Source organism: Colius striatus, chromosome 4 (genome assembly GCF_028858725.1).
Source record: "Colius striatus isolate bColStr4 chromosome 4, bColStr4.1.hap1, whole genome shotgun sequence".
NCBI classification, from domain to species: domain Eukaryota; kingdom Metazoa; phylum Chordata; class Aves; order Coliiformes; family Coliidae; genus Colius; species Colius striatus.
Genome location: NC_084762.1, coordinates 75,430,443 through 75,574,621, shown reverse-complemented (window position 1 = coordinate 75,574,621; position 144,179 = coordinate 75,430,443). Strand labels below are relative to the sequence as shown.

The 144,179-nt window shown below is 40.6% G+C and overlaps 3 protein-coding genes and 1 long non-coding RNA gene across 6 annotated transcripts in view; 1 reads left to right on the top strand and 3 right to left on the bottom strand.

Annotated features, from left to right (window-relative positions):
• Positions 1–22,690: 22,690 nt before the first annotated feature.
• On the bottom strand, positions 22,691–35,323 carry LOC133625303 (uncharacterized). The gene is made up of 3 exons (XR_009818605.1): positions 35,126–35,323; positions 33,656–33,809; positions 22,691–24,296 (listed from the first exon to the last, which is right to left on the bottom strand). It is a non-coding gene; the product is annotated as an uncharacterized LOC133625303 (long non-coding RNA).
• RNF19A (ring finger protein 19A, RBR E3 ubiquitin protein ligase) lies at positions 34,219–95,770 on the top strand. 3 transcript variants are annotated; one of them, XM_061994990.1, is made up of 10 exons: positions 34,219–34,343; positions 73,174–73,926; positions 79,289–79,497; positions 81,389–81,533; positions 82,097–82,259; positions 87,899–88,013; positions 90,464–90,625; positions 91,610–91,823; positions 93,208–93,351; positions 93,514–95,770. In XM_061994990.1, the coding sequence occupies exons 2-10, from the start codon at positions 73,310–73,312 to the stop codon at positions 94,208–94,210; spliced, it is 2,466 nt and encodes an 821-aa protein (XP_061850974.1). In that variant the 5' UTR covers positions 34,219–34,343; positions 73,174–73,309; the 3' UTR covers positions 94,211–95,770. The 3 variants fall into 3 exon arrangements, with proteins under 3 accessions (XP_061850974.1, XP_061850972.1, XP_061850973.1); XM_061994988.1 differs by lacking the exon at positions 34,219–34,343 and adding an exon at positions 35,070–35,201; XM_061994989.1 differs by lacking the exon at positions 34,219–34,343 and adding an exon at positions 35,415–35,645.
• A 4,508-nt stretch (positions 95,771–100,278) lies between these two features.
• Positions 100,279–139,981, bottom strand: SPAG1 (sperm associated antigen 1). Its single transcript, XM_061994961.1, has 18 exons — positions 139,842–139,981; positions 139,095–139,254; positions 138,636–138,761; positions 133,995–134,062; positions 132,174–132,292; positions 131,586–131,691; positions 127,839–127,969; positions 127,085–127,191; positions 123,922–124,084; positions 119,507–119,938; positions 119,035–119,134; positions 116,020–116,172; positions 111,179–111,354; positions 108,091–108,232; positions 107,040–107,166; positions 103,583–103,747; positions 101,651–102,019; positions 100,279–101,497 (listed from the first exon to the last, which is right to left on the bottom strand). Exons 1-18 carry the CDS (start codon positions 139,979–139,981, stop codon positions 101,366–101,368), a joined length of 2,916 nt encoding a protein of 971 aa, XP_061850945.1. The 3' UTR covers positions 100,279–101,365.
• Positions 139,982–142,803: 2,822 nt separating this feature from the next.
• POLR2K (RNA polymerase II, I and III subunit K) overlaps positions 142,804–144,179 on the bottom strand; it is a 4,448-nt gene continuing 3,072 nt past the window's right edge. The window contains exon 4 of the mRNA XM_061995525.1: positions 142,804–142,979. Coding sequence (XP_061851509.1) covers positions 142,957–142,979 — 23 coding nt within the window. The 3' untranslated portion in view covers positions 142,804–142,956. The remainder of the gene's footprint in view (positions 142,980–144,179) is intronic.

Below are 144,179 nucleotides of genomic sequence, written 5' to 3'. Positions count from 1 at the left end.
TTCCCCTGTGGTGAGGCTCCTCTACGTTCAAAGGAACTAAGTTAGGCTAATATTTACAGGAAATATTCTAATTCCAGTGTGTGAAACCATGGTCTTGACAACTTCTTCCCGTGGCTAAGCATGAAAATGTTTATTCAGACCAGACAACATCTATTTCATGTCAAAAGCCCAGAGTCAGACATTCCTGCATCCTGCAACAGCATTCACTCAAGTCAACTGTGCCAGGGCAAAGCTGGCTGTAGCTGTCTAGGGGATGGAAAGGTTCTCTCCTGCTCCTGCATCATCTCCTTGTTTCTGAAAGTGAAGTGTTGCAGTTCTGTACATGAATGATAGCCCAGCACTTCTAGGAAACAACGAGACGGGTAGTTCCCCTTTTTAATGCTCTCTGATGTCCAATAAATATATATATAGTAAAATATGTGCACCAACTGCCTCCTTCTAAGCATTGGATTCACATGAGTGTTCCCACCAATCTTCAACAGCAGAAAAATATCTCCTGGAAGCTTTCTTCATCTCTAGTTTCTCTGAACCTTGATGTAAAAATCTATTGTCTGATGAGATTAGAGCTGTTTTTCTCAGGTACTTTTTGACTTTTTAATCACATCACTAGATGTTTCCCAGAAGATCTCTCCTCGTGATCTTATGGTATGAATACCCTTTGGGGTGCTAGGGCATGCATCTTCCCAGGCTAGTCCAGGAAGTGTTACCAGGTGAACAAATAGAAGTACAGTTACATTTTCTTGCACCTTCTATACATGTAAGGGTCCAATTGATAGGTAAAAATACAAGGCTTGCATGTATAAATAGGATAAATATAAACCCAAAGGATGTTCTCTGCAGAGAGATACTGCAGCAACAAATGAAACAACGTGTGTATGTATGTGTACCTGTGTATGTTGTGCTTTCCTGCTCCAGAGAGTGGTATTGCTAACTTGGAAAACTAAAAAATAGGAAGAAATGATCCCACTTGTTAAAAATTAAGATATTTTTAAAAGTTAATAGATAGTGAATTCTCTGTCTTCCACTTTTCTGTCTTCAGGTTCTGCTCTGGGGTCTAATTTCAAGCTTAAAAGAAAAAAAAAGGAAGCATTGTTGAGATTCCTATATAATCAAAACAGGGCTTGAAAAGACACCATTTGTCATGAGCCACACAGCAAAGCTGTGAGAGCTGGCAGCACTGACAGTATTACAATTAAGAACAACATTTTTTCCAGATAGGATAAACAGCATTTGTCACCTCATAAGATTTAGGATTTGAAAATAGAATTACAACTATTTCCTTTTCACCTCCAGATGTAGATGATGTTGCTTCATCTTCTGCCATCGCAAGTATTAGTAGACATCATTAAATGAAAAGCCTCCTTTCCTGCAGCTCCCCTCCCTTATTCCCCAATTTTGGCACTCTTTTCTTGAGCATTGATGCGGAAGAAATCCAAATGCTTTACTACTGATGCGCTGTATCATTTCAGACTCAAAATGTGCTATAACAGAAAAGAAAGATCCAAAGAGGATGTCAGGGAAGTGTGTGGGAATACTTGAAGTTCTTACTGTCCATACTGGAAAAATCTGCTATTTGTTATGGCAGTACATTTCTGAATTGCAGGTCTAGGGTCTGCATGACAGAGGCATATTTGCAGCTAAATTGGATGCCTGGGTATCTTTTTGTTATGACAGTTGCGCTCTATATGGAAATGTCAATAAAGCTGTTAAAGCTGTTAGCTATTCATTCCATATGTCAGGGAGAGAGAGGGATGTGCCCGAGACCATGGGCATGCTGGGAACGCTCACTGGAGCATGGGAAACTCAGGGGAAACCCAGGGGAAACTGAGGAGGGATCTCAGCCAGGATTTCCAGATAGCCACAAAGCAATCGTCTGCCACCCAGGGAAGCTGTGGGAGTGCTGGATGTGTAACATTTTCAACACCTTTTTGAAAATCCTGCAGCCAGATGAAAGGCCAGGAAGTGAAACACACCTGCAGGGTGCTGGATAGGCCATTGTTTTTCTCAGCAAAGTTAAAAAAGGATTTTTAATGACCACAGATAAATAGGAACCAGGTAATGCCTCTTGCTGCTGAGATGGCATAACAGGGTGTCCCCTAAGAGACACAGAGGAAAATCAGCCAACAGCACTGCCTGTAGCTCACATGTCTTCCAGAAGTCTCTCTCCTGCTCTCATGTGCCTGGCCTCGAGCCATGGCGGGGATCTCCAGGCTCCCCGAGCTGTGGGGCTTCTCCTTTTACCTCCCTGAGTGACTGCCAGAGCTCTGCTTGCTGGTGTGCTCTGCTCCTGCCTGAGCTTTGGGCAATAACATGTTTTTTCTTTTGTTGGTCTTGATTTTGATATTTTTGATCTGCAAAGGGATGAGCATCAGCCTGGATGTGGAGGGCCAGGCCAGAAGCCTCACCCCCTCATGAAAGACACACAGGTCCCTTCTGCCCACCTCTGCCCTCACATTGGCAAAAGGCAATATCCGTGTTTAGAGAGAGAAGTGCCGCCGAGCTGCTTTCCCTCTGCCCTCCACTACAGAGACTGTCCTTTCTGGGTCTTGAGCCTGTGTTAGCCTTCATTCAATGCTCCAGTCAAGAACAGCATAACCTGAGTACTAGTGCCTCTGTCCGCTTAAAGGAGAGGTAACCTAAAAGAAGACACTGCATTTAATTATGGTTCTTGAGGGAACAACATCCTGGAGCTACCACTAGGAATGACTTAGTGGAGGACAGAAATAACATGACATGTACAAGAAGATGAAAAATGTTGGAAACTGCAAAGTGACATAACCCAAAAGGCCACAGTAAATGCTGAACTACCTCAGCATTCTTCTTTCCCCACATATTGTGCATAATGACTTCACTAAGACAGTGAAGTACACTGCGATGGGATATGAATGAGACAAGTGGTGTACCCAAGCTTCACCCCATGGTTCAGAGCCTGTCTCCCTGCCTCACAGGCAGCCCGAATGTCACCCTCTGCTCGTACAGTGAGGCAAAGGCCCCTGCTTTGTCTCCCATATGTCATCCCAGTTCTGAGGAGAACAGGGACCCATCAGAAGGACGAGCCTTTCAGCTTTCTCTGTTTCCAAAATACCTTATTTATAATCTTAAAACATTCTGTTTAATCTTAAAACACCCTGGGAACTTGGCATCTCCACTGTCTTTAATCGTCTGACATTCACTGTCTGCCTGCAGTTTCCAACCTGGGAAGGATGGAAATTTCATGACAATGCCCCTCCATTTAAACACATGCCTGCCTTGGGGTTTGTGTCATCCCTGGTGAGATGACTTGCAAAGCAAAGCCTTCCTGACCTGAGATCATTGGGTTTTGGTGCTACCTTGCCACTCTGGGCTGGGAAAATAACACATGTATAAATTGGTTCATGATGCACAAGCTCTGAGGCAACAGAAAAAGCATTTGACTTGCGTGTGTCAAGTGTGCTAGAAATACATCAGCATGTGGCAGCAAGAGGCACAGGTGCCTTTTGCTCAGGAGAAAAAAGGAGCATCACAAGCCTTTTGATGTGCCTCAGCCAGCGAGCAGTGACATCAATAAAGACAGGGAAAGATTTAGAAAAGTGTACTTGCAATAGCTGAACACAAAAGTGTCCAAAAGTGACAATTTTGATCATTTCAGAGATGATTTGCTTTGTGTTGTGCTTGAGTTGCCTGTCATTTCACATAATATGAAAACTTGAAAATAAGACAGTAAAATGTTCTGGAGAGGTAAATAGCTGCTTCATTTCCCCACTGCTAACATCCTGCCTCGGGTGAACTTTCTCCATTCTGCAGCCAAAGGAGGGAGGTATCCATAGGCCTTATGATGGGGATGGGTTAGGCTGTATCATTCAGGGCACTTCTGAGGTCAGGGAGAGACAAAGAGATGGGGATAATCCTCCCCTTTTACCTGAAACCTTTCTGCTTTCCCTCCTGCAGTGAAAAATCTCCACAGCCATTTTCATCCACCTCCCACTGGCTTTGCTGTGACCCAGGTCCAGGGAGACCTATCTGTTTAACCAACTAAGCTGAGCAAAGCAGAAACTGAACTGAAACTGTGACTAATTAAGATGGTATCTTGCGAGCACATTCTGATGAAAGTTCCTGGAAGGAGAATACAAAAATCCTAAGTAGCTGTAAAGTGGCTTTTTTCACCAACCTTAAAGCAGAGTACCACACAATAACTCACAGTTGTGCGGATTTATTTGCTCTTTATCTAGCATCAGCTCATGTAATATTTATATCCTTATTACTATCAGGGGAGTTGGGAAGAAATGAGAGTAATATCTGTTACACCTGAACTGAAAAGAAGCCCTTCTGCACAGCTCACACTTGTTGCTCAGCATGGCCCAGAAAGACAGGGGAGGAGGAGGTGGGAAAGCAGATGAGCTTGGAGAAACTGGAACCCTTTAAAATAAGAAAAAAGGGAGGAGGAGGCTTATTTTAGAGTGTGAGCAAGCACTCAGTGGATGAAAAACCACTTGCTCGCTTTGCCTCTATGCAGTGCTGCAGCAAAGAGTGAGTGAAGAGAGGCACGGGGGAAAGTCCTGCAGGATTACCAATGCATCAAGCAACTGCCTGCTCTCAGAGTAGCTGAAGCCCTTGGTAGTAGTGTCCTTTGATTGGCACTTGATGGCCTATGACAAAGGTAAGGGGTCAGGCAGGTTTCTTGGCCACCAGCCCAGACAGGGACCTGTTCCCTGTCTCTGAGACCTCTAAAGGGCAGAGAGGGCCCTGGTATGCCCCTAAAGCAAGTGAGAGGCACCACCATGCACCGTGGTGTTGGGCAGCTTCCTGCAGTCCCAGCACTGCTGTCATGTGCCCTGCTTGTAGAGGTGGCTGCTGGCAGCTCTTGCATGTATGAACTGAGGGAGAGGGATTTGGGAGTTCTGGTGGGCAGCAAACTAACCATGAGCCAGCAATGTGCCCTCGTGGCCAAGGCGGCAAATGGCATCCTGGGGTGCATCAAGAAGAGTGTGGCCAGAAGGTCGAGGGAGGTTCTGCTCCCCCTCTACTCTGCCCTGGTAAGTCTGGAGTCCTGCATCCAGGCAGGGCTTCCAGTTCAGGAGTGAGTCCTTCTGGAGAGAGTCCATTGGAGGACTATCATGATGCTGAGGGGACTAGAACATGTAGCGTCCTGTAACAGGACAAGGGGTAATGAGCACAAGTTGGAACACAGGAAGTTCCACTTGAACATGAGGAGAAACTCCCTTCCTGTGAGGGTGAGGGAGCCCTGGCACAGGCTGCCCAGGGAGGGTGTTGAGTCTCCTTCTCTGGAGGTTTTCAAACCCTACTGAACACATTCCTGTGACCTGATTGAGTGAACCTACTTTAGTGGGGAGTGGAACTGGGTGATCGTTAGAGGTCCCTTCCAACCCCTAGCATGCTGAGATTCTGGGATTCTGTGACTGCCCATGAGGAAACGGATGGACATCATCAATTACACTCCTGCAGAGCAATTAGCAGCTGTGGCAGCTGAAAACTTTCTCGCCTTTGCAGTGAGGTCAAGAACAAAACCATGAAGACCTGCGTTTTCTGCACCTGAAACCCATCTTTGACTCCCACAATGCTGTCCCATGGGCAGGCTGGATCAGATTATTTCTGCTATATTTAAACAGCCACTACAAAGTCCTTGCTGGAGAGCAGGGATAACCTTCCCCAGCAGGATGCCAGGCAGAATGGTTTGGCTCTGCTGGTACCTCATAGTTATCACCAAAAAGATATTCCAGGACCACATCCAGCTGCAGGCAGAAGCAGGCAGGAAGCTAGCACACAACCTCCCATATACCATCTGCTCCAAAAACTGGGATCAAAACCCAAAGCAGCAGCCCTTCAGTCAGCAACGTGACTAAACACAGGTTGGCTGAAGCCAAGTTCGCCATTTAAATAAGCAGACCTCCAAGTATTACTTCTGACACACGCAGTAGCACCACACTGGATCATTGCCCGCAAGATGCAACTAGCCTTTCTCCTGCCCTCAACCTTAAGTAAGTCAGAGGCAACTTTCCAATGTTAGATCAGTCTGTGCAACTGCATCTGATCCATGTGGGTCATGAAACAGCAGTGCCATGTTGCAACAGCTCTGTCTGCTGGCCTGGCTGCAGGGGAGAAGCATGAGGAAAGAGTCAGCAGAGTGAGGCTCATGTCAGGTCAAGTTCTTGTATACGTGGGAGGTTTAGACTCAAGTATGCTAGCAGCTGAAGCCACTCAAGGCAGCCATTACTCAAGGACAAGCAAAACCGCTGTAGATGAAGGTCACAGGAGGAAGAAAAGGTTCAGAACTGTACAAAAGCCCCCAGCTGGTTTGGAGGACCTCTGAGCAGTGTCCCGGGGGAGGCAGAGCTGCCTAATTGCCAAGAGTTTGGAAGGGAAAAGCCACAGCACAGCATGACTCTCAATGCTGTCCAGATCAATGCAGCTTTGTGGTTTAGAAAATGTTTCATCAAAGGGTGGGAAAAAAAATTAATGGGAACCTCTTCCAGGACAGCCTATCAGCAGGTAAAGGATAATCTGCTTGGTGCAGACATCCCATGTGAGGTTTCTATAACCCTGATGGACAGCCTGGCAAATTGCCAATGGGCTGGAGAAAGGAGGGTACAGTGTGCCCCAGACCAAAACCAAGCTGGGTGAATGAGTCTGTAGGCTACACCATATCATAGGTAGTTCAGCTGAGTTCATAGAATCATTTTGATTGGAAAAGACTTCCCCCCTCCAAGTGAACCCAGACAATGTTGCCTGGTCTCACATCTTCTCTGTGGTCTTATGGTGATTTAGGAAAATATAAGGAGCTGTAGCCTTGGCTTTCCAGGAGCTTCCCTTGCAAAGTAGCCTTGCATAGGATGGCTATAGGAAAACTCTTCATACTCCAGCCCTCTCTCTCTAAGCTCTTCTGTGCAGATACACCTGAACACTTGCTGCTTAGAAACAGTCCCACACTTCAGACCCTTATCTGGCTCACTTGATTTGCCTTGGCTCCAACATGTGACTGATGTAAGCAGTAGGCCAAGCCTGGTGTGAGGCAAATACATTTGTTAGCACATTCCATCCATCCAGTTGTCTATGGATGTTTAACGAGACCCAGGAAGGCAGCCATGGGGCTGGGCAGCTTGGGCTTCATCCCTAATTGCTTCCTATGCAGCAAGTTGCAATCATATGAGAGCTACGGACATTAAGACTGTTGCTGCACCAGGAACACAAGCAGGAGGAGAGACCTCAGTGACATCATTTAGTTCAAATCATCTCAGGATCTGTGTGCCATGAGAATCACAATTCATGGGCTAAATCCTGCATGCCTGGCTCAGTAATATTTTTAACTGAAAAGCATTCGTGGAAGCCATGCAGAAGCCTTACCTGGCTAAATGCTTCGAGACCAGGTGCCCTGCTTTCCCTCAGCAGGTGTCTTGCACCACAAAAGCCCACCTAGCTTTACAAAGCACAGACGTACTACACAGTGTAGTACTGTGTGTGTTCTGGCAACGTCTGCTGAACCTGGTGAAAAAAAGGAGTCCTGTGGCATTTGGTGCAGGCACTTAGCCGAAGAACAGGCTCCCCCATCATTTCTTATACAGCATGGCAAGAGGTCACAAAGAAAGATGTCTCCTCTGTTCAATATTTATCATTAAGGCTGAGTCTTGTTCAAGGACTCCCTGCTCTTCAATCCCTGACAGACTGAGGTCAAACGAGAATACAAATCCCACTGATAAGGTTGTCAAAACATGCCAATTGAATGTCAGATATGATTAATAGGGAAGATAATAGTGAAGTGATAGGTCATGGGGAGGAGCCTGCTAAAACAGTTGTAAAAATGCAGAATCTTTTAAGGAACGCAGCAGCGCCAAGACAGAGTGAAGAGGTTTACACTGCAGAGCAAAAGTCAGATCTGTGTGCTGGTGCAGGAAACTTCACTACAGGAGGGTTTGGAATACCTGCAGGAAAGTCATCCTCTTATGACGTCCAAATAGTTTTGGCATAACTTCCAGTGACACCTGTGATTTCATTGCCTTAATGTGTTGCATTGCATTCCCTGGTATACTGATTTTCAACCCAAACATCTACCTAGCTAAGCTGTCTCTGAGTGGTGGTTGAATGTGTCCTTAAAGAGCTTAGTTCTTTAACACCGTGGTTGTACAGCAGACCAGGGATGCAGCAGGGAGACGAAATTTCTACACATACACTATTTGCAGGGTTAGAAGGATGACTATGAGGGCCACAGCTTCCCTGTTCCTTATTAACATCAGCTGCTGAGGCATACATGCTCCAGGTCACCCCGAAATGCCTCCTGTCACTCAGACCATGGCTGTTTCCAGACATAAACATTGTTTGCACAAGTAAAGGCTGGAGGCTGAGGTGGAGGAGGAAGGGAAAGGCTGGGCACAGAGTACAGCACTGCTCTACCAGAGTAGGTGAAGGGCAGGACGGGGTTTACAATGCCCTTTCAGCCACCCCAAAGCAGCTCCCAGCAGATGTGACATAGTAGGTATGAAGAGCACATCGCCTGTACATCAGAAGAAAGCAAGTAATGTCCTGGCCCATGACATCTTGCTTATGCTGCTTCTCAAACAGTGGCCCCACACAAAGCTTCGAGCACAGAACGGGCTTCTTCACCTCAGTCTCATTTATTGCCGTGGGTCCCAGCTGGTTGTTGCCACAGGGCTGGGTAGGGCAGAACCTGGCAGCTCGGTCAGGCACATCCTGGGCCCTTTGAGTCCTGTTTCTGGTCACAGCTATGCCCTGCCTTGGGCACTTGCCTGCTGTGCTCTGCCTCTCCCTTCCCTTCACATACACCAACCCCTCCTCTTCCTCAGCAGCCTGCCCCAGCCGCAGGACCTGCACGTCTCTGCAGAGCCACTGCCTTGGCTCCTTCAGCCTCATGAGGGATAAGCAGCAGAGAAGGCAAGTGCTTTGCACCCATGAGAGGGTGCAAACTGTGTTTCTGTGTAAAGTGTCAGTACACCAAGTTGTGCTGACACACAGCCCTGGCACAAACACATGCAGCTGTAACCTACACAGAACAAAACTCCAGAAAAGCAAAAGTTGATAGGGGAAGCAGGGATCGTGGCAAAGGAGCAGGTTTCTGGCCACTAACAGTATAAATTTGGGTTAATATTTTATGCCCACAAAGCTGCTGTTTTACTTTAAAGCTCTCTCCCATCTTTCTGCCTTCCTCCTCTAAACCCAAAGTGTGTTTATCTACTGGAAGCTTACTGCCAGTGAATTAGATGAAAAAACTCATTTTTCTTGCACTGTCACAGATCTCCATTCTGGACCAATTGCATGTGTGGAATTTTCCAGGTGGCTGTGATAAGCAGCCTGTGTGTACAGTAGAATAAACAGTACAGCTTTTAGGTGCCACTCAAATTGCCCCAGATTATTTCCGCAACACCTGTGCAGGCCCTTAACCAAAGCCTCTGTCTGCCTCCAAGTGAAACGGCGCATTTGATGCTATCAGGACAACCAAATGCTGAGTGGAGAATTTAGAAAATGTCAGCAAACAATACTGGAGTTGTTGGGATATTTAAAAGTGTCTCGAGCAGCTGTAGCCAGATAAAGTACATAAAGGGGAATAGCAATTAATTCACAGCGGTCCCCACCACTGATTTAACGCAGTGGATGTGAATTCAGATAACTCCAGTGTAAGGGATTATTTTCTTTTATCCACAGACAAATGAAATGCAGTGCTCTGCCTCTACGTAAGTACAGAAGACTGTCCAGTTCCAAATCATCTGCTTCCCCCCTACTGTTTTCTTGAATATATTTTAACTTTCATGTTTAGTTGAATTACTTCTAATTGGTGATGAGTTACTTAAGCTCCTCTTACCTGAAATCAGAAATTAATAGATTCTTTGGTCACTCCCACTCTTCTTTAAGCCAACAGGAGTTCTGTTGATGGTCAGTAGGAGAACTGGCTCCAGTGCAGACTCTGATCACAAGATCTGGTGTACGTGCATCAGAAAGGTGGACACGTGTACATGGAAAAACGGTGTGCCTCCCTCTATGCCTTTGCTTCAGAAAATGACACAGAAAGGACATATGTAGAGCTCAGTTCTGCTTGTGGGTTTGGCAGGGATGTTATGTTTGCTCTACAACCTAATGTATCCAGATGAGGTGTCAGATGGTGATACACATGCCCGAGCTAGAGAAAAAGGGGTTGAAGAGGCCCCTGGGATCATCAAGCTGAGCCCCTGACTGCTACAATCCCAGTATGGATTTTTAGACAGGACAAGAGGGGAAGTACAGAGCTTCCCCTTGCACCCCAGTGCCATGACACTACACATCACATGGTGGCCAGACTGCACAGCCCCTCTATGTGCACAGCAGCTGGACTCATCATGCACTCATTTGTCAGAGCTCCTGAGGTTTTCATGTCTCCCTGAAAAGCCTTTGAATGTCTTGACAGTCTTGTTCCCCAGCCTTAAGTATTAAGCTACATAAGGAAAGAAGGCTGTATATCTTCTTGCTGCTGCAGCTAGGCCTGTCATACTGGCCTCACCTCCAATCCCTCCAAAAATTCTCAGCTGCCAGTTTCCTACAGTGGACACCTCTTCACATCATTCACAGCCTGCCTCATGCCAAGGACTCTGTCATCCCTCATCTTCTCTCTGCCACACACCTAAGCGTCCATCCCTTGCCCCCCTGGCTGCTCATGGTATCATCCTGCACGCTCCTTCCTCGGCAATCTTCTGCACTTCTAGACTTCTGCCTTCCCTATCACCTGGTGACCATTTGGCTGCAGCATCAGCTCCACAGCTCACAGGTGATCCAAAAGAGGTGAGAGGAGAGCAAGCCCTGTGACACCAAAGCCGACATTCCCCCTCTTTTTGCTTATACTTTCTTATGGGATGGAAGGGTATCAGAAAGGTGTGGGCCTGGGGCACCACCAGGCACAGCTCAAGCCTCTTCTGTGAATTACAAGAAGGAGCAGTTTATGTAGCGGTTGTGGGTAGCTGCCAAAAACAGCCTTGGTGATGTTCTTCAGCTGGTGCTGCACCTCAGGTAGTCCTTAAAGGCTGGAGTGAGACAGCACGCAGCAGCTTGGGGACCGCTCTGTGCGTGGGCTTGAATTCAAAGGTCACAAGAAATGCAGAGGCTCTGGCAGTCACGCACGAAGGCTGGCTGTGCCAGCTGAGCCGGGAACAGCTCACACACAGCAGAGCCAAAGAGCCCGTGAAAATAACAAAATCAGCCCCGAGGCTTGAAAGGAGGCAAATTTCTCAGAAATGACACTTCTTCTGAAATACTAACGAATTATGCTCAAGAAATCCACCTCTTCTTTTACAAAAATTCTCCCGACTTGCTCCTTCTCTTGAGAAATGTTTCTGAGCTCCAAGTGAGTGCAAACAGATGCGAGTATGTCAGAGGCTGTGAAAAGCTGGATAATCTTTACGGGAAATGGCGGCCCCACAGAAGTACGCCCAAGATTGACTTTGAAATTTAATGACGAGTAGTCTGACCTGAGCACCAGGAATGGTGTCAAGGGGGAAGACTTTCATGAAATATCCAGATAGCTCACCCCATTCCACAGCTCACAGTGCCCTGCCACCTCCCCAAGGGCTGGCGGGTCCCACTGTCCCTGCCTGGCTGCCAAAATGTCCGCCGCCACTCCCAGCATGCGGCCTGGCATTTTTACTTTTGCATTCTATAGTGCAATCACAATGTAATATTTAAGAAGAGCATGAAATTAAATGTGGTCTCAAACTAGGTCTCCCTAGGAGAGCCATGCAAGGTGCATTATTTATTTTCATATTTAATTCATTCCAAAACTCCATTTGTGGATCCTGTGATGTGAGCTGGCCCAGAGCAGCACAGAGTCAAGGTTTCTCACCACAGGACATACAGGGACTCACACCACTGGATGGAGAGAGCTTGGAGAGCCCTATTCTACTTCTTGGGTGTCTCAAACATAACTACAGAGTCACAAGCCTGGGTTCCCATGTCTCAGCAGCTTGGGCCTGTGATCTTGGGTTAAAGATCTGTCTTGATGCTCTCTGGGCTCATTTTTCAGAAAGGCTATGAACCAAACTGGAGCTGAGCTTTGAATTATAGGTATAATTTGGTGATGGATACTGTAAAAAAACCAGATATATCTCAAAATGTTCCCCCAGGTTTTTTTTACTTTTCTACCTTAATCTCTCTCAATTTTACTAAGTCAGATCTAACTCAGTTTGCCATCAGCGATGGACACCACTCCCATCAAAGAGAGGATATTGTGAATAGAGACTTATGAGGCACTCCAAGGTGATTGGGATGAGCACCAGGGATAAGAAAAAAAAATGAGGAAGTTACTTTTTTTTTCCTCAGTAGCAGGGTTTGAACAGCAGGCAGTAACTAGGATGTAAAATCACATGTGGAACAGTCAGAGGAACACCAATCTTTCCTTGTTGCTCATTATGTTAGTGCTGCACATTTCATACACCAAATGAAGGAATGAAAAACCAGAATATACAATCATGTAATTAATTAGCAGTATGCAAAGGAGATTGAATCAAAATAGCACAGAACTCCCTAATCCCATCCTTTCCTATCTTTGGCTGCGTGACTTAGCAAACTTAGCGTTCTTTGATCACAGACTTGAGGTTATAAATTAGGATTTATATTACAGGAATATTCTCATTTCCCCCTTAAGACAAGGTGCACCACTACAGGCTAGTATAGAAGGAAGAGGATGAAGGAGAAATAAAATAAGCATAAATGCATATGGTTATGTGTGTATATATACATGCCCACACACATACACAAAAATCCATTTTTATATATATGTATGTTAACATAGGTACTGATACAAATATTCAGTATTTTAAATATGTATGTATCCGTGTGAAGTATCTGCAGAATTATATCTCTAGATATGTCTTGAGTGTTTAATGAAGCACAACCTTTCCCCTGGTAGGCCAGTTAACATACGATGGCTGGCCTTCCTGCTGGCATTGTAGCACCAGCAAGCTGTGAGAGGCATCTCAAAGACAAGGCCTTCCAAATTTCTTCAGGGAGGTTCTCCATGAAGTGTTGTGATACTGCAAAAATGCATGTGAAACAAAAGGGGAAATTTTCTGAAAGCTTCTAGGAAATTACCTTTCTAATTAGACTTGGCTGGAAATGTTCTGAAGAAGCATTTCAATGGGAAGTGATTTAAAATATTCTTCTCTTTACTTGTCTTTTGTAGAAATCATCCATTTTCCTTACTCAGTTTTGAAGGAGAGAAAGTGAAACCTGATTTTTTAAACATCCAAACTGATCTGTGTGTGCATCGTGAAAATTGAGACTATATGTATGATTTTTAACATAAAACACTTTTCCATTGTGACGGCAACCAAGCACTGGCACAAGTGGCACAGGGAGGTAGTAGAGTCTTTATCCTTGAAGACATTCAAGAGCAGTCTGGATATGGCAGAGGGGTTGGACTAGATGACCTCCGGAGGTCCCTTTCTCCCTCAACCATCCTGTGATTCTGTGATTCTGTTTATTTGGGATAAACATCTACCTCTGGTGATTTAGATTTCTCACATATAATGTTGTTTACTCTCATTTGCAAATGCAAAAGTGGTACTCAGTAGTTTTCAGTTGGTTTTGAGTCATTAAATGCTATTTTCCAGTAGAAATACAGATTCATCTACAGTGAAATGAAACCTAATCACAAGAAGTTTAATTTTCTTACTCACTGTCCTGGGTCAGATGACTCCAGCAAAGCTCCAAAGACCTCAAGTAATGTAAATGTTACAATCAATAACTATTTTCTTAGAAGGACTTTGAGCTCTATAAGGCACCTCCAAATGACTACCAGTGAGAATACTTATCATGTACATGTACTGAGACACATTGCACTACTCTCATACTTTGTGTCCTAATAGAGATGCCCTGTAAACGTCTGTGGGCTATTCTTTGGGACACAAGTATTTCCTTGTCAGTCTTGCACACAGCAACCATTGCTTCTAACTTCCAGTGTGTTTTCTTTCTGGAGTTTCATTGATTCATTTTTGAACTGGCTAATTACCTATTTTAACCAGCCTTATCAAAACCAATGCAAGGGTTTACCGGAGTGCTAAACGTCCTGGGAAACCCACAAAACACCCTTTTCCTTCTTCAAAAGCCCACTTGTGCTGTGTACAAAATAACAAGTCAAAGCACCTGCAGTGATGACTAATGCCTGCCTCCAAGAAAAAGACTGGTTTCATGTGCTCTGCTGTACTTAGCAAACCTGCCTTTCTTCATACTCACCAGTGTAAATAAAGACTAGTTTAACTGAAATCAGTGGTTATACCAGTGACAAACTGGGGTGTAGTAGGATCTGATTCAAGCCTACAGGGGTGAATATACAGTTGTTGACAAGTATGCATATCATAGGCCAATGCCTCCACTTTCAAAAAGACCAGGAAGCCTTAAAATTGTGTATCTGTACCAGCTAAAGTCTGCTCTTTGATATACGCATTCTCATCCCAACTTGAAAGGGAAAAGAAGAGGAAAAAATCACATGTTCTCTTTACTCTGTTATTAGCATTTCTCTACACATTAATAGCACTGAAAGTGTTCACCCTTCCTTCAAGGCCTGCTATGAAGGAGTGAGTGAAAGAGGAATGACTTTTCAGTGGAGAAAACTGATAGATCGATGAATCAAGGAGACAGTTCCTTCCAAATATGGGGGATGACGAGGAGGGGATGGCTGAGAGGAGGCAATCACTCACATGCCATGTACTTCCAAGAGCCTTTGTGAGCTTTTTCATTCAACTTCATTTCATAGCTGCATTCAGTTACTCCAGCCTTCTCAAAGACTTACACGAGCACAATTGTCAATCAGCGTTACAAATAGTCTAGCCCTCAATCTGCAGTTGTCCGCTGTCACATAGATTTTGTATTAATCCTGGCTGCCTGGAACATATGGCACAGAGTCCCACCTTGAGCACCTTGCCTTAAGTCTGAAATTAAACGGAGGGATGGTTTTTTCCTGATATAATTTACTTGATACACATGTACTCAGCTCAGGAAATTTCTGCTACTTTATATTCCTTGATAAAGGCACTTCCCAAAAAAAAAAGCACCTGTGTGTGTTGCAGTGTTTGCTAGAGGCACATTGGTAAATGAGTACTCTTTGTCCTTTCGGTTGGCATTAAGACCATAATGAATCATTGATAAAGCTAATAATGTACTCAGTTTAATCTAATATTACAGCACAGTAGCTGCACCCAGTGCTTACAGCACAGGAATATACAAAAGTAATTAATTTTACACCACTGAAGCTAACTGCAGTTGAACCTCTACAGGTTATGAAAGTTTGCTGAAGCAAGTGATGAAAATGAACAGTGTAGACTACTCAGAGGCTGAATTTTAAGCAGCTGAGCCAGACTCGGTACCACTTTAAAAAAAAGAGGATACAATATACATATGATGTATCCTAAGCAACCCATAAAAGAGCTATCAACACAGACGTATGAAACTGAGCTACATGGGAGCGCATTTCAGGCAGGCATTGTTGCTTCCCAAGTCTTTCAGGAGCATGATGGTTGTTTACATTATGAGCAGACTCACTTCATTTGCAAACTAGGAATAGATAATATGGGCCAAAAGTAATCATAGCCCTGAAGCCAGCCCCTTTGTTGGTATGTACCATAATAGCTCTTTGATGGAGTCATAGTCATGGGCCAGATGAAGCTTTGATCCACTCACTCCTTGAAATGGCAAACTAAGCACTGTCTTTTAAACTGACGTTTTAAAACATAAATCAGAATGTTATACCCCAGCTTATTATAAATCTAAGAAGTATCCATTGACAGATAACTCTCATCAGGTATCATATCCTACTGAGGTGGAAAAATTTAGTTGAACTTATTTCTCTGACAGCAGAAGCCAGAACCAAATTAGTCCAAATTTATGGTGGTCTGTGGTTCATCACAGCCCAAGACATTCACAAGGGAATTTGCTGCTTCCTCACTAGCAACAATGCTGCATGTTCTGCCTCTTCAGAAACTGTAGTGTTATCTACAACATAAGCAGGAGGGTAGGATAGGAAAGGACAGGGCAGGACAGGCATACATGACTGGCTTGAACTTGTGAGACAAGCCCAATCTTCCACCACATATAATTCTTTTCAGAAATGTTTCCAGCTTGGAGACTAGCATTGTGTTACCCATCTGCCAGGCTCACTTTAAAGGTGATCAAGGAAATATCAGCTCAAGCCCACAGCCAGTTACTGAAGGAAAATGTCTCCTTCCTACCCAAATGCACCGCATGTCACATCTCCAAAGGAAAATAAAACAGATTAATTGTACCACCAAATAGGAATATGTTGGGCAGGAGAGCTGGAGAGCAGAAAAAGCTTTCCAAAGACAAGCAGTCATCCCACAGCCCCAGATAATAAGGGCTTGCCTCTTGGTGGAGGCCTGTTAGGCCCGATGGCCATGATCCCCTGCTGAATGTCTTTCTCCTCATCTCCCTGAAAACTGCTCTGCTCTGACTGCTGCCATTCTGTGGTAATTCAGCAGCACAGAGGGAGAGCAACGAGTCCCCTGCCTGAGAGGAAGGCTTGCTAAATTCTTTCTCACATCCATTCCTCGTCCATAATTTCTTTGCCTCAAGATGACAAAAGTAGATAGTGTTACTACTCACCCTACTCATGTGGGGCTGGTTTGCCCTCTGCTATCATAATGAGAGGATGCATTTCACATTAAGTTATGACATGGCTACTGTTCTTCTTCAGGATAGCAGGGCTAGGGCAAGCCAGACATGCTGGGACAAAGCTGGGCTTCGGGTCTTACCAAAGTCAACAGCCCCGCAAAATACCTATCCGACTCCTGTGTCCTGTTTAGTAGCAATGCTAAGGAAAGTTCAGTGGAAAAAAATAGTCCAAAGACAGATATAAAACATTAACAGAGATGGAACAACACCAGGAAACAAGAGTACTGTAGCCAACTGAAATAACAGTGAACACTGGAAAATTGCTATTAATCTAGGAGATAGGCTGTCAGAGCTGAAAAACAGGGCTTCAGCACGGCTCTCCTGGTTTTGCCACCTCTTGGTTTGAGTTTTAAAGCTAATCTGCTTTGTTGTATTTGTTTCATGATCCTTGTCCAGCTGGGACACGGATGAGCTTTACAGAGAAAGTTCACTGCACCGACCAATGAGTTTTGCCAAAACTGGCGGTAGGTTGAGTTTTATAGTGATAGCCATTTTGGATTTTTATTGTGAGCATTCTTCTGGGAAGCCTTTATCACCAGGTCCACTTGTTTAAACAAAGAAGATTCTTACAACCAAAGTTTCTAGAGTCACCATTTCATTTCTGAAGTTGCCATAAATTTCCATCAGCTGCTTTCTTCTCTCTTTTGAGATCTATAATGATAGCAACAATAATAATAGATCATAAACAATTATGAAAGGCTATAGCCAGCTCATTTCTATCCAGAAATTGATTATTGTCTCTGCTGTCCACAGCTCCCTTCATCAGTTGAAGTCTCTTCTTTTCCTGTGCTCATTTTCCTTCTATTTGGCCTGGCTTTCTTCAGCTTCTCTTTAGCTTCACATAGAAGAGATGAAAAGAGAAAAAATAATAATGAAGAAAAAAGACCCAATTGCCTGAGATGATTTTTCTTCTTGGTGAGAATGTCTCTCTCTTCAGAGAGAGCAATTAACATTTTCATCATCTATCCGGACCTAATCTAAATATGAATAAAATATCAAACCCTTCCCAAAATTGTTCTTTGTTCTTCTTACCACACTGAAATTAACTTTTTGACATGGTGCCAGACAGAACTTCAATACAAAATGCATGATACCTCCCCCTCTACATTTGCATGCTGAAATGCTGCTCCCCGTGTCACTGGGCGCTGCTGCTGTAACGACAGGCATCCAGTCTTCCCCCACAAATCCCAACCAGTCACGTGTGAAAATTCGGAACTGTCCCCAAAGTTTGGGGCTTTTGAGTATCTGGATTATGACACATCATTTATGTACCTCCGACAGACGCTTCCTTTGATCTAACCACACGTTTCTATTGGCTTAAAGAAAGGAGCTGCTACTGAACTCTGAACATCTCATAGAAAGATGAAGAAATTCTTGTATATGGGAACATTTGCAAGGTTCTTGCTCATTTCTGGCTAATTATGGTCATTTCCACATGTAATTACCCAAATTGCTCTTGCAATCAATGTAATTGTGCTAAGTTGTTTAAAAATCAGCCTTATTAGATTTTGCCTGGTAAAATGCACTGTTTTTCAAAACCTAAATTTTGATCTTATGTTAGCTGCCAGCAGGCCTTTAAAAGTAAGCAGGTTTTCTTTTTTCTTTGTTTCTCCCATTTTTGCATGCCAGCGTGTGTTCTTTTGTCTATAACCTCCTAAAAAAAGTTAGTATGTGTTTCTGCAAGTTATTGCATGATTCTCTTGCATTTTTAAAACTATAAAATCTCCAGTCTTTTTGGTTCATGAATATTGTTTGAAAGAAAATTTCAGAGTCTGAATATTGAGTATTTAGGTAATTCTACTCTGAGTCTGCAGTGGGCTGCAATAACCAATAGTCACACAACAAGCAGAGTGCTCACTGAACTGCTGCTACAGCCACACCCTCGCATTTTGGAGGAAGAGAGCAATATGCCAGAAGCATGCTCCCTCCCAGCAGTTTCAACTGCGTTCTTTCTAGGATATGATACGTGGCCTCTCTCTGTCTGATCCCAGCATCTCTGCCTAGCCATCCCCCTTGCTGCTTTCATTTCCTTTCCAAAAAGTTCTCTCTCTCCACATAATCGTTTACAAGGAGAAGCTGTAACTTCAGCAGGGTGTCCCACATGTCCTTGACAGCAGCTAGCAGTGCTTCATAGGAGCTGCTCATGCAGTTGGCAAGCATTTGGGCAGGCATCGTAAGCATTTGCTTCTCAGAAACAGCGAGAAGCACAAGGGAAGAGCGGTGCTGTAGAACTGCCTGAGACAAGGCTGAGGCTGCCGTGGCTCTGCTCCAGCGGTGCATCAGAAAGATGTAGGGCCCTTCAGTGGTACGTTTAACCTCACTGACACCCTCAGTGGTGGGAGAGCCAGCTCTGCATCAGCTCAGCAGCCCAGCCCTATGCTGGGAGGTGATAATTGTCGAAAGGGTAGCAGTAAGTGCCATGCTGAGTGTGAACATCCACTGATATGCCTCTGCAATCCTCTGTCCAAAGGATACTTTTCTGTGTCATGTTTTCTTTTGGAAGAAAAGCTGTTTTCTCATCAGTGGTAGGTACTTGAGTGTGTCTGCTTTATTTTAGCTGGATCTCTTGTGATGCTAAGGACATACCAGAGTCAGGGTTTGTTCTAGAGAGGAAAACAGATACAGAGAGAATTGCATTAAGTAGGACCTTGAAGTGATAGAGAACTTATGGAGAGAGTTCAGGGAAGGGCTACAAAGACAATTAAGGTACTGGAACATCTCTCTTATGAGGAAAGGCTGAGAGACCTGGGGCTGTTTAGCCCAGAGAAGACTGCGGAGAGACCATATCAACACTTATAAATACCTAAAAGGTGGCTGTTGAGACGTTGGGACTGGTCTTTTCTCTGCAGTGCTTAGTGATACAACAAGGCTTGACAGGCACAAGCTGAAATACAGGAAGTTCCACTTGAACATGAGGAGAAACAGCTTTCCTGTTGAGGTTAGGGAGCCCTGGCACAGGCTGCCCAGCAAGGGTGTGGAGTCTCCTTCTTTGCAGGTTGCCAAACCCACCTGGACGTGTCCCTGTGCACTTTGATCAAGGGGACCCTGATTTAGCAAGAGATTGGACTCGGTGATCTCTGGAGGTTCTTTTCGACCCCTACTATTCTGAGATTCTGGGATTCTGTGAATATGGCATGGGGCACTGACTGGGTAGACTAAAAAGGGCTGTGACATGAAAGGGGCTCTTCTCAACATCAGTGCTTGGACATGAGTGGGATATCAGCTCAACTCTGCAGCCTTCAGTGGGCTTCCACAGGTGCGAAGGCAGGATTTGACCCATATCTTCTTCTGAAAAAAAGTTACAAGCATAAGCACAGCTACAAATGATTCTCTTCTTATCTGAAGATCTGTTACTTTCCATGCCTCCCTTGGATTGTAAAGGAGGTTATGTTGGAGTCATCTGTAACAGCTGCGTTGTAAAATACCTCAGTCATGTGGTTTTAAGCAACATAGACCAAAAAACCTGTTCTTTAAATAAGGATACTTGTATTCTTGTGACATTTCCATACAATTCCAATTTTCAAGGGAGCCAAACAGTCATTACTACACAGGCTGTTCTTTATAGGCCAAACCTGACCTTTAGTCAGAGAAAATTCCCATTTGGTTAGGCTTATTCATACAGCCTGCAGTTTTGTTTGAATTCTGCATTGACTGAGAAAATTTTAAACTAGACTGGAGAAGTAATTAGATTAACAGTAGGACTATTAAAAAGTTCTGCATTGGCAGAGAAACGTCCCTGCTTCAAGAGCTAAGGATCTTATCCTACATGTAATTTCCAGGGATCTAGAGGGAAAGTGCTTTGTAAGAGTGTATTGCAAATGCAGAGAGGAAGATGAGGGTAAAGAATGACCCTGAAGAGGTTAATTAAACTGCAACTTAAAAGGCCACTCAAATCTCCAGCTTTTCCATATGGCAGATCACAGGTCAGCAAAGAGACTGTCTTGCAGACTCTGTCTCCCTTGCTTTCAGGGTTGTGGAGATCATGTTTTCTCTAGTACACATTCACATAATACCCTTGGGGCAGAAGTATTCCCTATTTCTGTGGAATACCCTTTTCCCCCTGCTTTTATTAGAAGCTAGCAGCTGGAAAAGATGAAGAGCCAGAAACATGTGATCAGCTGAGTCTGTGGGGACCACCAGGCAGCTCTTCATAGATTGTGGTTGGAAATTTCAAGACAGATTGAAAACAACTGGTCTCACTCTTGCTCTGTGCACTGAAACTGAGACACCATCTTTAGTTGTGCCAGGAAGGATATTTAATAGAGCATTATTTGGGTTATGGGTTTTTTTTTTCCTATTTTTCTCCATTAATAATCTAAAGACCGGCACAAATACAGACAAATGAAGGCTCACCAGCATGCAGTATTTCCAAAGCTGTCCTGAAATCTTGGCCTTTTGGAGATGTTAGTAAACATGCCTATTCATTTAAAAAAACCAAAAAACCAAAAAACCAAAAAAAACTCAAAAAAACAAACAAACAAAAAAAAACCCAAACAAAAAAAGCACCTCAAAAAACTACACAAGAAGAGACAGGGAAAAACTGCAAAACAGTGAGGGACGATAGTCTTATTAAATTGGAAGGTACAAAAGAGATGGAGTGACCAAGCTGCAGAGAATTGGGGGTGCATGGCAGGGCTGAGCTCTGGCAAGCTCAGGACAAGCCAGCTGGAGTACTCCTCCGTATTTCCCAAAGAAAAGTAAATACCATCAACACTCTTGTAGTGGTTTTGCCTGGGCCAGGTTTTTAGTAGCATGGGGGGCTAATAGGGGCGGCTTCTTTAAAATAAAGATCTGCCAGAAGCTTCCCCTGTAGCTGATAGGGCTAATGCCAGTCAACCCCACAGCTGACCCAGGCCTGGCCAATTAGTGACTGAGGTACTGCCTCTGTGAATAATGGATTGGAGAAGGAGAAGAAGCTGTTGCACAGTTGCTAAACTGCAGCAGCAACAGAGAGTGAGAATGTGAAAACATCTCCTCAGACACCAAGGTCAGTGGAGAAGGAGGGGGAGGAGGGTGCTTAGGCCCTGGAAGAAAGACTCCCCTGTGACCTGTGGTGAGGACCATGGTGAGGCAGCTGTGCCCCTGCAGCCCATGGAGGCCACAGGGGAGCAGAGACCCACTCACAGCCTGTGGAGGAGCCCACGCCAGAGCGGATGGATGCCTGAAGGAGGCTGTGACTCTGTGGGAAGCCCACCCTGGAGCAAGTTCCTGGCAGGACCTGGGAGTCTGTGAGGAGAGAGGAGCCCATGGCAGAGCAGGTTTGCTGTCAGGACTTGTGATCCTGTGAGGGACTCAGGCTGGAGCAGTTGGTACCTAAAGGACTGTTCTCCCAGTGGATGACCCACGCTGGGGCAGGGTGTGAGGAGCTGCCCCCGTGGGAGGCCCCATGCTGGAGCAGTTCATGAGGAACCAGCCCATGGGAAGGACCCACGCTGGAGTAGTTCATGAGGGACTGTCTCCAGTGGGAGGGACCCCACACTGTAGCAGTGGGAAGTGTGAGGAGGCCTCCCCCTGAGAAGCAGCTGTGGCGGCAAAGTCAGCCTATAACGAACTGACTATAACCCCCATCCCCTGTGCCACTGGAGGGGAGGGAAGGAGAGTCCTGGGAAGAGGGAGGGGTGGGGGGAGGTGTTTTAAGATTTGTGTGTTTTTTCTCATCTCTCTGCTCTATTCTGATTGTTCATTAATAAATCAAACCATTTCTCCCCACGTTGAGTATGTTTTGCCCATGATGCTAATTGCTGAGTGATCTCCCTCTCCTTATCTCGATTAGCAAACCTCTCATTATATTTCTTTCTCCCCTGTCCGGTTTAGGAGGAGGAGTGATGAAACAACTTGGTGGGCACCTAGTACTCAGCCAGGGCTAAACCATGACACTCTTTTAAACCTATTTGTGCATATGAAGGAAGGAAGGAAAGAACCTTATTTTTGTACAGCTGTTTTCACAGTGCCTTTCATTTACCTGGCTTTAGAGAATGACACTAGATTTAGATACATACCAAATGATCAGTTTTATTTATTGATCCAAAAATTAGTCATTGATACATTCTAATGTGAATAGATCATTGGGCAACAGGAATGAAGGAACTTTGAAAATGAAAACGCCCAAAAGGTGTATTTAGGTGCTTTTCTTTCACAACAGGAACACTACTCAGTTTGGATGCCCAAAGATTTGTCTAGCTCCTGTTAAAACACCACATATGGTTTTCTTGTTGCCCTGCTATTTCATTCCATACATGAATTATTGAAAATATTTATTTGACAGTTTGTATAGAAGTACCTTATATTCTGATAGTGTCCATTTCAGTTTCAGGAAACATAATATATCGATATTGTGGATTATTCTTCTTGCAATTAAACTAGTTCAACAAGTTTAACTGCTCAACTTGCTTAAGCTCAACTCTGTAGCTTAGAACTTCTCTGTTTTCTCCAGAACAGGGCAAAGTTCCAGGGCGAACTCAGTGAAGTTCCACTTGCCCTTGGTTTCCTCTTTTCTCTAGATAACCATCTGTTTTCTCAAAGCATTTTGTTTAAATTTGATTTCTCAACTGAATGCAGCATTTTGTCATTTTCTTCAGAATTCTACAATACTAATGAGATGGCGAGAACTGACAGCCTTGTTGCCCTTGTTCTCTATGTGCGTCTGTGTAAAACAAAACACTAGACCTTGCAACAAAAATATATATTCAAATTACAGGTTTTTCTGGCATCATGTCTTCATATTGTGCTAAAATAATCTCCTGCAGTCTCTATTCGGTGTTTCTATTTATGCATCCTGTATTTTGCTTAACAGTAAGACAAAAAGCAAGCAAGCTGTCATGGGCATAGCATTATGGGGATGTTAATACCCTCCTCTTTGGGCTCCTTCTATCAAAGTTGAAGGTGATTCTTGTTTTTACCAATAGGTTTAGAATCATTCTCTTCCAGCTTCTGCGTGGGGAACATGGGCTTGGACTCAAAAATGGAATGAGGCTCAAGAGCAGATGCTCCAGGATAGTTGTGTTCTGCCTCCTCGTTTCACATCATTCACTCTCTCAGAGTCTCAGCTATAACTGAAGGGAATCATGGAAAACCTCTTTCTGTTAGTTTATTCACTTCTGAACAGCCCTAGCACTCATCTCCAAGGCTGGCTTCCAGCCCCTCAACAGCTACACAGGCAGAGCCAGTGTCTGTGAGTTGGGTCTGTGTGCCAGCTGCATCCCACACATGCCAGCCCATTCCCTCTCCCCAAGCAAAAGATTCCAATGGTCTTTTGGGGAGCCCTACCTTCTTTAGTGAGCTTTGTTGCTCAGCCTGAAAACTTTGGGAAACTTCAGAAAAAAATGGGACTCTGAAAAAGATAAAAGTTTGCTACGGTGCAAAGACCTGTGATCTTGTTATGGATGTGACTTTCTCCTTCTACTCATTCTAACCCTCCTCACGTGCTTTAATCCCATACAGGGCACTCTCAGTGGCTTGTATTTGGCTGTAGTATGCGTTATTTATCTCTGGTACTGCAGAAACCAAGGTTTCATGTGCAGTAAAAAGGAATAAAAGCTACCAACCAGTTAGCTCACACTTTTGCATAGGAAAAAAAAAATCCTTGTGAAGGGCCTTCAGTGCTTCCCTCCAGTTGCTGTTGTGATCTGCCTGTCAGAATCCTCCAGCTGTGGAAAGATTGGTTTAAGAGTCTTAAAAATGGGATAAGAGTTTACTTGCAAATTAAACTATATAAGCTATCATCACTGATTAATTATAGCACTTCGCTTTTAAGTATGAGCATTTATTATACCAAATAATTCTGCAAGAATCATTATCTAAATTTTTAGTAATGCTGTGGAGGAAGGAAGAAATGAACATTTGACACCTATTTGTGATACTTGACTAATCTGAAGGCAGAGTTCATTTTACCTAAACTTAACTGTTCAAATGGTAAACATGAATCTAAGATCATAATCTGCACTCTCCATACACTGAAAGACAGATGCAGCCAGAAGGTGATTCATACAGCTTCCTCATAGACAATTAGTTGACATGAAGCTACAGTATGTTATGGGAAAACGACATGCTTTGGATATATGATAAAATGTTTACATTAACCTGTGACTTCAGTGTCAGAATCTGAATCGTTTATCTCCAGTCTTCAGAAAAAGTAAGGTACATCCTTCATATCCTAACCTCAGGTGCCCAGGATCCAAGTGTTTTGTTTTACCATGGCGAGTAAAAAATAAAGATACTAAAAAAAATCAGTCTTCATGCATTTCTATTACCAGATGATAGGAACCCTACCTGTGAGCTGGAGATTTTTTCCTTTTTTTGTCAACAAAACTGAAATAAGCAAGCATCCCTCCATATGTTTGACTCCTTAAATTCACTTTTAAGGGAAGGAAGTATTTCACTGATGTAAATTGCAGTCTAGTAAAATCCTAACGGTATCCCTGCATTCTAACTTCTACCAGCACAATGAAAGAAATTGGGGGAAAAAAAAAGTAATCACGCTAGAGCAATGGGAAGTTGCAAGCGATTAAGAGATTTAGTCCCAATAAGCGTCCTGCAAAAAAGACAAGCAAAAAAAAAAAAAAGCATAAAACAAATAGATGGCAAAGAATCCAAAGATTTCATAAAAATAAATTCATTGTCATTTTGTCTTCCTCTTAGGAAGTGATGATTTGGTTGGCTTTTTTTCAGGTAACCAAGCAATACAGTTGTCATGACGCAGGTTGGGAATCAGAAGTAAGAGTGTGTCATGAGAGCTTTGCTGTCAAGCTGCAATTCAGCACCATGAAAATGATTTGCATTGATGACTTTGGAGCATCTGTCATTATGACTAAAGTAGTTACTCCATTGAGCCCTGTCTCTAGCAATAGGCAACATCAGAGGCTTCAGAGGAACTGCTCTGCTACAAAGACTGAATGTACATGTGGAGGTGCAAATTCTTCCCTGGTCAGTGGTTGGAAGACTGCATCATTTGCTTATTGTCTCTTCAGCTCTGTAGTTACGTGAATAGCTCTGAGTTACGTGAGTTATGTAAACTCATCCAGCCTTTTGTAAATGTTAGCTAAGTATCTGGGTATAATCATGAATTTCAGGCATCAGTAATATCAGATTCCGTATTGCATGGCTTAGGCCTGACAGCTAAATAGGTGGTGCAGTGACCTAAAGCTTAAAACATACCCTCTGGGCACTGCAGAAAGGCCTTCACATGAACAGAGACATGTGTTGCCATTTACTGTTTCAGGGGAAAATTTTGCACCAAATCTCATAACTATTGCTATGTTCTAACTCTGTATTCCTGACTGAAGTGAAGGACAATCCAATCAAGCAGCAACAGCAAGAGCAGGATCTCAGTACCTCAACTGTCAGCATTAATGCTGCAACAGCACAGAGCACTTCTCAGACTGGAAGGCTGGTGAGCTGTTGTTCCTCACTGGGGATTGTGCTTCTTGGTTGCACAGCTGGCTCAGGCCATGTAGAGCTTAGCTCAAATGCATCTACATACCCTGTGTTAGAGAGAAATCCCATGCTGTCATGGAGCCTGCTTGCTGAGCAGTACGGTTGCCCTTTTGTTGCTTCAAATAGAAACCTGGACTATCTCAGTGGTTAAACTTTACTAAAACTTGAAACAAACAAAAAACCCCAAACATTCAACAAGTTTCAGTGTCAGGTGTTTGTTCTGATTCTAACCCTTTAAGGATAAATGTTGTGCTGGAACACCTTCTGGAAAGTGGTGAGTGGCACTGCAGTCTCCGGAGAGGACTCACTTCTGCAGGTCTTGTAGTACACTGCATCTCCAGGGAGTATAGGATTAGGAATGGTATCTGAAGGAGAAAATTATCTCCCAAAAGAAAGGTGAAACTCTAACCCTTCCTTCTAATCACCCAGACTTTGTGACTCATTACCCTTAGGTGAGAGGAAATCTCTCTCTGTATATCTTGGCCAGAACTTAGTGTGAGGGTTGGAGGGGGAGCAGAGTGAGTGAAGTCTCAAGTGTCATGTGTTTAGCTGATCTAATGCAAAAATAGAAAGGCATTAAGGGGAAAGAAACCCTGTGAAGACAAGCCAAGGAAAAAAAAAAAGGAAGCAATACCAACACACAGAGTACCTTCTGCAGAACTTGAGGCAGACATAATTCTCAGAGAAGACAAATCCACTCATTCCTGCCTTGATTACTTTGGGACAGTAGGCAAATTCTAGCATGAAAGAAAGTAAGAAGCTAACTCAAGACATCTGGTTCTAGAAGTTAACAACTTCAGCCTAAAATACATGTTAAATATATTTTAAATGAAACCAGTTTTCTTTTTGAGAAGGATGGGCAAAGTTGGCACACCACCCAAGAGCTGTAGCACCCCATTTGTAGCATGGCAGAGGTGAAGCTGGATGGAGGGCCAGCTCCTGGGGACCTTGTTGGACAGCAGGGAGAAGAAAACACATCACAGCATTTTCCTCACTTTGCAAGTGTCTATGAAGAACTCTGTGTACAAACTGTATAATACGTTTTCTAGTCCTATGGTTTTGAGCATGATCAAGAAACCAAACTGGACAAGACTTGGCAAGACGTAGTCCAGAAGATTATCCTATAGCTGATCCAGAAGGCTGTTAGTATGGGAGCTGTTATGGATAAAGACCCACTGCCCAAACTCAACAACACACAGCCAATCCTCTCCCAGAGAGCATGGTCTGTCACCTATCAGATATTCCCAGGAACATTCTACCAACTGTGTAGGTAAAAGGCTAGTGGACAGCAACAAACGTAGTCCTTCCCAGTGAACCCAGTGGGATTCACTTCTTGCCTTTCATGGGTCCAGAACCCACGTGTTCTTTCACAGAGTAAAGCTGGCTGGTTCACCCAGTGCAGACTGAGCTGTCAAAGGCTTCAAGAATGCAGAGAGGAGCTAGAAAGTAGGCAGAACTACTTAACATTCCAAAATAAATATAATCTGCCAGTTCAGCTTCCTTCCTTGCACATGTAGGAGAAGATTTCCATCAGGGTTGGATCTGCATCTCATGGTAGTACTGCTGGAGATAGCTCTGTTGTCACTCCTCTGCTGTGATGCCTTTCAGCTCCTCACTGGAACATGGCTCCTGAAGACATCTGTACCCTCAGGGCCAGCACTGCAGACTTGTATATAGATACAGGGACTTGGCCCAACCACTTGCAAATTGCATCCTAAGAGAATTAGTTGGAGCAGTTCTCCAAAGCTAACTGCCTGGGTATCTGGGAGAGGTGCAGGAACTGGGCTCAGCCCTAGAAAATGCACATTTCTGTGAGCACCAGCTTAGACTGGAGGATGAAGAAGTTTGGGAGACAGAAACTAATCTCTGTCAAAGATTTGAGGCATTACATCAATGGTCTTAGTTGATATTTCTCCTTCTTTGTAGCCTGGTCTGAGTGGGGACCAGACTACTTTTGACTGCTGCAAATACTTCCCTTGCATATGGAAGGGATATTTGAGACCAGCAGTTATCTTTCAGTGATGTTGCATCATAGCCAAACCAGGCACGTCCTGATATGCCGCCTACCATGAATCAAAACTATTTAGAGCTCTCTGTCAAAGATTTAACTACGTACCATTCCTGGATAATCTCACAGGTCTGCAGTCACTGCCCTCCCTATACAATGACTGCCCCAAAAAGGGCTGGAGGTTTTGGGAATTACTGGAGAGTTTATTGGGATTTGGATGCTTCTGGCCACAGGAAATTGCTGTTACTAACTTGTATCAGGAGTCAGCTTCATGCAAGAAGTTCACCCCTCACTCTGGAGGCAGTCTGGGAGGCCTGTTCCTGGCTAGCTTGAGGAAGGAGAGACAACAGAAGAGAGCTAAACGCTGCAATTGCAACTTCATGAGTCACACAGAGTAATCATGGTAAACAGAAAACTTGCCAGAGATGTTGGCAGGAAGACAGGCATGGTCACAAGTGCAATGCTCGTGGTGAAACTGCCACTCTGGAGGTGGCCTGAGTGCGTAGAGCAGAGTGGCTGTACACAGCACATAGAATTTACCTGCTGATGCTGGGGAGAACCAGACTGCCTCAGAGTGCCCTGCCCATGTCTTCCACTCTTGGGCAGTGGCTGAGGCTGAAAGATGTTCTATTATAAGTGGGAATTGCCAGACAACTTGCTACAGCTGTGTTTGCAGTCCCCCACGCAGGGCAAAAGACTCTCCCCAATGAATGAATCATCTGTCCTGGTGAAGCCAGGAAGGATGACACAGTTCTGGAAAGCTCTCCCTGTATAGGGGTCCTGTGTCCTACTGCTGCTTGTCTGTTGGCTCTCACAGCCTTAGCCATTGTATCATGAAATCACATCCCACCTAAGCAGGGGCTAAGGGCAACCACTCCTCACCAGCCCGCACCTCTGTCCTTTTCCATCACCAGTGTGACTCTACACACCAATGGTTCTGCCAGAGCTCTGCTTGTGTAAGTCCCTCTTGAAGTCAACGATGGTCAAAGCCATAAGGAGTCTTTCCATAAGGGTGTTGGGGCCCTGAGGGTAGCCACAGTCCTTACTGTCCAGGGGCCCCATTTCAGCCCCCTGATGTTGTCAGCCCCTGCTCCAACAACACTGCAATGTATCCAGCTTCCACAGCCCTGCCCTGCCCAACCATGGATCCCATCAAGCTAGGCCCAGCTGTGGGCTCACATCCCAGCCTGGCACCAGCCTGTCCTCAGGGAGGTGCCCAGAGATGGGGCTGCCTCAGTGCTCTCCAGCTGCCTGGCTTAGGGCTGCAGTGGTGGACAGGCTCCAGCTGCCAGGCCCTGCCCTGCTGCCATGGGGATGCCCTGGCCCGTGCTGCTCCTTGACAAGATGGTTCTGTGGCCATAGGGGAGTCAGGAGTTGTACACTACAGGTTGAGCCAAAGAGGACGCTTCCCTCACTGTCTTTGTTCAACATGTGCTTATGCTGGATATGCAACACTTGGCAGACTGCAGGCAGCAGCCTGCGGCAATGGGTTATGTGGTGTCATGCCTGCCCAGAATCCCCTCCTCACGCTGTCAAGGCTGGTAGGTGGGCACATATACTGCCTTCAGTTCCACTTGAAGCAGGTCACTGTGAGCACACATTGTAAGATGCTTCTGCAGAGAAACACTCTGCTTCTGCACATCTCGTGGACACGGGGACAGAGATTCCCTTTGGCCCCTCATTGTCACACAGATGGCGTATTTTTTTAAATGCCTGAGTGACCCATGATAATTAACTGTGGTATGAGGACATGCAAAGAGACAAGGCCACAAGGCCTTCTGACACTTTTGGAGGTGCTGTACCATCAGTAGTAGACTGTGGCTGTGCTGCGCCCTGAAGTTGGATCCCCATGGGCACCGAGTACCTCGCTCCCTCACTTCTCCTGTCCAAGCTTTTTTGTGAGGGAACTTGTAGATACACTGCAGAGGAGCCACCCCAGGAAGGATTATGCAGTAATAGGCCAACTGGTGGACTAGGACTTTGGGGTGCAGCGTGTCACCATGAAAACACGGAGGCACTGTTTGTGACTCAAAGGGCAGCTAAATCTGAGCAGATATTAGCTCCTCAGGGAAGCACAAATCTAAACGTTCTCCACCTCTGCCAAAGATGGACTGTACATGCCGCTTGAAGGACCCTCTGACTGACTTGAGATCAACTTTAAAAAATGTTTCCTGAGCAGGGTTATTTCCACCATGACTTCAACCTTTTCACATCTAGTGATGTTGATGAAAAAGTTATTTAGAAAACCCTCAAGCACTTTTACCTTTATGCAGTGTTTCCCCCTACCCCATTGTTCTTATACTTAAAACAGCAAAAACATTCTTGCTCAAGCTTTCCAGAAACAATTTCACCTTTGGGCAGGAACTAAGCACATAACTTCTCAACCCAGAATAACAGAAGTTTCAGGCTGTTCTGAGCAACGGAGGAGGAAAGCCCAGGAGACTAGAATGGAAAGAGTGTTGTGAAACAGAAATTATAGTCTGCTGCTTTTCACAGTATAACTAATTCTTACTTGATTTTAATTTCTTTTTTTTTTCTGTCAAATTTAAGCTACCTAAAGATACAGTGATAGCAACTGACCTTTTAAAAGGGCTGTCTCTAAGATGAGTATCACACATTCATCTTGCAGCTCCTCACCTTTAAGTACCTGACTTCCAAAATAACTGCTAGAGCTTCAATATTACCTCCAGTAATGGAGTTTTAGGTGTTCAAGAAATGTTAAGCTCATAAACCAGTCTTTTGCACATTTTTGGAGCCTTACAAGTTGAGTGACATCTGATACATGTTTACAAGCAATCTTCTTGGATTCACTGAATCACAGAATCTTAAGGGTTGGAAGGGACCACTCTGATTCTGTAAGTATTTCTGTTCTCCGTCTTTAGATTTGCAAATAGATCTTTCTTGCAGTAGGCATGTTCTGGGGCCTACATATCTTCTACATATCTTAAATTTTCTACCCTTGCTTTATCTTTATTGGCTACTACAGAAATGGATTAGATCAGATGATGTAACTGCTGTTTGAAATGGCTATAGAAGCCTTCCTCTTTAATGTTTTATGACATGATGATAATTTGGAAAGTTCAAAGCCTGCAGAGCATTTACTGGTATCTTGCCACTTTGTAACTCAGATCTGTGAGGTTGCTTCTACATCAGATAACTCTATTTGACACTAATCCATTGTCCTAGGCTTGTCATCATGGTATCCCTGTATATAAATATCCTTTCATTTCATCTTCAGGTTAATGATGCCTTTTGTGAAAATCCTAACCTAGATTTCTTAAGAGTATGTATTTTTTAATCTACTGCACCCAGTACAATTGATGACAACCAGTTAGTAGCAAAAAATCTCCCTCAAAGAGTAAACAGAAGCCTGACAGAATTCAACATCTATTCCTGTCCTGTGCAATTTCTACTTTAGCTATACTAATATACAATAAGATACTTATCAGTTATACTGGTATTTATTAGTATTGTCTATTTTTGCATGCCTGGTCTAAAGACATGTTTTGCTGTCAATGGATATTGCAGATATTTTAGTTCATCAAAGGGTTTCATCCTTTCTTCTTTAGTTGCAAGTCAGAGTGCATTTCCATACTATATTTTCTACAGTGGCAAAATTGATCTAGACAGTTCTCTTCCTTCCCTATGCCACTTGTTCCTGCTGCCACATCAATCTTCTGCTATGCTTTTTGTGCAAATGCAGCCATCTGTGGGGCAACACTGTAAGACAGATCAGTAAATGCAGGGGTGTTAAAAATAAACTCTCTAGGAAAAAAAAAAAATTGGCAAGACAGTTGAGATGGCAAATGTAGGAGAGCGGTGAATCTCCAAAGAAAGAGTGCTCTTCAGAACAAGATGAAAGAAAAGCTGGGGACACAAATGCACGTGTCAGAAGGGGAAAGGTTGAAGACGTCTCTTTTCCTCCTAAAAATCATAAACTGGAGACCAGATGATGGCAGAGGCTACAGGAAATATAAAACTAGCTGTAGAAAAAATGAGTTTGGCTTTACCAATTCTGTGTTGAAGATGATGGTTGAATATTCATTCAGATAAAGATTTCTAAGAGAGACTCAGATGTGGGATCAGAGACATGGAAACGTTTACCCATTGTATTTGAAATTCTTCCAAAAGACGTTTAAAGAAAAGACTATAGATATATGAAATTCTGGCCCAAGCCACTGAATTTTACAGTACCTTTTCATACTGGACAGCAGCTTCTCGTATGTAAATACTGAACCTATACTGAGGCCAACAGTCCATACATACATAGATTATGAGAAAGACATACTAAATTAAGATAAAGTTATCCATGTCATACCCTTTCTACTTTCCCTACCACTAAGAGAAAAGTCACTTTTCTTCCTCGGCCCTATCTGCTCACCTCTCTTCATGCTGATACGATTTTTGCCCTTCCACATTTGACAGCACATTGTGTGTGCTTATGTCTCCATAGAACATACCAGATGCTTTGCTTGGAGGACAGTATTTTTGTATTCTGATATAATACTTTGTACTTTTCTGCCAGCAGATGAATTAAATACACAGAATGTTTCAATCCTAGATGTCTTCCAGAAAGTGCCTTGGAAAGACAGGCTTGTTTGTTTTCATAAATTTTGTATGCTTCACAAAATGCAGTGTGCATGAGGTATTTTCCTCTTTGTTAAAGGGTGTGGGCAGTCCCTGTTTTTCCTTAATACTTCTTTGTCATCCTGTTGATGACAAAGCAAGCAAATGAACACATCTTCCCTACATTTCAAAACAAACTACTGTTAGTTTTTGTGTACAGCTTGTGCAAAAAAGATTCTCTTTCTTCCCTGTGCTTTCTGCATGTTGTTAATTGACTATTTTGAATGCTTCTGATGAAAAGCACCTACTTGGCTGCAGGTTCTCTGCTGAAGAGCTCTCAGGAAGGTGGCTGGTTGGAGGTTTGCTTTGTCCCTCACCAGCTTCAAGGAGAAACCATCTGACCACCACAGTGACGGCTAAGTCTCCCAGCACAGAATTTTAACTGCCCTGCCCCATTCTCCAGCATTAGCCAAGAGACTTCAGAATATTTGTACCGATTTGCTGAATCCCTTTGGACATTTAGAAAGTAATACATTACTTCACTGCTTTGTTTTTCTTGTTGGTTTTTGGTTTATTAGTGGTCGCACATTTGAGTTGGTAAAATGGTTTCTTGTTCCTGCTCCAGTCAAAGTGTATTCACTATCCCATCATGCTAATCCATATACTAACCTTTCCGTTCCCTTCTGTGTTTTCTGTTTAGCTCATTCACATCTACTATTTTTCTCCTCATTTTCTTTTTTTTTTTCTCCTCTAATTTTAGGAACTTTAGTTCTCTAATTCCATTTCTCTGCACCAAATCTCATACATAAGAAAATGGCCAAGGCTTCACTCTGCAGTTATATGTAATATTCTTCTTCATATCTTATCCAATCAAAAAAAAATGGCACCACTTACATACCTGAAGCAATACATATATGTTTGCAGTACTGGAGCCTAACTCACCTAGCTACTGACTTTTACAAGCAAAGAAGGAACTCTCATGGTTTCTACACAACATACCAAAATTCCAGGATCATCCCATTGTTGTAACCGTCATTTTCAGGTTCCCCTCCATTTGTTGTAATCACCTATTCAGTCATTTCAGATTAAGCATCTCAGCATAGAATGACTCACATCCACTTGTAATTTGATGTACTGGAAGTAGTCCTATTGACTGAAATGGACCAAATAAATAAAGAAATTAATAAATACAAGTATAGGTGCAAGCCTTTAACAGACTGTACATTGCAAATCCCACAGGAAAAGCACGGTACACTTTATTCATTTCACAATATTTGCACATGTTAAACGCAGGCTAGGTAATTAATAACTTTTTTCCAAAGTAAGCTTTCAGGTTTCATACTAGCTTATCGGAACCACTGCTAGTCATCTATAAGCACAGGATAAAATGCCGTTCCAGAGAATTCAGAGGTGACATGAGACAGCGTGAATGATTAACTAGTGAGAAAAAAAAAGGGCATACGATTTAAAAGCAGTGCAATATTAATGCATGCAAATAATTCTTAAAATATGCCAGAGGGCAGAGGAGAGCGGTTCGGAGCTGGCTCAGCAGCGGAGGTCAGGAGCGCCGAGCAGGCTGAGGGAGAGGGCAGCAGCTGAGACAAGATTGCAGACGGGAGGAATCCCGTGAAAGACGGCGTGAAGGTCGGTGGGAAAAAGAGACGGAAAACCGGAGCAGCGGGGCCGGGTGAGCCGTACCGCTCGGGCGGAGGCAGGGCGGGATCGTAGCTACCGAATCCCGGCACCGGGGAGCCAGGGAGCGATGCTGTTAGCTGCATAGAGTGTGGCCGCGCCGTGCAAGACGACTTGGGGGCTCCTGGCAAATTCTGAGAGAGGCTCTATCTCAAATGGCAAAAAGGGGGGTAAAATACCATGCCGGTATTTTACAGCATGGAATCAGTGCTCTGTCATTTCGCCGAGCACATCAGCATTCAGTCATATGATCCCATTGAGATGCTTCGACATTCTGCCGTACACTTTTATATTTTAACGGGTGTGAAGCCCACGGAAGAGTAAATAATTCCTCAGTGTTGCCGCCGCTGCCGTCGGCAGCGCTGCGGAGTCCCCGCGCACCGGCACAGCGAGCCAACCGCCCCCGGGAAAAGGACACCGCCCGCGCCGGGCCACAGCAGAGCAGGCAGCGGGTGAAGGGGACGGGCTCGGCTCCCACCGCCCCCGCTGCTGGGGCGGGCGGCAGCGCCCTGCGGGGACCGCGGCGGGAGCACCGCGCCTGGCCCAGAGCCGCGGCCGCCCCGCCCCGCGCGCCGCCGGCGACGGGCGAAGGGGCGGCCCCGGCGTGCGCGTGAGCTCAGCGCGTCGCGGAAACCGCCCAACCCCGCGCCGCCTCCCCCGCCTCCGCGGGCAGCGCCCGCCCCGCGCCGCCGGGCTCGGCGCGCCCCGCCCCGGCCCGGCCCGGCTCGGCCCGCCCGCGGCAGCACCGCCCCCGCCGTTCCACACACACACACGCACCCACACACAGACGCTTCCTGCGTGGGGCCGGGCCTGGGCAAGCGGAACGGTGCTGCTTCCTCCCGTCGACTCACAGGTACCGGGGATGGGCCCGCGAGGGGCACGGAGGGGCCTGGCGGTGGCGCGGGGGTTCCCCTGCCTCGGGCCTCTGCCGGCGGCCAGCAGCAGCAGCCGCCGCCGCCCTGAGCGTGGCGGAGGTTGAGGGGTGGAGCGCAGCCTACGAGCCGGAGCCGCCTCTGGGCGGGGGCCCGAGCCCGGGTGGGAGCGGGTCCGGGTGGGTCTCTGCTGCGGTCGAGGAAGCCGCGGCCCAGGGGTGTCCCGGGGGCCGGGGGGAAGTCGGCGGCGTCCGCCGCTGCTCCTCACATTGCTGGAGGGTGAAGTCATCGTGGCCATTGTCTCCCCTCGGCTCCCCCCATGCGGACCGAGGGGCCTGTCCCGAGCCGTGGCGAAGGAGGAGGGGGTTCCGGCCGGTGTGGGCCGCCTCCTAGCCGAGGAGCTGTGGTAGCGGGGAAACTGCCGGGTGGGTTTTCGGTTGGCCTCGGTGTGAGGGGCGGGGGTGTGCGGGGAGGAGCTGCCGCCCGCCCGGGTGGGCTACGGCGCCGCGGGGAGCCCCTCGGCGGGCGCCTCGCTCCCGCCACCCAGCAGCGGCATCGGGCCGCTGGCGGGGCCCTGGAAACCCGTACACTTGAACTTGCAGGGCACGGGGATAACGCTGCGCGCAGCTCCCGGGCCTTCGGCGCAGTCCGAGTGGCAGGGTTTGCACGCTTCGCCCCACCGAGAGTTTCTGCGTTACGTTTCTGTGTCTGTTGTGTGTGTACCCCCGTATCAGATGAATCGGCGGAGGTTTCAAGTGGCTAGGAATATTACATCTCGGCCGTGAAAGCGATGGGGAATAAGAAGTGGCTTGACTATCGCGCCAGTGTCTTCCGAGTGTTTTCCTTGCACAAGTCCTTCTGCAGAACTGGGAGTTTTCCACTTGACAGGGTACACACGGCAACTATTGCAGGCACAAGTAGGGAAAAGCGTGTAACAATCCAAAAGCCAGGAGGCATGTAATAGAGCTGAAGAGGTGATGGTTGGTAAAAGAGATGTGTCCTTCTGCCTGCCCCTTCTGCTCCGGTGCTCTCTGACAGAAATGGAGCTTTGCCAAAGAGACAGTAGTGGAGTAGAGTTATGGAGATATGCCAAAGGGACGATAGTAGAATGCAGTTACTGCTGAGCAGAGAAACCAGATTTGAAACCTTCCTGCCCTCGTGGTCACTTTCTGGCAATGTGTCTGTTTCCCTGAGATGCACAACTTTTGTTTCTGTTAAAATGCTGTAGTTGGCACTGGTGCTGGTTAGTGCTTTATCTCAACTCTCATCAAGGACAGCATTATTTTTAAAAAGCAAAGGGCAGTTTGGGAAATAAGTCTTGCAGGACTAAATTCTGTAGACAAAACCCATGATAAATTAATTTTAAAGAGTTCTTTAAAAAAAAAATCTCTTTTTGTCAGCCAACCTCTTCTAGTATCTGTTGAAATGCTTTTTACTAAGTTCTTTGAAAAATAAGGCTTTCAGTTTAATATCCAGATCAAACTGAAGTATAAATTCTCAATTGCCTGGCCAACAGAATTCACTTGTGTGCTTAGAAATGATGGCTGTATAATGTTGCTAACAGTTCGCAAAGCCTTACCATTATTGAGTTGTAAACAGCTAAATGCACGTACTTCAGGCTTTCAGAAAGCTGAGAGAGCACTTTTTTTTTAAAATTGCATGTGAACTAGGCCTTTTTGGTCCAGAAAATGAAAGTTTCACTTTTGCATAATGGCAATAAGGCTGCTCTTATTTAAACATGAGTTCAGTAAAAGGCTTACGTATGCAAAACTCTTCTATATGCGTATTTCCTGAAGTATGCCAAAGTTTCAACTGTGTTTTCTACAGTTCAGCATTTATAAAATGTCGAATTCTAGCTGTTATGTTTACATTGTCAGCTGGCTTTTAATTTAAGGACACCACATCCTTTCTAAAGGAGGGAGCTGAAATAGGTATATGTGTGGTTTTTTTTTCCCTCCTTTTCCCTTCACATCTACCACACGTGTCACATCTTATATAGAACAGTTGTCAGACTTTGGTTAGTTGTGCTAGCTGAGGCTCAGGAGGAGAAGGATGCTTGACAGATGTATTTGTTTACCTCCATAGGATGTACAAATCCTGGTTTCTCTGTTAGTAAATGGATCATTAAAACTTCCTCAGCTGCAGGATTCCCAGTTAGCATTAATATATGTATGAGGAGAACTTGTTGTATTTGAGTGTTACCAACCTATGAAAGAACATAAACCCTTGAATTCTTTTGGCAGCTGGATAGAGCCTTTCCTGATGGAAAATGTGTATACTTTTTTCCTGTTATTAATTAACAACTTTTAGCTACTACTCCCAGTGACAAAAGCTTCAGTTTTAATTTATTCAGTGGGAAAGTGATTCTTCCTAACCAATCCAGGTTGCTTTTTTCCTCTGTTTTCTTGGGCCTTTTTGATCTTAGTCTTATTAAAGTATTCCTCAAAGATAACGCAAACATTCCCCCCCCCCTTTCCAGGGTAAAATAAGTAGGATGTCTAAATCTTTTCACAGGACTTTTGAATCCTGGTTTGAAAGTACTAGGAAAGGTCTTTGAACTCTGAAGTACAATTATACTGTTCTGCACCACTGTCCTCTGATGGGGTCAGTTTACTCTGGCCCATGGTCAGACATCCATAATTAGCTTTGTGATTTGTTTTCTGAATTGTTCATAAACACCACATACCAGCCTAGTAGAATAAATTTTAATACCTGACTAGAACAAGTTGGTGGATGCAAGTCTTTGTCTCTACTCCTCTTAGCTGTGACTTCTGATTTGTAGCTGAGTTGTGAGTGAGTCCAGTTCCTTCGTAGGGGTCAGTGAAGACTCTTTGAAGGACTAGTAAAAATATTAATTCTAACATTGGCTTATCCATAAATAAATTGATTTTCCATTTTTCTCTTTTTACCTCTGTCTTAAGTTTCCCTTGTCCCTTCTGTGTTAACTGATGGAAGATGTGTAGCCAAATGAATCAGTGTATGTAACACAGCTTCAAGATACTGAGAATGGTGTTGGATCTTGTGTTGCTAAAAGCATCTGAATTGCACCTGAAGACAGACTTTTGTGTTTTGGTTTTTTTTTTTTTTTTTTCTTTAGGAAGACTGTGGAAGAGGTTGTATCAGTATCTCCAACACAGTTTTTTGGAGTTTTTTTAATGTTCTTTTTTCCCAAGAGGAGACTTCCATTTATCTCTGAAGTGGAAGTTTGTACACCAAGTTTAGTCTATGTTAGTTCATTTCTAATAGTTTGCCTTTATGTCTCCAATGAAATAATCTTAAGGAAGAACTGGAACCTTTTTTCGTTGTTTTAGTATGTAGATTTTGGATATAAACATTTTGGGTGTTGGCAGGTTGGGACATCCCTTTTTTCTGTAGTAGCTAGCAACAGGACAATGTGACCTGATCTAGGTGAACCTGTTTCTGCAGGGGGGTTGGACTAGATGATCTCTAAAGGTCTCTTCAAACCCCTACCATTCTATGATTCTGTGACATTGTATGTTCTACTTTAACTCGTAAATAAATAAAGGTCCAAATAAATGTGAGTTGGAACTAAGAATTCAGAGTGAAATTTCAGTCTTCCCTCAAGTATTCACTTGAAGATAAGAAGGTTTCCTCAGGCACTCTTTTAAAAATTCTTTTATTTCTTAGTGATTTGTGATAAGTTATCTAGGTGGGTATTTGGTCTCTTGCTGATATTTATGTAATGACATATTTCTTCTAAACATCACTAAACCAATGTTCAGCTTATTTATCCCAGGTTTTCATGTAAGTTTATTTTTTAGTTGACAAGAAGAGACTTTGTGGAAGAGATGTTCATCTGAGGCATAAAGCAGCTTAGTGTTTCTTGGGTGATTTCTGGTTGTTTCATGTACGTTTCTGGCAGTTTTCAGGCAATGCAGAACTGTGGTTTACTTGGTTTTGACTGCTGATCCTTCTCTGGCATGGGTTGCTTGGCTTTTCCTTTTTTTATTTGTCTTAGTGCAGGTACTGGCTGGAGGGTCCAAACCAAAGCAGTAGATACCTAAAAAGAGCTGCAAATGTTATGTGGTATTGGAAAATTACAGGACTCTACTAGAAATTTGCTTCCTGTTGCAAGCATGGCTTATACCAGCTTTACAGTTGTGTTTGAATTCTTCAAAGTAGATTTCAGAGAAGGAAGAAAAACCCCAAAGCTGGTTTGTGTGATGTCATTCCTGATACCACCCTTAGGTCTTTCCTCATTAAGGGGCAAGTGAGGAGAGCCCCTCTACTGTCTGTTTTGCTTCACTTTCCTGAAAGTCACAAAGCATACTTCTGAGAATTAACCCTACCTTGAGGCTTATCCACTGAATAAGAAACAGTAGGAGCACTTCCATTTTAGGTTACTTTTTTTTTTTTTGCAATGGAAACATTACTGTAGGCTTTTCCACTCTTAAACTGTGGGTTGAAGTCAAGCACGTGCTGAGTGGCTGTTAGTACCTTGTTGGACTGGGAGCCAAAACACTGCAACCCTAATTGACACTTAAAAGGTGAGAATAGCTGTAGATTTCAGGTTTTTTTCCCTCAAGGGCAAGTTTCCAACAGATTCACTTCACATATACATATCACCAGTCTGAAAGCTGATATAAGAGTCACTTTAAGCTAAAGCAACTTAGCAGAGATCTGATGAAATAAGCTTAAATAAAAATTACATATACACAGCTATTTCCTGAGGCATTAAAACTTCCTCTCTTTAGAGACCAACATATCCCCATATGTTCAGCAAGACACTTGAAGGGCATCTTGCAGAAGTAAATACTTGTACCAATTCAATTTGGTATAGTCACTTGTTTTTGCTTCCTAAGTAAAGCACAACTGTTAGTGCAAGTATCCTGTTATTGTTCAGCACAAACTGTCATTGTGGGACTGTGTTGGTTCTGTTCTGTTTCCATTTATAGTTGAGAAAAAAATACTGTTAAACATTTTTCTATAGGTCCTTTAGCTGCTCCCATAAGGCAGATTAGAGCTCTTATTCTAAACAGGAGCTCCTGACTGTCCCCTTCACTTGTTCCATTTAGTGAATGAAGAACTGCTTCAACAAGAGAGCTACCTCTGGAGAAACTGTCTGCAGTAAGAATCATGCTGCTTTGTTCTCATTGCGTTTCATTGATGCTGCATATCCTTAGTAAACAAAAATATCACTTTTGAGTTTTTCAGTTAATGATGGATTTTCTTCATATAAAGCCAAACTCTGCAAGCCACATCAAGTTTTTTTTTTAATGTTTAATCTGCAAGATGGTTCCAGCTATACTGTTCAGTGCACCATGTAAGACTTATGGTGAGATCATTTTACCTCATGTATGTTTTCAAGAAATGGTTTGTAGGGAGTACAAAATGGTCCTGCACCACAGGGATCCTACTGACTGGTGGAGGTTCAGATGGGACTGAAGGTTTTAATTGAGGCATGAGGATTCTAGGGTTCTACCTGGCTAAGCATTTTGGACGTGATGACATCACAGCACCCGTGTTGCTGGGCCTGGTTCTTATTTTTAAATATTTATATAAAATAGCCTTCTTAGCTGTCTGCTCTTAAACAAGAGTTTTTATTAGCACCACAATGGTCACATTCCAGAGGAACAGGGTATTGATGGTGTCATGCCTAAATTAATCTGTTTCCTTAAGTACACAGTATATTTTAGTGAAGTTGGACAAGAGGATGGAGGTTTTGGCACGACTTCTGCATCATTCAGAACTCGATCTTGGGAAGGAACATTTAAACTTTTTTAGGAAATAAAAGGCTTTTATTCTGTCTAAATTAGATAGTTGATGAGCCAGTTGGGCTTTTTATGACCTGAAAATCAGGTGCCACATGATCAGCCCTTTATTCAGTAGTTTATCACTTCCTTATATCTAGATGTAATTGTTCCTTGACAGTAAACGTTTTAGCAAATACTAACTGAAGATCTGTATAGGGACTGTACACAATATGTACATGATAAGTGAAGATGGTGACAGAATGGTTGTTGCAATATGTGGTTTGGCTTCTCTCCTTCATACCAAAATGCCTAATTTAAGGAACATTCAGTTATCTGTCAAACATCTAATAGTGGAAGAACATTTGGACAGGAATAGTGGCTGTAGTGAGACCACTCAACTGGCAAAGGTGAAGCCTGCTGAGAAACCTATTGGAAAGTAGCTTGCCTGCAGTCTGCCTTTTGTTTTTCCGTAATAAGCAATCTAATATGTTGATCGATGTGAAGAAATGGGGCTGTAAGAGGAATTGTGTTCAAGGTTAAAGACTTTATTTTTAGAATGTGTACTGGAAAAATAATTGTTATCAAAGACTTCTCCACTGTATGTCCTGATGGAGGTGCTCTGATTTTGTCCTTCTGTTTTAAGTAAAATATAAATGGAATGAAGTATTTGAAATTACCTTTTTTTTTTTTTTTTTTTTCTGAATTGAAGACCTTGCTTCAGTTTCCCGGGAAGAACAGCTCCCCTCTTGGTTTCATTTCACCTATGAAGCTGTATCTGATACTTACTTTTTGTTTGACTTTCCATTTTCAAAAAAACGAGTCAAGCTTTCCTTTATGTGACACTGCTAAAAATACATCTTGTGAGACCAGAAGCCTTTTTACTCAGGGTCAGAGATGGAAGTATCAGACTTATAGGTCCTTTTTAAGCAAAGGGATCTTTAGTGGTTATAGCTTTGGAAGCTGAGCTGTTGCTTTTCTGAAGTGTTAAGAATCTGCAGTCAGTACAGGTTTATCTGTGGGACAAGGAAGAGAAGAAACCCACAAAGCTATTGTGCTCATTATTTCTCTGAATTTCACACCACCATGGTTTTAAGCTACCTCCATTTGGACTGAGGGATTTTTGTATATGGTGTTTTCCTCCTTGGTTTTCAACCAGACTGATTATTTTTTTTCTCTCTTTTTTTATTTTTTTCCCTTCTTCCTTTCTGTTACTATTTACTATTGCCTACCCACCCTTTATGTGGCAGTATGCTTTTGTTCAGACTTAGTGTTGCTGGTATGTAGCTGCAGAAAAGTAGGCTTTGCCTTCTGTGACTTGACACCAGTTAGAAATTCTGCCAGGGTAAGAATAGAAGAGAGCCCTGTAAGCTCAACACAGGAGTCTTTCCATTATTAACAATTAAACATGATTCCAAGATGAATTAGGTAATGGATTAACTAACTAATGAAAAGAGAACAAAGATAAACAGAAAGAAAGATCCTGCCTTGCAAGAATTCAAATTGTTAGGATTACATGCTGTCTGCCTGTCTGGGAAAAGGAAGAACCAGCTCCTCTGTTTTCAGTGTTAATTTAGTTAGTAGATAAGGTATAGGATGTGCCAGATAAGTTTATCTTTTGCCATTGAATCGAAGCTTTTCAAGGAGGTGTTGTTTACTGGGGAATGGGTTAAGAAGTAGAAACATCCTGTTTAGTCATGCCCAGCAGTGCTTCAGCCATTTCTCACAGTGAAAATGTTCTCTTCTCATCTTCTACACCGTGCCCTAATCAACATAATATCATGACTGGATCTAGATTAAGAAGTGTTTGAGTAAAATATGAAGATGTATGACATGGTTTTGTTTTCATTGTTGCCTTTTGCCTTTCTATTTTAAGAGTAACAACTAATTTGTAAGTGACAAGTTCAATAAGCTGTGGGAATCTTTGCACTAAATGTCTTTTTAAGCCATTATACACAAAATGATATATGCACAATTAATGTAAAGCCATAGTATGCTGTATCTGTGGGGCAGATTCCCATAAGCTTTCTGTAAATTTGCTTCTGTTCATCTCTAGCAGTTAAAAATAATAAAGAATATGGATCTTGGTATGCTGATGTTCCTTCAGAAATGCATGAAAACAAACCTCTAAGAGTATGCAGAAGAATAGTTTTTTTGCAGAAAAAGTCATTTAGTGAGAAAATAAATTAGAACTCTGAAGGGAGGAAGCTTCCAGTTGGCAGTACACTGATCAAAAATACAACAGTGTGGAAAGCCTTGGTAGACTGATGCTTTTATCTGTGCAAAAGCAATGTAGATACTGAAGCTCTCTGTAAAATGTAGTGCTTCCGAAGTTAGAACTGTTCACCTTTGAAGTGTGTACTTTGTGTGAAGACTAAGAACTGAATATGTGTGTGTTATGAATATTTGGTGACAAATATAAAACCTTGTTTGGGTGATTTATTTCCTTCAAAAAAGGGAGGTTGTTAGATATACCTTTGTTACCACGTGACCCTCAAGTCATTAAAATAGGGGACTGGAGTATGGCTTTGAGGGTAAGTATTGTCTAACTCGATATGTACTTGCAGGAACTTTAATGGCCATTCTGCAAAACGATGCATTTTGTAGGTGGAGAATGCCTTGTGTATTCAATAGCACATAGGATGCAAGAACTCTTGACTTTGTGTTGTAAAGTCAAGGAAGATGCCTTCAGGTTGGTGGTAGTTTAACCTTGTTTCTCAGAAACCATGATACTGAGTGCCCAAGAAATTCTGGACGACTTCTGCAGCTTCCTTTGCCCCTGGATATTGAAGTGTGAAGGATTGCACAGGTCAGAGTGGAACTGATTCTGCCATGACATGCAGCTTATTGTCACTAAGGTTTTACATGAAATTCTCAAATGTTGAGAAATGTGAGAATTAAGGTTTAAGAAGCATCTATAGTTTGATTACCTTTTAATTCAGTTACAGTCCTGAATTATACAGCTATGCTTTTTGGTTTCTTCCCCACAGCAGCATTCCTCAGAATACATTTGGCCTGTCCACTGAGCAGTCCATCTGGGTTGAGCAGCAATTGCCCTAGTCTCTAGGGCGTTTCCTTTGAATAAGTTTGGAGATATAACGCAAGTAAAGCATAAAACGTAGAAGATTTTTCTTCTTGCCTGATTATAGTATCTGAATCCTGCCTGTGTGATATCAGTGGTATTTCTTGGTTTAGCAGCGGGTGGTGGGAGATGTGTGTGCACAATTGATACTGCCAATATCTTTGAACGTAAAATTTGCTGTTACGTAGACTAAAAGAAACTAATTTCTCAAGTACCTCAGATCAGGCACCTGAGGCTGGTAAATAAATCCATCCTTAATCATACGCTTTAATATTCTAAGTAAGGATAATACTTCAGTGGGATGAATATGGTATTTGATTATTTCAGCAATATTAATCTAACATATCAGTGCTTTGCAGTGGCCTATGAGGAAATCAATTCCTGTTTTTAACGTGGCATTAAATGTGGAGTGGGTTTTGTTTGACTTCTTTCTTTTTTTTTTTTTCCCATCAGAGAGGGGCATGATGAGTGAGAACAAACAAAATACTGAGTAGTGACCTGTGAAATGTGAACCTGGCAAAGATCCTACTGGGGAAAAGGGATAAAAGCCATGTAATGTAACTGTTATAGTTTACTTCATTTCCAAACTTCAGGGCTAAATTCTGTGTACCAGATAAAGTTATTTCTAAGGTAGTTTGTATGCTGTTTCCTAGCTGTTAAAATATAATTGCAATCATATCAACAGGCTTGGAAGCTACTCACTAGTCAGACCGCTGCTATTTGAGCTAGTGGTATCTAATAATACTCTGTCATGCTTGATAGGGATCAGCACTAGACAGTATGATCCATGTGCTTGTGCAGAGGGTTTTATGGATGTCTTTGCACTGTGGAGGATGAGAGCTAGAGGAAGGCATGCTTTGACAGTACAAGCTGCTTTTGCTGCTTTATTTATATGTCACCAGCAATGTAACTTTATACTTTCTGCATACTTGAATGTTTTATCGAAATCCTATTCTTATTTTATTAGGGCCACCAAGATGATCAGGGGACTGGAACATCTTTCATACGAGGAAAGGCTGTGGGAACTGGTGCTGTTTAGTCTAGAGAAGAGGAGACTGAGGGGGGATCTTATTAACATTTACAAATATCTAAAGAGTGGGTGTCAGGAGGTTGGGACATCCCTTTTTTTCTATTGTAGCTAGTAACAGGACAAGGGGTAATGGGATGAAGCTGGAACACAAAAAGTTCCACTTAAACATAAGAAAAAACTATTTCACTGTTAGGGTGAGGGAGCAGTGGAACAGGCTACCCAGAGGGGTTGTGGAATCTCCTCCCTTGGAGGTCTTCAAGACCCACCTGGACATGTTCCTATGCGACCTGATCTAGGTTGACCTGCTTCTGCACGGGGGTTGGACTAGATGATCTCTATAAAGGTCCCTTCCAACCCTACCATTCTATGATTTTGTCAGGTACAGTTTTTGTTAGGAAGATGTCTTAAAGAATCTAAATTAACACCCTTTTCAATACCTAATCTGTCTTTGTCTTTTTTGCCTTTTGTTTGGAAATGTGTGCTGTCTTTCTCTCTCTGTTCCCAGTTCAGGTACTTTATGTAGGGTCTCTTTCTTCACCCTATGTTTGTTAGCTCATTTTCCTCTGATATGTGTCATCAGCCAGTCAGGACTGCTGCATTCATTTATTTTGTGAGGTGATATTGTCCTGATTACTTATGCTAGAATTCCCAGATTACTTCCCTGAACAGCTCCTGTGGGTCTCCTTGCTCTGCAACCCCCTGTTTTTCCAGTATTTTTCTCTCTTAACACTCTAATAGATTCTCTATTCATCCATGCTATTCCTGTTTTTGTGCAGGCTTCAGTCATCCTTCTGGCAGCCACCACTTCCACTGTTCTTAGAATTGCAGCATGGTTTGAGTTAAAAGAGGCTTTTGAAGGGTTTGGAGTCCTGCTCCTAGGTTAGGTTGCTCAGAATTGTGTCTAAGCAAGTTTGAAGTTTATCCATTTTTGTTTTAATCTATTCTTTCCCCTCCCTGACTGCCCTCACTCCATGAATTTAATCCTGACCCTTCACATTCAGTTACAGTGTCTTTTGCATTGCTGTTACTTGGCGAGATCTTGGAAAGGGTGTCAGCTTTGTTTTCTGGTACTTAGACCAAGCATATTGTTCATCTGGAAATGAAAGAAAGATTCTGTTTGGTTACAGACTGGATCAAGTTCAGGAGAGATTTTTAGCAGATAAAATAGATGCTTTTTGCTGAAAGTCACTTTTCTTCTTCCATTCCCAAACATTTGCAAGCATGGCTGTATTTTTTTTTTTTTTTTTTTTGGAAGGTTCATAAAATATACATCATAGATACACAGGCCAGAATTAAAATTCCAGCTGCAATGTGTGCTAGTGCAGCATTTTCTAGAGAAAGTACTGCAGATATTAGATTTATTTTATTTTTTAAGATCATTTTCTTCATTAAAGTGTTGTGAGGTTTTTTGAGGTGTGGGGGTTCTATGTTTTTATTTGCTTCAGTAGTTTTGTTGAAATAAAAGTGCTGGGAACATCTTAGTATATGGCTTGCAGCCCTGTTTGCTTGAGAAGACTCTAAGCAGCTTTGGGAGTAGGATGTTATAGTGGGAAGTGTCAGGCAGTCCTAACAGAGTTACTAGCCCTTCTTTTAACAAGAAATTATTGTCTTTTGAAGTGAGTTACTAAAGTGTAAAAATGAGGTGAGTCACAGTGCATTTAACTTCTTATTACTTCAGTTTCTGTTTTCAATAGCATGGTTATATTTTTCCAATTTGACTTAATCTGACTGTCTGCTTACATTCTCCTCCCCCATAACATCTGCTGTTTAACCATGAGGTGCTATATCCATCCTTGCTTTAAGCCTGCTGATGCCTTTTGTGTGAATGCTGTACTCTGCTCGGATTTGGCCTGTAGACTAAGTTCTAGTAAATGATTGCCTTTTGGGAGTTAGTCCCACAGAAAAGTGTAGCAAGCTACTTTGGAACCTTAGCTGCTGTCCTAAGGGTGCTTGTTAACTTAGGAAATAGCCACAGTGGTTTAAAATGTTACATTTGTTACTGCCTGTTATTTATTTGTTCACCTCTTGTAATTTACTAACCTGCATCTAGAAGTGTAATTAAATGAATGCACCTGCTTCCATTCAGATCTGGAGCTTAAACCTATCTTACAGGCAGTTTAAACTGAACATCTGATCTCACTGTGAAGAGTGCCAGGTGGCCCTGTTCTGAATTTCTGCTGCAGAGTAGGTTAACCCACAACAGAAACAGCATGGACAGGTACTTGTAGGAATTTAAACCTTTTAAGCTCATTAAGTAGAGGCTTCATCTGTAGGACTCTCAAACTACATAGTGAAGCTTACGGAAGCCCTCTATACCAGAGCCTCTTGCTTGGGACAAGGCAAAAGATGCATTCCCTTTAGTAGTCAAAATGTTTTAAATATAGTGAAATAACTTCACATCTGTCTTCATTCCTGTAGAACTTACCTGCCATGCTTCTATTCTCATTAAGTTACTTTGTGCATTGTTGCAGGAAATGATATTAAAATATAAAAAACCTGCAATCTACCTGATTACACATGAATAGAATTTTGTAAATGTATTTCTTTCCTGCAGAAATATGTTTCTTAAAGTTATATATATCTTAACTCCAGGTGTTACTGTAATGTAAGTAATAACTGATTTATAAGAAGTAAGTTTGAACTAAAATTGTAGGCACATTGAGAACAAATGGCATAGTATCACTGAACTCTGCAGTCTAGCTTAAAGTTGTATTTTGGATGGGGTTGCTTTTTTGCTTGTTTGTGGAGTTCTTGTTTGGTTTACTTTGGTTTGGTTTTTTAACTGTTGTATCTCTAGGTTTTTAACTTTCAATTGTAGTGACATTGAGGGTTTTGTTCCTGTATTTACAACTTGAAGTGGCATTGGTGCTTTCCTGGCATTGTGATAATTTAATTTTGTGCTTAAGGCCGTAGAGCAATGCTTGCTAGTACTGTGAAATAATACCTCATGGTTCATTTCCTTTTGTAAAGTAGTGAGACAAATATTAAAATATATGTTCTAGCAAGTAAGTTAAGAAAATGTTTGAAAGCTGTCCCGTGCTGACATGAAGTTCCTTTTAAAGAAACTTAAATAGCTTTTCAATGAAATTATACACCTGCTTCCTCTATTTATGTAACTATTTTCTTTGGAACTGTAGGAGGAAATAAATGGTTTAAACTAAATAGTGAAGCTCCAGACTTCAAAGAACTTCCCTCAAAAGTGAGATAACTTCACTTTCCTTTCTCAAATGAATAAAACTCAAATATATTTTACATATGAATAAGAAAATGTAACAAGGTATAAATCCAAAGGAGTTTAAATCTTGGGTGTTTTATAGAAAAAGAATTATTAGCATAGGACACCTCAGATTAGTTTACATGGTTTATTGGTGGACTTCATAGTACTAGTTGGACTCAGTGATCTGGAGGGTCTTTTCCAAGTTAATTCTGTGAATTAGTGTGAGAAAAGATTTACTGAATTTATTCTCATCTGTTGCATACCTTTTATTATGGTGATGCAAAAAGAAAAATTCTTCTTGGAGATGAGCTCCCTGAATGCGAAGAGGCAATACAGCTAATTTGTTCTGCAGTGATACTGCAGGGCACTGTCTTTTCTTCTTCAATGACTCCTTACCTAGAGTATCCCAAAAATAGCCTTGTAGCATCTGTTCTCATGCTCTGCTTAACCAGGACATTACTTAAGGAGTATAATTAAAACAGTATTTTTTACTGGCAAAGGCTGCTTAATTAGGATGCCTGCAGATATTTCATCTTCCAATAAGCTCATGCATACACAGAGATCAAATATTCAAAAGTATTGGACACTCACTAGTTTTGTTGTTCTTATAATAACTACTACAGTATTGAATGCTGCTGAAATTTTGTCTTGTTTAGTTTTCATTGGCAATTCATTTCTGCAAACGTAACCTGTAAAGACTGCTTTCCCCCGTCCTCTTAGGATGTTGAGTGTGTGTACTATTGCTGTGTTTGTAAGTGTATGTTTTTGCACCTTCAAAAAACTGGATTTTTTTTTGCTCTTGTTTGCTTTGGTCACACTTTATTAAAAAGTGTGCTCCTTTAATATTCTGCCCTGTAGTCTTGTGTTTTCAGCAATCTCCTGGAAATAATGTCATTTGTAAGATTCCTATCAGTTCGGCTCTACTTCACAGCAGGTTTTTGGTAGGTTTGGAGAAATGTTTTCCAGCTCCATGATTAATGAAATATTTCATTCTTATCGACAAGCTAGACCAGGTGTGAATTACATGTGAATACAAGGACTATGTTTTATATACCAAATCCTCTCCCTAGCTCAGTAATTGGTCCAATTATTCTCTTGCTTTTAATCGGGCATCTTATTAAATGTTATGACATCAAAATTGTCAAAGTATTGGAAAAAAGTTTTAGTCAAAGCTAGGTGAGAATGTACTTTGTGTCATTAGAATTGTTACTTAAATTTTTTTAAGGAAGCTTTTCTTTTCAAACTTACTCATTGGTTATAACAGTATGCTTACATTCTAACAAAGCATGCTGCATTCCATTCTGTAGTTGGTATTTTGGGAAGGATTTTGATTTTGGAAGACAAGATTTGTTAGAAAACTGAAATACTAGTGTATATTAACAAGGACATGAAATTTTAACTTCAAGGTTGTACATGGTTCAGTGCTCTGAGCAAGTTCATTCCAGATTTGAAAGAGCTTGTATTCCTCACCAAAAGCTGCATATTAATACTCTCTTTTAAAAAGGCAGGATTTTTAATAACTGGAACATCTGACATCCAAGGCATCAATTAAAAAATTTTCTCTCCTGCCAGTTGTGATTGCAAGCTAGTTTATAGCTAATTAATGTGTTTCTGAGGCATTTAAAATAATGAGGGGGGAAAAAGCATAGAAATAATTATTTTGAATAATTGGGTTGCCATTGCGATATTAGATATTTCTTCAATGATTTTCATTAAATGCATGGACTATATTAGATGTTACATGTAATTAAAGGGGAATATGGAAGTATTGGGAAGTTACTTTGTCCTGCACTCTGAAGGAAAACAAATAAATGAGTTCATCTTTGAGCCAAAGTGTGGTAAGTGGTTTAACTGTGCCTATCTGGCCATCTATTTAAGAAATCTTAGTAATATGCAGAGTATCACAATAGTCCTGCTCTTTTTGTTTGTTTGTTTGGTTTTTTTTTGGTAGCTGATACAGGGATTGATAGGAGGTCAAATTTCCCCTCCAGCTTTAAAACAAAACCAAATCCAGGTGCCTTCCCCACCCCAAACAGGGAATGACAGAAGTTATGCATTGGGATGGGGAGACATGTTCATTTCTGACCCCTGCAGGTGGCCAGTGAAAACTTTGTGGCCTGGGATTAAATCACTGAAACATATACCATTGTCAGCTGAAAGACATCCAGCACCCTCCAAGGGGATTCTATCCCAAGTTTAATAATGCTTCACAAATGAGTAAAAAATGTTCTGTCAGTTTGCTGTAAAAAGATATTACTGAGGCAAAACCCATACCTGCTCAGGATGCATTTTGTTTGTCTTTTTTTTTACTGGTAGACTAGTTTTGGTTATGGGGGTGAAATATTTCAGTTCAAAGTTGAATTTCAAGTGATAGTGTGATTTCTAGTTGGGATTATAGCCAAGTTCTGTTCCTCTGTGTATGCAGTTAGACAGCTGTATTAGTGTCCTGTGCCATTGAGTCAAAATAATCTGCCATTTAATTTCTTTTTTTGTGGAAACACATTTTCTTGAATAGTTGGCTTCTCAATTTTTTTACTTTATTATTTTTCAGTGCTCTTAAATAAGAGATGGACAGTCTAGAAGAAACAATGCTCAAGGATGACAGGATTTTGCACTTGCACGGGAAAGTTATTCCAGTATTTGAGATTAATTTTTGTTATCATGGTATCTTATTTCTTAGAGTTCATTGAAGGAAGCCTTAGTGGAATGTAAACGCAGTGTCACCAGCATATCTGTAAAATAGAAGCCCAGTATTCTTGGAAATAAATCCTGTTGTGTGACAAAGCTGGAAAAAAAAAATTAAGGGTTCACTGCAATTTGGAACTGATGTTACTTGGCAGCCCTCCCATCTTTTATCTTGGCTGGTATTTCATCAGTCAGTGCACTATTCCATTTATTCAATAGTCAGCTGAAAATGTGATGCATCAGACTGGAAGAGAACTATGATATGCCATAATAAAGAAAAGTTCCTTTTCTGAACAATCTGTAGTTACTCTACTGTCTATTAAAATGGGAATTTTTTTGCTTAGTTTGTCTATTGAAGTTCTTGTCACTTTAAAAAAGGATGAATCTTATGTAAGACCAAAAAATTTCATGGTGTTTCTTCTCAAGGTTTTTTTATTTCAGGCTGATTCATTTCCTGTTTTGCTGCTAAAGGGCTGATTAAATCAGAAACAAGTATCCTTCAAATGTTTGTTTGTAAATCTGGAAAATATGTAATTTACTGTATTGTAAGTGGCTGTGTGTAGCTCTGTGTAGTTTTAAATGATACCGAGATTTAGGCAGTACTTCCCTCTGTCACTCTCTGTTCATGCATTTGCTTCTGCAGCTAACCCCACCACTCCAAGGCTTCACATGTCTTGAGGTGGCAATTCTATTCAGATGAGAAAGGTAAGATAGAACTTCTATTCTCATGTAATACTATAAGACCAAGAAGGTGTTCATTAAGATTAGTAGCAAATGAAATACTGATTTCGTAGGAGTAATTTTTTTCTGAGCTGTTTCATTAGACTGTTGAGCTTATTACAATAGACTTTCTTGGGGCTTCACAGCACAGAGACAGATTTTTATGTGGATGACAATCTAGAAAGCACCAGAACTTAGTGGAAGGGAGATAAACTTTTTAGATTTGAAAGCAGTCTGACAAGCTAAGTGTTTCATGTTTAGGGCATGGGGCCAATGTGAGGTTTCTTTCACTCTTCATCTGCACCATGGAGACTTACAGGCTCTAGAGACAGGATCCTGTACTTGTGAAATCCAGTGCAACTTGTCTTACGCTCTGGTGAACTTTAAGGGTAGTTTGGAATATTGATGGTCTTATGCGTGTTTTCTCAGTGTGGTTTTCTCGTGGTTACTGATACATTTAAAGATATTACAGTTGTAACATTTTAACACATTCCTGTAGAGTTTATGGTATTTGAGAAAAATACAGATTAGCCTTTATAGAATATATATTAAAGGTGTATCAAAAGACTTTGTCTTACATAAAAGCTAAGTCCCGTACTTTTCAAGCAAATGTCTGGAAAAAGTTCCATCTTTACAATGGGGTGTTTTTTGTGATGTTGTAGTGCATGCTGTAATTTAAAAATTTAGGAATTAGAAGATAGGTGGAATTTTGCAGTTTCTTTTACAAAGCATAAGCAAATGAAGTAATTGCTTAAATGGCTTTTTAAAATTAAATTAGGTATTACAGTAGTATAGTAATTAAATCCTTTTTGAGCTTCTATTTCAGAATTAGTTTAAATGATAATATAGCATGCTTGGTCTTGTACATATTTATTTCTTGGTTAGGGAAAACTGCTTCACTTTGAAGAAGTAAAAGCAAAGCCTTCAATCTCTTAAATTCTTTTTATAGTGAGATTTTTGTATGTGTAGATTAAGTTTTATTAGGTGCTTAACTATGGAAGATTTAGTCTAAAAACATCAACCTTTTCCTGTTCATAAAATTAGTGCTGGAAATGTCATTGAGCTCTTTAGGATTGTTTTTGCCCTCTTTTTATCATGTATTTGTCTTTCCTTCTAGATATGCGAGTCCTTCAAGGATAAGAAAAGTGTGCTCTTGCATGGCATTAAATACCTCCAGGCTACCATTACAAACCATGTATATTTTGCTGAACAAAGAAAAATTTCAAGGCTCTTTCTCCAGTGGTGATAGTTGTATGGAGGACATTGTACTGTAAAATGAGCAGTGGATAATTGGGAGAATCTTTTTGTATAGTGGCATAGTCTATGGATATTTTAGAGAGACTATGGGAATATGCATGAGAGAGGAAAAACTCTTTCTGCTCCAAATGGTGGTGGGACTTACAAATGTTTTTAAGGATAGCTGTGGTGATAAGAGATTGGGCTGGTGTGCTACATATATTAGAGTACAGGCAAAGGAATGCAAGTTGTAAAGTTACTGTGCCTTAATGTTTCGTAGCTCAGATGTAGGGGGCTGGTTGTTCCTGCAGTTGCAGGCCAACTGAGATAAGACATGTTCTCTGTCCATCATCTGGCTGTTCTGTGCATTGTGTGAGTTTGGCAAGTCACATTATCCATCTGCCTCAACCTCCTGTCTGTAAAGTAAGAGGCATGCAGCCTTTCTCTTCATGCTTTGTTTTTTAGAATTTATACTATATATGAAAGACACGTATACTAAGTGTATGATGTAGTGGAAATGGTCTTGGTAGGTATTATTTTTGTCTGGGGCCAGTTTCATCAGGTAAGCAACAAAAAGCTCATCTTGGGAGTACATGACCATATGTGTGTACGGTACTTGGAACTGACATTATCTTCTATAAATAAGATTTTTTTTTTTAATACTTCATATTATGAAGTATTAAGACATTCAGGTTTTTGATTGTTTCATTCAAAATGTGGTTGGCCTAAAACATTTCTATTTTGTGGTTCCACTTTGGTATTAAAACAAACAAAATGCCCCCACAAAATATTATTTCTGTGAGTGCAGAGGAAAGGTTTCTTATTGTTTAAAAATATGGACCCCTGCAACTACCCTGAGAAAGTTTCGTCTGTTTTAGAGTAGAAGCGATTGTCTCTTATTTTTTTTTTTTCCCTTAGAGGAACCTTGCTCTGTTGTTATACTTTGAGAACTTCCAAAGAATGTCAAACTTTTAGAAAATGCTTTTGAGCATTTTCTTTAAAGACTGGTTGATGCAGCACCTAAGTTCCTGAATATTTCACATGCAACCAGACTTTTTCAGCCACTGTAGTAAATTTTTTTTTCCCAGCTGCCAGGCATGAAGTTAGTAATGAGAGACTTAAGTGAGAAGGCAGAATGAATGCTTCCTCTCCTCTTGATTCTTTGTCAGGTTGGGAGGCTTGAGACAAGGTGGGAAGACCTGCCAAGACCTGCCTCCAGTTCAGAGGAGATATAAGAGAAAGTGGTGGGTAAAGGCAACAGAAGATAGAAAAGGAAAAGGGATATGTATGTCTTGAAGAAGAGCATGAAGAAAAAGTCACAAGCTGGAATGGAGGAATTGAGGATGGTTAAGGCTGAAACTACTGAAACAGCTGCTTTGAAACTGTTTTTTTTAGATCAAATGTCTTTTTATGATAGCTTTCCTTCTTTTTCTGTTATGGTTCCCTTCTTGCCATACATTTATTTTTTTGTAGCTCTCAAACCTGAGCATAGAATCCATAGAATGGTAGGGGTTGGAAGGGACCTTTAGAGATAGAAATGAAGGGACCGTTCACAGGTATTACCCTTAACCCTTGCTAACTATTGGCCAATATCTGGGCTAGCACAGTGTCATGTGGGTTTGGTTCCTGCAGTGGGAGGCAAGTTTAAGTGAAGCTTGGCCTTGGATAGCCCTCTAAACCACCACCCTATGTCTGCTGTTGCAGGAGCTGGGTTGATTTCCGTTTCTTGTGTTCCTTCACTGGGATGTATTCCACAACCCCTAGTTCAAACACCCTGTAGTCTCCCTGAGGTTTCCCTCATTCTTCTAGGTTTGTCTCTCTTATATTGGGTTTGCATGGCAAGGTTTTGGAAGCAGAGGGGCTACAGGAGTGACTTGTGTGAGAAGCTGCTGGAAGCTTCCCCTATGCCCGCCAGAGCCAATGCCGGATCGCTCCAAGACAGACCCAACGCTGGCCAAGGGCAACCCCATCAGTGACCGTGGCAGCACCTCTGGGGTAACGTATTTGTGAAGGGAAAAAATGTTACAGTGCAGGAGCAAACTGCAGGAGAAGAGAGGAGTGAGAGTATGTTAGTGAAGAAGGGTGAGAGGAGGTGCTCCATGTGCTGGAGCAGAGATTTCCTTGCAGCCTGTGGTGCAGCCCATGATGAGGCAGGCCCTGCCCCTGCAGCCATGGAGGAGCAGACATCTACCTACAGCCTGAGGAGGACCTCACACCAATGCAAGGGGATGCCCAAAGGAGTCTGTGACCCCATGGGAAGCCCATGCTGGAGCAGGCTCCTGGTGGGACCTGTGGAGAGAGGAGCCTGGGCTGGAGCAGATTTGCTGGCTTTGTGACTCTGGAGCAGTTTGTGAAGGACTGTCTGTTGTAGGAGGGACCCCACACTGGAGCAGGGTAAGAGTGTGAGGAGTCTTCCCTCTGAGGAGGAAGGATCAGCAGAGACAATCTGTGATGAACTGACCACAACCTCCGTATTATCTGTCCCTCTTTGTTGCTGGCAGGGAGGAGGCAGAGGACCATGAAGAAGGGGAGGAGTGGAGGGAAGGTGTTTTCAGATTTGATTTTTATTTCTCATTACCCTTCTCTGTTTGAACTGATAGTAAATTAAACTAGTTTTCCTGAAGTTGAGGTCTGTTTTGCCTATGATGTCACTAAGTGATCTCCCTGTTCTTATCTTGATCTATGAGCCTTTTGTTGCATTTTCTCTCTCCAGCTGAGGAGGGAAGTGATAGAGTGACTGGGAGAGGATCAATCCTTTGCAACTTTTTAGAAACCCATTGGCCAATTTTAGTAAAATCTGTAAGGGAGATAGAAGTTTCAAAGAGAAACTAATTGTAGCTATTGCTAGCATCTACTTGTTACAAAATTGTATGAAATTTGTGCAAGAGAACATTCTCATGCCTGAACAACAGAAAAAAATATTGTTGACATACTGTTATAGACAACAGACACATTATTTAGATAGGAACTGCTAGAATGAGGGGTGTGTGGTAGCCTCATCTGTAGTGTTTATGTGGTGTTGGGTAAGAACCTGAGAGAGTAGTTAGATGTTTGTTTTCCCATATGCCCATCTAGACATTCAGGTGTTGTTCTGGAGGTAGATAGTATCATCAGTACTCAGCATAAATTTTCAACCCATACAGTCCTATACTGACACAAAACAGCCTTATAGCTTTGGCAGCCTGCAATATTTTAATCTTGTTTCATGTGGCAGTTCTAGCCATGGTATCAGTTTCCCTTTTTGCTAATCTGGAAAAATAATCTTTCATTCCTGAGTTACTATCAAGATTTCGTAAGAGTATTCTCAAGATGATTTTTTAATATTTTTAAAGCCATTAGTCTGGCAATAATGTCATATAGACTAGTGTGGTATTTGTGAATTCAGTGTCGTATAATGTGTTGTAAGGCAAAAAAAGCACAGTACATAAGTTATGGGCCCCCCTTTAATAGGGAAGTAAGAAATAGCCATCCATGGAATGAGGCCACCTCCAGAAAAATCAGTATTACTGTTTGTGATCCTATAGCAAATTCAGAAACCAGACTCAGCCTTCGGCATGCTTTCGTCTTTCTTGCTGCCCTTTTCTCTAAGACCTGGAAATGGCTGTTACTGAGTGGGATCCAAACAGCAGTAGTCTTCCATCTTCTTGCAGTAGAGTTCACCTGTATGCTACTCAACTTGCAACTTGTCTCTGTAGTAAGAAGCCAGCTACTTGGGTGGGAAGCAACTGGCCCTGCTTAATCTACACATGTGCCTACAGCACCCTGACATCTGAGTCTCTGCAATGGACAGAGGAAAAGATGACTTAGTGTCCCTGAAAGTGATGACAAGGAACAGCTACACACATCCAGCCTTCATATGTGCAGACATAGGACCAGCATTTGCATTGCCTGCCAATGCATCAACTGCACAGAATACTTCACTCTACATGAAAAACATCCTAATATAAAAATGTTGTTGTCCTGACTGCTAGAGAAAGATGTGGTAGCTCAACTTTATTGATGTATCTTGATACTCTAGACAAATATAACAGGATTAGGAAAGTTGATCTTATTGAGATAGAAAAATAAAATGGGAAACTTAGTTGTCATGATTGCATGATACAAACTTCTGTATTGATTTCCTTCTTTGTTACCAAGTGAAATTTGAGGGAGTAGAAGATGTCACACAATTATTTTTCATCAGGCTAAGAAGAGTTCCTAATGAAAAGGACAATTTCTAAAAACATGTACTTTTTTTTTACTGTGCTAAGAATGATTTGTGTCACATTCTTCCCCCTCAGTAATTTGTATGCCACATGTATAGTTATTGGTGAGGTGAACAAACAATATTGCATCAGTGTGCCAGTTGTAGAGACTTGAGTGTGCTCTGATAGCTTATCTTGCACTCCATCCATTTAATATTTTTTCTCTCTCTCCTTTTCCTCTTCCACTTTGTCTCAGTAGCAAAAGCCTCTCTAGGATTGTGGTTCCAGAGGTGACTATGTGGTTGGACACTGGGAGGACATTAAATAGAAAGGAGAGAGATCATACCCAGAAAACCGATAAGCTTTAATAACTTGCTAGTTGTTTCCAACACAAACTCTTTCCTGTTCCATTGAAAAGCCATAAACGTAGCTGATGTCTGTGTAACCTCTCTAATGGGGAAGTGTGGGCAGATATAAACTACTCTAATTGCATAAAAACTTAAATTTAAACAAAGTGATACCTTTTTTAATGTAGCTGTTATATGACCAGTAGTTACTTAAAAAGGCTGCACTCAGCATACATTTCAGTTTGAGTTAAAGCTTGTTAGTATAAGTAAATAATGACAGTCTTGTGATGCAAGATAGAACAATTCCCTTTTTTTTTTTGACATAGTGTTGTGACCTGCATGTTGACTTAGCAGATCATTGGTCTAGTTTATTTGCATTTTTTATTAGTATCCTCTGTCTCTTGATGTTAAGAATCTTTTTGAATGTGCCTTGGCCTTTCTGCTTCCTTAAATTCCATTGCACAGCTCTGTTACAAAACTGTATTAGCTACAAGATGATTATTTTCTTTTGCTGGGTGACAACTGCTTTGCTCTTCTAAGGAGGGCTCTTCAACAATACTGGCTAAAAGTTTGTGGCAGAATACTTCAGTAGTTGTACTCGAAGTGAGGAATCATTTATGTTCCTTCATTTCAGTATTTGATAGCTTTCAATCGGTAGAATGATTTGAGGGTGAGTGCAGAACAGTGGGGTTTCAAATCGAAAAGGTCGGAAATAAGGAAAGAAAGGGAATTGCCATTAATATCTTTATTGATAATGGTGATCTTACTTAAAAGACATGAGCAGGAGAGACTTCAGGGGAAAAAAGGGAGGAGACAGCAGATAAAAGAACTTTAGAATTAATTTCTGAATAACTTCTCTGGTATGTTTTTTTATTTTAATGCAGTGTTGAGTAATCGGTCAGAGAATTGTCTGTAAAACCTCCTTGCTGAAAACAGACTATATACCTGAAATGTAAAAAAAAAAAAAAGGCATTTTTTTGCAAAGTAAGTAAAACTTGTGGAAGTATCTACTGTTTTAAATCACAGACTTGAAGCTTCTACATAATTATTAAAACATAAAACTTTGTATTTTAACAAGATACCTGTGTTAAAATGTGACTAAAGTGTCTCACTTCTAGACTACTAGAACTTTTATGACACTTTATATGCCTTATTTTTGGGGAAAAGTTGTAAGACTTCAAAATTGGTGAAAAAAGTTAGTCCTACAGTGGAAACAGATGTGTGGCTGAGGTTTTTGCAGGGGACTTTCATTCCTCAGTAACAGTGATTGGGCCTGTTTTATTCTGTTTTGGCACTCTTACAGCACATGATTCATTTTTGTCTTATGCTAGCTGTAGCAAGGAAACCACACATGTATTGCAGCATAACAAGCTTAGAGAAGTACATTTCAAATTGAATACAAAACAGTCATTAAGGATATTTGTTCATTCCATGGAAGTTTAGTCCTGTGTTATAAAGCAGATGGGAAAAAAAAACTAATCTTTTGAACAGATATTTCACCTTTTCTGTGGACGGTTCTGTGCTGTCTGAAGAATGGAATGGAATTGGTGATAAAACTCCATTCTTGAAACCTTAAATAATTTTTGAGTTTGTTTACCCTGGCTGTTTCCTTCCATCACCACCCTCATCCTCCTGGAAACATACCTTTTTAAAAAATTCTTTCTTTCAATAGCCAAGGTCTGGGTTGAGACTTGAGCCTCTGTTTTATACCTGTACAGTAATCCTTATGGCGGAAGGGAAGGAAGCTGTGATAGCTGGACTTCCCAAAGAGCAGCTGGGATTGTGTCCAGGGATTTCATATTGATCTAGTCTTGCTGGGAGATGGCAAACATAAATACAGGTTTGTCCACTGAATTGGAACAGAGTCTCTTAGTAAACTGCAGTTAACTGCAGGTAATGTTTGATAATGTCACCAGGCTATCTAGAGGTAGACATATTCCTTTGTGAGTATGAAACATGAAGCTCTTTAGGTTTGGTTTTCATTCAAATGTCAACATTATCTCTGGTTTGTCTGGTTTCACTGTCAGATGGTCATTTTCTCCCAGGAACTGGGAGTCATATTTTCAGTGGCTGTGGAAGCAGTGTTGTTATCCTTAAACGTTTGGATGCAAGTTTGTAAAATCCATTTCTAAAATGTTTTAGCTACTGCTGTCCTCTGTGAGGGTTCTTCTGTTTCATGTGGCTCTCTGTGTGTCAGACAGAAGTTCTCAGAAATGAGGAGTCTTTTATTATAAATGTATTGGGGTAACTGAGAGTAAGGGGTGAAGACTGCTCCCAAGGTCCTTGTTGCAGCGAGATGACTGTGAATTTCTTTTTGCATACAGGCTCAAGTTTGAGGATCTGTCACATGAACTGTCACACTTGTGAACACGCCCTCATGTCTGTGTGGCTTGCTGAGAGTGAATGTTACCCTTCTGAGTAAAAATTCAGAATGTTACTGGTGTTGGACTGGAGCAGAGGTGACCCCTGGTAGCTGTAAAAAGCTGGATTAATAGAGGAGACTTTTGAGTTTATTTTTGAGATCTTTGTAGTACTGTTGTTCATTCCCCAGATTTTTCGTGTGATGTATTCCGGTACCATCGTGGGCACAGTATCGGCAGGCAGTTACAGGAATCCCTTAGTCTTAAGTGATCTGCAGAGTATAAAACTGTTAGCTTTGGCTTCAGTTTCTGCTTTTAAAATAATTCAAATGTTTCTTACTTGAGGCATCTGTTTTGTTTCTGCACTTGGAAAAGAAGACAAATGCACTGCTGTCTGCCCTTCTTTTGTCTGGGTCAGGCTGCGTGGCCTGAAGGGACAAGGTGTGCTAGCTGAGGCTTTGTGCTGCTTGCCTGCTGAGCCGCTGTGACTTGCTGGGAGGATGCGAGCAGTGCAGCGGGCTCTGCCTTCCTCTCTAGTAACTGATTACCTGGTTGCTTCAGCTGACCTTTTCGGCTCTCCCTGCCACTGGTTTATTCTCCTCCTCACTCTGGTTGATAAAGAGAGTTTACCTGAAGCCAGTCACATCGATAGACTGTGCCTGGTACAGACGCAGTCTCAGACTGAAAAATCGAATTTGTTTTTCACCTCTTCCTGCTCTTCTGCATTCATTTTCTGAATCAAACCTCTCAGTTACATTAAATCTCTGTTGTGCTATGTAGCTACTTCAAAAGTGTCTGTTGGCAAGAAAATGTTGACGTCGGCAAAGTTAGGGTGAGGTTTTGCATTGCGTACATTCGGTGGCTCTGGTTGGTGTGGATACTGGCATGTTGGAATCGAAGTGGAGTTCGGAGGCAGGGGGAATCATTGTGAATGGTGTTTGTAGCCTTTTGTGTGTGGAAAATGTACTTAATAAACAAGTGGGACAATACATAGTTTGTTACAGAGGTTTCAGATAATTTTGTAAATATTTATGACTGATATTCTTGGCTTGCGGGACATTGCTTTTAATTCTTTAAACTGGGATTCCGGTAACAGTCTTAGCCAGTGTTCCAAGTGAAAAGTATTTTTCAGAAGCAAACTTATGTGTGTTGCTCAAGGAAATTTTTCCCAATGTTAATGCCAGATTCAGGTAAGCAAAAAGAAAATAAATCAGAAATCATCTACTGCATTTTGAAATTCATAATGGTTAACTTGCAAGTAGAAAGAAAGAAAGCAATGATGCTCTGAATTTACGCTCTGTCAGAGAAAGTCATATTTTATTTTCAAGATGAGCAGAGGACTGACTTTTATTATTGCTTATTAAACAAATATTTTTTACTTATTTTCAAGTGTGAAAGCCTATGTGTTATATCCAATTTAAGGTACTTGTTTCATCTAGGATTTATCTGGATGCAAACAACTTGGGAGAGCTATATGTAAGGCCATCAGAGAAGAACTGTGGGTGTCACTGTGACAGGATTCAAAGTGAAGCTGGAGGATTGCAGCTGATTTAAAAAATAAACAAGAAGCTTTTGTAGTGTTTACAAATTATTTACTCTGCTTTTTAAACATTTGAGGACTGTATCTCAAGTTTAGCCTAACAAGTACTCTTGGCCTGAGGCACTGTCTTGTGTAGTAATTCAGTTTACCAAATGTGATGTTTGTGATCTAGGAAGCTCTTAAGTCTGGCTTAAGGTGCTGGATTTTTTTTTTAAAGTTTTACTGAAAAGGGTATAGTTGAAGGCATATTACCAGTGTTACTATTTAAAAAACCACAAAGTATGGTTTTTTTACCTCAGAACCTGAAATAACACAGATCTGTTTGGAGGCTTTAATTAGAAAGTGTTGAGCGTTCTAAATGGGGAAATTAAGCACAGTAGCTTTTCTAGGAATTGCATTATGCTTGCTTCATTTTTTTTCATTTTGCTTATAATAATTTGAAATGGATGAAGTGTCACAGCCTGTTGCATAAAGGAGGGCCTAACTAATGAAGTATCTGTCCATAATTGTGTAGAAAGAGCTGTTGAAGATGATGCTGTGTGGAAGTAAAAAGTAACATTGAACAAAGTGTATTTAAAGTCATGTTAGAATATATGTGTGTGCATGTGTAAATATGTGGAGGGTAAATCTTAAGGAAAAAGGCTTTTGTAATCCCTCCTCAAAAGCAGAGGGCAGGGGAGTTGTAGGTCAGAAATACTCTCTATGTTGTGGGCCCTGGAAACTGAAATGTAACTTGCTAGTTTAAGGAATGACTGAAGCAGTACAAATATATCTTGGCCCACACTTATGTTTCTACTTTACAGCAGTTGCTCACCAGGTGTGCCACTAAACCCCACTGCAGCATTCCTCAGCTGGCAGATCATTGTAGGTCCTATGCAGTTCTTTCTGACTTTGTATTCTTTTGTTAAAGCTGTTAAGCACAGCAAGGAACTTTTGAGGGTTTTATTTAGTTTGTGGGTTTTTTAAGTTTGTTGTGAAGCGTTCTGACAATCCAGAATGTCACACCATTGCCAAGGTTTCATCAGCACCGTGTGACCCAGAGCGTTGCCTGATGTGGGGAGCTGTAAGGCCTCTGGCAAATGCACAGGGCTTGCAGGGGATTCACAAACTCCCTAGTGTTACTTCGTGCTTAGATACCATTAACAAGGCAATGGGGCTAAGAAAGTTTCTGAAAACTAAGTTTGTTAAAGCCAATAGTGGGGATTTTTACACTAATTTTTTTAGCCATTTGATAAACCAGTTGTTTTGCTCAGAGAAAACTCCATTTAGTCCTCGGTCTGTTACAGTTGCACTGTGTTGATGTCAGTTAAAAAATGTTTGGAAAACCTCACATCAGTCTGGTTAAATCCTGCAGTGTGCTGACACAGCATATTTTTTGGCCTAGTTTGTGATGTTGTAGGTGGAATAACCATGCTGGCAGAATAACTCCTCTTGTTGGCGTGAATTGTATATCCAGCATTGGTACCACTTCAGATGTACTTTAAATGACAAGGATTCAACTTTTTCTTGCTTTGTGCTTTTTAACTAGTGTTTACACTATTTAGAATGCTAGTGGAGTCTGTCTGTAAAGGCTGCTAGATCATTCCCTCTGCTCTTGTCCTGTTGATGCTGAATGGACTCTATATTTTCAGCCTGGGCTCTATATTATTTTCAGCAAGACTGAAATAATCTTTTCCACTGATTCTTTCCTTCAAAAAAGCATCTGTAAGATTGAAATTTCCACCTTCTGTATTTGTAATCAAAGATCTGTGTGTTCGATTGCTAGTCGATTTGTCTTTATCTTCTAGTGTTCTCTTTTCATTCTACATTAGGTTTGGTTGTGAGAAGTTTTGTCGTACTTCTACCATTTCCTGACGCCAATGGGTTTTTTGGAGGCAATGTTTCCTGTCTGGAAGCTAGAGGCGGTGTTCCTGGCAGGATGGAGTATTTTTGTTTCCCTGGCTAGACCTTTCCTTGTCTTTGTTTTTGTGTCTCTCTGTTGTTCATTCTTTTTTGATCTTGATCTGTATTTGAAATTTAGCTAGAGCTATCAGTAAATAAATAATGGACTTGGTAATGTGAATGTATCTATGCAGGGTTTTTCAGTTAACATACTGACAGAATAAATTCATAAGCCAGGCAGTGGTGGAATTGGGCATGTTATGCTAGGCTTTGCACTAACCTCACTTCTTGAGTGAACGGGAGTGGTTAGTTTTGTTGGTGTAACTTTGTACTTGACTTGAGGACCATTTCATCAGTTGAGCATTAGCCCTAACAAAGTTCAGAAAATTGTCATGGTTCCTGTCAGTATCCTGAACTCGCTGCTGCTAGAATAGATGGGCACAGATTATTCACTCACTCACCCAAGTTCTTCTGAAAGTTTAATATTGAATTGTATTTACCAAAATTATTAGTTTGTCTGTAAAGACACATCAAACAAGATCAATGCACCATAGCTCGTCAGTTCTCAAGAGTGAGATACTGTCTGTCAGGTTACAGTGGCTTAGTAGGTTTCTGTGAGTTGTCACAGTGGCCTTCAACAACTTGGATCTTATTGGGGTTTTCAAAAGTCCTCATAACTTGCTGCCTTAGCTAGTTACTTTGTAAATTTTATGTAATGTATATCCATTTTGTTAATCAAAGTGGTAAAATAGCATAAGAGGACTAAAAAGTAATCCCCTAATAGTGTCTAGTCCTTATTTTGAGGCAAAGCAATTTCAAGATCAGTGCACACATTTCTGGCTTTTTTGTTTGTTTGTTTTGTTTTTTATTTTCTCCCCCATGCTCAAAATAGATGTTAGCTGCACCAGAGGCAAAACAGAACTGGATGATGCTGCCAGTCAGCTGATCAATAAAATCTTTCCTCCGTGCAAGACAGGAACCTCTCTCTGGCTCTTGCTGAATTTAAAAATCAATAGGAGCCAGTAACTTAGATCTGTTACCTCTTCTGTATCCACCTAAGCTCCTGTCTCTCTGGTATGCTGTTAAAATTCTGTCAGTGTGCTCTCTCAGGAAATCCTGCTCTTGGTTTCAGATCCCTCTACATTATTTGTCCCACCTTGTACCTTGGTAGGTTCTGTTTGATTGATTTTTGTAATAGTGCAGACTTTAAAGTGTGCTTGAAAACAAAAGATGCCACAATTCAGTATGGAGCCGTTGCTGCTTGATTGGACAAACTTACAAACCTGAAATTACATCTACATGTTCTGGAAATTTGTGAATCTTGGTTATTTTCATTTTGGAGCAGTCTTTCTGTAGGAATGATCTCGGTGTTGCAATCTTTTTCCACTTGCAGGATTGGTAACACTACAAGAAATAAGTTTCTGATGTTATTTCACTAGTGTATATATTTACTCCAATTATTTTGCAATGTATAGTTTAGAATATAAAGCGACTACGGGAAATTCTGAGGTGTCATTCAGTAGTAGTTGTAAAGAGTAAAAAAAAGTGGGGAACACTTGGTTTCGACTAAAATACAGAGCTAAAAAACTCTGATAATTCTTCTTAAGGATTATTTTGCTATTGCTGTTGCCAGATAATTTGTTTCATTTATACTTTTGAGACTGCATTGATGAAGTATCTCGATCTATTCATGCTGTATAAGCATTCTCAGAAGATGAAATTCAGAATTATGTTCCTTAGGTCTTTTATATTAACTACTCTTACAGATGGTTAGGATTTTAAAATAAAAATTTACAGCATATTTTTACTTCATGGATGATGAAGATTTTGGCGTTATGGGAATTTTTGTCTCAGGCAGGTCAAACAGTCGTTTGTCAATCTTTTTCATGATTCGCTCACAGGCTAATTTTCTTTTCAGCTGATGATCAGAAAGAGTGCTTAGTTTAAATGAAAATATTAATAATTAGATTAAAACTTTTTGGTGCATAGGCAGCTTTTGGAGTGTTTAATGCCATAGTTTGTTTCCAGCCCAGCTAGTCAGATGTTTTAGAACATTAATGTGTGTGTATATAATTATACATTAATATGTGTATGTATATAAATCTTGCCTCAGTATTCAAAAGTGAAAGTATATGCTCTGTCTTTGCACAAAGATAATACATTCCCATCACTTATGCAAGAAAATAGCTAAACGTTCTAGTGATATTTTGGTTTCCTTCCTTTATTTTTTTTTCTCTAGTGTTTCCAAGACTTTGGTTTCTGTTGGCTGAGTTTGGTGTACATTTTCTTACAGTAATGCACCACAGTGCCTAGGATAAGCTTTCGATACAGCGAGTGCGTGGTTGAACTAAGACTGCTCTGCTGAGTTAGATAAGGGGAAATGGATCCTGTTAGTCTTATTTGCAACAGATGTACGCCTGGAGAGTCACAAATAGAAAGCATCTCTCCACTGAGTTCTTAGCTTTGGTCAATCAGTGCACTCGATATATCCAGATTTAATGCTGCTGGCTTGGAAAATTAATGTTCTTAGAATTTATGGAATTCTTGCCTGTTTGCCATTTGTTTAGCAAAAGTACAATATGGGCCCATAAGAAGGGAGTCCATCTTATCCTGGATGACAAGGCTTATGAAGTGCTCTTACTGAACATTTGAATTGTAGAGGAAAAGATGTTTCTTTAAGCACTTTTGTTTGATTACAATGTGTTCATTTGGGGTTTGAAAGGGTGATGACCAAAAAAAACCCACCCACTCAGACCGAGGGGAGGTGCACTAAGTACATTTTCTTCTTTGCAAGCATTATATACAAGAGGAACAGTTTTGCTGGAGTTGACAATCAGTCGTGCAGAGACTTTCAGAATGAGTTGGGCGGCTTACAAGGCGTCCTTTCCTAATAGCAGCTGTTATGAACACATAATACAGGATGTTGCACATACATTTCTAAGGAAGATGCATAACTATTTTATCCATTTTTTAAATAAGCTGTTGAAGATTTTTCTAGCTGTCAAGACTGATTTGTCTTGTGCGTCATACCATTGTGAACTCTAAAAGAACATTATATATCCATTTATGTTTGGCAATTCCACAGTGTGTAGTCTGCAGCCTTCTGTGTATTTTAAATACTGTCAATCTTTTGATTCTAATGCCTGGTCAGTCTGACTGTCTCAGGCTTTGAGCCCAAGTGAGTTCATTGTCTGTCTGTTTGCTTCATTGTTTTGCAAACAATATTGCTTTGTTCTGTAAGTGAAAATAGAATTTCCAGATAATTGACACAGCACTTTAAGGAAAAAAATAAACTGAGACATGGTAACAGTGCAGTATGGAGGTTTTAAAGAAATTAAAATATCTCTGCCTCACAAGTGCTTTTTTTCTTAAATTCTTGTAGTATGCATGAATATCAAAGGTTTTTCTAACGTAGTTTTGAATACAGAGTAATATGATGGATGTAAAGTTGATTAGAGCTTTACATATAGTCTTGTTGCTTTAGTGAATATCCCAGCTGAAGTGTGAACAGCTGAAATGCTTGCATACAAAGAGGAATTGCTCCTACCTTTTGTCTGCCTATGGTATCTAGTAATAGGCTTTTAAGTTAGTTTTAATAAGACATTACAAGTGTCTCTAAACTGATCCTAATTATTAGAAGGCTGTCCTAAGGTAAACTGACTATGTCTTACAGAAAGTCCAATATGTTAAAGCAAGACCTTTTGCTTCTGGAAGATCCATTGTTTCTCACTTGGCATTGGTCTAGTGGCCTACTACGTGTGTCAAGCTGGCTCCTTCCAGAGGGTTTAACTTCCTTTCAGTTTAGGGATAAGGGCCCTACTGTGTTCTGCTTATCTATTCTGTGCTCATGTGAGAGAAGTGAAGGCTTGGGTACAGTAGGGTATTTACCGTGGTATTTGGTACAGTGAGTACTTGATAGAGTACTTGCAGCAACTCCTAGTCTTTTGAATTTGCATTGAGTAAAAATGGGAAATCATCTCACTGAAGCTGCTCTTCTGTTGCTTAAAGATTATACCTAAAATTTGAGACTTGATGTGGCAGATTCTAAAGTTTTGGAAAAATTGTCTTTTGGAAAACTTGATCAGCTGTGGATTTGGGAGTCTTGTTTTTGAAATAATGATCTCTGCAGCTATCAGCAGTCTATCATAAACAAAGAAATGAGAGCACAGTTAACTAAATCATCAAGTAATTTTCACTCTGAAAAATATTTACTAGTAGCAGAAGAGCAACTCTAGTAACTTCCATAAGGAAAGGTCTTTGCTTTGAGAGAAATGTTTGGGTATGTGGCTCCTAGAACAAAGCAGGACAAGGAGGTAAAGATATCTTTCTGCAGTAGTGTCTGAAAGATAAGAATTACTTATGCTTAGATCAGTTTTGTAAAATGTAAACTACCATACTGGTGCTCTCCTTTTCAGAAGAGGAAAGCCATAATGAAGTAAAACTTACATGAGCGTAGATTTAAAGTAGTTCTACACAGCTCAGATTGAGTTAAATGAATTAATGTCACTTTGACTTTTTTTTTCTGTCCTTGCAAACTGTAACAAACAATTGTAAATATTTGATGAGTATTTATAGATCTGGGTTCATTTTAAAAGGTTGAGAAATTTTCTGATAATAAATTTATTGACTTGGGTTTATAGAATAAACTTTTCTGTTTAATCCAAATAATAGAAACTCTTGAATTTAACCTTTGATTAGAAATCAAAGTTAGGAGACATAAAAAAAAATCCACACAAATTAAATTTAAGTATCTTGACATTCTTCTAAACATTACATGGAAAATGTTACTATTTTTTGTTTTGATAGGAAGTACATTGAAGGAGTCTTAAGTGCATTCTGCTAATTGTTGCAATTAAGCATTTCACCTATGTTGCATTGTGTTACCGTTAAAGGATTTAATTCTTCAGCTTAGTGCCTGTAAAAGTTCTGCCAGAACCTTTGTTGTTTCAACATAATTTCCATTTGTTTACTTCCAAGTGGCAAAGTGTTGGTTCAGCTTGTACTAAATCATCTGTGATTAAACCAAATAACAATCCTATCATGCTCTGACACCCTGTGCATTGACGTGAGCTGGTCAGGTTTTTAATGGGACACAGTGCTACAAAAGCACATATCTGTCAAAATTAAACTCTATCAGAATCTTCCTCACTCTATTTTAACTCTTAATGGTGCCAAAGTTTTAGTTGAACCTGAGGCATGTTTAAAACAAGTAGGGTACATTCTTTGAGAAATCCTCAGGCAAAACTGTTTGGTTTTTCCTTACAATTTTAAAACTACTGTAAGAGTGAATTGACATTTAAAGAATGACCATTGAAATGAGAATCTTGACTGCTGTTGTTAAACCCTGTGCATTGGTATTTTATTCAGTATCTTAAGCTTTTGCCTGTTTTTGTTTTACATTTTATTTGACTATCTTTACAGTTCTTGCACCGTGGAGTAAACAAAAAGGAAAATGTAGGTTTGCAGTTCAGATTTTTAGAGCTACCTTTATGTTAAGAATATCATAGCTTAGAAATTCCAGTATAGCATGATTGACAGGAGATGCTCATTGGAAGGGCAAGGCTGAAATGCATTTTAGATCTGTGGTGCATTGCCCGTGGGTGAACTTCAAGCTCTGGGTTTTCTTTTTTGTTACAGCTCTCCTTAAGCTGGAGCTGTTTGTTTCAGAAAGCAGCTACAGAGTATAGATGTTGGTAATTACAGATGTCAGAGAAGGAAGCTGATAGTTTTAATCAAGAAATAGCTTTCAGTATGCTAACACAGAGTCAGTGTTTGGTTAGATTGCCAGCAGGAGCAAATGCCTAAAATGAAGAGTGCTTATTTGCATCAGAAACAGTCTAATTTTACCATTTCAGCATCAATGATATATGGGAATGTTTAAGAGTTTTACTGAGGACGTAGCTACATATGTTTTATGGTCTGGTTTTCCCCCTTTCCTATACTTGGCCTGCCTTCATTTTGCAAATGCGCATGAAAGTGCTTGTCCTGGTGTCAGGCTCCCTTATTTTTTCTCCTGTACACCAGGTTGAAGGTGTAATGAAAGTGGAGCAAGCTGGTGCCTCTTGTGCGCTTGGAGGACAGTTAGGAGCGTGACGTAGTGAGTCTCCCTGAGCAGCTGGCTTATGGAAGTAGGGTTTAGTCACTCTTTTCTTGCAAAATCAGTAGAGTTATATTCAGCTACCCTGCTGCATTTCCTAAAAGTTTTGAAATTGGTAACATGAGTCAAGCAAAGGTTATGTCATGGAGAACTGCACTAGAAGATATTTTTCACCCCAGAGTTGAAAGCTGCTCCCTTTGCAAGATTATTCCAGTTTCCTTTCCCTCCACCTCCATTATATGGTCAGCAATGGCATTTGCTTAAAGCAGCGTGGTTGAAATGAATTATAGAAGGAAATTAACAGGATGTTAGTTAGGTTTCCCCAGCAACCAGTTTAGGAAGGATTACTGAAGGAACAGATAGCAGTTAAGTACTGAGCCTTACATGAGTAACATCTGTAATTGTCATTTGTGCTTTTGAAAGCCTTCAAATGACAAGGTGTGTTTGTGCCATGGCAACTGGTGTTTTGTGGTAGTCTGTGGTACGAGCAGAATGCAAAGCACGGCTGGAATTCGGATTTGTGGCAGGGCTTTAGGCATGGCGGGAAGCCAGAAAGATGTGTTTTTGTGTAGTCGGTAAGTGCTTTTGAGGAAATGTTGAGGATAGCGGTGAACTTACATTTTTAGGAGTTGTACTCTGTGTGTGGTTTTTCCATCCAGTTGCCATTGCTCATATTAGTTTCTTCTCGTGTTGACAGAATTTATGCTGGTCAGTGGGTGGTGCAGAACTTGCAATGAATGTTGTCTCTCAAAATCAGATTGTTAGATATTATTACTGTAATTATGTGTCTATTCATTTCAAGCCTTTGATTTCAGAGCTTCATTTTTCATATAGCGTATCTCCTTTGTGTGGATTCATTGTTACTGGTATAATACAGGCATTGCATTTTCTATCTGTACAAAATCAAATATTTTTCCTTCTTTTTGTCAGCAAAAACATGCAGATGCTGTGTTGGGTTGGGCAACATGAGAACTGGCCAGTGTTCCGGATTGCTCTAGTAAGGCTTTTAGGATTTTCAACAGCTCTGATTGTTCTTAGAATTGTAACATTTGTCTTTGTTTTTTCCTGTAATAGAATCCTTTCACTTCAGCAAAGTCATCTTTGAACGTCACTAATATAGCAGTCCAAAACTACTATATAAGGAAGAGTATTGCTTTTAAAAAGCAGCTTTAAGCATTTAAATCTAGAGAGCATAGTTGATAATTGTCTGAACTAACTGGCAACTTCTTAAGTAAAAAATCCCAACAAAGCTTAACCATTTTCTTTAGAAGAGCAACCTGCTATTCTGACAGACTGCTTGTCAGATCCATTAGGCAAAGAGAACTATAGGATGTACTGGTCTCTTTCAAGCATAGGAGAATCTCTGTTTTGTTTTTTGCTTGTTGGTTTGGTTTTTTAAGTACAAATGGTTTACCACCAGAGCTGCTATTTCTTGATTTTGTACATCTGTTGGAACTGGCAAAAATGCTGTAATACACATTCTTTCCTCTCCAGAGAAAGGGAGGAGGGGAAGACTTGTAGTCACAGACTTGGCTGTGTCACTGTGTTTACTTCCTGCTTTTTATTTTTACTTTTTTGTTTAGAAAAAAAGTATACCTTCTTGTCTGAAAGCAGTGCACTGATGGTGCTGCTCTTATTGTTATATACCGACTGTCAGCCATAGGCTATAGGATTTGTTTATCTGTAGCATATTTCAGATGCTATCTACCAGCTCTGTATATCTATGATAAAAGATCATGCCAACATCTTGGACTGAAGGATGTTCCCTCTGTTGACATCGATGAGCAGCTTTTCTCAGTTTCACATTTTTCTTTAGTTAAGAGAATGTTTTAGTTCATATAGTGAGAAACTGGCTATAAAACTATTAAATTTTTGTTGGAAACAGAAGCAGGTAAAGCATCAAAGATTCGCTTTGACTAGGTTTTAGGCTGAAAATGTTCCCTTAGGTAGGAAGAGTATGTTATGTTCTTGAAATATGTTTTATTTTAGACCTTGGGAATAAAATGATATTTTTAAAAATAATGTTCCACAGGGGTAAGATTTTCCTTTATTGGGGGGAAAAGAAAGGTAATGGTAAGTCAGCATTTGAAAAAAATTAAGTGTAGCATCTAGTGGTCCAAAACAGAAGACCTCTTTTTAGCAAAATAAAGTGATGTGAGGGGTTTTTTTGATTTTAAAGTCTTCCACTTGAAGAAGGTAGTATCCTTACAGGGTACTATTCCGCTGGATGGCAGTATAAAGTGAGTACTGTTGACATTGTTGCCTGCTGGTACGTATATAATATCAAGCTGCAGCACTCTGAAGAGTGCTGAGCAGTAGGTTCTCTTCACACATTGCTCTTGCAAGCTGGACAGCCTGTAGGCTATTTCTGTGTTTCCTCTTTGGGAAGGATTCCTGTTTCCGCTCCTGGTCAGTTTTCCTCTGAAACTTCCTAGTCTTGACCCAGTCACCTTGGTGATCCTATCCAAGAGACACGCAGCACATGGTTGTCTTTCGGCTGGAGTCTGGTGGGTATGCAGACTGCCTGAGCTCTGGTCAACAGGGGCATTCACCTCAGCATCTGTTTTTCACCTTTCTTCGTCTTCTTCATACTAAGATGTGAGTTATAAATGACATATTTTATCATATTCAATGACTCTCTACATTCCCTTATTTCCCTTGTGAGTTATTTGTAACATCTAGTTTCTGATTTTATCGTCCTATGATGAAGCTTTAGAAACTCGGTGCACCCCTTTCTGGCAGGTAAGTTGGAAATCACGGAGGAAAGAAGTTGTGCCAGCAGTAGTTAGATCCAGATATGCAACACTGATGTTGCATAAGAAATGCCCTCTCTTTCTTCTGTTAAAGAAGCAGTTCATTGAGGGTTAGAATAATTCCTCTTATACAGTCAAGCTTCCAAAAAGTGGGAATATTTACATGCTTGGAGGAAGTTAGTGTTTTTGTTTGGAGATGATCTGCCACTTCTTGTACTGGTCTCCTCTGTCAGGGGAAAATAGGAAAACATCCTTCTTTCTCTCTCTTCCTGGAGCCAGTCAGTTAAGCAACAGAGAGCAGAAGGAAGTCTTTGCCATCATCTTGTACATAGGGAATAACTGAAGCTCAATATGTGATGGGAATCTGGTTTGGGGCTTTTTAAAAAATATAAATCAATATGATGAAAAATTCAAATGTCATCGCTTTAACTCTAGTCTTTGCTTGAATTGCGATTGGAAGTTGAAGGGTAATGCAGTGTTGGCTTTCACTCTGCAGCTCTGCTCTCTGAAGTATTCAAGTGCCTTACATTATAAAATGCATCTGTGTACTTCTCTGAGAGCCCTTACATTTTGAGAATATCTTGAGATGTTTAGTCACAGTGACTTAATTTCTGCTGGCAGTCTAAATGGATTAAACACAAACACAACTTCTTTTTTGATAAACTATACTGAGTTTGTACATGACTTTATTTGATGTGTGGAAAATGTAAGGTAGAAAAAAGAGAGGTTTCAAATGCTGTAAAGTTGTTACTATGATTTATAGAAATATGTTTACTTAGTTTGTCACCTTTTGTTATGGTAGTTTCTACACACATGTGCGTGCACACACACTCGCTTCCCCCTCTCCCTTAGGGAGCAGAGAAGTGAAGATGCTGTTCTTGGCACTGCTTAAGTGTAACAAAGATATTCCTTGACCACAGGGCATTTTGGAGCTTGTTAAGATGAGAAGAATGTAAAGAAGATAAATAACTGACAAAGAGATATTGGGTCAGATGGTGAGAAGATGGTAGTAATATGAATAACAGGTCATTAAAGCACTGTGATCTTTGACAACCAAAAGCGATGGATGCAGTTCTAATATAATTTTTTTAATATTTTCTCCTAATACAGGGAATTCCTCTGAAGAATTTGCTGAAAGTGGATATATGTGAATTTTCTGCGTGAAGACTCAAACTGGATTACATAATAATATGCCTATATCCTCTGACTCTATTGTTTTGATCCTTAAAAATGATTAGCATCGTATATGAAATTTAACCCATTTCTGATGAGTGACCTAGACATGAGTTTACATCGGCAAATGGGCTCTGATCGAGACCTCCAGTCTTCTGCTTCCTCCGTGAGCTTGCCATCAGTTAAAAAGGCACCAAAGAAACGAAGAATTTCATTGGGCTCTCTTTTTCGCAGAAAAAAAGACACGAAACGCAAATCAAGGGATTTAAATGGAGGCGTTGACGGAATTGCAAGTATTGAAAGTATTCATTCAGAAATGTGTACAGACAAGAACTCTATTTTCTCCACGTGTACCTCTTCTGATAACGGAACAACCTCTAGCAGCAAACCAAGTGGAGACTTCATGGAATGCCCCTTGTGCCTTTTGCGGCACTCCAAGGACAGGTTCCCGGAGATAATGACTTGTCACCATAGATCTTGTGTGGATTGCTTGCGTCAGTATCTCCGGATAGAAATCTCTGAGAGCAGAGTTAATATTAGCTGTCCAGAATGCTCAGAACGATTTAATCCTCATGATATTCGTTTGATACTGAATGATGACATCTTGATGGAAAAATATGAAGAGTTTATGCTTAGACGATGGCTGGTTGCAGATCCTGATTGCAGGTGGTGCCCAGCTCCAGATTGTGGGTATGTATTTATTTTTCCCCAGCATCTGCAAAACAGTGACAGTATAAACAGATAATGTTCATAGCCTTATGCTTTTTGAAAAGTTAGTTGCTTTACTGTGCAGTGTTTTGTGCTGTGCTAGTAGATAGCAGTCAGTTTTCTCTTAAAAACCCAAACAAAACCAAAACAACACAAAACAGATGGAAATGAAACCAACAAAAAAAATCCAAAGCTGCAACCCACCTTACAAAATAAAACTGTTCTTCAAGTAGGAATTCTTTGGAGGAAATTTCAGCAGTGTCATGAAACTTACTGTAAGTGATTGCTATGTATCTACAGCAGGCAAAAAAGCCTTAGCTGTTCCACTGCCAAAGTAATAGCGCAAAGCTCAGCCTAAAGAGAACTGAAATTCAGTGGCTGTGCTTTGATCCTGGTCCATTTGTTAAAGCACAGTGGGTATTTTTTTTTTTTTTTAAACTGTGAAAAGTGATTGAAGGTATTCTTTGAATAAAAAGGCCTCTCCAGCTTCAGATATCTTCCATCTTGTGGCTGGTTGAGACAGCACTTGTTGCCTGTCAACAGGATTCTGATGTAAGATAATAATCAGCTTGTTCGTGCTTATTATCTGAGGAAAATAATGTTTTAATGCAACTGTAATAGTGAAACAGTTCTGAAACTGTTCTGTGTTCTGACGTGAGCAGGCTGAATGCTACTGAGCAGCTCATCACTCTTTGCTGCTGGTGCTGTCTCACAATGCCATTCTTCAGCAAGTTGCTTTTTGAAAGATTGCATTGTTATAATGGCTAAAGGTCATAGCCACGACCACAATCCGGATGTGCAGCACACACTAAAAACTCAGAGAAGATGACATCTCTGTTTCAAGGCTTCACAGATGAGCAATAAGTAGAATGAAGAACAGGAAGAATGTTATTAAGAGAACAAGCAAAATAGGACTGACTGTGTTAAATAGATTAAATATTCCAGTATTGATGGTCAAGTGCTTAATGTTTAGGATACTTTCAGATTTAAATAATATGCTAAGAAATACAACTAAAATACAATTTTGCTTTTATACTTTAAGTGACATAGAATCTGCTAATGTGGGACAAAAGCAGGGACTGGAAAGGTGATAGTTCCTTAGGTCCTCTGGTCCAAAGTAGATGGCATTGCTGTGGCATAGTTTTAGCAATGAAGGAAAAATGACTCGAGAGATGGATTGGTTGCATGAGCTTGTAACAAAGTCCTTTGGACAAACTCTGTACAGCTTGCTCCTTGTATTTCAATACTGCAAAATAAAACAACCACTAGAAGGCGTTATTTGATAGGATGGAGTTTGCTGTGCTCAAGTTTCCCTGAGTTTTCATGTTCTGGACAAACCGTTGTCACTCAAGGTAAGGGGAAGTATGTAAGAACTGTTAAACTGCTTTCTGTTAAACCTTATTTCCATGATTCAGATACTTTTGTAGCGTGTCAGTAAGTAAACTAAAGGCAGATCTCTTTCATGGCAGCTTCTCACCTTTTGTATTTTTTGTGTCTGTTTTCCTTTAAATGGTCAGACACTGTAATAATAATTACTATAAATAAAACCATTGTAAAAACAAAAAGTGGATCTTCAGAGCAAAGTTAAAGCTCTATGCAGTTGTGTGGGACTACAGCAATGTGTTGCTGTATTGCAAATATTGAAATCGTTGCTCCAGAACTGCCTGCTGTGTGCCTCTTACCCTGGGGGTGGAGTCCCATGGAAAACACAGTATATTGCCAGACAGCTCAACTCTGCCAGTGTTTATGTCGGAGGAGAACAAACTAGTACTATATGAGTGACCTTAACTGTGCCTTTGATAACAAGACTCTTTCCTAATATGTCGTGCAGTAGGGAAATTCTTTATGGCGACAGATGGGTGTTGCTTTTAATGCACAGATAGTACCCCCTCACTGAATTCTCATGGTGAGTTTAGCATCAGATAAAGCTGGTTACTTGGATACTTCTCAGAAGCATTGTTCTTTCTGGTTGTCATCCCAGAGAAACAAGAGTCTGTGTGACAATGTTTTGTCTTTTTCCTATCGTTTTCCTGATGCATTTTGAAACTTTTAGCAGGTAAGTTGAACAGAGGGAGCTGGGCATTCAGCCTAGGTTAATCTAGCCGTCTTCCTGGGCTCTGAGCCCTGATCCCAGTATCTTTATCTCCTCTCCCCCAAATGGCTCAGTGGGGCAGGGAATGGGGGTTTCAGTCAGTCTACTCCTGATGGCTTCTGCCGTTTGTCTCTCCTCAGGGCAGGCGGGCTCTCTGCTCCTCTGTGTGCGTACCTCATACCTGACTTGCAGCTCTGCATGGGCCACTCTGACATGTGTTCATCCCAAAGGCTGCAGCTCCTCTCCATCTCTCGCGTGGGGCTGCTCTGTGGCCCGCAGGCTCTCCAGCACAGCCTGCACCATGGCAACCTTCTCACACAGTCCCTGGCCCGTCCAGGCGCACCCACATGGAGCTACTTGTGGCTCTCAGTCCTGCCATGGCCCTGCATGGGTTGCAGGGGTACAGATACATTCTTACCAGGAGCAAATAATAATAAAAACAGATCCCTGAGGAGAAAAAATTAGGGAAAAGCAAAAGGAAAAAAAAGAAGGAAGTGAGGTTGGTCTGTTACAATCTTGGCGTTTTTTCTACACTGTGAGCCTGTTTTCTCAGGAAACAATCAAGAATAGTTAAGAATAAATATATCTTTCATCTGTTTTTTGCTCTTTGGGATAAAAATAGGTCCTATAGGTGGTAAATTTGGAACCAAACAGATCTTGAAACAAAGCAGTATGAAGTGTGTTACCATTTCTGCCGTCTGAGTGGAGAGCTACTTATGATCTTCCCAACAAGGGAACTACAGATTGAAGGAAAACCTCAGTTGCAGAAGTGATGAGCTGCCTGGGAGCTGTGGGATCTGTCAACACTGTATCAGTCTAGTGCCAGAAAGGGTGCATACTTCATCCTCTGCCGTTATTGCAAGCTCAAACGCATTGTGCCCATTGATGGTACCTAAAAAGCTGTAAAAAACCTGCCCCAGCTGCAGCCTACCTACAATGGCTTGGAAGAGGACACTGGTAAATAGGTGACCCTTCTCTGGGGAAGAAGCATAGATAAGGAAATCTTGGGCTTTTTTCAAGACCAATTTTTTTAGGTTCTATTTCTTAATATCAGTTTTCCAATATCATTTTAACAAGCCTTAGTGATTCAGTATTCCAAATGTGTTCTGTCTTTTCTTCTGTCTGAATTATTTAATGAGTTTGCTCTGGGACCCTATTGCTGACACTATTAGAAGAGAGCGGTGATTCCTAGATTTAAAGCAGTTCGAGCAAAAGGGTACAAATTCTTTATTCCTCTTTTCTTCCCACTGGACATCCTTTCTTCCATTAAGTGCTGTTGGCCTCTGGATTTTGCTTTACTTGTTATTACTTTGAATTTGGTTGTTTGGCTATCCTTTCAGCCTAACAACGTTTGGCTTTCACATCACCTGTAAAATGAATGGAAAATATGGTAATCTAAAAAGGTAGTCTTGTACACTTTGAACTGTGGTCTAAAAAGTTACTTTCTAAAGATATGCCAATACATCAAACCCAAATGGGGAGTGCTTTCAGGGATGTGCCCATTGTTTATTAGCAATAGGAGGCAGGATATAAATTGAAATGTAATTCTGCAGCCTACGCTTCAGATTTGTTGGTACAACAAGAGTGAGTCTTGAATGTATTGCTGTATGTGGAGGGATTTGGATCAGTCTGTTTGTGTACATAAAGGCAATTATCTCTTCAGTTGCATTAAGTGGGGAAATAGAGCTGATTAACTTGGCAACAATATGGGAGAGTTTTGCAATTATTGAAATGAATTTTGACTTGGAAAGTCAGAAGTGTTTGAAAACAGACAAGTACATATCTCCTTTTCATTTATAGATGATGTAGTTACAAATAAAAGGTTGAAAACTATTGTTTGCAGAACTTCTCGGGGATAATCCTCAAACATGCTGTTTTAAAACAGTAGTGAAAGGGATGGGGTTTGCATTAACTTTACAGAGCTTCAGATCCAACCACTCTAAAATGAACATAGCTAAATTTTCAGATCAATTTCTGAGTGGGAATAATTTTTTTTAGTGTTGTTACTGACAAAGAATGTTTTGAATTAATTTATATAGCTGCTATAAGTTGGGTGGGTGGTAAAAATAAACAATTTAGTCTTAAAATAAAACTACCTTCATTTGAACAGCCAGAAATTTAAGCCTTGCTGGATTTCTAAATCGGAAGATTGTTCTACAATAAAACTGTACATCATTTTGAAGTGTTTGTACTAGTGGACCTAGTATTATTTTCTATTTAAAATAAAGCTATTGCACAAAATCATTGAATAAATAAATGACAGTGGGCAGGAGTTAAGGTTCATGTGTGTATACAGTTATATATATTTGTTTAGTATTAATGTGAAGTATAATGTCTGTTTTTTATCATATGAACTTCAAAATGCAAAGCTGACAGAGAAACTGATTTGTGGCAATGACTTTGTCATTGTATTGAGTTGTTCATGTGATATCTGATTACAAAATAGTGTAACACAGTTTTGTAAGTATCATTGTTTTTGGAGCTTTTTGCTTTATAGTATTGCTAGAGTACAGCTGCCAATGAGGCCCTGAACTCTGTAAAGGCAGAAATTGGGAAGTTTGAAGTGTATCTTTAAAAATAGTACAAAAAACAAAGTTGTCCTAAGAAACTAAAATCTCTGTTTTTAACAAGTTACTTGTTTTGTTGTTTGACATTTTCAAATGTAAAGAGTAAACAGACTTCTATTTAAAGTAGATAGTGGTATTCATGATAAAAGGCAATGGGTAAAATACTAAAATGTCATGCAGTGCCACGTCAGATACCTTTGCAGTAACAGATTACAATACAGATCACTTGGCAGGGATCCTCCCAAATTATAGGAAGGCTCAAAGCTTAGACATGTCCATAGTGACTGGAGCACTTTTGAAACTTTAACTTTTGCTCATTGCTTAAATACCTTTTTTGGTTTTATTGACCTGCTCATCTGATGGCTGTTTTGTGACCATAAGCCTTTCCATACTACGTTCAGCCTTAAATACAGTATGTTCCAGTGCTGCATTAAGTTCTTAAAGTGGAGTAGAGCAAAGTGTTACACTGACCGTAGGATCTCTGTACAGTCTTAGTCTAATGCAGTCGCAGCAGAGTTGTGGAAGGAGGTAGTAAGGAACCTGTGCTGGTCACCTCATGTCAGTTCCTGACGTCTGCTGCCTTTGTGCCTGCCTCAGCTGCTGTGGCAGCTATCTTGTCCGCTTCTATATACAGGTGGGACATTTTATTAACAAAATTGTCTCTTGCCTCTCTTGATCATTCAAGATATGCTGTGATTGCTTTTGGATGTGCCAGCTGTCCCAAACTTACCTGTGGACGAGAAGGCTGTGGGACTGAGTTTTGCTACCACTGTAAGCAGATTTGGCATCCCAACCAGACCTGCGATGCTGCTCGCCAGGAGAGAGCTCAGAGCCTGCGCCTGAGAACAATTCGCTCTTCATCTATTAGTTACAGCCAAGAATCTGGAGCAGCAGGTATTTATGATTAAGTTATTGTGTCTGTAAAATATCTTTCTAACTAAAAAGAGAAAGAACTGAATGGTAGATACTAGCTGCTTTAGTTCTCTCTTTCGAAAATGTAAACCACAATTTTAAGTGTGGATTTGAATTTTAAATGTTACAATTTGAGGTACTCTGTCATCACAAAACGTGACTTCAGTCATACAGGTTTGTCAGCATTTTTAATTCTTCATTTGTAGCTGGAAAAATTGAAGTCAAAGAAACTTGGTGCATTAGTTGTATGACTTACACACTGGAAACTCTTGTAGGTGAAATTTCACAGGGCTTCTAATAATAAAAGCTATTGAAAATAAAACTCAAACCCACTGATTTTCTACTTTCAGAAGAGACTATTAGTCTGATACCAGCTCTGATGGTTGACATCTGTTGTTAGTACTAATTTCAGTTTTTCAATAAAGTACTCATCCATCTTGGCTGCCAGAAAGCAAACAGTGCCATGTTCTTTTGAACTTGATTGCAAGCCACCAAAAAAGAAGATAAACTATTTGGAATAGTATTTTGCAGGGCAAGAGTCCAGTTTGCTCTTGATACGAATTGGCTCTGAGTTTCCCCAAACTCTGATCTATTTGGCAGCTTTTGTGTTTGCCTGCCCAAAGAAGGTAGATAATTTGGTGAAGAGTGTCTTGTGCACCTTGAATGTAATTAGAGCTGCTGTTCTCCTGTCCAGGCCTAGATTTGGGAATCCCTAATTGTTGTTTGTGCTGGCTCATTATAACAAAGTACTCCATCTTGTCTTAAAAATTGGCATCTCGCTCGAGTTTTCAAATAGCTTTAAAAGTAAACTGTAAACAAATTAGGACACCAGCTCCCTTCCTTTGCCCCTTCAGTCCTCCCCAGCATGAACAGCAGTAACTGCGCCACACCCCTGCTGTAAGAGCGTGCTCAGTATAGTTACTGCCCGGTAGATTGTGCATCTGTTCCTGCCTGGGAATAGCTGGCGTTTTCTTTCAGCTGCTCACTATCCTTTTGCCCTGCAATTGGTAGAGGTGCTGTTTTTGCTGGTTCTGCACCTCTTTGGACATCCCTTACAGCAAGGATAAACTCCTCTTTTCCCTTTGTCCTACCTAGTAGCACAGAGGCAGTAAACTTGGACTTCTGCACTAGGGTCTACAAGTGATTGCTGCTGCTGTGAGTAAATAGCTTGTCTCAAAATGCAGACACCAGCCAGTAATGTGAAGGAACAAAGGTCACAACTGGGCTTGTGCCAGTATACAAGCATTTCACTGCTGCTCAGTGTGCACTTGTTTTTTAGTGACAGGTCTAGTAACTCTGCCAGATTTTTCAACATTTGACTTGGGAACAAGGAAAGCCTCCAAAATTTTCTTTTTGTTACTGTAGGAAGTAAATATGAAGGTAGTGCTGTGAAAAGGACTCGAGGAGGTTGGTGATACCAAGGAAATGCACTTAAATGTAGTAAGGGACATGGAGTTAAGATAAGAAGAAATAACAGTGGTGACTGAATATTCAATTGAAAGATTTATAACAGCATGAAATGTAAGAGGATGATATTTAAAGAGTCCATATCAGTCTTGTTTTAGCATACATATGTAATGCCCAGCTGATATATATGGCATTAAGCTTAGAAAATCCTTGAACAGAGTATATGTATTAACTATTGAATTACTTGGCTGTGATCTAATATGCTTTTTTTTAGTTTTACATGATCCAAGGTTTACAAATACAAATAGTGACCAAGTCCGTGCCAAATCATGATTCTTAAAGCAAACTTGTAATAAACTTCTCTCATTTTTCAACTAATGGTTCAGTTTTCCCAAATGTGTCTAGGTTTTTATTAAATCTAGTTGTCCAAAGAACTGATACAATCTTAATATTCATTTTTAAACAGCTGATGACATAAAACCATGCCCACGCTGTGCTGCTTATATAATAAAAATGAACGATGGAAGCTGCAATCATATGACTTGTGCTGTCTGTGGCTGTGAATTCTGCTGGTTATGTATGAAAGAGATCTCAGATTTACATTATTTAAGGTACATTTAAAAAAAAGTAATCTGTGGTTGGTAATTTTTCTGAAGTATGTAGAAGAGTCCTGGGTGCTGTAAGTCTGGCTTTCTTCCTGTTGGAGTACAGAATGGCAGCCAAAGTACCCGTAGCTGAGAATTAAGTTAGCTTGCAATGCATGTATTTAAATTACTGCTTTATTTTTTTTCTTTTAAAATATTTTTCCAAGTTTTATGTATGAAATGTGTCCTTAGAATAACAAATGAAGTGTTTTAGGTGAACATACTCAGTGTTTTACTGATGTTGTATGACTGCTGCATTATCTTCATAGTAAGCAATACAAAAACTGTGATTATGTAAGTTACCTTTGAACCTCAGGTTGGCATGTGGTAATATGCAGTATGCTTCTCTTTACATTGCAAAATATGCTGTAAAGGCAAAAAAAACCCCAGAACAAATTACAACTGATGATTTTGTATCCATAATGTCTGCAACATTATGACCTGAGAACAATAGATCTGTAACTAGAGAACAGTTTGGTACTGTGTAGTTATGTTGATATATTTACAGTTTCTTTACCTCTTTTTATTAGCCCATCAGGTTGCACATTTTGGGGAAAGAAACCATGGAGCCGTAAGAAGAAAATCCTGTGGCAACTAGGAACACTTGTTGGAGCTCCTGTAGGAATTGCCTTGATAGCTGGCATTGCTATTCCTGCAATGATTATTGGAATCCCTGTGTATGTGGGACGAAAGGTAAAATATACTACAGCTCCTAATGTGCTTCAGGTTTTACCCTCCGCACTGTATGACTTGGGTAATACTATGTTCACTTGGCTATCTCTACCAGCCTTACAAAGCCAAACCAAAACAAAACAAAAAACCACAACCCCCACCCTAAACCAACCAACACCTGAATTGTTTAGGGATATTAATTTGTTCAGGAGAAGAAACTGAGGGGTGGTCTTATTAATTCTTACAAATACATAAAGGGTGGGTGTCAGGAGAATGGAGCCAGGCTCTTCTCAATGATGTCTGATGACAGGACAAGGGACAATGGATGAGTTCTTATGTGACTTACTCTAGGTGGCCCTGCTGTGACAGGGGGTTTGAACTAGATGATCTTTCAAGGTCCCTTCCAGCCTTTGAGATTCTGTGATTCTGTGAAGGAGAAGCAGGGTTTTTTCTGAACGTAGTTTGTCTTAAAACAGGCAGAGCAAAACACTGAACAGTTTCCACTTTCTGCATCTTGCCATAGAAGTTCTTGCATGCTTTTTCAAAATTGCTCTGGTTTCCTTTGTGTCCCTTAGAATTAAACACTGTTTAGAGAACAAGGAAGGCAATAAAAGAAATCCTCCTTATTCTTCTTAAAAGCAGATAGTTACTGGTATTTTAGTATAAAATCCTGCTAGTATAGGTTTGTGCACGCACGCATTTAAGCATTTATACTCAACAGCTTGTTAATTGCCTTGGGCCAGTCCACCATGTGGAGCAGTGTTCAGTGCAGCATCTGTCCTCATTCTGCTGTTCGTGGGAATCATCTAGAAATGGCCATTAATCAGAAGGCAGTTGATGTATTTCCTCTCAAAAATACAATAGCCTTTAGTATAAATTAAATGACAAATCACAGAGAATAGAGAATTACATCTTCTGTTTGCAATTTAGGATAAAGTAGTAAGTTATCCATATCTCTTGGAAATGGGCTTTTTGGAACAGTGACTTGGTTCAGCAGGTGCTCAGGTTCAATTACACATCCTGGATGCCGTAATCAGAAAATTTATTTCTCCCCTCTTATCAGCATGGATTCCCAGAGTGACGGGCACAGGCACAGCATTCTGCATTTAATGGGGGAGCAGAGGCATGTATTTCTCTCTCACTCGAGCTGTTGCTGCTGGACAGAAAATGCAGGGATGCTGCTTTCCACTGTATGTAATCTTATTATTTTTGGGTTTTATCATTTTATTTCAAGCAAGTATTCTTGCCTTCTGCTACAGTTGGTTTTTGACCCTTCTGTTTTTTCTTAATCCCATACATTCATGGGAACCTTGCAAATGTTAAGAGGAAGAAGACAGTAACTAATTGGCTCAAATGGCTATTGCACGTTTTTCATTTCTCACTGGGTTTTGCGATGGGTCTCCATTACTGAGCACCTTTCATATTTTAATGGTGAAGTCTCTTAAGTTAGCCTGTGGGGTCAGGCTCATGAATATTTCTGTTGTACCCAACTGCTTAATGGTCATTTTCCTGTAAGTCCTGTCACGGTTTGCACTTTTCTTCACCAAGGCTGATGATGGAGATTCCATAGGCTCGCCAAGCCTAATTTTTGTAGTAACATTGATTTTTTTTTAACAGTAACATAAGTTCTTTTCCTACACTAAATTCTTATTGCCCTATCTTGAACTGACATAAAGAATCCTTCTGCTTTGCAATATCCCATTACATATTTGATGATTAAGTCCACTGTCACTCTTATCTTTAAAAACCTAGCAGAAAGATTCTCATCTTCTTTTCTAGATTTCGTTCCAGTGGTTTATACCTCCTTTATTCTTGTCCAGTTTGACTAGAGCAGTGAAGCTGAAGTGTTACTATGGTTGAGTTAAATGAAAGAGTAATCTCATGCATGTAATGACCAGTTCTCTCTTTCTCAACAACATGCTATTTTCATTCTGTGTACTCTAAATCACATATCTTTCCCCACCATACTGGTAATTTAGGCTACTGCCCTCTTCCTAAGGGTGATCTTGAACTTGTTACCATTGTGCTACATCTTAGTCATTTCAGGCTAGTTTTTTTCAGTTTCTCAAGACTAGTAAGATTTCTGTCATTCTTGCAACCTTGCCAGATTGTATTGACCTGAAATTCAACACACCATTCTTCTGCTTCCACCTTCCAGGGTAATGAAAATGTTGAATTCTCTAGGATTCAGGATGTATCTCAGAAAGATGTATAGGGTGAAGAGTTTCAATTTGTGGAGTAAAAAAACCCTAATGACAACTCTGATATTTTCTGTCAGTGTTAACATGAAGCTAACGGTAGATTTCTTCAGTTGTTTTTTGAGTCTGGATCATTATAACCTGTTTGAGTGTCATACAAGAAAATGGAAAAGTGTTTTTCAAGTCAGTACATGCCATCTGCTTCTCCTCATCCTCAAGGGCAGTTATCTTGTCACAGAAGAAAATGAAATCCACGTGACTTCTACTTGAAAAAAATGAGTGTGGCCTCTTTATTTCCTGCTTTTGCTTTGCTGTCTATGAGCTCTCAGTTTTCAGGAAATTAAAGTTCAGTTCACTGGTCTTCAATTCCCAGCTTCTTGTTTGACACCTTTTTAAAGATTATCATTACAGTTTCGCTTTTTCCAGTTTTCCTGATCTTTTTTTCCCCCTGAACATCCTTCATGAATAGTAATTTTCAGAGATTACTGTCTCTGAAATTGGGGATATTTTTCAGATCTGCTCATGTAAGTGCACTCTAACCTGCTGGTTTACTACAGCTTTTGCTCCTTTGTCACAAGTCACCTGTCTCATAGTTGCTCCTTGGCAACAACTGAAGGGGAAAAAAAAATCAAGTAGGCCTCCAGTTTTGTCCTGTGGCTGTCTTTACTTCTTGTTAAATAGCAAAGATACCTTTTTGTCTTCCTCTTACTGGCAGTGTACTAGTAGAATAAATTCTGGTTAACTTTTATGTCCTTTGCTTTTTGTCTCTGATTTTAACCTTTCTGATTTTGTCCTGACACCCTCATGCTATTCCTTTATACCCATTCATGGTAATCTGACCTACTTTCTATTTTCTTAGTGTTGCTGCTTGCTTTGCTAAAGGAATCTTCCTTGTTCTTTTACAACATCCTGTCTGTCTGCTGCACTGGAAGACTTTGCTTATGCATTGAAGGAGTTTCCTTAAGGAAGTGTTAGTCGTTTCCTTTTATAGCTATGTCTTGCAGCCTACCAATTTTCTGCATTCATTGAAAACCCCCTTCTTCTGGCCCGGTGGTTTTATTTGGATGTTCTTTACTCAGTATTCTGAAATGTTATTTCATTCTTACCAATGTAATGTTCTTTCTTGATGTTTCTCCTCTGTAACCTCTCCCTTCAATTACTTTTTGTTGCTTTATGGAATCCAGTAGACTTTATAGATATCTTTGTTGTAAACCTTTTATTTTGGTAGTTAAAGTTGCCCATAACAGTAAAATTCAGTGTCTGAGGTGATCCTGCTAATTGCTCAGAGCCCCATGAAACCTGTTCTTCCTGGGTTTGTAATTCTTACACACTTGTACTGTGAGAATGTTCTTTTTTTTTTTTTCCTTTTTAATCCCTAGATGTGTTTCACATTCAAGTGCTCCCTCACTCCATGTTCACAGCAAGTAAATTCATTCTTGTTATACAAAGGGCAGTGTCTTCCCTGCCCTTTCCTTGCCTGTCTTGCCTGAATGAATACAAATACATTAAGTTTATTCCAAAATGAGACTTGGTTAAGCAGTTCTCAAACTGAAATTATAATTTAGAAAGCACACCATCTAATAAAACTTCCAGCTCAGTTTTTGTCCTTCTTCTTGCAGTAGCATATTGATGTAAAAATACTGTGATTATGCTCATCTGTGTTCCTCTGTAGATGGTTTAGGCCCATCAGGGAACAAAAGACCAGGATTAGCCTCAAGTACCAAAAACCTGAGGATTGCCAAAGGGCAGGGAGAGCTTAATTGCCACTTAAGGTTCAGGACAAAACAGACCAGGCTACTCGGCTTGGGGAAGAAAACAAACACCAACTAAAGCATAACCATAAACCCCAAAACATAACCAACATAAAACAACACAGAGTGGTACAACAAGGAAGAGTCCTACCAGCCCTTTAAGAACACCTTCTCCCCACTCCTCCCCTCTTCCCGGGCTCAGAGTCCTGATCTGGGTGTTTTTACCTCCTCCCCCCCTGAACTGCCCAGGGACACAGGGAGTGGGGGTTTCAGTCAATCTATTCCTGATAGTTTGTCTCTCCTCAGGGCAGGTGGGCTCTGCACCCATCCTCCCTGCAAGTCCGTGGGGTACCTCACACACACAGCAGCCCTGCGCGGGCTGCTCCGACGTGCATTTATCCCAAAGGCTGCAGCTCCTCTCTGCCTCTCATGTGGGGCTGCTCTGCGGCGTGCAGGCTCTCCAACACGGCCTGGGCCATGGCCGTCTCCCCACACAGTCCCTCGCCCGTCCGGGCTCACTCACACGGAGCTGCTGGTAACTCTCAGTCCTGCCATGGCCCTGCATGGGTTGCAGGGGCACAGCCTGCATTCTTGCCACGGCTTGCAGAGGGGTCTCTGGTCTATTGCTTCTCCTTCCTTCCTCCTTCTCTGGCTGAAGGGTCCGCGTGGTCGCCTCCATCTTGTACCACTCTTACGCCTCCTGCCAGCACTTCAAATTCCTGTCCCTAAATAGTGATGGCAGAGGCACCAGATTGGCCCAGCCGGGCCGGAGGTGGGTCTGAACCCAGGAGAGTCCAAAATCCAGGGGAGAGTCCACAAACTCTTTACTGGCTCTTCACTGCAACCCGCTCCCCCTGTTAGCAAGCAAAAGCTGCTCCTTGCTAAACCATGACAGATGTAGTGAGCATTAACTTGGCCTAGCGACAGCCATTAAGGGGATTTCTTTGTAACTGTCTTGAGTGGTGGTAGATGAAGTGCATACCCCTGAAAAGCCATGTTCCTAGAGACAGAAAATGAAACATACAAAAAGTAGGCAACAGTCATCTTTTAAGGCCTTTTGGATTCATTTGGTATTTGTGACAGATCAGTTTGAGGCAGTCATGTTTTAGAGTTACTGCAGCCTTGAAGTATGAGTAAGGGGTTTGGTTAGCAGATTGCTCTGTAGCACAGCCCAGACTCAGGTTTGCTATTTCCTGTCTCAACAGCTTTGTTACAAGAGGGTGCCAGAGCTATGGAGTTCTTGCTCTCCCTTTCCTCATGAGCTCTGTTTGGTGAAGACTGTCTTACTATGAGACTCTGTTATGTCAACTCTATTTCCATAGATCTAATAATCTGTGAAACTTTCACTCCTTGTTGTTAAGGGGCAAGAAGGCTGGGAATAAGTGTCAATGTGATCCTGAAAATTGTTGTCTACTTTTCCCAACTGTGTAAGGTAGAGTAGTGATTAAACAAACAAAAAGAAGCTGTTCAGTGTTTTAGCTCTTCCAGCTTGAGGCTGAAAGTAAAGACTGGATGGGAGGACTTTAGAGAGTTGCCTAAAATTAATAAATGTATATGTTATCTTTCCTTTGAGATAAGGAATAAATAATGATATGTAATGTGGTCTGTCTCTGGAAGAGAGCAGGATCCAGATTCCTTCCATCCTTGCAGCAATGTATATTACTGATGACAATAACACTCCAAAAAACTTTTCTTCTTTTCTTCTCTCAAGATTCACAATCGATATGAAGGCAAAGACATTTCAAAGCACAAGCGGAACTTGGCTATAGCAGGTGGTGTAACCTTATCTGTAATTGTTTCTCCAGTGGTAGCAGCAGTAACTGTAGGTAAGCAAATGTTACTTTCATGTGTAGCTTTTTTTACTTGTACACTTATTGGTAGCAACTTGCAACCAGAACTCTAAGCACTTATGAATAAAACAGCTGAGAAGTCCTATCTTTTGCTTTCATAGGCAAAGGAACCAAAACAATGAGGATTCTGAGGTTATAGGGTTGTTGGGGCGGAGTGGGGAATAGAGTACTTTAAAAAATGCTGCATTAAAATAAAGAATTAAAATGAATTTTTATCTGGCAAATTGAGGTTTACGTATCTGTCATATCTGTCCTCTAAAACTGAATTCTCTGAAGCCTTTGAAAATGACTCACCAAGGAAAAAAAAACTCTTGCCAATAGAGTCTATTCATATTTGAATGACTTCCTATCAAACTTTTCTCAACACGAGAGAAAACCAGAGTCACTTACACTTAATGTTACAGTAGCTGACAGACTATTTGTTGTGCTCCGAGAGTCAGCTTGAATTCTGTCACATTCTTCCTCGCTGGGATTGTTGAGGGCAGCATTTGAGGAGAATCTGGCTGTACATGGCAAAATACTTCTCTTACAAGTAATCTCAAAGTCACTGCAAACAAACCCCTTCATTTTTTTTTTTTGAGGAGCAGCCTTTCCCAGAGCTGCCTGGCCTCTCCTTTGTTGGAGCCCAGGCAGCACGGCAGTTGCACAGTGAGCTGCCACAGATAACTGATTCACAGGGAGAACTACCATTTAGTGTTAAGCTGCATCAGTCCCCTGGCCTGCTTCCACAGGCGTTGAGTATGCAGCATTCCCCCTTCTACCACAGTAATGCTCATAGGGATGTGGCCTCAAAGACAGGGCTGCTTCACTGACCATGAAGCTGTGGCTCTCAGCGGCTCGTTAACAGTGACAGAGCATTCTGCAAATTGCAGATATGATGATGACAAAACTTTCTGGTGTATGTCTACATTGCATTGTTTTCATGTACCTGTGGGGTCAGATCCCTGCTCAACAGATAAAGGGACACAGCCTCATAGGTCAATTCATAGGTCTAATTTTTTTTTTTTGAGGTGTTTGTTATATCTGACTAGAGATAAAGCTTTTCAGGGAAAGCAGCAGGGGTTTATTATATGGAGCTTTTGGTCATGCCCTGTTGCCATTAGCATGTCAGGGCATTGACATGGCTTCAAAAATGACAGGATGGATTTCCTCTTTCATATGAGGAAAGGCTGCGGGAACTGGGGCTGTTTAGTCTGGAGAAGAGGAGAGTGAGGGGAGATCTTATTAACATTTATAAATATCCAAAGGGTGGGTGTCAGGAGGTTGGGACATCCCTTTTTTCTGTAGTAGCTAGCAACAGGACAAGGGGTAATGGGATGCAGCTGGAACTCAAAAAGCTCCAATTAAATATAAGAAAAAACTATTTCACCGTGAGAGTGAGGGAGCCCTGGCACAGGCTGCCCAGAGGGGTTGTGGAGTCTCCTTCCTTGGAGGTCTTCAAGACCCACCTGGACATGTTCCTATGCAACCTGATGTAGGTGAACCTGCTTCTGCAGGGGGGTTGGACTAGATGATCTCTAAAGGTCCCTTCCAACCCTACCATTCTGTGATTCTATGCTGAGGAATTCCTAGTGAAAGGGATTTCCTGTACCTGGAACCCTTCTTTTACTTTAGCCTGAGGAGCCTTTGTATTGAGTCTGCCTCTGTCTTGGCTTCTTCAGAACATGCCAGCTTGCCATTTTTCAGTCTGTTTTTCTGTACCCTCTGTGTACTTACAGCAGCAAAGCCATAGAATGGTTTCATTCATATGCCAAAGGAGTAACTTTCACAGTCCACTTGAAGTGGGGACTGGATGTCTGTGTATACCTACCTTCATGCACTTTAGCTCACAGCTCCTTTCAGTGGTTTCCCTTAGCTCCTGCTCTACAGAATTGTTTACTTTTAAGGAAAATTTGTATAATTAAAGTTTTTTAATTGAATCAGTATGATACAATCAATGTGAAAGATCCCCCAGTGTAATAATGTTACATTGGTAGCAAAACCACGTCTGACTTGAGTGGATGTGGAATCGAGTCCCTTATAAATTAATACCCATAATAGAGGTACCAGCATTTTTAGTTGAATAACATTTGAAATAGATCTCTTTCTGCTGCTCAGGTGGAACATTATTACAATCCCCAGTGGAGCTATAAACCTTTTACAGTACTTTCATTTTGTTTGTAAAAGATGTTATGGACATACTGGAAGCATTAATTTATCAAGTGTTAAGCTGCTCTTCCCAGCGGTGCTGACAAGAGGATGCTCTGCCCGCTGAAAGTACTTTCCTGTCATTTCACCCTAGTGATTTACCGGTATTTCTTAATTTTGCTCCCTCCTGATTTCTTTGAAGTGTGAAATATTAAGCAATCATGGAAAATGAAATCACTTTTATGAAAAGCTCTAAAATGTCAGTCACGTTGAATGACAGGCAGTACTTCCCTCCCTAGGTATTGGTGTTCCCATTATGCTGGCTTACGTCTATGGAGTTGTTCCTATTTCCCTCTGCCGAAGTGGAGGCTGTGGTGTGTCAGCAGGCAATGGAAAAGGTGTCAGGATAGAATTTGATGATGAAAATGACATAAATGTTGGTGGAACAAATGCAGCTGTAGGTAAGTTAAAAAACAGTGTTTGCTTTTCTGTAAATATTGGGCTTATTTGTAGTTACAACTGCTTCCACCGTGAAGTGGGGGTGAGGGATAGCTTCTCTCTGGTCACATTGTGCTGTGCTCTAATACAAGCACTGAAGCTTTTCCTGCCCATTTTAATCAAAGCCAGACTCAAGTCTTTTCCGTAGGTAAAAGGTTTCAAGTAAAATTTATGTTGCTTTTTTGGAATCCTGTTTTGTGGAAGCTGGCTGGGTTTTTGTCTGTAATAGAGGGAGATAAATGATGATCTCATGCTTTATTTTTTTTAATTGTGTGGCAGTATCCTTTGTGATGGGATCTCACTGTGTTTTTTCCCTCCATCATACTTGTCCTATCCATGGTTAAGTTTTTGGTATGTGATGTCAGATGTAACCATTTGGAACAGGTCTCATAAGGAAGGGCTGAGGGGTCTGGGGCTTTTTAGCCTGGAGAAAAGAAGGTTCAGGGGAGACCTCATCACTTTCTACAACTACCTGAAAGGAAGTTGTAGCAAGGCAGGGGTCGGTCTGTTCTCCCTAGTGACAAGCAACAGAAAAAGAGGAAATGGCCTCAAGTAGCACCAGGGCAGGTTCAGGCTGGATATTAGAAGGCATGTCTTTACTGAGAGGGTTGTCAAGCATTGGAATGAGCTGCCCAGGGAGGTGTTGGACTCACTGTCCCTGTAAGTGTTTAAGAGATGGGTGGATGTTGCACTTAGGGAAGTGGTCTAGTGGTTGATAGGGACAAGGACTGGACTCGGTGATCTTAAAGGTCTCTTCCAGCTGAAACAATTCTGTGATTATAACAACTGCAAGAAAGGTCTCCTTTTGGACAGTTGTCTTTTTGTGACAGTATGTTTTATAAACCCTTTTTCTCAGCATGATTTGGGGAACAATTTTTGTCGTCACATTCCAGAAACTGCCAAGTTCTACTTCCATAACTGACAAGCCTTCTTTGTGAACTGTCTAGATACCACTTCAGTGGCAGAGGCACGCCACAACCCCAGCATCGGGGAGGGCAGCGTTGGGGGGCTGACGGGCAGCCTGAGCGCCAGCGGCAGCCACATGGATCGGATCGGAGCCATTCGAGACAACCTGAGCGAAACGGCCAGTACCATGGCCCTGGCTGGGGCCAGTATCACAGGGAGCCTCTCGGGAAGTGCAATGGTTAACTGCTTTAACAGGTAAGAGATGTGCTCTCTACCCTACAGTATCTTGCTCTACCTGTAAGCAGAAGGACTGCTGTTGCTGCAGGGTGTTTGGTGGTGGTTTAAATTGTTTCCATCTCTGGGAGATGGAGACTGTTCATCTGACAACCTTTGTGATTTGCCAGCCCACAATACTCAAAGAAGAGTTTGAATTATATTTTTAGGGTAAGTGGGGCCTGAGATGTTGTTTTCCTTCTTCCTGGGAGAGCAGCCTGTACCCAGGAGCCAGAAGGAGGCACCTCTGGCTTAGTCGTGTTTTCTGGTGCATCTCACCCCAAAGTTGGGCCTGCTGACTTGTTCGATAGTCTGCAAGTACCAAACTGTGCTTTCAGAACCCCTGCATGGGATGTGGATTCAAAGCAGACTTCTGCAGGAGGGGAGGTGGCTGTGTACCTGGCCATGCAGAGGTGGCAACTGCCTGTCACTTATGTGCTCAGTGCCTCCTGGGAATTAGGGCCTTGCTGTTTGCTGCCTGTCCTATTCCCTGAAGAGGAAGGGAGTGTCTGGAAAGGATTGTTAACACTGGGAGTTCAAAGTAGAATTTGCATCTGAAATTGGATGCCAGCACTGCTGATTTACTTGAGTAAATCTGAAGTCTAAGCTTATGGAGAATAAGGAGTGCAGGATAGCATCAAGAGTTCCCTTGTGCTGGGACAGGGGTTTCAAGCTGTGACTGCTGAGGGAGGTACACCTATCCTCCTCTTCAGAGAGCTGACTGTGGAAAACAAAATGAAAAACTATGTCCAGTTCATTGTCAGAACGTGGATAAACCAGGCATTTGGAAAACACTTGGGATTTGATTTCTGGCTTATCTGCTCAGCCCAATTGAAGATTGCTCAGATTGCTATTATTCCTGTTGCAGTTGATAACAATATGGAATAAAGCAGAGTTATGGAGAACTGTTCTCTGCCTGTTACTTGATTAGTAGTAATTTTGCAGCTGAAGAATCATAGGAGCTATCGTGTTGTGTTCTTCAGTATCCTTCTGATCGTGTTTTCCATTTTTAGAGTACAGTGTGCCCTCTGCAGAAGAATTGTAGCTAAGCCTGGAAGCTGTTCTTGTAAATCACAGGGAGGAAAGAATCCAGAACCTCTGGTTAACACACAGCATTTTGCTTCTTTGGGAAATTAATCCAGTTTTGCTTTGGAGTGTTCTGTTTTGGTTTCTAATCAAAATAGTAATTTTGACAGTGGGAAGAGAGAACCTGTTTCGGTAGGGTAAATATGTACTGGAGTCAGCTTATAACCTCTACTTGCTACGGACTGAATGGTGACAAAACTCTGCAAGGTGACAGTGATTTTTAACTTGTGTGCTTTAACAGTAGCAGCTGTATATGTGACTCCTCTTCTTTCTCTCCAAGACTGGAAGTACAAGCAGATGTGCAGAAGGAACGGTACAGTCTGAGTGGGGAATCCGGCACAGTCAGCTTGGGAACGGTTAGTGACAACGCCAGTACCAAAGCAATGGCAGGATCCATTCTGAACTCTTACATCCCTCTGGACAGGTGAGAGAAACGTGGAGAAGAATGATGAAATGCTTCTCTAGAACAAGTTATAGCTCTTAACTTCCTATTGCTCTATGTCTCGGGAAGCAGACAGTTTGTTTTGCTTTGTTGGTTGACTTCTCTTAAAGACCACTTACAGTCATGGATTCTTCCTTGTTGCAGGGAAGGCAACAGCATGGAAGTGCAGGTGGATATCGAGTCGAAGCCGGCCAAATTCCGGCACAACAGCGGGGGCAGCAGCGTTGAGGAGGGCAGCGGCAGCGGCACGGGCCGCAGCGGCGCCGCCTGCTCTGCCACCTGCGTGCCCGACGGCAAAGCTGCTGCCACCAAGTGGTCCAAGGAAACCGCGGCGGGGAAGAAATGCAAAGGCAAGCTGAGGAAGAAGAGCAGCATGAAGATAAACGAGACGAGAGAGGACATGGACGCTCAGCTGTTGGAACAACAAAGTACAAACTCCAGTGAATTTGACTCTCCCTCTCTCAGCGATAGCATTCCGTCTGTAGCGGATTCTCACTCGAGTCACTTTTCCGAGTTCAGTTGCTCAGACATGGAAAGTATGAAAACTTCCTGTAGCCATGGCTCTGGCGACTACCACACTCGCTTTGCCACCGTCAGTGTTCTCCCAGAGGTGGAAAATGATCGCTTGGAAAACTCTCCCCAGCCGAGTGGAATCCCCGTGCCTGTTCCAGCAGCCCCGAGCACTGATGTTCCACAGCTGAGTTACATTGCTGAGGAAAGCATTAATCACGGATCTTCGGCAGATGTCGATGTAGGCGTTGGGGAAATGCTGAAAGAAACAAACAACAACCATTCACAACATGCTGCAGAATTAAGCACTGGTATTCAGACTGAAATTTAAGCCTGTAAGTGCTGCGAAAATGTATTTACCACTAAAGAACGCTCTGTGAAAGCTGGTTGAATCACACACGGCTTCAGGAAGTGTCAGGTGACCAGCAGAAGCAAGGTTTTGTTACGACTGCATTTTAGATATACTTGTCTGATGAGGCAAAATACTTCATATGGATCTTAGACCTGTGTGAGGAGACGTGAAGGCTTTAACCAAGTGCATTACAGCAGTACAGATATGTCCATGTTTTGTATTTTTGCCACAACTTTGCTTGAAAGCATATACTTGGTGTAGTTAGATAAAAATTGGTAAATTCTTCATATGTTAAATGCTGAAATGAATAATACGTCCTGCACTGTTCACTTGGAGAACGTGGGGTTTGGGATAAATGGGTGTTAGCTGAGCATTAGTGACTTAAAACCATTCTCGTGTGAACTCTCTTTAAGGGAAGCAAAAGTTTTGCCGGAGACCTACACAAACATTTCAATGGTAAGTGTTTGTGAGGATGATTTTGTTTCCAAACTGGCCACACTGTATTTAGAGTGCATGTTGAACGAACCATGTATCATCAGATGGATGTAGCCTGTGTCAGAAGCGTCTGTATGTGTGTGTGTGTACACTTTGAGCAAGGTTATGGCATCTTACGTAATTCTGAACCAGAAGGAATCGGTACTTGATATATGGTGGGAACGGAGACGTCACCTGTGGAGAACAGTGGTGTTATTTATTCATGCAACCAACCGTGCAGCAGATAAGGCTACTATAGAGTGTATAAAAGCTGTAACATAACAATCCAGTGATTTGTAAGCATTGTAGAAAAGCAGATGCTGTCACCTTTTGTTAGGAGGGGGAAAACGGTGCCCCATCAATTCTTGGTGCCTTTTGGAAAAGACTGGGTTTGAAGTGCCTGGTCGTTTGAGGATGTTACTGTAATGTTTTCCAGAATGTCCTCTTTGGCCACCTTGGATCACAAAAGAAAATTCTAGGGAATAAAATGACTGTGGTAGATAAATGTATAATAATAATAACGAAGTATTAGCCTACCAAAGACTCACTCAGGCTTTAGTGGACGTGACATCTCTTTGCAAGACGTGCGTATCTTCGGTCCCGGAATGGAAACGCGGTGCAATGACTGCCCAAGTGCAGAGATGGGTTCCAAATATGCTGGCTTTTTCTCTTTCGCCCACGGGAGATGTACAGCTGAACACAAGCTGATGTTGGCCAAAGCGCCTGCACTGTTACAGGTTTTTTTTTTTTGGCTATGTAATTCACTCAAATGATAAAAACAAACTCAATTGTGAATATCAGAATAACAGTTAGCAATGTTCTGTCTTGTGTTTCATGTGTTGCCATTATGGTGCTACTGGGAGTTTGGTCGGATAAAAAGAAAATGCCATGAGCTGCAGTCCTCTTCCATGACTTATCCTCACCAGTTTCAGTAATGTGCTTATAACACTAGTGCCAGTTACGTTATTTGGTAATGCTTGTTACAGTATTTGTATATTTGCAATTCAGTTTTGCTCAACAATATGCGTGTAAACTGCATATCTGAAATAAATGTCTCAATACTGACTTCTTGTGGTCTGTCCTTCAGTGCACTGATCAGCCGTATCGAAAGGTGCATGTGCCCAAAGGGAACTCTTTTGGTTTCGTGCCAGGTGCTGAATGCTGTTGGCTCTCATCACCTTTAAACATTTTCATGTTGTTTGGTGTGCTTTGGAAGCTGAACTCTCCGATACTTTGAAGTATAAGATCTAAAGTTGGTTGCATTTTGTACAAGACTGGTTTCTGGGTACTGGTATTTTTTGCTTGGCTGAGCTGCCTGTTCATTAGGCTCACTTTCTCACCTGTATTGTGACAGGCTCAGGAGGCAAGAAACTGACTGGGATGTGTCACAGATGCATGGCTGGATCTGCCTCATCCCCAGCCTGTGTGTAAGGTGAATTCATATCAGAGTAAATACCAAGAGGAGAACTGTGTTACGCTGGGCCAACTGCTAAGCTACAATTCAGCTGTTACTTAGACCATTTCCAACAGCAGAGACTCAAAATAAGAAATGGAGTGAGTTAAATATGGTGCAGCCTAGAAGTGGTGGCAAGGCAGACAGGCCACTTTGGCCACGTCACCAGGCACTCTGCACTGGAAGTGAATGCATGTTTTGGTTTTTGTAGGGAGGCTGATGTTAACAGTTCCTTTTTATGCTTTGTTCCTGATTTGGTGGGGTTCTTTTTCCCCCTTTTCAGTCTGAACACTTAAAAATCCATCCTTACTGAAGAGTAAGTGTATTGAGCTAAGATGAGCATTAGCTGAGTGAAGCATTTACTGTTCATCATCAGAGATTTTTTTTGTTTGTGAATTCTGAATTGTTTTTTCAGGCCTGTATAGAACTGTCTCGGTTATAGTCATGAGCTGAAGCCTTAAGTGACTTTTGGAGGATGGAGTAGAAGGTAGCTGGGTGACTCAGATGAGCTTCAGTCACTGCATGTGCAGTGCAACTGGTGTGTGACCACCAAGCTGAAGTTCCCTGCAGTCTCCTCCAGCCACCTTCCATCTGTTGCCTCAAGGCAGATGCTGCTCCCTCTGTGCTGACAGCAGAATGTGAACATCCCCCTGTTGCCGCTTCAGCTTTCAATCTGGTGTCTTGTGCAATAACAGTGAAGTTATTGCTGATGGCTCAGGCTCTGAAAAGGTGCTGTTTGGTTTTATCTGCTGTGCCCATGACTAACTCAGGTTCAGGATCTGGCTTGGCAAAAGGATGATTATTGCTTACTGCCTCCACAAGAAGGTTGTTAAAATTCACACCAGCCTGTTAGAGCACTCAGATTCGGTGACCACACCAGTGCTGATGGGGTTTATGTGACTCAAGCTCCTCTTTCCTCACAGGCCCTGTGCTCAAGACATTTCTGAACACCCCCTTGTGTGTGTGCTGGGCCCTTTATCCCCCTATATAATTCCTCTCACTTACTAGCAAAACCATGGTCCTATTGCTGAATTTCTTTGCAAGGGTGGCATTTAGCAAGCAGCAACTGAGAACTAGCACAGAGCTGCAAGGAACCAGCAGGGGTGTGTGCAGTGGCCCGGCTGGAGGCTGCATCCCACACTGCAGTGGGTTACATCCATCCCCAAGGCAGGGGAGCTGTGCCACACAGACACAGCCCCAGCACCATGGAGACAACTCACGGACAAGGGATTCTCACTGCTTGGCCTCTGAGGCCTGCATGGTGGGAAGCTGCAGCTCCTGGGTCCTCAGCCCTTACTCTGACACGTGTCAGATTTGGGGTTGCAAGTGGGGCAGGAATCTTGTTCCCTGCTTCTCAAAAATAGGTATTTTGTTTATTGTAATGAAGTGTAAGCACTTCAGTGGGTATGAGGCTGCAGGGTCTGGCAGCCCCCCAGAGTTGCCTGATACTTGTGTGTCTGCGTTAGGCAAAGTGGAACAGGTTCAAATGGGTGAAGAAAACCCTTCCTGTGCAGGAGCAGTGGGGTTTGCTTGTACCCACACCCTCCCTGGCTCTGCTGCCTGTCCACCATGCAGGAACAGGCAAGAGAGAGGTGGTGAGGACTCTGGTAAATCAGCGTTCTGGCCACAGAACCAACTGTACCATGAGGGCACCTCTTACCATCACCCTTTGGGCTGCAGTACCTGTTCAGCCTGGAGCTGCCTTCTCCAGCAATTCCAAAAGCATTTAGAAGGGAGCAAAGTAACAACAGTGACCCCCGTTTTGCAGCATGCTGTGCGCCCTAAGCACTCTGCTTTCTGTGGTTGCTCAAAAGAACTTGCTCTCTCCACCCGTTAGCAGTTTGGTTCCCTGCCCTTTGCTGTGTTGCATCTGGACAGCTTATTGCCACTTTGGGACCCCGTGTCACTCACCTGTTCCTCACCTCTGAACAACTGATGTTCTCCTCCTGAAGCAGGTTCAGGTATTGGCGATTTTGTGGGGTTTTGGGGGGCTGGGTCTTTGGGTGTTGGTTGTAGTGGGTTTTTTTAAAGTGGACGTTTGCAGCTGCATGGACCATTTTTCTTACATTTGAGAGCTGCTTTTCTTCTGAGTACTGTTTGACTTTAGTAGCTAAAAGGCAAACTAATGTTTTAGTTTCTTTTTTAATGCCTTTGTACTTGAAAAATATGTACTTATACATATTTTGGAAGCTGAGGCCAAAAGCTCTTTATTGAGACAGTTATGAAGAGCATCAGTCAGAAAAGATTTGCAGGTAACACAGCTGACCTCGCTACTTAAAGAACAGATGTGCTAAAGGTTTAATGCCAAAACCTTTAGGGGTGTGCTACCCCTAGTGCAAGGCATTTGCAGTTACTGCAGCATCAGTTACTGTCCAATGGCTTCTGCTCCAGAGCTTCACTTGGGAGGGAGGTGTATCAAGTGCCAGAGGAAATCCAGGCATCTCCCACAGCAGTGCTGATGCTCAGGACCCACCCTAGCCATGGTTTCAGGAAAACAGGACTTGAAGTGTCACCTTCCTTTGGGATCAGGAACTGTAATGAGCTTAAAATTTAAAAAAGCAGCCCCTGGTAAAAGACAGGGGCTGAGAATGCACTGGAACAGTGTTTGAGCTCAGTGTGATGCTGTCCTAGAGGGGCTGCCTCCTGCAGAGAGTTTGGGGTTGAGGGGGGGAGGGGTTGTCTAAATAACCAGCCCCAGCCCCTGATCTGCCCTAAACTGAAGAGATCAGACTCAGGGAAAAAAGTGAAAGTCTATTTGTTTATTTCATTTGGAGAGAAAGCTTGAACTCATTCCTAACCTGCCTGCCTCTTACTGCCTAGGGAAGGGAGACAGGTTCAGGAGCCTGGTGATGGATGAGTCCAGGGCCAAGTGTTGATATTTCAGATGGGGGGTGTTTGTTCACCTCTTCCTGCCTGCACGTGATGGGTGAGTGTGGCCCTCGGCTCCCTCCCCAGTCCCAAAGAGGCTCGCTCACCCCCGCAGCAGCTGTTCTCCAGTTAGAAGGTCTTAATGAGGGGTAAGTTTCGCTTCCTGAGTTGCTGATGTCTCATTTTTACCTCAAACTGAGTTAGTTAACCTCTGTTTCAGCTGACAGTTCAAACTGGAAGGTATTAGAGGAAAAAGTACCTTCCTGGACTGCTGGACTACTTTTCCCTGGGCTACTTCTAAGTTTCTAATCGCTGGGCCCTAATTAAAACTGTTCTAAAATTAACTCTGATAGTGTGTACCCATCTAGGAAAATCCATTTCTCTGTTTCCTCACTGATAAATCATTGGGCAAGAGCACTCCATTTAAAAATCTGACTTTTCAAGCCCTTTTGTCTTTTTAATAACATCTGATTGTCTTCTGAAGTTACCAGATTGTATTTTAATTTTTACTTCCTGCTGCACTGATTCTGGTTTTCGTTTGGTCAAAATGAACCCTACAAATGAGATACAAACCCCAGCAGCCAAGCCTGCTGCTTAGAAAATATCTAAAGAGCTTTTAATACTTGGGGGTCTGAGTGGCACAAGAACCATTTCACTGCAGCATGAGCTTTTGTGATGCAGTGGCTTTGGAGGTTGGCTCTTAGCTAGTTTTCAAGTAGCTAAGCATATTTTTAAATGACACAGCTGTCTTTTATGCTTGCTTTTAGCAAAGGAACTACTTCCTAATCCTTGTATTATTAATACAATCCTCCAATGTATTACTTATTGTTATTTAAAACACTGAACCCAATTGAATTTCATTTAATAGTTTTCTAAACCATGCCAGCAAGTTACACATAGACCGTGAACCTTCTCTGAGCAGCCTGAACTGCAGAGGGGAGAAGAAAAGGATTGAAATCCCTACCACAGAAATGAGTGACTGTGAAGGTGTTGCCACCACGCCTGAGGAATGAAGCTGGCATCTTGTTGGTGAAGTACAGTTAGTTATGCACAGGTGAGTGACAGATCTCTTAAACGCATGACAATCTCATATAAAAAGAGGACATTCAAACTCAAAACCCATCAGCTGTACTGACGGTGCTTTAGGAATGAAAAGCCTTGTTCTTGGCGTTCTATTTCAAGACAAAATTCATAATCCACATGTCAGAATTAAAAGCCTCAGGAGTGCAGAAGCAGACAACAGAATCCATGATTGTACTTCCCAAGGAACAAACACCTTTATTTTTTTAATTCGTATATACCTGAGGAAAAAAATTTCACTAGAACAACACTCTTACTGGTGCTTCTGCAGTGCTGGGGAGTCTGATACACGTGTGTATCACATGTGCAAAGAAGGCATTAGGGTATTTGAAAAATTTAAAAGCTTCACCTTGAAAAAAGCTTTGTCAGAATCAAATATACAATGTAAGTACTGCCTGAAATAAAAAAACCCTCACTGGTCCACAAACTGGTTTTACTTTTAGTTTTATAACTATGTCTGTAAACAGAAATAGCTGGAGTTTCAAATCAGCTGGGTACAGAAATCTGAGGTGAAATACTTTTACTGTGAACAGCAGCTGCTTGTTTCTGCTGTCACTTCAGCAGCAGTCCCACACCCAAAGGGAAAAAACCCCTTCTCTCTGCACTGAAAATTGCTCCTTTGTTAACCATTTCAACCACACCCATTTCTTCAATAATCTATTATTTTGATTCAAAGTGTTCCATAACAAGCTCACCAATTATTTATCCACCTTTGTTGCTAAGCTGTGCTGCACCAAAAAGATTTCCATTGGTTTTGTACAGACCAGGAATAGTGAAGAAACAGCTGATGGCCTGGAGGAGTTCATCTGAAAAACGTTAACACTCTCTGTAAACTCACTGTAGCCGAGTTACTGTGAACTGACCCGTTTATCCTGAAGACATTTCTTTATCACAAGAACAGACAACTCACCAAATGACTAAAAGTAGATTATCCATCGTACCATCAAGATGTTTCACATCAGTTATAGAATGCAAAGCATATATTTACATATGGAATGAGCACAGTCTAAATGAGATGAGTACACCACAGAACATGAACCATTACTAAGCATGAGGACGTGTGTTAAATTCTAGAGATTAAAAATGTACACAGCTAGGAAAGAAAAAAAGAGCAGCAAGTTTTAAAGGTGCATATGCTGTCAAACCCAAACAGAATTCCAACAGTCGGGGTAAGGAACCACTTCAACCCAGGCAAGACTGCAGAGTTCATCCATCTTCTAAACACAACTATATGCATGCAACCAATACATTTTAACTTCTTAAAGTTCATAAACCTTTTTAAGGCTCTCGAGATCTTCCAGAGAGTACTGATCATTCTGCTTTTCTGAAAGCAAGTCAAAGAGCTGCTGAACTTGTTCTTTTTCCTTTTTGCTGAGAAGGGCCAGCACAACCTGAAATAAAACAGATTATAATTAGCACAGGTCGATTGAAAATGGTCACATTTGACAGAGATACAGAATCAGTGAAAAGTTTCCTTTTAAGATATGAAAGTTTCCTCAGCTTTCCATGCAAATGAAGTACATGTTCTATCTCAAGGTTCTCACCTTAAATCTTTCTGCTTTGCTCAAGTAGAAGAGGTGCCGATATACAAGGCCAGGATCCTTCCCAACGATGTAACAGTCCAACGACTGGATGAAAATCAAAAAGCTGTCTGCTTCAAGTTTGTTACTTAGCAGCACTGGCAATTTTTGGGGATCGGTAATTGTTAAAAGATCTGCACAGGCAGCTTTATCCTTGTTGGTATTCACTGCGTTTATAATCTGACCAAAGTCATAAGCATTACATGGTTCAACAATCCGCAGCTTCTCGGAGGCCTTCAGTGGCACCCTCTGGTTAGCTGCCGCCTTAGAAGTAACGTGATCAGTTACATCTTCTGAGGGAGCAGATTGTCTCTCTTCATCAGATTCAGTCACCTTCACAAAGAAAATGGCAACAAGTCACTTTAAAACAGACATACAGACAACCTGAAGCTTCATAAACTGCCTCTACCCATCGATAATATATTTATATAGCCAACGAAGTTAGTGTTTTACTCTGTAAAAGCAAGGCAGCTGTGGTGTTCTATGTCCTACTTCCTCCAGAGTAGTCCCTCTCTAACTTATCTTCAGAGGTTTGCAGTCCCAAGTGCGTGCTTTACATTCCCTTTCACTGTTTGGCACTCCACTGCAGGAAGACAACTTAGGACTGCAGGGACAAATACATCTAATCTATGAGCTGTGACGTTGTAGAAGACAAGTAGGACTAAGGTCACGTGGAAGCTACCCATGTTTGACCTCACACCAGTTCCTAATATCAAGAGAGAGATCTGGACTGTCATCTCTAGAACTGTACCTTGATTAAAATGGACTGGTAATGATGAACCCCAGTCTCTCATTTTCCTTACTTTTCTTAGCAGTCCTCACGGAACCACTTTGTACTAGAGCAGGAAAGACCATGGAGCTCTCTAGGGGGGCAGCTGTGATGCTGACAGCAAACCTAAGTGTGTCCTGCCCCACCCCTGGAATAACTGCCACGGCCAGTACTGCAGGTAGCTGCTCTCTGGACAATGCTCTCACTTCCCAAACCCCCTTGGAACACTTCCCTGGTTCCTCTGGTTGTCACAACTCAGAGCTTAACCAACACCCTACCCAGCTTATGCCACTTACATAAAATCCTCCAACTCGTGACAGGGTGAAGCATTTCAGTAACATCTAAAATTGTTTCTATATTAATAACTGCAGTTTCCATTAAACCTCCATTTAAAAATTACATTATCAAATTACAGTATCACTGTACAGGCTGGTAACTATAGATTTGAAAATGAAAAGGGAAAAGAGCCCCCATTCTTAAATAACCAGCAAAAGCTTCAATCTGAAAACATCAGATGACTGAGAAAATCCTTTCCTTGCCTAATTCTGCCCAGAACTGTACGAGGCCAACATCTGGATCCAGTACATAATGTGACATCACGTATTTCCTTTATAAGATCCTGCAGATGTTTGACCCCTACTCTTGCTCTGTAAGGCAGGCTTTCACTCCTCAGAGGAGTGACCTTTCTGCAGCCTGCCAGACTCAGTCCTGAGACCCTGCCAGCTCAGCCCCAAGGGCTTCCCGAGCAGCATAGACTTTAAAAGCAAAGCTGCCGTTGGACAGCCTTGCTCTGTAACACAGGTATTTCAAAGCCTAAGCAGTTTTTGTTTACAAGAAACACCTCCTCAAGTTTAGTGCCATCTAAATGTACATTTACCACTTCTGCTGTGGCTCTCAATACACTTCAAAGCTGTAGAGAATAATAACTGCAGTATTTACTCTAGAGAATGTAATGGACACTGAATACTTCATATACAAGATTCCTCCAATATACCTTCAAAATAACATGAAAAATACACCCCCACCCCAAAAATGTAGAGCTAGAAGTCCAAAACAAAAGCTTTAATCTTATCTCTTCAAATGTGTGGCTTCTGTTCTGCCTGCTTTTAAAAAATGAAGAGGAATACCTCTTGTATGGTTACTTTCTTCCTTTGCTTTTCTTGACTGCCAGCTACAGCACTGCTGTCAAGGTTAAGCAGTTGGGTGACCTCCTCCAGTTCCTTTTTTGCTTCAAGAACATTTGGATCTATTAGAAGTACTCTGCTGAAATCATCAACACTGGCTTGATAATTCTGCAAGTAGAAGGAAAAATACCTTTTCCATAAGAACACCCGTAAGAAATGTGAATGACCTTTCTGTCCTTTACCACTAAGAAAAACAAAAATGCTAGGATCTTGACATTAAGTAGACAAAAATAATCTAAATACACAAAGTGTAATTGCATTAGAGGGAAAAGAGGGAAGTGAAGATGTGTTTGAGTCAGTATTTTACAACTAAGTATCTCCCCATCAAGTATGTGATGTGAAAGTATTCTGAGAAACATACTCCCCCTGTCAGAGATTACTGTAGATTGCTGCTTCTAAGCATCGTTGCTTACAGTGTGACACTTCTCCAGGATAAATGTAACATGAGCCCATCCACAGTTTTCATACTTTACAAGAAGACAGTTAAATTAAGCTTAGATTAAAAATACACCTAATGTTCATCGGCTTCAATCCAGGCAACCATCTCCTACGGTGTGAGAAGGGAAATTTTTGGTAATACTTGAGAAGATTTGGCTTATGTTACAAACTCAGGATTAGAAAGACACACATAGTTAAAGTGTGGCATTAGGACAGTTCCTCAATAATCAGTCTTGTCATTTGATGTTTCTATTTCAAATGTTGACATTAGGATTTTTTTAGACTACATCTTCTGCAGAGACAAAGTTAATAGCTTCTATTCTGAGGAAGACTGGAATATCACATAGAAAAATCAAGAGGCCTTGAGGGCTGGAGTATCAAAAATAAGGATGAAATGCAGCAGTAAAGAGTAGAAGACTGTGCAGATAGTAAAGATCAACATAGCCTCTTGGTGTGAGAGATCTCATACCTCTTCTGTCCCCACAAAGGATCACACAGTTACTATCAATCTTTCGTATTATCATGAAAAAAAATCCCCACGTACCAGCTGAGGTACTTCCTCAGCATCTCAACTGTATGAAAAGCACAAGTCTGAAAATCACTCATATTCTCTTTCCTATGTGGAACATTTTGCTCAAAACTGATGGCCAGTGTCCAAGGTGCAGCGACATTGCAGGAAGTCTGCAAGCAAACCAGTCTCCTCCATCACAAAAGAACAGTAAGAACACTAGAACTGTCCAGCCTTAGCAAATGGGTGCAGAAAAGGGGCACATGGCTTCCACCAAACAACAGCTACTAATTAGCTAAATCATTTAAATTATAGATGTGAGGATTCACAACTACAGAGAAATGAGATTCTGGAACAGACTTCTGGAAACAATCACAGGGGTCAGCAACCAACCAACCCTCCTGGATTTAATCATCACAGCCTGCCAGACTTCTCAACAAAGCTCATACAAGATGGCTGTACTCAAAGCCAAAGCCTGGCAGACATTCAAAACCCACCTGGATGAGTTCCTGTGTGACCTACTCTAGCTGGTCCTGCTCTGGCACGGGGGTTGGACTGGATGATCTTTCAAGGTCCTTCTAACCCTTAAGATTCTGTGATTCTGTGACTATCATCTCTAGGAGACACTGCCCGGGGTCCTGTCCCCTGTGGTACACCACACAGGCACCATTTTTTCCTCATCTTCTCTTAACTACATCTGAGTACATTTATATAAAAAAAATCGTTTACTACATTAAATTCCACTGCAGCTTTTGTGGTTAAATATCTGGATATTTATACATGAGTAACCCTTTCTAACTTAGTTAAGCCTTTGCCAAACTACATGCTTTAAGCTCTTAAAATTTTTAGTTAATGGAGTCATTTGTTAACCTCAAATCACTTTTGTTGCTTTCTCTGGTTCACAAATCACTCACCCCCCTGGAACTGGCAATAATGAAAGCATTAAATCCAACCACAGCAAAACGTTTTGAGAGTCCCCAGCTCAGATTCTTCTGAAGGATTCTATAAATGCTGCATTTCAGGTTGTGTCTTCAATAATATAAAAATGGCTTTTTTTCCTAGGATATTCTTCACCAGTGTGCACTTCCTTTTTTTCTGACCGTTGGAATCACTGTGTACATTTGCTCATATTTACACTAATTTTGTAATTAACTTCAACAACATAAGGTTACAGATGATCAATAGCACATAGCCTGGTACACTTACAGAAAAGGCTGTACACAAAATGAAAGACTTTTCATCGCCTCTGAAAATTAATCAAATCAAACTTCCAAAATTTCATAGTTCCTGCAACAGAGGAGCAGCTTTATCACACACAGAAGGTCCCACTGTTCCTACAACTCACGTTTGCAAATCTAACCTGGGATGAGAAGAGGCCAGTACAATGTTAAGCACAAACAGGTTGTCCTCAGGCAATTTGTAAGCTGAGGGACAATCAGGTAATGTTTTGTTAAGGCATCAAATGTTAATGGAGGTCTGAGCTAAGTATTCATTTGGTGGACACTGCTGAACCTTGGTGGATGCTTGGACTGATCACCTCCAGTTCTAAAGAGCAATATGGGAGAAAACACTTGAGATGCTTGTTTAAAGACACTTGTCATACAAAACAATGACAGCTGCCATTGTGAGCCAACAGAAGTGAGAGGCTGGTAGTTCAATAACAGGTGATAGCTGACGGGTAGGGTAAGGATTGAAAGAATTATGAAGAGTAGAGGCTGACTAACATCCCTGAAGGGGAACCAACCCAGGGATGGACAAAAGGAACCATGTGGTTCAAGTGATGGAGCACAAGATTTGCAGTCCCAGTCAGGATGGGTACGAGCAATCTCAGTCTGCACTTATGAAAATCAGCTAAAAGGATATTAAAAAACCTGTGTGCAAGATGAGCACAGTATGGACAGCCACCACCCTGTGGAGCTGGAAAGCAAAAGGCTGCGTACCCACACTGCCCACAGAGTGAGAAGGCACATTACTGACATAGGTTTGGAATGTGTTTGGGGAAGGAAGAGTGAGAGAATAATTAAACCCCAGGTTTAATATGATGAATACTCAAACATGAGCAGGTGGCAAAAGACAGCTTGAGATTTTAGTTTGGACAGCCAAAGATAGACTTGGAGAGAATCCATTTTTCATCAGCAAAGATACAGTAAACACCTTGACAGAAAAAACAGATTGGGATGCCCAGAATAATATTAGAACATTAGAACAGAGTTGAAACTTGCTTAGCTACTCTCCAGTCAGACCTCATGTATTCCAGTAATTACTACAAGTCAACATGCAGGGGTTCACATTGCAAACATGTTTATATGATATTTTACGTAAGCCTGATGCTCTACAATCATCAGCACTGCACACTGGGTATTCACTCATCGACTGCAACTACCTGATTGCCTTTGAAGAGGATAAGCAAGTTTAGAAGTGCTTAAGAATACCTGACATGTACTTTTTCCTCACCTGTAATCCTTTGTACGCTAGTGCTCTTCTATAAAAAGCTTTAACATTAGAATCTTCTATCTGAAGAACATGATCACAATCCTGCTTAGCCTCTTCATATTTATACAGTTTCAAGTAACAGAGAGCTCTAACACAGAAAAACAGAATACACTGCAATATAAGTAAATTCTACAGTGCTGTAGTGCCAACAGTATCTGACTGGTAAATGTTAATTACAATACTTCACATAATTCAGTCTCAATCTGGTATTTTTTAAAGTATACCAAAATCAAAAAGTATACCAACAGTACTAGTTAACACCACTGGATAAATTTAGAGAGGGCTAATTCCTGCAATAAAAGTAAAAATTCACATATGACTAATGCCTGGAGTTACTCAGATGCAGCAGTATTTTAAAAGCAGAGCCTATGCTAGTAAAATATGACAGTTTAGTAGTTGATTTGGTATGGATTTTATCAGTCATTCTGGGTAATAAAAAGTGCTCTAGATTAAATAAGTCATACTGTTTTCTGCACCTAATTATTTCTTGGAAGTCTGCTACGCAAGTACTGGCCTAATCAAATCCTTCTTAGTTTGTGAAAGCTGGTAAGATTACAGCATAAAGAATTATGCTGCAGAATTAGGTCAGCCTTTAAAACAACGCTGTTGTATGACGACGTTCCTACTTTTATTTTCTCAAAATGTACATTTTCTCTGAATTACTACTCTTCATATTTGAGACATTGCTACTGCACATCAGTTTTTAATTAAAATCATACCAGTACTTGCAAAATATGCTGCAAAATGCTATGCTCATCACTTTTGCTGTTGCTTACTCGATTTATAAAGACTTTAAGATATGTAACAGTGACATTAATACCTGCTTCCCTTGGAAAATAATGGTGGTTTAACAAAAAAATCAATTTTGTTTTTAGAAATAATCATCAAGTGGGGAAAAAGAAAATAAATCCTTTTTTTTTTGTTTTGCAACAGTGACTGAAGGAATGCAAAACTTCAAATTGCAGTGAGAAAATATAACTCCTCAAAGCAGGGTTAGAGTTTGGATCTTTACCTGTTTGTGTAGATGGCACACTCCTCAGGGTTTAACTTCATACATTCACTGTATTTATTTACAGCTTCTTCATATTTACCCATTTTTACAAAATCATTCCCTTCTTTTTTTAATATCTTGAATTTCTCCTCAGCCTTCTCACCTACACGGCAAAAGGATCACAGTGTTACATAAGAAGGGCAGTTCACTAAAGGTAGCTGAATAATCTACCCAGACTAAGAATAAACGCCTGGCAACTGAGTATCTTTATCAGTATGCACTTTGCCATTTCTGTCCCAGATCTCCCTGCTGCTCTAAGAAAGGCATAAACTGCCAGACGTGCATTTGGCATAACATAGGCTTCCCCATGCAGCAGGGTGGCTATTTTGCTGAAAATAATGGAAATACAACAGACAGCCCTATGCTTTCACCTCCTACTATCTATCCATTCTGTGTGGCAGAGATGGACTACGGATCTCCACCAAGTCACCAGTTTTATTTACAAATGGTGGAGGTTTCATCAGCAGGATTAACGGCCTTCTAGATCTCTACCATCACACCAAGGCAGACAGAACTTGATCTAATATTGTTTCTGCAAGTAGCTATTACAATTACTATGCTAAAGTAACAATGACAAACAAACCATCACATCAGCAGGGGTTAGTGATACATCATTAAGTATTTAGAAAATACGCTTTGAGGAGCCTGAAAACACCCGTTTGTAATGAACATTGTGTTCTTTTTTCTGAACTTCACATCCTTTGTTGCATACGCCTCTGGGTTAGATTACAATTTGTAGCTATGTTTGTGGAGGAAAAACAATCCTGACTGCAGTTTCACGCCTCTGTTTTAAGCAAATAATAGTAACGTAGTTCTAAGTAAATCCTAATGAAAAAACTCTTATTTATCTTGCTAAAGAACATAAGCCTCTTGTCAAGCCTCAGATTTTAAACACTGTATATAACCAGGTAAATTTAATCAATAATTAAACTCAGTGAGTTTTTTATAAAAACGTGACGATGCCCTACGCTAGAAAACGACACGTGGACTTGGGGGAAAAAGTGATTTGTGACGTGAAACCAGAGAACATTTCTGCAAGAAACATAACTAAACTCTAAGTTGTAAGACACAAGAAACAATAGATAATTGTTGCAAAAAGGTATCTGCTGAGGGTAAGGTTTAACCGCTGACTGAACATTACTGCCCTATGCTTCTAGCACCAGCTATCACTGTTGGGCCCCTTTGATTTAGTACAGGCCTGAGAAGGCACCCACAGCCTGAATCTGCCTTCTGCAAAGAAGATGGTTACACAGTCTTCATGTAGTATTTCTAAAAGCAAAGCCTAACCAAAACCCACTCCATTTGAGACATGTTTTGCATCAAAACACCACAGAGTGTGCTTCAAGAAGGCAGAGAGAGATAGTTTCTTTAACTTCCTAACGGGCTAAACATGACCATTACTGTTCTCAGGAGCTGCTTATCTCTGTGCTTTTCACTATGATGATCTTCAACCTCTTTCTCTGAACAGTTGCACAAGGTTATATAGATCCAAATATACTACTTCAAAGGTTTAAATAGGTTGATTTCACATTGAAATTAAAACCCATCAATAACAGAAAAAGCCTGTAGTACAATCAGTACAACAAAAAGCACATTTCAAGCTAAGCATTTATCTTTAATAGGAACAACTGTGGAAGGTAACAGTTTCCTACTTCATTTTAGACAGACAACAGTTAAACTTAGTCGCTGCCCAACCCTTGAGTGACAAATCCGTAATGACATGTACTGACACCAACTGTACTGAACATACTTGTCACCAGATCTTTTAAAAAGTAAAGTAAAATTTCAACCAGTTCAACTCAGCTTAAATTATAGATCACCATGCCTCACATTACTTAAATAAAAACAATTTGCTGTAGTGTGACTGGAGTTTAACATGTCCTGCTATTCAAGCTCAACATAAACTACACTATTACAAGATTCTAGAACTATGTCTTACTCCTGAGAAAAATGTCCAATTTGTATGAACATGTGTATTTATAAGTTGTCTGTTGTTTTACATGGGGTACAAATAAATTCAATCCTATTTGAAAGATCACCTTAAAGTCATTAAATCTGTAGTGCCCAAGAGTGCAGATTATTTGAGGACACGCATTATTGCAGTAATGCATTATTGACAGATAACTCTATCACTGCTGAGTATTGGCCAGCAACTCGGTTATGAATTGCAGCCTCTCCTGTGTTAATCAAGGGTAGATTATCTTCAGCACTGGGGTAAATTATCTTCAGCACTGTTTTTCTTTATGTTGAAAAACACTCGAAGGGAGACTAACTAATAGTTGAGTTAAACATACAGTTAAGGCTTTTGCAAAACCAATGTTTAATGTCAGTTAAAACCAGATGAGAAAGGTTCCTTCACCTGACTCACTGAAGGCTCATGAAAATGGAAACTACAATGAAGGGAAAAAAATCAGGAGGAAGAAAGTGTCCTAAAGGAGTAAAATACTCAGGGCTTACGTATAAACAATTCCAGAACTAATGTCTTTGAAAAGTGACTACTAAATGGACGCTGCCAAACTTTGACTCTATCATAAAAAATAAATATTGTTCGGTCTTCTTCTGTGGCCCATTTCACTAACTACTGGCTACCTACAGGTGTACTCCTTCTACTCTGAAGAGCTGAGTAACACTCTCAGGAACAACTAAATGACAGCTACAGATTATGCAGCTGATTATGTTATTGAGGTTGGGTGTTTAGGTGGCGCTTCTTGGGGGGGAAAACTGTGATACAACTGTAGTATGATGTCAGGGAGGCTATTTATACTTCTGATAGTACTCAATACACTGCTGATGTGTATTTCTACTGTATTTTATTTTACATAACTTCAGAAATTACATGACACAAACCCTATCACTTGCCTTAAATTTTACCCTGAGGCTCCATAAAGCACTTTAAACCCCATCACGTAAATGCCCATCACCTAACAACTATTCACAAAGGTCTCTGATAATTTTCTAAAGCAGTTGCTTTGGCACTATTAAATTGTATTCCATTTTTCAACCAAAATTATATTCTTTGTGTACATGTTTTTGCATTAGCTATACATACGATTCATCTGCAGCTGCTCTTCCCTCTTGCTATCTGTGGTACTTCTTGGCTTGTTCTCTGAAGTGAAGTTTCCTCCATCCCACCTGTGCAGCTGAGCCGTAACTGGGACAACTGGAATTGGTGACAGCTTCTCCCTCCAATTGGGACCATCCTGATCTATTAAAGTCCTTGTTATTCTGGAAGAGAAAAGCCCCACCAACATGACTTTTCATATATTTACCTCACACGCAAATTAAATAATGCAATGGTTCAATTTCTCAGAAAAGATGGAGCAATTATTCTTAAGACTAATTGAAAAAGACTGCCAAGGTAGTCAACGGTATTGCATTCATTTAAGATTCAGACTTTTTCCACTTTTTAGAGTATTTAAGCTAGCACTTAGAAGACAAGAAGATGAGTTCAGCACAATCCGTAAATATTTAATCGAATTACTGACTTTGCAGCCAAGCTCTAAGTGCTCCCTACCACATGCAATAAAGAAAGAGGAGGAAATTATGTATTAATTTTCCTTTTCTCAGCCATTCATAGGTGTTATTTGTACCAAGTGTAGATTGCAATATCCTCAGTCAAAGTGGGATCACCTAAATTTGCCAGTGTCAAACGAAACTTCTTACACAACCATTCTCTAAATAACCAAAGCGAGTCACAAAGTAGGTATTAGGCTGCATTCTACAGAATGTGTAAATACAGCCAGTGCAAATAAAATGTATAAAAACTGTGTGGTCTTTCTTAAACTGACACATACATGTGTAAATCAAGTACTTCCATACATGAGAGGTTCATTCAAGTGGGAGTTTCCTATTGCTGTGACACATTTTGGGGAAAGACTTCAGTAAACATAAAGAGTAAAGCCATACAAGACTTCATGGTTCCACTATAATGTTTGCAGTGTTTTGGTTTTTCTTAAAACCCCAAACAAATATTAATCAATTATGTGCATAATAGTAAGAGAAATGTCTTCTAATTTCAAAATGAGCTTCAGAGTCAAGCTCAACTGGTGACAAGCCTAGTATCTACTTTGACAAAGGAAAACTCTGACATGAGTAGCAAAGCAAGTCACATCAATCCTATAGTAAATAAACCTGAAAACTGTATATTAGGTGCATTTCCATCTAACACAGGTGTAAAAAACATATTGACATGAATAGATACAAAAAAATAAAATAAGTAAGAACTTTGAATGTGACAAGAAGAATTAGACAGAATAAGCCTAAATTACCCAACCAAGATTTTTTGCTTAGTTTTGGTCTTTTAAAATATTTGAGTACCAACTATATAAACGAAAAACAGCCTTAGTACAATACTGTGGCAACAGAGTATTGAGGACCAAAGTCTTTTCCCATTAGAGTCTGACAGAAAAAACAATACAAGAAGCAGCATCTGTTCTAATCTTCTCTATTGTAAAACAGAAATTACCCAAATATTTTGAAGAACACTGTAGACAAAAAAAGCTGTTTGTAGCACTATATCATGTATGATTTGATGTATTGCATGCATTATATATGCATGAAACAGAATTTGTTTTTTGAGTTGAAAGTAAATTTCTTCAAAAATATCTCATTTTGCAGTAGTATCTAGTTGTTTTATTTCTTTCCTAAGTGAACAAGAGTATTTTTCTGTGTGTTAGCTGCATGTGTCCTTCCAGAGGATCTCCTCTACCTGTATCATTCCTAAGCAGTACTTTATAGGACATACCCACAAAGCTGCTTGTCCAAGTTCTGTTTAGCTCTAATTTTTCTAAAACCTTAGGTTTTTAATGACAGCTTGAATTCAATTGTTAAGAAAAATGTGTCACATGATCATAAATTAAACAGCCCTAACATTTACTCAGGTTAATTTATTATAGAACAAAACTGTAGACTTCATGTTAAAAGTCAATTTGTTCCATTTAGGTATTTCCAACAGAAAGTAACACAATAATTCTACAGTAGATCACAGTCCCATTGACTCCTTATTTTTTATTCATTTATCATAACGGGCTCTAAAAGCTAAGAAAAAAATCCTTGATTTAATTCATTAAAATCAGCAGAAAGAATCCTGCAGTATTTGATGATCATAGAATCATAGAATGGTAGGGTTGGAAGGGACTTTTAGAGATCATCTAGTCCAAACCCCCTGCAGAAACAGGGTCACCTAGATCAGGTTGCATAGGAACATGTCCAGGTGGGTCTTGAAGACCTCCAAGGAAGGAGACTCCACAACCTCCCTAGGCAGCCTGTGCCAGGGCTCCCTCACCCTAACAGTGAAATAGTTTTTTCTTATGTTTAAATGGAACTTTTTGTGTTCCAGCTTCATCCCATTACCCCTTACCCTGTTGCTAGATACTATAGAAAAGAGGGATGTCCCAACCTCCTGACACCCACCCTTTAGATATTTATAAATGTTAACAAGATCTCCCCTCAGTCTCCTCTTCTCTAGACTAAAAAGCCCCAATTCCTGCAGCCTTTCCTCATATGAAAGATGTTCCAGTTCCCTGATCAGCTTGGTGGCCCTGTGCTGGACTCTCTCCAGAAGTTCTCTGTCTCTCTTGAGCTGAGGAGCCCAGAACTGGACACAGGACTCCAGATGAGGCCTCAGCAGGGCAGAGTAGAGGGGAAGAAGAACCTCCCTTGACCAGCTGCCCACACTCTTCTTGATGCATCCCAGGACGCCACTAGCCTTCTTGGCCATGAGGGCTTATTGCTGGCTCATGGTTAGCTTTTTCTAAACCAGCACTCCCAGGTCTCTCTCTACAGAGCTGCTCTTCAGTGGATCAATCCACTTCTTCCAGTATAATAATCTAAGCACCGTATTTTGCAAAAATGCATGCCTGTATGCCATGGACAGTTTAAAGAGTACAGATATCTCCTGAGAAAGCTGGGACAAATACACTCACTCCCCAGCACCAACATCCTAACTTGACTCAACAATCCTGCAGTTTTGTCATTTATTTAAATTTACACAGTGCAATACCCATATGAGACTTTGCAATAAACACTCCCAAGCTAATGCAATTTGATAACTGATGATAAAGGAATTGAGACAATTGGAATGAAACTTCAATGTAATAAATGAAAACACATAAACATACTGCCACACATTAGAGCTTCTGTATTTCTAACTGTGAAAAGCAAAAAAACCTCACTCCAGATGAAACTAAAACACACAAAGTAGGAAATTCATTGATGTTCATAAAGCTGGGAAAATGACACTAAATTAAAAGTGGGTTTGAAATGCGTTTTCCTGGTACTTGGTAGACATCATTAAAATCCTTCTGATTTATCTAACAATCACCTCAGCATAACCAATAAAGACACAATTCAACATCATCTAATCAACATGATAAACTGTTTATACTTGTTTTCAGTTCACTTTTCATTAAAATATCCAATTTCATTCTTAATTGATTCCTTTTGGTTGCAAAATTACCAGGTAAAGGCTTTATATTAAAATCCTACTTGTCTTTTACATAAGAATTATTAGAAACATGAGGCTGAACACCTGTTTGACCCTAAGTTTTTTGGAAAGCCTGATCCTAAGCTTTTCTGGAAAGCTAACTACAGAAAGGCAAGACTTAACATGATTTATCAAACCCACCCTCACACACAAGCAGGATGCTGAGTTTTTCTTGTCAGCTTCCTACAGCACCATCATCCAATTTCCCGCAGGAAGTTAAAAACACAGGAATCTTTCCATAAAAGCAGTTTAAGACCTGATTTTCTTATCATTTGAAAAAAATAATTAGAATACATTTTTAGGTTGTCCCTTTACGTTAAAAGGCAGTAGAGGAACTGACACTTTTCTTACAATTAATTTTTTAAAAAGGCCTGTTACATTGAAAATGAAAATGAAGGACTTTGGTAAACAATTCCAGTCTCATTCATAAATGATGAAATATTAAAAAATAAATTATAGTAAAAGTTCAATTATGCAGAAGGTTTATGCTTTAGAAACTAGGAATTTGCAAGCAAAGATGAATTACCAGCAGAAGAGAAGGAGGAAGAAGCAGCTGAAATAAGGTCATGGGTTGCCAGGGAGGAAAGAGTAATGAGCAGTGAAGCTAAAAACATAAGGAAGGCCTAGAGAGGAGAAAAGGAAGAGTGTTAAGGGAAAAAAAGGAAACAAGCTTCTTAGTAAGCAAGTTATAGGATAAAGGGAAATATGAAAAGAGTATCTGTAGATAAAATAAGCCAAGAAGTTTTTAAAAAAGTGTAAGAACCACACAGATACCAGGACCAACATCTCACCAATCCAAGTGTTCCATTACCAGCACAGATATAAGGTATCAGAAACAACTTGTTGTGTTATCAAAAATAAGACTTCCAAGAGGACATGATAAAGTGTCATCACCTCCTTTGGCCACCTCTGATCAAATAAGCAGAATTTAAAGATATTATGGACTTTTTAATGAGGTAATAATCCAAGTGCTCATGGCCTTGCCTTAAAAAGAAAAAAAGGTACGAGAGTCCATTGTTACAAGTTGTACGCGTGTGGGTTCCTGCCCAAAGATTAATGGCTTAGGGAAAAGGAAACATAAACAACAGAGAAAAGGTAAGGACCTTAAATTATTACTTTACATGGTATCAAATGTAAGATAGGAAATAAAATAAGTTGAAGTACCAGTAAAAAAGCCTTCAAAACATTACATTTTAAACCCAGAAAGTGACCTATTTCTTGCAGAGGAAAACCGTGAAGATAAGGGAAACCAGCTAAATGAAAACAGTCAGGCCCCTAGTTGTAACACTCTAGTTGTGACCACCCTGTCTCTAAGGGATAGAGAAGAGCAGGAGCACTAAAACAAGCAAAATGGAATTCTACTTTTCTGTTTGGAGTGATATCAGAAAATTTGCAAGTGAAGTTACCTATTAGCACTATCATTTGCTGCTTGGATGCTGCTGTCTATTTGTAGGACTGTTTTATAATCAATATAGGCCTGTCGATACCGCTCCATAGACTCATTTGCCATTGCTCGTCGTAGAAGAGGCTTAAGAGAAAATGGCTGAAGCTCCAGAGCTCTGGGAAAGAAAAAAATAGCAGAACTGAACAAAGTAACAAAGTAACTGAAATAATACTAATAAAACCCTTTTATGATATACACAACTATATATGTAACAACTCTATGACTTCAGATGCGCCTTAGAGTAAAATCACCAAGGAAAATGTGAATAAGTGGTTTATATTAATACATCAAATGACCTGCAGTTACGAAATGTTTATTGCTTTTACTACAACTTGTTCTACTTAAATCCCTGTTTTCCATCTAGAAAACTGCTTCCATCACCCAGAGAAGAAGAGTAACAGCAGCTATTTTTATTAAGTCATGTCTAGATTTATGGGGACTTCCATTATACACTGCTTTCGCCTACCCGATTTTCAGTTCTCCTTCCTTACATGGAAGCATGCATGTAAAAAATATATTTGGTAAGTAAATGAATATACATCTGTGTCTTACTAGCTTTTAGGTTTTTGCCTGTCTTTTGTCTGTTTACTCTTTTGACTGTGTGCCTGGTCAACGCTGAGCTGCACCCTTGACACCGTGCAAGCAGAAGTCCAGCAGTATGAAGAACCAGCCCACAAAGGCTTCATTTATAAAATATTAACTTTTATAAATAGTGATTCTTGCTAAAGAGAGAGAAATTAAGATGAATCTGGCCAATTACACTTCAAGGAATCTAAGTAACTCAGGCTGAGAGGTCCCGAAGTCTACCCTTCTCATATAGGTAGGGTCAGCTCTGAGATAAGACAACATTGTTCAGGGCTCCATCCAGCTCAGTCTTGAAAATCTCCAATGGAATCTTTGCACAACATCTCTGGGTAACCTGTTGCAATGCCTTCCACTGTTCATAGGGAAAGGTTTCTCCCAATACACAGTCTCAGCCCAGGTTGGTTCAATTGCCTTTTGTTTCTTCCCCTCCCACAACTGCCAGAAACAGCCAAGATCCCTCATCTAGATAGTCTCCTCACAGGTACTGGCAGGCTGCTTGCTAGCATCTCTGGAAGCCTTTAAGGTGAACTAACCCAGCTCCCTCAGCTTCTCTCCAGGCAAGTGTTCCAAGGCTCATAACCACCTCAGTGACACTTCACTGAACTCACTTTAGTTGACCACTGTCTTGTCCTGGGAAAACTGAAAGCACACTGAGTTTAACAAATGCTCAGTACAAAGAGTCAATCACTTCTCTCAATCCACTGGCTATGCTCCTGTTCATACACCCAGGAAGCTGTTGGCCTTCTTATCTGTAAATTACTATTACTACTCCTAAAGCCAGAGAAACAATGATTTATTGAATATATATATTCAATTTCTATTTCTTAAGTATTTCCAACTTTCCAATTTCTTTTTAGGTTGCTGAATACACTTGAAAAAACACATCATAGCTCCTACAAAACCTCTGCAGAAATGCTTGACATTCTGTAACTTAAAAGAATATGAACACAATTTCAGGTTCTTAACACCAAGAAAAAAAACAACCATAAATGAATTTGGGAGAAGATAATGCTGCTTAAAGAATTGTATCAGTGGGAATGGAAAACCAAATTTCCAGGGACCAAACCATGCATACTACAGCAGTAAATAAATGAATCTCAGTGCAGAGGAGTACTATTTCACTCTCTGTAAGAATCTCTGTAAGGCACTCCAAAATGGAGTCTTGATACAAAGAGAAATCCAACAGAGCAATTTCTTTTTATACACTTCTAAATCCTAAAGAGCTAAAACTTATTAAATGATAAGTTTTCAACACTTATCTTTACATTATGAATATAAGCACTATGCGATTTTTTACTTTGAAATCCATTAACCGATTTGTAGATCATCCTTTATGTTGTGTTGCCTAGAAAAGATTTAACTGATGCTGCCTAACTCACACATTTGCAGTTTTGCAGTGCTGTTTCCCAGCCTCTAAATTATTTTTACCTCTGTTGTGTTTAAGCATCATGAGCTCTTGTGTATCCAGAAAATAAGCATGACATTAAGAACACATTAAGTAGTAAGAAAATAAGCTTCCAATTGGGAAGAATGCAAACCCCAAAACCTTTGTATTATTGATTTCACTTAAAGTTTTACATACTTCAAATCTCCTAAATAGAAAATTATGATGGCTGTTAAGTATGCCACACTGTTTTATCAGCTAGCTGACTACGGTCCTGCTTTTATTGTAACAAAACATTGTTAATAAATAAGTTTTTCCAATGACATTTTCAGAAAAAATATATGCCAGGTAGAATATATACAGTAAGTCAGGTATTTAGTTAATACAAAGGTATATACATATTTTATTTTTTGTTTGGTTGGCTGGCTTTTTACCATTTGGGTTGTGCTCTAAAAAAGTCCAAATTACATATGTTTTCTAACTGTCTTGGGACGCTTTAACTCCTTTAACTCCTGTATCCTTAAAAGCACTGTAGACAGAAAAGATTTTAACTCAATACCTGAACAGCTGTAATTACTCTTTATAACTATGCCAAGCATGTATTTAAAAAACTGGAAACCAACAAATGAAACACAGCAAACACACACATTTACACCATACACATGCCTGAAAGCAACTTCCAACACCCTGATAACTGTGTGGCCTGACAAAGCTTTTACGTATGAGTTACTACAGAGCATCACTTAAGTAAGCAGCTTGTATATAAAAAAATTTTAATCCTGCTATGCATTTGTGTTTACCCATGAAGCCTAACAACTGCCCTCACAATAAGTTAAATCTTACACCTTCCCTAGCTTCTGTAACTGACAAAGTTGTATCTGTCATGTAGACAGGGAATCAGACTTCACTGAAGACTGTTCTGAGTCAAACTGCAATAACAATATATCGATTAAAACATTTAATCATCATCAGGAATGTTGTTGGTCTACAAGGGAGGTTGCAATTTACCTGTTACAATCCTGAATACAGTCACTGCAGTTCCCTTCTTTGAGGTAACATGCTGCTCTGTTTGAGTACAAGATACTTAAGTCATCTGGGCTTTGCTCTCCTAAAAGAAGTTACAATTAAAATCAAAGACCATTACTAAAATGACAGTCAAGAATTAAAGACTTGCATACTGTAAGCTGCACTGCAGTGATGCAGTTTGCTGACAGTGCAAAGCTGTAAGGAGCTTTCCCTTATCATGTCACCTAGAATATGTCATTATTCAAATACATAACAAACGCAACAGCTCGGCCTCAAGGAAGTTAAAATATTATTTCTCTCATTGTCCTACATTATGTTGCCTCTACTGAAATGATGAAGAATTTACTGCACAGTAACTCCTGCCAAAAATCCAGGGATAAAGTAGGTTAGTTCATTTGTAGGTCCCTTAAACTAATCAACAATCCTAGATTTAAGTATAAGGCATTACACTCACCTAGACCAGTGACATATTCAATTGCTTCTGAGTATTTGAGCACAGCTTCTCCAAACTGTCCACTCTTGAAAAGCTCATTTCCCTCAGTTTTTAGCTTTGCGGCAGCAGGAGGAAGTGAAGTGGCACTGCCAGCACCAGCCGACTGAAACCCTGCTGCATGCGACCCGCTGATCTTCTCAGCTTCGGGGCTTTCATTCTTTTGATCCCTGTGTAAATAGCCATTAACTTCACCTTCATGGTCTGACAAATGTTTCTGTGGCTTTTCCCCCGACGTGCCTTTTTTAAATCCGCTCTCAGTGGATTCCTTCTGCTTTTGTGTTTCTCTGTCCTCTGCCTTATTGCCTCCTCCCTTGCCGTGAAACTTTCTCTGCGCGTTCCCCATGGCACCACCCTCCGCACCAGCCGCCTCTCCTCGCTCTGGCACGCCAATTTCTACGGGGAAGTTAATGAGCGGAGTTAGAGCTTGCATCATCAGAAGAAACTATTCCTGGCAAAAGAGGGGGTGTACAGCCAAAGAAGCCGGTACTAAATTTTTCAGACAACCTAATGCTACGAAAGTTTATTTGCTTCAGAAAACATTTCTAAGAACACAGGAAAATTACGACTTATATGTAACTTACAATTACTACAGAGAAGGTATTACCTTACAAAATCTCGTTTCTCCTTGCTGGGCACATGTGAACCCCTGTTCTGTAGAGTCAGAATGGTACAGAGTTCATCTTGAAATTAACTCTTTGAATGCTGGCTCTTACGATACCAACACTTTGACTTCCCACGACCAAATCAAAAGGCTTGCATAATACAGTTAGAACACATAGCTTATGAACGGGCCATGTTGCATGCCTCAAAACTCTCTTCAAATGCAACATAGAATAGAAGGGATAAGAGCTTATAAGTCGTTCCCAAAAAGGTTTCATTTACACATAACGTCAAAAACCCTTTTATAGATACTTCAGGTGATTCAACATTCACTATTATTTATCCTAATTTAATCAGGAAGAATCATATAGTAAGGGTATCAGATATTAACATACATATATTCCTTATTCAGACAAATTCCTAACAGATTACCACCACAGTATTCAAATACAGATTTCTGCAGGCAGCCTGACTCTTGGTACTAACAGTCACACAAAGGCAACCCTGTGCATTGGTGCTATTTGATGCTGGAGTTTCATCTTCCTTTAACTTCCTGTGTTCGTGTGCACAACGTAATTTCTTCGTACTTTCATTTATCAGAGTGATACTGCCAGGTGACTCCTCAAACTAAACTTCTGAATTTGACTGAATATGCATGAGCATCAGGTTGTTCCAAATTACAGGAATTATTCTTTTAATGCACAAACTGTTACTGAAATTAAAACTGAACAGGATGGGAAAGCGTAAGATTTTTAAAAACAATAGATTCTCTAGGGCCTAATAGGCAGGAGCTCCAACTGCCTCCTCCCTAGCTGTGCTCTCTGTTTTGAAATACCGTGTTTAATAATAATTTAATGTTCCACAGTGGGACCAATGATAGGATAAATCTATTCTACCCACATATGAACTTTAAAAAACTTATTTTTATAAGTTTTAGGATACAAGCTAAAATACTTTCATTTCACATCTGCCAAAATCCAGAATACTTTGTATACTTTCTAGTGAAAAGAAAAAACAGGGAAAAGCCATTTTAGATGTCACAAACAGGTGATAGGTCAGGCTTTTAGAAAACACAGCAAAACACTCTCAAAGAGCATCCCAACTGCTAGAGAGAAAGAAAAAGGAAAAAAAAAAGCAAAAATGGCAGGCAGTGTCTGAGGTACACATCATTAACATGAATGGCTTTAATGAATGTCTGAATACAGGAGAAAATTTCCTGATGATAAAGTACACAGAACCAATCCTGGAATACACAGGAAACATTTATAGCATTTGCAGACCCCCCTGAAAATAGGAATATGCATAGTTAACTTGTTTAGCTATCAGGTTATGCAAATTGACTAAATATTTCTAGAATGAGTAAACACCATACACAAAGTGGTACAGATGCATTTCTCAAATCTAATTCTGTCTTTCAGTTTCAGTGTTATAACTTAAACAACATTCCTGTATTGGTCTCTACAGAGAAGTGTATTCATGAAAGAAGCATTCTGGGCTTAAATAAACAAATAAATTGAATTGGCACTATGAACACTTCTTAAAATAGGAGGAAAGTTTAGTTACATTATAAATTACAAAGAAAAGATAAAGAAAGGCACTGAAAAAAGCACATACAAAAAATTAAATATATAAATATATCCTGAATTGGGAAAAAGGTCTCATGTAGGAGAATTATATTCTCTTCACCTCTAAAGTGTAATAAATAAACCATGCACAAAGGAAGCATTCTGTAGGCGCTATCTTTTCTCACAGCCAACTCACAAAACATAGCTTTGTCTGTTATGAGATTTCTTGTATGTACTTAAGGTACATTTTTAAAGAGAGATCTGGTGAAAACTTCAGCAATAACAGGTTGAGAAATAATTTTAAAGCTCACTTAGACTTTGTTTAAATGCACTCTCCTGTTTCTGAATAGTTACTAAATTTCAGAACTGTTTACAATATTACTGTAACAGATCAAATAACTACCACACAATTAAGCACCTTTTTATTAATTAAAATGGTCTTAAAAATATGTATATCTTTAAACCTTGTGTATCACATGATAATAACTTCTATAAACATCTCAAAATATTAGGCACTTTGTCAAGCATATATATGATTTATAGGTTTACAGTGCTTGAAGTCTAGTTTTTACAGTCTCTGGGACATAAGCAATGTCCTGTTTCTAGTGTTCAGAAAGGATTTTATTTACTTTTGCTTTCAGTTACATAGAAGATGAAAAAAGACTACACTCTTTCTTTAGACCCTTTTCTTCAAAGCTGAGACATCAACTCTTTAGACAAGAAAACAAAGAAATATTTTGTTGTTTTTCTTACGTTCTCTAAATTATAAGTTTAGAAAGGATGCATGAGGCTTACCAACTAGAATGGGAAACAAATGTGACTACATGACTGGACTACATAGGCTACTGGACTGACTGACTGCATGACTAGATGTATAAGATGCTTCATCTCTTTATTGCTGTTCAGTTCACAGGACAGATTGGACTTATTCAATAACTGGTTTCATATTTGTTTCCAGTATACTTAAAACCAGTAAAGTATGATGATGCATGCCTCCTAAAGCTCAAACATATTTCTGTATATCACATAAACATGTGTGACATTGATGTCAGTTGACAATTCTCCCTGTGTTTAAAAGCCTAACCTTTCATCAATGGAATGGGAGCCTTCCTATGCAGCTAGAAGGCACTTAGTCATCTGAATACTCCCAGTGAAAAGCAACCCCAAATTAACTAATATTTAAGGCTAGGGACATGATCCATCCTTTCTTCTGGGGTTGTAGATGAGGAGACTTTGTGGTTATCTACTGATTTGGAAAAACTTGAAAATTCGTGTGCAAATAATGCACTATTTAATCACAAATGTACATTCTAATATTCACAATTAAGTTTGAAAACCCACAGACATTTAATTTCAAGATAAAGTACACAGGCCACAGAAAACACAAGTTACAGCTATCATGCCACAGCACCTTACAGAACCAACAGAAAGGAGAAAGAATCAGCCTAGGGATGCTATTCTGTCACAGGCTAGAGCCCAGACATGCAGCTAAATCTAAAAGCAACCTGCTGGAGCAAGCCTCAATAGCCCCTGCTGCCTCACTTCTTCCTGCAAGTCTCATATTCTGATTATGTGAGTAGCTTCATCTCACCAGTCTTGCAGTTAGTCACACACTAAAGCAGGAATGGGAGCTGCACTTCAGCTGCTTGTAAACTACATACAATACACTGACATATACTTTGGGAGCACATAGATGACCTCTTACATTAAAAAAATAACAATAGAAAATTGATGGGTTAAGACAAACAATCACCACAAAAAATAAAATGACATGCCACTTGATAATTTTTACACACTTTGATCCAATCAAGGAAATGCAGAATAAAAATGCGGTGGTTGGAAGGCAGGATAGCTGTATGAGAGAGCTCTCTGTGTGAGAGCTAAAAAACACCGCCTGTTCTCTTAACACCAGAAGAAATTCCCACGTAGGTCCACATCAAAGGATAGGGACACTGGACACAGGGAAGTAAGTGACTTATAGCAACATTTTCCATCTGTCGCTTTCTAGAAATAATTCCAAAGACATGTAACAAAATGAGACTCTAGATTTCACACTATGATCTACTTTAAGTAGTGAATGTAATTTTAGTCTTCAAACAGGCTAAATTCTTTGCAAGCAAATACAAATTAATTCTGTGAATAAACATTGCAATATCAAAGGCAATATTTTTTTTCCATGGGTTAAAATTAAATAGGAAATTATGACATTACTTTTATCGCCATCTCTTTTTTCATGTTCTTCTGCATTTACTCCTCTTTCTTCATCATCTTCTGAATCCTCTATATCTTTAATAAGTATTCTTTTTCCTTTGCCTTGAGTCTCAGATATAGGCTTTAAACTTTTCAATTTCTTTTCAATCTCCAGCAGATTCTTCTGCAATAGAGAAAAAACAGTAACAACAAAAGCTTTTTTTCAAAAAGCATATAACTTGTAATTTAGAGACAGAAAATATATTCTGTTAAATAACCCACATAACATCCTGAAGAACTACTGAGATAAAAATGAAAAATAACTGTGACTTTTCCAAGAATCAGTATAAATATCAAGACTAAGATTCCATTTCCGTCCCTTAGAAACTCAGAAGCTATCACAAAAATAAGTAAGTACTTTCTTGAATTAACTGCTTAAGGAAAAAAAGAAGATCGTACTCTAATGGTATCTGGTATTGTCTACTCAGAAGAGACATGTGGAAAACGGAATTTTTTTTCCAGGATCTCAAAAAAAGCCTAAAGTCAGTTTATATAAAATTATGCTACAGAGAATTTGTTGTCTGATGGATGAGGGATGGAGCATAGAACTAGAACCAAGAGACAACAATTTCTTAGCAGGCAGGAAAAGGACACTGTTGACTAATGGAAAGGTTTGCTCTTCTAAGAATTGCAAATTACATGATCAAACAGTCTCTCATTCCATAAACTACTCCAACTACACTTCGCACTTTCAGAGTACAGGAAGACGCACCCAACATTATGCACTATTCTGAATTTAATTCAGTGTTGTACAAGAAAGTGCCATTTCAGTGCTCTCTTTCTCAAGAAAAAAACAAGGGCAGGAACAAGGGAAGATTCATGTGGTCAAATTACCTTGAAGAATTCCAGGTAATGACAAGCAATTTGCCTTTGTATTACTGACTCCGCACATAAAAATTTACTCTTCATGTGTTTCATACATTTGTATTTGCCTCAAGAGGGTTTTGAGGCTCTTCCAAGCAAAGAGAAACTCAAAAATGAGTTTGACAAATGTGACACGACAGGCTTGGACCTTTCTCACTGGTGTAAGCAACAGCAGCATGGAAAGAAGTAGCAATCGGCAAGCTGCTAGCAACTCAGAATGTGCCAACAAGAGCTGAACAGGATTCAGGTGATGAGGCAATGGCACAGCATTCAGAAGTCATATGTACAAAAAAATGGGAGGGTAGCAGTACTCCTAATTAACAAAGAGCAGTTTTTTCCAGGCTCAAGACCAGAGCATCCCAGTGGGCAGGAAATCAAGAAAGGGAACCAGGACACCCACATGGTTAAATGGGGAACTGTTGGGCAAACTCAAGTGGAAGAAGAGTTCATGGAAGGAAGGGATGGCCACTTGACATGAATATAAGACTGTCATGAGAAGATGTAGGAAGGCAACTAGGAAAGCCAAAGCCTTGTTGGAATTGTGCCTTGTAAGGGACATCAAGGACAAGAAGGGCTTCTTCAAATACATTGTAGACAAAACTAACACTAGAGGCAATATAGGCCCACTGTTGAATGAGGCAGGTGCCCTGGTGACAGAGGATACAGAGAAGGCACAGTTACTGAATGCCTTCTTTGCCTCTGTCTATACTGCTGGAGACTGCCCTCAGGAGCTCCAGATTCCAGAGGAAGTCAGGTTAAAGGAGTTTTGTTTGGCTGATGAGCACTAGGTTAAGGATCAGTTGAGCAATGTGGTTGTGCATAAGTTTGCTGATGATACTAAACTGAGAGTAGTGGCTGACACATCAGAAGGCTGTGCTGCCAGTCAATGAGACCTGGACAGGCTGGAGAGCTGGGCAGGGAGAAATCCAATGAAATTCAACAAGGGCAAGTGTAGTCTTGCATCTGGGAAAGAATAACCACATGTACCAGTACAGGTTGAGGAGTGACCTCTTAGAGGGTAGTGTAGGGGAAAGGGACCTGGGGATCCTGGTGGACAGCAGGATGGCCATGAGCCAGCAATGTGCCCTTGTGGCCAAGAAGGCCAATGGCATCCTGGGGTAGACTAGAAGGGGTGCGAGCAGTAGGTTGAGAGAGGTTCTGCTCCTCCTCTACTCTGGCCTTGTGAGACTACATCTGGAATATTGTATCTAGTTCTGGGGCCCTCAGTTCAAAAAGGACAGGGAACTGCTGGAGAGAGTTCAGCGCAGGACCACAAGGATGATGAAGAGAGTGGAGCATCTCCCTTATGATGAAAGGCTGAGGGAGCTGGGGCACTTCAGCTTGGAGGAGACTGAGGGATGATCTCACTAATGTTTACAAATACGTAAAGGGTGGGTGTGGGGAGTTTGGAGCCAGGCTGTTCTCAATGGTGTCCAATGACAGGACAAGGGGCAATGGGTACAAGCTGGAACATAAGAGGTTCCAATGAAACACAAGGAAGAATTTCTTCCCTGTGAGGGTGACAGAGCACTGGAACAGGCTGCCCAGATGGGTTGTGGAGTCTCTGTGTCTGGAGACATTCAAACATGATCTAGACAAGTTCCTGTGTTACCTATTCTAGGAGGTCCTGCTCTAGCAGAGGGGTTGGACGAGATGATCTTTTGAGGTCCCTTCCAACCCTTAAGATTCTGTGATTCTGACCTTGAGTTTGCAAAGATAACATCTGGCTTTTTTAGTTGCAAAATTAGATAAGAAGGGTCAGACTGATTTCATACCGATTAGTAATAAGATTTTTCATTCTAGTCTGGAGGTGAGAAATGAGGATTTGTAACATCATGCTGAAGTGAGGACAGAAGCCAGGTCTGCTCCTTTTGGCTTAACATTAACACCACCATATTACAAGCTTGGCATCTTTTTTGAGTTTTTCTTGTGAATTATCTGTCATACACCTATCCCAATGTATCTTTTTGGCAGAAATTTCCAAATAAGTTTGATCAGCTAAGACATTAATACTTTAAGCAGGCTCAGCAGCAAAATTTTAGGTACCTAAATTATGTTAATAGAGAAGACTGGAGCACCTAGAGATTCTCTATTAAGAAGATCTGGTCATATTCAAGTACTTACCACAGACACCTCTGTGGTCTTGGGAAACTGATCATTGGCACATCAAAACCCATGTTCAAATTAAACAATACGAACTAGTCACTTTATGCTATAACTGCATACAACCTCTTTCTAGTCACATTCAACTCGTCTATACCTTAGCTATAGCATTTTCTGGTTCAACACATAATACTTTGTTCAGATCCTCTATAGCTGTCTGGTAATTCTGCAGCTGATTGTGTACAGTGGCACGGCGCAGCAGAGCTACAAAGGAACAAATTGTGTTACTGTTGTATTTAAAGCACAAAGCAGATAAAATACACTGGTTTAGTGTTTTTTTTCTAGACATATTAAAACTGTTTTTAAAATTCTGCATTTACTTCCTAATGATTCTATTAGTAATAACTGTTCTCTTGATCATTTTTAGTGATGCAATTTCACATTATACCTTTTGAGATACCCATCATAAATTGTGAATATTTTTACAATATCTTCCCCTCCTCCCATGAAAATATAGTTAGCTACATTCAAGCCCTTGCCTTCAGAAAGGACAAGATTTCATTGTTTCCATGCCACTTTTTAGGTAATGAATACCTCAGTGTGGGTATTATGGCAACAATGCACTGCATGAATACAAGAGGGCTTGTAGTCATCATACGAAAACCAAGAGTTAGCCCCATGCTACTGCATAAGAACATCCACCAGAGATCAACAGGATGAACTGCATAAAACTTCCCTAACCCCGAAAATACTGTTAAAATTACTTTGGGGAGCTACTCTGTTTCCTTATTCATACTTGGGACCTGATCTAAAGCTCAGTTAAGTCAACTAACAACATGAGTAGAAATATATTGTTTAATTTGCTAGAAATAAAGTAATACACAGAAGGACAAAGTTTATGTTCCCTTTACCTTTTATGTTGTTTGGTTCCATATCCAGTACCTTCTCACAATCTTGCAAAGCATTGTCCCAGTCCTGAAGTTTGATTTCTGCTTGAGCTTTGTTGTTATATGCAGCTGCAGTGGGTATTACTGATATACTTCTGAAAAAGGGAATATTGACCATGGTAGGCACATAGTTAGAAAACCTGAACATAGAAACTCTGTGCTATTGGAAGCTGAAAACAGTACAATATAAAATCAATATTCTAAGGCAACCATCCACCCACCAGATTTACCATCTTCAGAAGTTTGTTGGTTGCTAGGTCTTAGATCTCGGATGTTGCAGAGAAGATGCCATAGCTTATCCGTCACTTAAACTATTAGCCCTTGCTGCCTTCCACATAGATTCAAACTGCCAAATGAAACATTTTGACAGTATCAAGAGTAACTACAGAGCTCAGAAGGTTATGATGAAGACCTGAGAAGAGGGGGCAACAGGGAAGTGCTGTTGTGACAGCATGCTGGAAGAGACTCTCACTTTTGTTGTGAAAAAAGCATGGCTGGATGATAGTCTCAAGTGATCCTGCACATGTGCACAAAGCATAGAAAATGAAAACAGAATAAAAGGTCTGTGCAGCTATGATCTCAGTGGGATGAGTGAGATATGGTGAGATAATCTGTGTGACTAATGCTGTGACAGAGGCCTGCAAGCTCTTTAGAAAGGCTAGCAAGGTGAGGAGGAGATGCATTCTAGTCTAAGCAGTGATTCAATGTGTGAGTATGTCTTTGAATAGGCAAGGTTTGTCTTGTAACAGGCAGGAGGGACTTGCAAGTGTGCTGGGTTTGTGTGGAGCTATTTCTGGTGATGGGGAAGGGGCTGTAATGGTGGCACCTGAAAGAAGTTGCTTGAAACTTTTCACAGCTCTAGGTCAGACCCACGTCTGAGGCTGAGCCAATGGGGTACCTCCATGATCACTTTTTAAGAAGAAGTGGGAAGAGGATGGTTGTTCTTTCAGGGAGGTGGTGGAAGGGACTGGATGAGAGAGAAGTGACCATGCAGGCTCCTAGGTCAGTGAGGGAAGAGAGGAGGAGACGCACTGGAGCAGAGAACCCCTCCACATCGTGTGGTGAGACAGCAGCTGTCCTCCTGCAACCCATGAGAATAACGATGGAGTGGTGATCTGCCAGCAGCTCATGGATAACCCCAAGCCAGAGATAACTGTGCCTGGAGGGGCCTTGCCTCTGTGGGGAGGCAGCATTGGAGCAGAAGGTGGCTGGAGTTCTGCAGCTGCAGAGGAGTCCCACGCTGGAGAAATCTGTGAGGAGCTACAGCCCTTTGGAAGGACTCATGCTGAAGAGGTTTGTCAGGGACTATACCTTGTAGGACAGAGCCCACATTGGAGCAAATGATATATACATCTTCAAGAAGGGCATGGTGGAAGATATGGGAAGCTAAAAGGCTGGTCAGTCTCATCTCAGTTCTCTCAAAGATTATGGAGCAAGTCTTCCTGAATTTCTGTCCAGGCACATGAAGGATAAGATGATGACTGGCAACATAGTTTGCCTTTACCAAAGGCAAGCTATGTCAAGACCAGCCTGACAGCTTTTTCTTCTTAGTGGCTCAGAGAAGGAAGAAAAGAGGATTTTTCTTACCTTAACTGTGGCAAAGCCTTTGATATGATCTTCCATAGTATTCTTATAGCCAAATAGGTAAAATATGGACTAGATAAGTTGACAATAAGGCAGATAGAAAACTAACTTGACTGCTGGGATCAAAGAATTGAGCCATACAAAATCCAACTCATGACCAGTTACTAGTGGGCTCCCTTTGGGATCAATACTTTTTATCATCATTAACAGGAAGAGGATAGGATAGAACAGAAGGTACCTCCAGGAAGTTTGTCAGTTCTAGAAAGCAGGGGGGGACAATCAATACTATACCAGACAGCAGAGTTCCAGTCAAAAGCACCTTAACAGGTCAGAGGAATGTGCTGGCAGACTTCTTAAGAAGTTCAAAAAAGGCAAGCACAAAATCCTGCACCTGAAACAGAGTAACTCTAGCAACAGCACAGGCTGGGTGCCAACTAGATAGAGAGTAGCTTTGCAGGAAAAGACCTGAGGGCTATGGGTGGACAACAAATTCAAGAGGTGTTAACAGTGTGCTCCCAAGGCAAAGAAGTTGTTCTGTGTGCTGGGCCATATTAGTAAGACGAGAGCCAGAAGGTTGAGAGAGGTGATTCTTCCCCTCTCTTCAGCACCTATGAGACAAGTGGAGTACTTGTATTCAGATTGTGGCTCTCCTGTACAGGTAACAACAGACTAGAATGAGCCCAGAAAGTCACTAGGATAGTTAGGGGGCTTGAGTACATATGAGAATTCTGTGTCTGAGACAACTAAATTAGTTCATCCAGAGCAAAGATTCAGAGGAGGTCTGAAGACTTCTGTCAGAAGACACATCCTTCACAGAAGCACAACAAGACAAACAGCAAACAGAACCAAGTTGCAAAAAGGAAATTTCTGATTAAGTTTTAGAAAAATCTTTAATGTAAAGGTAATTAAACACTACAACAGTCTGCCCAGAGAGGCTGTGAAATCTTTATCCTTGGAGATATTAAAAACTTAATTGAACAAAGCCCTGAGTAACCTGTTAGATCTGCTTTTTCCACTTTACCTGTGATAACACCTTCAGACTATTATCAATTCACTCCAAAGTATGTTTTATTCAAATATTTGTCAATGGAAAAAAACAGGCATTATCAGATGATATTAGGAAAAGTGTCCAGTTAGAACAGCATGCAACGTCAGTGTCATATATTTCAGAAGGTATAAAATGCCCCATGGGGGTTGAATATAGAAAGACTGCATTAAAAAGAATTCTGCCCATCTTTACTAATTAATACCTTATTTATGCACCATTTCAAAGCATGGAGTTAAACACAAATTTGAGTTTCCTTTAATGCTAGTTTAATGTGTGAGCAGTCAGCACTTTTGCAAGTCTGACTCCTACTGTCTCAAAATGGGTAATGTGAAAATGAGAAACAAGTCTTGCGAAAATCTTGGTTTGTAGAAATGGCATCATATTTGAACACCGTGCAACAGGTAAGAAAATCTGGTTCTCCCAAGGTAGCATTAAAATTCATTAACTGAAACACTATTGTTCTCTTCCTGTCATGCTCAATTCTGTTCACCTTGAACTTTTCTCCTTTTAAACAAATACAACAAAGGTCCTGTAGCAACAACCTCTATTTATATAAAGAAAGCCACAAAGTCTAAATGCAGTGCACTGAGCACTAAATAAGGAAAGCAACCTGTGGGAATCTTTTTTCAATCCTATGTTTATGTGTCTTTTTTTTTCTGGACCACTGCTAATTATAGACAGCATTATGGTGAAGCTGCACACAGTGATTTTTCTTTCCCCTAAGAAGAGGTTATTAAACTAACTTTGCTTATTAACAATTGTGACAATCCTACCAATATGATTAATTAGAATTAATTTATAATTAATTTACTTTCTCAACATAGTGCTTATCTTTTTATTTTTGTAAACTTGCCCTTGAATCACAATGGTTGGGAAAAATCTGAACAAGTTTGTGACACCTGCAGATTGCATCTGCTAAATAAAAATTAATACAAAGATGTAACAGGGCTTTAAGTATTCTTCTGTCAAATCTTTTTGCCCTTTTCAAAAGGGCAAAGAGAAAAATCTGTCACTGGTTGTTTCAATAAGAAGTTGCTTTAATTACATTGCTTCACAAGAACACAACAGTATTTACTCACCGAGAGTAGTATGTCACTGCTTCCACATAATCACCAGCAGCAAAGGCTTCATTCCCTTTGTCTTTTTCACGAGTAGCAATAAAAATTTTGTCTTTCTTTGTCATGCCTAGGAAAAAAAATGTCTATATAACAACTAACAACTTACACAAATACAATCAAAATACTTCCAGCTAAAATACTTCTAATGTCATAATCCATGGTTTGGGTTTTGTTTTTTTTTTTAAAGAACATGGCTTACTAGAAGACAAATTTGTATCTTATTTCCTGTAGTAAAAACCTAAATTCTTCTGATAGGTATAGAATTCATAATGAAAAATGAAAGTGGTTGGCTAACCACTACCATTGGTTTATAATACCAGATGTATGCTTTACTTCTTCACCTGGTGCTCTCAACCTAAACACGATAGAAATATCTTAGCTTATTATTAACACCAAAACTAGATCTTTTTCATGACCTCCTAATAATGTCTAGCATCTCTAGGGGCTGAAAAATAGCTAGAGGCACTTTTAACTCTATAATATGCTTCTTTTAAAATTAATGAAAAAATTACATTTCTGAGAAAAAAACCCACATTTCTAGGACATTACCAGTTGTGTCTATTTTCTTTTCGATTATAGGCAGACTTGGACTACTAAAGAATCTTGCTTTTGAGTTCCTTTCTTCACAGTCATCATCAATTTTAGAACACTCATTCTCCACATCGAATCTTAAATTAATAGAAAGAACAAATTCAATAATAATGCATAGCAAGTCTCCTCTACTGATAGAAAGGCACATTGTTTTTCCACTCTGAAGCAGCTTTTGAAAAACAGCGTTTAGGAATTTATATCAAATAAACATTGCTGACATAGTCCCGTAAAACAAATACAGTAATAACCAATTGCTACACTATCTAAAAACACTATGCTCGCTGCTTTTCTGTGTAAGACAATGTAAAACAGCCTTTGCTTTGCACAATAAACTCGACAATATAAATAATTTCAATCTGAAATAGACACAATTTTGAAAATGTATCCGATTCAAAACCCTTTCAGGTAAGGCTAATTGTTCTCCACTTTGATTCTGATCTTTTGCTAGTTTAATTCTACATTTTTCCTATAAATTAGCCACATTTCAAAGTAAGTGTTTTTAAAACATGAAGTGAAACAGTTTGTTCAGAAATTGGCAAAACAATTTTTTGAAGGTTTTGAAATGATTCTCAAAATGTTTTGAAAAGATGGTATTCTTTAAACCAGTAAACTTCTTTGAAACAACTTCTGTTTCAGTATACTTGTGTCATTCAAAATAAATACATTATATGGGAAAATTCACAAACTGTAGTATGCAAAAACACTTAAAGATTGAGTATATAAAACTGTTCACAAAATCCCCAACTGATTACTTGCAAGAATACAGTGGAAAGAGGGATTAGGAATAAATTGTTGCAGAATTTTTTTCGATAATCTATTTTGTTTGTCCACATTTGAGCAGGATGGCCCCAATTTCTGAAACATACATTCATGAAAGTAAATGATACACATATCTGTTTGAAAGAACAGCATCTTATTGCAGACAGATATTTTGTATCCAAACCCCACAGTCTCTAGGTTTAGCTCCCCATGCAGTGCACTGAAAAATTGTGCCTCCTCAGCCTCCTCACTCTGACTCTACAGCATCAAATTCCAGATTTCAGAAGCTCCAGAGAAGTTGCTATCATGCAAAACACAGAAGTGTGTGCATTTTGGCCCTCTGTGTTCAACAATTTTTGGACATCAATCTGTCACATAACTTGGGGGGGTAATATGCCACCATTGCCTGATGTAGCACGTGTCAGTGTATCAGGGCTCCATCCACTCAAGAAATAGTTACTGTCTAAACCTCTGATTATGTGCTATTGCATCTGAGCAAACTGATGCACCTGCCTCAAGCTCATTCTTTGAAGTCAGTGAAGCTCAGCACAGGAATGAGGATTCTTTAGTTTTGTTTTTAATCTAGAATTGTGGCTTTAGATACAGAGAAGATCAAATTTATAAGCCCATGTTAAATAACCCTAAAAGCGCTTTCAAAACACTGATAAATTGAGCTAACTGTAATTCCTTGCTTTTACATACCTCCATAGATTTTATCTTACATGTTGAAAGGAAAAACAAAATCTGAAATATTTGTATTTATATTTTCTGCTGACTTGTTATATTTCACACAGCCTGTACAAAAGTATAGACTTTATCTCATCTGTTAGCTCAGAATGCATGATTTGCATTTTAACAGAGCACTTATTATGAAAAACCTAAGTTTCACCAGAGTGTTATAATTTCCTGAAATGTTGACCTTAAGTTTCTGGAAACTACTTTAAAACCCCAACAATTGTGTTCCATTATTGAACAAATAAATAAGATTTAATAAAAACTTAAAACTTAAATTTAACATACTTGTCCCATTCACTGTAATCCCGTGGTATGTTTTTCTTGTTTCTTTCTTTGTTCTGTAATTTTTTGTTCTGAAAGAGAAACAGTCAGCCTGTAAGACAATTTTTTTAAAGTGGAAATTCACAGCCTTTTGTTCTGTTTCTGCAATATATATTCCTAGTAACTAACACTATTCATGACTAATATCAGCATAGTCTTGAAAACTCGATTTATCTTGCTTTAAAGAAAATCTTCACGTATTTCACTTATTGTTGTAATCTGAGGAGCTCTTCAGTCTCACACTTTCTCTCCACTGCCCTCTTACATGTCACAGAGACGCTGAATAAAATTTGGATAGGAGACCACTCTTTGTATTAGTATCTTCCAAACTGTCCCTTCAACAGAGCAAAGGAGAACTCAGTCTTGGGAAACCCCAGCCTTATGATGAGTAGTTTGACACAGAGATTGAATGAGTAACCTCATTTTAGCCTTACGGTTCCCAAGAGAGTGCAATGTGCAGATTGTGATAGTTCCTGGAACACTCACAACAAACTTACAAATGCTTGACTTTAAAATAATATCTGGACTTCTTTATTTCCCACTTCACTTAAACCATTCCCAAGATGATTTACACTCATTCTGGCTTTCACACAAGCTCCATCACTGAGGTCTCCCTTACCTAAAATTTATCCTTATGACCTTTCCGCAACAATCGGTCTCAATAATAGGGTCATTATGTGTATAGCAAACCATCTCCTCCACTATTGGAATCTATTCCCGTAGCTGGCACCTTTGGCTTCTCTTTTACCTGTCATGAGTCTATACTTCTGATATTTCCCTCCCTGCTTGTTGACTTCAACAATACTTAATAGCAAGGTGTGGTTCCAAACAGGTACTCCACAGTGGAACAGCCAGTTCAAAGTATTCACATGCACTCTGTCCCAGACGTTCAGCCCTCCTCGTACTTTGCTATCCACCATTCCTTGAGTTAGATCAATGTAATTATTTGTAGAGTTGCAGATTTACAATTATCTGGATTCAAACATACAATTTGCCAGAGATTACAGTGCAATCCCTGAGCATGGGAATAAACAAGCATGGGATCCACTGAGCATGTGATAAACTTGACCAAAGGATCAAGCTGAAACCTCTTAAACTAGATTTACCAGTGGTGACACTCTAAACAAGGAAATACTTCTGCAGCTGCATGTAAACAGCTCAATTTACATAATGCAAATGTGACCCTTCCTGTAAACACTCCTGACTATCTCTAATGTTAGGTTATGCAAACTTCTATAGTATGCAACTTCAGAATGACTCTTAATTCTCAGTTTTCAGTCTTTCAAGAAGCCAGCCAAAATGACAAATACATTTAGTGATCAGGACATGTTTGGAGGAGGTAACTCCTAAATAAGGCTTCCTGAAACATGAGTTATCATTATGTAGGCTTCCTGTGTACATTACAAACTTACTAATTTAATAAATATCAAATCTTTAGTTCAAATCAGAAGTCTTTAAACAAAATGAGCACAGAAACAGTGAAACTCACTGAAGAAAACTTATAAGGTATTTACACTGCTGCAACTTTAATTTATGAGGAGAACTACAGCATGTCCTTTTAAGGAATAAGGCAGAAACATTGACTCAAAAATGCAATTTTTAAAAAATTGTAGGTCTCATATTCTTGGGACCATTATAAGCAAGTTGCAGTTCCAGCAGAGTCAGGAATTTCTGAATCAGTAATATTTCAGGGTATCTCATCCAAGAGGCTTTGATGAAAAAATGTATGTTTGCACGCTGCAGAACTTAAAAAAGTACTCTCTGCCCTGGTAATTTTTCTTGCCAGAAGTCATAATGCATGGATCCCTCAAGGTCTGAAGCCCAGTGAACAATTTCTGGACCAAAGATCAAAGTATGGACTGGCTTCAGGTGACATGGAATTTGGCCTTAATTCTCCTTGGCCCTGTGTGATGACACATTACTACTCTGTGTCAGCTATCCAGTATTAATTTTCAGTTCATAGTATCCAAAATAATATCAAGACCATATAGATATAATCACAATGGATTTTTATAACATGAAACTTGGAATGTGTTTTGTGTGCCTTGGATTATAGCACAAGAAGGTACTCAAGGGCAGAAACCTTTCTGGAATTGCATTAGAAAACTCTGTTTGGCAAAAGGAACCTAAGTCCACTGAGATCCCATCAGTATAGCCTTTTGGAAGTGAGTATCTTTAAACCCATGCTTTAGTTCTGTCCTGGAAAAAAGTGAGGTAGCAAAAACAACAAGTAAGCAATGTGATCAGTTAAAAACAAAGAACCAGAGGTCTTTCCAGTCCTCTTTCATTTTGCAGTATAGATGCAACTTCTTGGTCACCATGAAAGAAAAACAGGGGTGTAAGACAGAAACTTCCGTACCGTGTTCAAGAGGAAAATATTGTGTAAGGTTCCCTATTTTTCTAATAATTTTAAAAAATCTTCCCCAGGACTTCTCACCAATAAAAAGAAAATACCATACAGAGTTATAAGCTACTAATGGTAAATTTAAATTGTACCTACATTTAGTATTGATAAGAAAAATCTGCTTACAGATTCAATAAACTTGTACTGATAGGTACAATCCACTGTTTTAGGGGCAATAAGAATTACCAGAATTGGTTTCATTGAAGATACTGGACTTTTTATGCATCAGAGCAGAATAGTTTCCAACTATGTAACAACATAAAATTATGGAAGTGTTTGTGGATTTCTTTCTAGCAGAGAGGAAAAATCTATCATGTCAACTTTATACTTGACACCACATATAATTGTCTTGATCAGTAAAACATGTTTAAAAATGGTAAGATTACACATAGCTCTATCAGCAAGAGAGAAAAGAAATAAAAACTGAATAAGGTGGGTTTTGGTTTTTGGTTTTTTTTTTTTTTTTTTGAGATTCCATGTTACAGGTATAAATTTGGAGTATACTATAGAAACAGCTTATTTTTATTCAGTTGTGATCTAGTATTGGTATAACAGCACTGCTATATAAAAAGATTGAATTCTAAACCTCAGGTTTCAGGCCTCCCTTCTCTTTGCAAAGAAAAGGTTACAATTACTTCAGAGGCCATCTGCTTGGACAAAAAGAAAAGAAATCATATATCACAGATTAGACACAAAGCTGTATCTAGGTTTCCTGGTTAATAATGCTAACACCTAAACCTTGAAGAAAGAAGTGATAAAAATTTGACCTGAAGACTGTTGGATGTTTTAAAGTAGGAGAAAGAAAAATGGAAAAAATATTTTGTCTTTGGATAGAGAACATCCTCTGTAGTAAAACTGTATATCATAGATTTCAAGCCACTTTCTGCGATTTTATGCTTATATTATAATCTTGACTGACTGAGTTCATGTGATATTTTATTTACCCTTTTTTGTTCTAGGAGACAGTTATACAGGACATAAATTAAGAGTAAAATTACAGTGGCACTGAGCAAAACAGGATAGTCAAGAGGAATATACATTGCAAAATGTGAAAGAAGATGGAATAATGAAAGTAAATCCAAAACAAAAGAACACCTTAGTCCCAGTACTAATAACTTATAAAGCATTACACTGGAATCCCCAGCCTCTTTGTGTATCACATAACAGAGCATGCCTAGTTACCCCAAATGTCTTGATCCAAGTACCACCTGACAATAGAAAGCAGTTTCTGACCGCACTGGAACACAAGCACTTACTAATACATACTTATTCCAATAAAATTTGTCAAATTAACAGTTAATCAAAAAAATAGCACGTGATCTGTAAGGATTCTTTCCTAACATTTCTTACTTCCAAACTTCCAAAAAGAAAAATCTTTCAGTGAATCTGTTACAACACTGTCCCAGAATTCCAAAGAAAACAGTGGATATTGGACTGAAGCCATCCATAACAACTGACAATTCAAAACAATCCCATCCCACACCCACTTTTCTGCCAGTCTCTCCAATAGCATTACATTTAGCATTAGTAAGAAAAGCTGGTCATAGACAAGGGAGGTTTCAGACAGATAAATAAATGGAAAAAACCACAAGGAAACAAATACTTAGGAAAAAAAAGTAAATGTTTACTCTGTAGTTCTGAAGATTTGTTAAGTGTGCTTTATGGCTAAAGCTGGAATACCAACTCAAGGAATCAGATAAGGGGAATCAAAGGCTACACGTTCACCAGTGCAACCTAATAGGAATGGTTATGGAGTAAAACAGTGAGTACAGAGGATCCAGCATCCTCACCGCATGTGTTTCCAGGTATTTATTTTGGACAAGCTCCTGTCTAGTTTCATAGAACAAATGCCTACTGGCAGATGGAGAAATTCTCCCAGCAGAATTTAATTCGAAAGGAACCTAGTTCATATGCTTAAATACCGCTTTGAAATGTGAATTAAAGAACATTAAAGGGTGTTTAAGGATATTTGCTTCAAAATGAATTCTATATAAGAATTAAATCATTACAAGACACACGTTAGTACTGAGGATGCTCGTCTGCTTGAGTGCTGGTCTCTTGCAAGGAAATGAAAGATTTTTATTTTCTGATTAACAAAATAAATCTAGTAAGAAAGGCTCGATGACTAGAAGTTTGTACATAGAAACTTTTACAATTTTAGAAAGATACATAATTAATATACATTAAAAAACTGGAGATACCTGATTAGCAGGAAAACAGCTGCTCGAACAACGAATAGGAGGCAAGTTATCTTGTCTTTCATGCAGAGTGTGTGTTCTCAGGAACTGTTGTTTCATAACATCTTCACTCATTTCTGTCACCCAGCTCTGAAAAGAAATAGATAATATATAGGAACCTTTAAGCATGGAAAGCAGATAGTCTGCAATAACCCTAACAGCCATCCTTATAATGCAGTGCTCTATATGGGAAAAGACAAAAAGCTACTGTGCTTTTTTGAAAAGTAATTTACAAAAAAATTCTTAGAGTTAAAACAGTCATTAAAGATTCAGTGGCATTAATTCAGTAACGTAATTTTAAAAAGTCTAATACAATCCTTTGATCATTTCCACATTTAATCAAATAATTACATTCTACTTAGGCACAAGAGAGATTGAAAGTGATTCTACTACTGCCCATTATACATTAGAGTTATACTGTACCATTAGTTCACCATTAATTGTTTCCCATTCTTCAGCTGTGAAATCAGAAGCTGTGGCTGCAGGCTTATCTTTTCTGAGAGCTCTGCTCCTTGGATCTAAATGCTCAATACGCTTTTCACAAAACAATATAAGTTCAGGATAACATCCCTCTTCACCAGACCTTTAAAATGAAAAGATATAAAAGTTACAAAAAAGAACCAAACTGCAATGTGTCCTCCATATTTCTTTCCATGTGTAGCATCTGGGTAATTGTCACAGTGACTGCAGAGGACTATTTTTCTGTTACAACTGAGTTCTACTGTCATCTAATAACATTTTGATCAGAAAATACCAGTAAGTTAACCTTCAGCCACTTTCCAATGAACACATATACAGTTCAAAATTATCATCACAGTGTTCATAACAAAATGCTCATGTCATTTTCAGTGAAAGTTAAACAGGCATGGCATCTGAAATCACCACAAACTGTCAGGCAAGATGGCTTCATGACAGAACCAAAATCTAGTGGCAGCATTTGCGAAAAACTTGACACTGAGTTACTCGGACCTTTTGAATGGTTAAAGCAAGAGTTGGATTTTTAGTGTTATCATTTGGACACTTTTAACATGATTAACTTTGTATTTTAATTTTTAAATTAGAAAGTCACAATGAGGCTCAAGACAAATAGAGTATTTAGGTATGAGTTTCTTCAAATTGTATAGAATAGGAATATAATTAGTAATGAAGATAACAAAATATATTGATTACCTTAATACCCTGAGAATCTTTTCCAGGTGTTTAACATCTGTGCATTTTTCAATGAACTTGTAGTCCAGATGACCGATAGGTATTTGGTATGTTTTAGTGGTTCCTTGGTCCAGCAAAAAAGGTACTGACTCTTCACCCATAACTAAATATTGAAAGGAAAAAACATAGTGATTCTGTAGGCAGTTGTATTTTGAAGTAATGCTAATTTAAGAAATAACTCAGCTCATACTCCAAAGCATTACTCTGTTATGCAAGCGGGGCAACTGCCACTAAAGAAAAAATTCAAATTTGAAGACCTGACCACACAAAGTGTTCTTGACAGAGATTTACTGACAGAAGTATGGTTATATATGAGACATGCCTTGGAAAAAGAATTTGTGCATCTCTACTGCTTCTGCAAGGCAGAACAAATCAGAAAGACTGCTTAAAGAAAAATTGCCCATTTATGCCTACCAGAGAATGTGTAAAGAAAAACGGAGGATGTGGTATTACCTATTTTAAGCAAGTACAGTGGGGCTGAAAATGTGGCAGGACCTTGTACAGTTTTTCAGAGGGAAAATGTTAACCAACTCAGTGTATCTAATGGACACACCTTTGCCTTCTCTGTAGTCAAATCATTTTTTGTCACATGTTTTCCAGTAAGTTTGTAACTGACAAAGTGAAGTGTTCAAATTGGACACTTCCTATCGCCCTGTACCTTTGACCCATTTTGACTTCTAGCTCTATGGAGCCAAAATTCTTAATTTCTTAATTTTTTCCCCCAAGGTTATGTAGTGCTTAAAGCAGTCAGTTATTTTTAACAGGTAAAATAAGGGCAGATAGTTAGTATATGGCAACAACTATGTATGGATATAAATCCAGTTAAAATATTTATGTTCTAATGTCTAGCATTATTAATTTGTAGTTGCATGAAACTGTTTACAATATAGTATCAAATAATAACAGCTCCTAATTAGGTATTGCAGATAGATAGGATTCTGCCGTAAGAATTTACTGTTTCAGCGCAGGAAAAGAAACCACATGCATAGAGAGACACGAATTAAACGGGAGTAAATTAGACAGGAGGAATTAAGCGACGGTAAAACCCAAGAGACCTACTCGTCACAGAATGGCAACATCTGCTGTTTCGGGGCTTCCCAGGCAGTCAGGACCTCCCTCGCGCGCCCAGAGCAACCGCCGGGCCGGCCGGGGGACAGCGCGCTGCCCGGGGGTCGGCCCCGTCACAGCCCACCGCGGACGGCTTGGCCAGCTCCCCGCAACTGTGACCTGCTCCACGGCCGCTGGCAATAGCACTTGCACACCCCGGAGTCGAGAACTTACTTTAAAAATGACGCCCGAGGCTTCCCTCGGACCGCGGCCGGGACAGCGCCCGTGCCTAGCGACTGTTGCTATGTACAACATGGCGGCCAGCTGCACACGGGGACGCGCCCGGGCGAGCGGCGGGATCGACGGTACGGACACGGGTCTGCCCTGCCCCGTGACCCCCGTGCAGGACTCCTGCCGACCTCCAGCAGCGGCACTGGCACCGCATGACGGACTTCAACACCCACCTGCCCGATGCCGCAGCGTCCAGCAGACGGATGCACCTCGGCCCTCGCCTCAGCCGCGGGACGCCCGCTCCGCCTCGCCTCCGCGCCTGCGCGGCCGGGCGGTGAGGGAGTCCGGCGGCGGGCGGGAGCGAGGCTGCGGCCGCGGCTGAGGAGAGCAGCAGGAGAGGTCGGCCGCGCTGCCCCCCTCTACCTGCGGCTGAGGTGGGAGCAGGAATGCAGCACTGGGGCGTGCAGCTCTAATAACGCACCCCCTCTATTTAGCTTAGAACCACCACGCGGCCGGCGCCGGTGCTACAGCAGGAGTGCCCGTTAGCCCTGCCATTCCTTCGGGATGGCAGAAGATGCTCTTCTCTACCTTTTCCTGGCAGGAGGCAGTGCCCAGCCTGTTCACCGTCGAGCCAAACCCGTCCTTTGGCCTCACCAGACCTTTAGTAGCCCTCTCTTCGGCGGCAACTCTTAAGCTTACCCCCCTGAGCAGTCAGGTAAAAAAAAAAAACCTAGATAAGTGTCCTAATAGTTAAGATCAGGTAAGACACCTAAGAAAATCTTAACCAAACCGCTCCAGTGCAAAATATCAAGAGTGCTTTACTCTCTAAAATGATCCCCTGAGGTTCATTTATGAGCCAGTATATGGTCACACAGTCTGTAACAATGACACCTTGCCATATTAGTAAGAATTAAATATCTCAACATTAGCAACATCATTAGCACCATCAAAACTGAGGCTTTGAGAGGCTAAATTATCATCCGGCACAATCCAGTAGTATTTTATAGTACACTTAAGTAATACTAAAATATCCATATCACTACATTCCAAACAGAGTTCAAAAAGCTTTGGCTCACCACTACAACTACTTTGATCTTTTTATTTCAGGTGACTTCTCAGGGCTCTGTAAAGCAAAACAAGATGCTATTTTTGGGACACTACTCAAATCACCTTTATAGCACATATCTGATTTTTTTTGCTTGAGCACAAACAAATCAAAAAGCACTTTGGGGATTTCTGTTTACACATTGCTTCTTAATGTTTCCCTGGCTTCCCTCCTCTTATTTTCTGAGAAATTCTTTTTTACACTTCCTCCACACCAGGGTCCCTCCATTGGGATGTTCTCAAGCTCACTGAGACTTGTCCTTTTGAAACACAGATCTGTGTTTCAGATCTAGCCTTGTGTAGCCTTCTATTTCTTTTCAGTGGAATTTATTCAAACCAGTTATTTTATGTAGTTCACAGGAGTCTCAAAATTGTTTAAAAAGAGTTAAAATACAAATAAAGTTTAGATGCAAGTAATGAAAATGGAAACATTGCAAAAAAAGAATACAATACCACCGAAATTGAAAAAGCTACGGCATACACTAAGTCCAATTTAATGCCAGCTTTAGAAATCCATTACTGGAAGACAATACAGACAAAATTTAATTTCAAAGTAAACTTTAATTACAGAACCATAGAATGGTTAATAGCTTAAAACACAAATAAAACTGCATTTGTACACAAATGGATTTAAAAAGCAAAGTTATCAGAAAGACTAAGATGCATCATGCAGTCACTGTATCTCTGGCAGACATTATCGGGCATCAAAAACCACCACTGGAATAGCACAGTTAAAGGAAAAAAAGCATGTTGTGGTTGAAAAAAGATCACAGAATTACAGAATCTTAAGGGATGGAAGGGACCTCAAAAGATCATCCCTGCCAGAGCAGGACCACCTAGAGTAGGTAACAGAGGAACTCGTCCGGGTGGGTTTTGAATGTCTCCAGAGAAGGAGACTCCACAACCCATCTGGGCAGCCTGTTCCAGGGCTCCCTCATCCTCATAGTGAAGTTTTTCTTTATGTTTCATTGGAACCTCTAATGTTCCAGCTTGTACCCATTGCCTCTTGTCCTGTCATTGGACATCACTGAGAAGAGCCTGGCTCCAAACTCCCCACACCCACCCTTCATGTATTTGTAAACGTTAATGAGGTCACCCATCAGTCTCCTCCAAGCTGAAGTGCCCCAGCTCCCTCAGCCTTTCATCATAAGGGAGATGCTCCACTCTCTTCATCATCCTTGTGGTCCTGCGCTGAACTCTCTCCAGCAGTTCCCTGTCCTTTTTGAACTGAGGGGCCCAGAACTAGACACAATATTCCAGATGTAGTCTCACAAGGCCAGAGTAGAGGAGGAGCAGAACCTCTCTCAACCTACTGCTCACACCCCTTCTAGTCTACCCCAGGATGCCATTGGCCTTCTTGGCCACGAGGGCACATTGCTGGCTCATGGCCATCCTGCTGTCCACCAGGATCCCCAGGTCCCTTTCCCCTACACTACTCTCTAAGAGGTCACTCCTCAACCTGTACTGGTATGTGGTACATGTACTGGTACATGGGGTTATTCTTTCCCAGATGCAAGACTACACTTGCCCTTGTTGAATTTCATTGGACTTTTCTCCCTGCACAACTCTCCAGCCTGTCCAGGTCTCATTGAATGGCAGCACAGCCTTCTGATGTGTCAGTCACTGCCCCAGCTTAGTAACATCAGCAAACTTGCCAACAGTGCCTTCTGTTCCCTCATCAAGGCTATTAATGAATATATTGAACAGTACAGTCCCAGCTCCAACCTCTGAGAGACTCCACTAGAATAAAATTTGGGGCAGAAAAGAAACTGGTTAAATATGAAATCACAACTAAGTACATAGAAGCATTTTAAAACTCTAATTAACTTCACAATGCTTTCCTTTTCTTAAAAGACTGAATAACAACAATTCACAGTACTCACCCAGCAGACTATCATAACTTATATTTTGGACAGA

Coding starts and splice junctions, on each gene's coding strand:
- RNF19A (XM_061994990.1), top strand. CDS start 73,310: ATGAAATTTAACCCATTTCTGATGAGTGACCTAGACATGAGTTTACAT. Junction 79,498..81,388: donor CCAAGAATCTGGAGCAGCAG/GTATTTATGATT, acceptor ATTTTTAAACAG/CTGATGACATAAAACCATGC. Junction 90,626..91,609: donor TGGAACAAATGCAGCTGTAG/GTAAGTTAAAAA, acceptor TGAACTGTCTAG/ATACCACTTCAGTGGCAGAG.
- SPAG1 (XM_061994961.1), bottom strand. CDS start 139,981: ATGGGTGAAGAGTCAGTACCTTTTTTGCTGGACCAAGGAACCACTAAA. Junction 124,085..127,084: donor CAGAAAATGCTATAGCTAAG/GTATAGACGAGT, acceptor TCTCTATTGCAG/AAGAATCTGCTGGAGATTGA. Junction 119,135..119,506: donor TGAATATGTCACTGGTCTAG/GTGAGTGTAATG, acceptor AACTTCTTTTAG/GAGAGCAAAGCCCAGATGAC.